This window comes from Tamandua tetradactyla, chromosome 5, assembly GCF_023851605.1.
Source record: "Tamandua tetradactyla isolate mTamTet1 chromosome 5, mTamTet1.pri, whole genome shotgun sequence".
Taxonomy (NCBI): domain Eukaryota; kingdom Metazoa; phylum Chordata; class Mammalia; order Pilosa; family Myrmecophagidae; genus Tamandua; species Tamandua tetradactyla.
Window position 1 is genome coordinate 85,011,449 of NC_135331.1, and position 144,179 is coordinate 85,155,627.

Consider the following 144,179-nt stretch of genomic DNA (forward strand, 5'->3'; position numbering starts at 1 on the left):
GCTGCTGTATCAAAGGGCATCCAAGCCTCCATAGAAACAGAGCCACAAAAACCTGTTTGTTTGTTTTCTTTTTCCATCAGCCCCGCCCCCTTAGCACTGGGGCAAAAATCAGCAACCTCCACTTTGACCAGGTTCACCTGAGCTGGGGGCCTATTTTTAGTAGTCAGAATTTGTGAGTTAATTCCACACTTGAACCTTAGTTGTGCTCAGCCCCTGCTGCTAGTAAAGTCCCTTTCCTTTCCCCTCTGGGAAGCAGCCTGTGGGGGAGGGGCACCAGCCACTGCAGCTTGGGGAACTCACAGTTCTGGGGGGACTCACAGCTGGTCCAGCTGCTCCAGACTGGGGTACGCTGTGTGTCTGGTCACTGATGTGGCCCCAAGAGCTGTTCTGTACTGTTCCTGGTCATTTAGTAGCTGTTCTGGAGGACGAACTAAATCCCATACCTTGCTAAGCTGCCATCTTGGCTCTATTCGAGTCTTTTGCACACTCTTGGAGTTGAAGGATTTCTTTATATATTCTGGATATCAAACCTTTATCAGATATGTGGTTTCCAAATATCTTCTCCCATTGTGCAGGTTGTCATTTTACATTCATGATAAAGTCCTTTGAGGCACAAAAGAATAGTCTATTCCACAAATGGTGCTGGGGAAATGGGGCCTCCATTTGCAAAAGAAAGGAGGACCCCTACCTCACAACATACACAGAAATCAACTCAAAATGGATCGAAGTAACTTCCAGGATGATGGCTGAGTGGAGTGGATTGAGTTCACTCCTGCTTCGTGGAACAAGATAGGGGATGGGGAGAAAATGGCCGGGTCCACAGTCCTGGGGTGTGACCTGTTTGTTTAACAGGGTCTCTAGAGTATTGCGGGGAGGAGGGAGTGGGGGAATCCTGACAGGGAGAGCAGGTTGGTTTGGTTGACCATTATCCTCACCAGGAGGTGGGCTGTGACATTAGGAGAGGTGTGATCAGAAGAAACTGATTGTTCCTAACCTACCCACACTGATCTGAAGTTGACAGCACTGGTGGGAACTTATAGGCGGACAGGATCATCCACAGTGGGGGGTCACACCTCCCACTGAGAGTGATCAACCAGTTTGGTGCCATAGCCGTCCCTGCAGTCATGGTGTCTGGCAGATGCACCAGGCACTGGGTGCTGCAGGTCAGCTGATCCTCCGGGGGCAGGACTGCTCTGCAGCCCTGAGGGCCAGGAATGGTCCCCCACTGTGCACAAGGGTCTTTGAACCCCTGAAATCCAGGAGGGACTGGAGGAGGGAGGACCCTCTGTAGTGCCACCTGCTGGTGAGAAGCAGTATGTGCTCCTGAAGCCTAAGGAGAGGAAGTGCCTCGGGATTGCCACCTGCTGGGGAGAAGGGGTAAGTGCAGGCAAGGGAACTCTGCTGAGGATTTTGTTGATTTTTTTCCTTATATCGTTTTCTGTTTCTCCCCTCTTTTTTTAAAGTATATTTTTCTATATATTTTTTAAACTTTTTTATTGTATAGTATAACATATATACAAAGGAAAGAAATAAAAAAGCAATAGTTTTGAAAGCACTCTTCAACAAGTAGTTACAGGACAGATCCCAGAGTTTGTCATGGGCTACTATATGATCCTCTCAGATTTTTCCTTTTAGCTGCTCCAGAATGTAGGAGGCTAGAGAGCTTAAATATTTTCTATCATCACAATCGATGTTTCTTCCTTCTTTTTTTCTGAAAAATAACATATATGCAAAAAAAGCTATAAATTTAAAAGCATAGCACCACAATTAGTTGCAGAACATTTTTCAGAATTTGACATGGGTTACAATTTCACAATTTTAGGTTTTTACTTCTAGCTGCTCTAAAATACTGAAGACTAAAAGAGATATCATTTTAATGATTCAGCATTCACATTCACTTGTATATGTGTATAAGTCCACCATCACCTTTGATCTTTCCATCCCTCTCTTTAGGGGTGTTTCAGCCATGGCAATTCTAAATTTTTCATATTGGAAGGGTCTGTCACTAATATTGGGCAGGGAGATGGAACTATCTGATAGTCTTGAGAGGCTGGGCTAGGTTTCAGGACTTATCTGGACCAGAGACCCATCTGAAGTTGTAGGTTTCTGGAAAGTTACTCTAGTGCATGGAAACCTAGTGGAATCTTACATATTGCCCTAGGTGTTCTGTAGGATTGGCTGGAATGGTCCTGGTTAGTGGTTGGCAGGTTATGGTAGGCAGCAAGGTCTAACTAAAGCTTGCATAGCATGACCTCCAGAGTGGCCTTTCAACTCTATTTGAATTCTCTCTGCCAATGATACTTCATTAAATACACCTCTTTCCCCCTTTTTGGTCAGGATGGAATTGGTGATCCCATGGTGCCAGGTCTGGATTCATCCCTGGGAGTCATCTCCCATGTTGCCAGGGAGACTTTCATCCCAGGATGTCATGTCCCACATAGGGGAGAGGGCAATGATTTCACTTGCAGAGTTGGGCTTAGAGAGACTGAGGCCACATATGAGCAACAACAGAGGTCCTCCAGAAGTAACACTTGGGCATGACTATAGGTAGTCTATCCTTCTGTGCTACCTACATAAATCTCACAAGAGTCAGCCTTATGAACAAGGGCATGGCCTATTGATTGGGTGTCTGTAAAGTTTGATGCAGTATCAGGGGATTCCCCAATGGTAAGGTTTAATAGTTCCATAGTCTTTCTCCCCTTCCTTAGGAGACTTTGCCAATACTTTCTGATTATCTGCTTAATATAGTCTAGGATGTTTCTAGGTATTACAATAATCTGTACAGGATTAAAGAACCTCTTTCTTATTCTGTGCTCCCTGTGTTTCAGTTGTTCAAATGAGCTATACAGATAGGTTGAATCAGATTATGCACTACAGAAAATTTCAGTTCCAGATCAAATAAACCTTTCTTCTATTGGTCTCAAAGAGTATGTGTGGTTCTAAAATATAGACATGTCTTCCTTACCCCTATGTTCTGAATTACTTTAACCCCAACCTGTTCAGCTTCATTCTTATCTCTAAATGTCAGGTAATATATATAAAACAGCCTCTCAAAATCCAGCAATAATAATCACCACTCTGGACTTAATGTGTCTGCCCTAAAAGCTCACAATCTAGGCCCCTGTTTTCTTATAATCCTTTTCTAAAGGTGACCATACTATTGTTGTTCTTTTGTTTCTGGCTTATTTTGTCTCACCAAATGTCCTACATGTTCATTCACATTGTTGCATGTTTCATGACTTTGTTCCTTTTTGTAGCAGCATAACCTTTATTCATAAGTATACACCATCATTTGCCAATCTACTTCTCTGTCAGTGCATCCTTCGGCCACCTACATTCATCGGGTATCATGTATAGGGTCCAAAGTCCACGGTCCATCAACATTCTCAGTTTTAGATAATTTCATTGTTCCCACACACTATCGCCAAATAGGAAATCTAAATCTCTTCTTAACTCTTGTCCCTCCACACATTATTTAACTCTGCCATTGTGGGAGTGCTGATGGTTTCCTTTTGAACATAGCTCATAGCATGCAATAGCAGTTTCCTCCCGTACTCTGGACTTAAACATTCTTTGTATAAGAATCATGTCTTTAGAGTAATTTGCACAAGAACTAATTCATGTTTCCAGTGTTAATCATGATATAAAGGTCTATACAACCCCTTTCAATCTTGTTCATCTTCAATATGGTAATATTACTTCTAGACCCAGACCCACTAGAGAACCACCTTCACACCCAACTATTCCCTTGCATTGGAATTCAACCTCATTAGCTAATGGTTCACCCATCTCTAGTTTCTATGTATCTCTAAGTCCCCTATATTCTGTATTATAAGCCTTTGATTATACCTTTATGTTGGCCATAAAAGATAAAAGTGGAATCATACAGCAGCTATCATTTTGTGTCTGGCTAATTTCACTCAGCATTATGTCCTCAAGGCTCATACATCTTGTCATGTGCTTCAGGATGTCATTTTGTCTTATTCCTGCATAATATTCCATTGTATGTATATACCACATTTTATTGACCCACTTGTCTGGTGATGGACATTTGGTTTGTTTCCATCTTTTGTCAATTGTGAATAATGCTGCTGTGAACATCAGTGTGCAAATGTCTGTTTGTGTCATTCCTTTCAGCTCTTCTGGGTATATACCAAGTAGTGCTATTGCTGGGTCATAGGGCAGGTCAATATTTAGTTTCCTAAGGAACTGCCAAACAGTCTTCCAATGTGGCTGCACCATTATAGATTTCCACCAGCAGTACATAAGTGTCCCAGATTCTCCACATCCTCTCCAACATTTATAGTTTCCTGATTGTTTAATAGCAGCCATTCCTATAGGTGTGAGGTATTTAATTGTAGTCTTGATCTGCATTTCCCTTATAGCTAATGAAAATGAGCATCTCTTCATGTGCTTTTGAGCCACCCATATTTGCTGTTCAGAAAAAATGCCTATTCATATCTTTATCCCATTTTACAATTGGGTTATTTGTTCTTTTGTTGTTGAGTTGTATGATTTCTTTGCATATACAGGAAATTAAACCTTTGTCTGATATCTGATTTCCAAATATTTTCTCCCTTTGAGTTGGCTGCCTCTTCACCTTTTTGACAAAGTCTTTTGAAGTGCAGAAGCATTTAATTTTGAGGAGTTCTCATTTATCTATTTTTTCTTTTGTTGCTTATGCTTTGGGTGTAAAGTTTAGGAAGCTACCTCCTATTATTAGGTCTTGAAGATGTTTCCCTACATTTTCTTCTAGAAGCTTTATGGTGCTTGTACTTATATTTAGGTGCCTGATTCACTTTGAGTTAATTTTTGTGTAGAGTGTAAGATAGGGGTCCTCTTTCATTCTCTTGGCTACTGATATCCAGTTCTTCCATGTGCAATTATTGAAAAGACTATTTTGTCCCAGTTCAGAGGATTTGGGGGCCTTGTCAAAATCAGTTGACCATAGATTTGGTGGTCTATTTCAGCACTCTCAATTCAATTCCATTGGTCAATGCTTCTATCTTTGTGCGAGTAACATGCTGTTTTGACCACTGTGGCTTTATAATAGGTTTTAAAGTCAGGGAGTGTTAATCCTCCCACTTCATTCTTCTTTTTTAGGATGCTTTTAGCTAATCATGGTCTCTTTTTCTTCCAAATGAATTTGGTAATTAGTTTTTCCAAATCTTCTGAGTTGGCTGTTGGAATTTTGATTGGTACTGTGTTGAATTTGTAAATGAAGTTGGGGGGAATTGACATCTTAACTATATTTAGCCTTCCTATCCATGAGCAGGGAATATCTTTCCACCTATTTAGATCTCCTTTGATTTCTTTTAGCAGCATTATGTAGTTTTCTGTGTACAAGTCCTTTATGTCCCTAGTTACATTCATTCCTAAGCACTTGATTCTTTTAGTTGCTATTTTGAATGGAGTTTTTCCCTTAACTGACTCCTCAGCTAGGTTATCACTTGTGTATAGAAATGTTACTGATTTTTGCACATTAATTTTATATCCCACCAACTTACTGAATTTGTTGATTAGCTTAAGTAACTTTGTTGTAGATTTCTCAGGATCTTCCAAGTATAATATCATATCATCTGCAAATAATGAGAGTTTTACTTCTTCCTTTCCAATTTGGATGCCTTTTATTTCTTTGTCTTGTCTCATTGCTCTAGTTAGAACTTCTAGCACAATGTTGAATAATAGTGGTGACAGTGGGCATCCTGGTCTTGTACCTGATCTTAGAGGGAAAGCTTTCAGTCTCTCTTCATTGAGTGCAATGCTGGCTATTGGTTTTTTATAAATTCCCTTTATCATATTGAGGTAGTTACCTGTGATTCTTATCTTTTGGAGTATTTTCATCAGAAAACAATGCTGAATTTTGTTAAATACTTTTTCAGCATCAATTGAAATGATCATGTAATTTTTCCTTTTTGATTTGTTAATATGCTGTATTACATTAATTGATTTTCTTGTATTGAACCATCCTTGCATTCCTGGTATAAAACCCACTCAGTCATGGTGTATAATACTTTTAATGTGCTGTTGGATTCTATTTGCTAATATTTTATTGAGTATTTTTGTATCTATGTTCATTAAGGAGACTGGCCTGTAGTTTTCCTTTCTTATAGCATCTTTACCCAGTTTTTGGTATTAATATGATGTTAGCTTCATAAAATGAGTTAGGTAGAGTTCCTTTTTCCTCAATATATTTGGAAACATTTGAGCTGGATTGGTGTTAGTTCTTTTTGGAATGTTTGATAAAATTCCCCAGTAAAGCCATCTGGCCCTGGGCTTTTCTTTGTAGGAAGACTTTTGATGATTGATTGAATCTCTTTACTTGTGATTGGTTTGTTGAGATCTTTCATTTCTTCCTGAGTCAGTGTAGCTTGTTTGTGTGTCTCCAAGAATTTGTCCATTTCATCAAAGTTGTCTAGTTTGTTGGTGTATAGTTGTTCACAGTATCATCATATGATTTCTTTTATTTCTTCAGGATTTGTGGTAACTAATAAAATATTTTTAATAAATATTAAATACTTATTTAAAATTTACTTTAAAATATTTTAATAAATATTTTTATTAGTAGTATAATTGTTTTTTCATTATTTTTATTTGTATATATTTTTATTGATATTTTTGTTTCTTATATATATTATTTTTATTTTTCTATTTTTTTTTTTCTTAAATTTTCTGTTCCTTTGGTGAGCACCAGTCTGAGTTCATTCCCAGTATATCTTGGAGTGTCTTCTGACTCTGAGGCCTACTACTGTTGAGGTATGATTTGTTGTTGTTCTTTCATATTTTAATTTTATTCTTATTTAATTTAATTTATTTTTTGTTTTTTTCTTCCTTTGGGTGCATGGGCTGGGAGTCAAGACCAGGTCTCCTGCATAGTGAGTGGCCATTCTACCACTGAAGAAACCATACACCCTGGCTTAGCCTCTAATAGACACTCAAATTGAATTGTATCCCCTACATGAGATCCAGGTCTTGATTTGGTGGAGAATAACTTACAAACCAAGTAAATACAAAACTTTAGATGAGTGAATGAAACCAACTTTCAAAATAACCATATTAAGATAATCAAATGCCCCAGACACAACAGAAAGTCACAAAGTACATGTAGATCCAAGCAGAAATGGCCCAGCCAAATGACCAAATCAAAACTCCAGAAGGTTTGCACAGGAGGCTAGGGGTATGGTTGTCATATGACCCTACAACCCCATTGCTAGGTATATACATGGAAGAAGTGAGAGTGGAGACATAAATGGACATTGGCACACTGGTTTTTATGGCAGTAGTGTTCATGATTCACAATGGCTGGAGATGCCCTATGAGTACAATGATGGAGAGATGGAAGAGGGAAATTTGGTGCATACATACAATGGCCTACTGAGTGACTACAAGAAGAAATGAAGTTCTGAGGTATGCAACTAGATGAATGAAACTTAAGGACTGTATGTTGAATGAAATGTCAGAAACAAACAAAAAAACAAATATTATCATGCCTCACTCATATGTACTAGCTATAATATACAAATTCAGAGAACTGAAGTTGAAAGCATGTATTATCAGGTTGGGGCCTATTGTAAAGGGTCCTAGAGTGTAAGTTCTTACAGCAGTCACATATATTCAGTCACATATATTCAGGACTAGTAACTGTTATTTCTAAATTCTGAGCTATTACACTATTTGTGTATAACCTGTTTTTTCCCTGAAACTGCAGGTATTTATGTGACACCTTAGGCTCAGAGTTAGAGCACTGAAGCTATGAAAGTCAACATTACCCCAACAGCAACTGTTAAATAAGTTGAAAAAGTGATCAGACTTGGACTAGAGAAATGAATGAAGCTGATCTGAAGAAGACTCAGGTAAATCAAAATACAGGGTGGAGGGTGATATGGTCCATATTTTAAAACTTCAACTTCTGTATATGACCAAAGGGAGAGAGGTTTATTTGGTGCAAAATTTATATTTTGGGTAGTGCATTATCTAATTTAACTTGTATGGTCAGTTTAGTTAAACACCATAACAACATGGAATCTTGAATAGGGCATAAGATCAGGTTAGTGTGATGCCCTGATATACCCCAGAGAAATTTGGGCTATGAATAAAGAAATATTTGCGAAGTCCCTTTTGGGGACTGGGGAGAAAGAAGAAAATATTCAACTTCCCTATCTAGGGAATTCTTGATGTTTTTGCAAGCAGTGGGGACTACCAGTTCAGTAGGCTGAGCCTTCAATCTTGGTGCTTGGCCCTATGAAGCCTATTCCTGCAAGGAAGATGTTGAGTCTACTGGTAAATATGTCTAAGAGTCGCCCCAGAGAACTCTTTTGTTGCTCAGATGTGGCCTCTCTCTCTCTAAGCCACCTTGGCAGGTAAAATCACTGCCCTCCAGGGTATGTGCGACATGACTCCCAGGGGTGTAAATCTCCCTGGCAATGTGGGACTCAAGTCCCAAGGATAAGCCAGGACCCAGCATCATTAGAATGAGAAAAGGGAGAAAAGAGAAATGAGACAAAATAAAGTCTCAGTGGCTGAGAGATTTCAAAGAGAGCCAAGAGGTTATCCTGGAAATTATTCTTATACATTATATAGATATCCATTTTTAGTGTATGGTGTATTGCAGTGGCTAGAAGAAAGTACTTGAAACTGTTGAACTGTGTTCCAGTAGCCTTGATTTTTCATGATGATTATATAACTATATAGTTTTTACAATATGACCATATGACTGTGAAAACCTTCTGTTTGTTGCTCCCTTTATCCAGGATATGGACAGATGAATTTTAAAAATAGGATTAAAAATAAATAAATAAAACAAGGTATAAAGGGTAAAAATGATTTTTGGGTAGATTGAAATACTAGTGGTCAATGAGAGGGAGGGATAAAGGGTATGGGATGCATGAGTTTTATTTTTTCTTTTTCTGGAGTGATGCAAATGTTTTAAAAATGGATATGGTGATGAATACACAACTATGTGATGATATTGTGAGCCACTGATTGTATACTATGGATGGATTGCACGTGTGTAGAGATTTCTCAATAAAAATATTTTTCAAATAGTAAACAAATACATGTGTGTGAGTTCTACTTAAAACTATTTACAAAAACAGATGTCTGTGAAGGATAGATTTGGCCCAGGGCTGTAGTTTGTTTACCCCTGATCTAAGACATTACTGCCTGAACAGGCAGTGCTGTCCCATATTGGCGAACCCCAAATATCTCAGAAAGCATGCCTCTTCTCTGTGAAGCTCACAAGACGTCAAGCAGACTAGTCTTTGGTGAAATCTCTGTGGGAGAAGAAATTATACTTTCATCTCTTAATCAAATTATCCCACCTTGATTCCATATTTGGTTTTGGAAGCCCAGATATGGTAGTAGAGGGATGAGGTCAAGTCAGTTGAAAATTATCACCATCATCATCATCATCATTATTATCATCACCATTACTATATCATCAACAGCAAACCTTTATTAAGCATTTATTATGTATCAACAAACCTCTAAGCATTCTCCATCATACATGGAAAACCTCTAACCAACTTAATGAGGTAGATTCTATTTGTAGCCTTATATTATCAAAGAAGAAATTGAGTTGCAGAATGGTTAAAAAGAAAAAGAAAAAGAAAAAAGACAGAGAATATGGAACAACTACTCAAGAATGTTTATAAAGAAATAAAGAATATCAGGAAGACACTAGAAAAAGCATAAAGAAGAATTCAAAAGATTAAATAGAAAAATGGCAGATCTCACAGAAATGAAAAACTTAGTAGACCAAACTAGAAATATACTAGAGACACACAATAGCAGATTCAAAGAAGCAGAACAAAGAATAAGTGAGCTAAAAGAGGGAACAATTGAACTAGAGCCCACAAAAGAACAAATGACAAGAAAGATGGGATAATGCAATTGGATCTTAGGGAAATGACAGACAACAAGAGGCACACAAATATAAGAAAAACTGGTGTTCCAGAAGGAGAAGAAAAGAGTAAAGGGCTGGGAAAGTTAGTTGAAGATAAAATGTAGGAAAGCTTTCCAACCCTTATAAAAGACATACATATGCAAATAGAAGAGGCATAATGAACTTCAAATATAATAAATCTGAACAGGCCTACTTCAAAGACACATACATACTAATCAAACTGTCAAATGTTGAAGAGAAACAGAAAGTCTTGAAAGCAAAGAAAAGCGATCTACTACGTACAAGAGAAAACACATAAGACTGACTCCAGACTACTTAAAAGGCACCATAAGCAACAAGGCAGTAGTATGACATGTTTAAGATCCTGACCAAGAAAGGCTTTCAGCCAGAATTCTTCATCCAGCTAAGTTATACTTCAAAATTGAGGGACAGATTAAAATATTCAAAGACAAGAAAGACTGAGAGAATTAGTCAACAAGAGACTTGCTCTACAAGGAATACTAAAAGGAGTCCTATCCGCTGAAAAAAGAAAAAAAGACAGGAGCAGGACCTGACAACTAGATTGTCACAATTAAACACAATTAGATTAAAAGTGAAAGGATAAAAAAAGATCTTCTATGCAAGCTATAATCCAAAGAAAGCAGGTGTAGCTGTACTAATATCAGATGTAAGACTTTAAATGTAAACATGTCATAAGAGACAAGGAAGGACACTACATATTAATAAAAGGGACACTTCATGAAGAAGAAATAACGATCTTAATTGTTTACGCTTCCAATTACGGAGCTCCAAAGTACATGAGGCACACATTGCCAAAACTGATGGGAGGTATAGACACTTCAACAGTAATAGTGGGAGATGTCTATACACCACTCTCCACTCTGTCAATCAGACAGAGGATCAAGAAGGAAATAGAGAATTTAAAGAATGGGATAAATGAATATGAACTAATAGACATATATGATCATTACACCCGAAAATTCCTTCCCAAGAAGGAAGAATGTATATCCTTCTCTAGCACACTTGGAATGTTCTCCAGGATAGATTATATGCTGGGGAAAAAAACCCTGAGTCTTTATAAATTTAATAGGATTGAAATTATTCAAAGCATTCTCTCTAGCCACAACAGAATGAAGCTGGAAATTCATTATCTCCAAAGAACCAGAGCTCTCACAAATAAATGGAGATTAAACAACACACTCTTAAATAATCAGTGGGTCAAGGAAGAAATTGCTAGAGAAATTGGTAAATATCTGGAGAAGAATGATAATGGGAATACAACATATCAGAACTTATGGGATGCAGCAAAGGAAGTGCTAAGAGGGAAATTTATTGCCCTAAGTGCCTATATTAAAAAATAAGAATGAGCAAAACCTGATAATTTTAACTACCCATCTGGAGAATTTAGAGAAAGAACAGCAAACTAATCCCAAAGCATATAACAGAAGATAATTAACAAAGATTAAGGCAGAAATAAACAAACTGGAGAACAATAAAACAATAGAAAGAATCAACAAAACCAAAAGTTGGTTCTCTGAGAAAATCAATTAAATTGATGGACTCCTAGGTAGACTAACAAAGAAAAGAAGATAGGGGACACAAACAAACAAAATCAGAAATGAGAGAGGGATCATTACCAGAGACAGTGAAGAAATTTAAAAAGTCATAAGAGAATATCATGAATAGCTATATGCCAAAAAACTATAAAACTTAGATGAAATGGGCAAATTCCTAGAACACATGAATTACCTATACTGACTCAAGAAGAAATAGAAGATCTCAGCAAACCAATTATAAGTAAAGAGATTCAATCGGTGAAATCCAAATCTTCCCACAAAGAAAAGCCCATGACCAGACATCTTCACAGGTGAATTTTATTAAACATTCCAAAAAGAACTAACACCAATCCTGCTCAATTCCAAACAATTGAGGAAAAAAGAACACTACTTAATTCATTTTATGAAGCTAACATCACTGATATTACAGTGTACAGTGATACAGATACATCTTTATCTGTATCATCAGATAAAGATGATACAAGTAGGAAAACTACAGACCAATCTCCCTAGTGAACATAGATGCAAAAATTCATAATAAAATACTAGCAAATCAAGTGCAATGAAACATCAAAGAATTATACATCACAACCAAATGGGATATATAACAGGGATGCAAGCATAGTTCAACATAAGAAAATCAATCAACAAGATACCGCACATTAACAAATTAAAAGGGAATCACATGATCATGTTGATTCATGCTGAAAAAGCATTCAACAAAATGCTTCCTTTCTGATATGCTTTATTTATTGATAAAAACATTTCAAAATGTAGGAATAGGAATTGAAGGAAACTTTCTCAATACCATAAAGGGCATTTATGAAAAACCCATAGCCAGCATCATCCTTAATGGTGAGAGACTGAAAGGATTCCTTCCGCCTAAGATAGAGAGCAAGACAAGGATGCCCCTTGTCACCACTATTATTCAATATTGTACTAGAAATCCTAGCTGGAGTGATTAGACAGGAAAAAGAAATTTAAAAGCACCCAAATAGGAAAGGAAGAAGTAAATTTTTCATTATTTGCAGCTGACATGATTCTATACTTAGGAAACTCTTAGAAATCTATTGCAAAGCTACTTGAGCTAAAGAACACATTCAGAAAAGTGGCAGGATACAAGATTAATGTGCAAAACTCAGTAATGTTTCTCTACAGAAGCAATGACCTGAGGAGACAATTAAGGAAAAAATCAATTCAAAATAGCAACGACAAAAAAAAATCAGATCTCTAGGCTGTTCCTAATCAGGGATGTCAAGTACTTGCACACAGAAAACTACAAAAAAAAAAAAAAAATGCTAAAAAAAAATTTTAAATGATCTAAATAGATGGAAAGAAATTCCATGCTCATAGATTGGAAGATTAAATGTCATTAAGATGTCAGTTCTACCCAAACTGATCTACACATTCAATGCAGTACCAATCAAAATCCCAACAGCCTACATTGAAGACTTGGAAAAGCTGGTTATCAAATTTATTTCGAAGGGAAAGAGACCCCAAATAGTTCAAGATATCTTAAAAAAAAAAAAAGAGCATCCTGACCAAAAGGGGTAAAAGAGTTGTAAAAATAAGGTACTAGTGGCTGAGAGAATTCAAATAGAGTCAAGAGGCTACTCTGGAGATCACTCTTAGGCAAGCTTCAGTTAGACATTGCTACCTATCATAATTTGCCAATCCCCAACCAAAACCATCCCTGCCAATTCGAAACAACACCTAAAGCATTATATAAGATTCTACAAGGATTCTATGCACTAGGGTAACTTTCCAGAAACCTACAACTTCCAGATGGGTTCCTGGACCAGGTAAGTCCTGAAATGTAGAGGAGCCAGCCTCTCCAGAACATCAACTAGTTCCATCCCCCTATCCCATATTATCAACAGCCCCTTACAATGTGAAAAAGTTAGAATGAGCATTGCCCAAAGATCCCTAAAGAATGGGAGAAAGATCAAAGGTGATGGTGGAGTTATAGAGAGAATGTAGGGTTTAACAAATGAGTATGACTGCTGAATCATTATACTGTTATTTTTTTTTAGTCCTCAGTATCTTACAGCAGCTAGAAGTAAAAACCTAAAATTGGGGATTGTAACCCATACCACTCTGAAATCTTTTCTACAATTAACTGTCATGATATGCTTTGAAATTTATTACTTTTTTCATATATATGTTATTCTTCACAATAAAACAAATTTTTAATGGAAAAGAAAGAAAGAAGAGCAAACTGGTAGGTCTATCACTTCCTGACTTTAAAGCTTACTGTAAAGGCACAGTAGGCAAAACAGTGGCACAAAGATATAAGTATTGACCAACAGAATAGAATCAAGGGTGCAGAGATAGACCACCAAATTTATGGATAACTGATCTTTGAGAAGTCCCCTCTGTTCTACTTTGCTAGGTGCCAGAATACAATATACCAGAAACAGAATGGCTTTTTAAAAGGGGAATTTAATAAGTTGCAAGTTAACAGTTTTAGGCTGTGGAAATGTCCCAATTAAAGTAAATCTATAGAAATGTCCAATCTAAGGCATCCAGGGAAAGACACCTTGATTCAAGAAGGTTGATGAGGTTCAGGGTTTCTTTCTTATCTGGAAAGGCACATGGTGAACTCAGTCAGGGTTTCTCTCTTAGCTGGAAAGGCACATGGCAAACATGGCATCATCTGCTAGCTTCCTCCAGCTTCCCAGGAGGCATTTTCCTTCTTCATCTCCAAAAGTAACTGGCTGGTGGACTCTCTACTTCATGGTGCTGTGGTGTTCTCTGCTCTCTCAGATTCTCAAGCTTTCTCCAAAATGTTTCCTCTTTTATAGGATTCCAGTAAAGTAATCACAACCCACCTAGAATGGGTGGAGACACATCTTCACCTAATCCAGTTTAACAACCACTCTTGATTGAGTCACATCTCCAGGGAGATAATTTAATTAAATTTTCAAACATACAGTACTGAATAGGGATTAGAAGAAACAACTGCCTTTACAAAATGGGATTAGGATTAAAACATAGCTTTTCTAAGATACATACATTCTTTCAAACCGGCACAGTCCCCAAATCCACTGAACCAGAACAGAATAGTCTTTTCAATAAATGGGTGTGGGAGAATTGGATATCAATAGCCAAAAGATGAAAGAAGACCCCTACTTTACACCCTACACAAATATTATTTCAAAATGGATTAAAGACATAAATGTAACAGCCAGTACCATAAAACTTCTAGAAGAAAATTCAGGGAAACATCTTCTGATCCAGTAGTAGGAGGTAGCTTCTTAAATGTTACACCTAAAGCACATGCAGTGAAAGAAAAAATAGACAATTGGAACCCTTAAGATTGACAGCTTCTGTGCCTAAAGAAGTTTGTTTAAAAAGGTGAAGAGGCTACCAAATCAATGGGAGAAAATATTTGGAAACCACATATCAGTGGTTTATCCTGTGTACATAAAGAAATCATACAGATCAATAATACAAGAATAAGCAACCCAATTATAAAATGGGCAGAAGATATGAATAGACACTTTTTCTGAAGCGCAAATACAGATGGCTAAAAAGCACATGAAAAGATGTTCAATTTCATTAGCTATAAGGGAAATGGAAATTAAGGTGACAATGAGATATTACCTCACACCTATAATGGCTGCTATTAAACAAATAAGAAATTACAAATGTTAGAGAGAATGTGGAGATATAAGTACACTTACTCACTGTTCGTGGGAATGTATAATGGTGCAGCCACTGTGGAAGACAGTTTGGCAATTCCTCAGAGGACTAAATACTGAGTTGTCCTATGACCTCGCAGTACCAATATACGGTATATACCCAGAAGAGCTGAGGACTGTGGCAAGTACAGACATTTGTGCACTGATGTTCAAAGCAGTACTATTCACGATTGCCAGGAAATGGAAACAATCCTAGTGCCCATCAACAAATGAGTGGAGAAACAAAATGTAGTGTGTGTACATATATATCTATATGATATATATTATGCAGCAGTAAGACAAAATGATGTCCTGAAACAGAGGACAATGTGGATGAAACTTGAGGACATAATGCTGAGTGAAATAAGTGAGACATAAAAGGACATATACTGTATGATTTCACTATTACAACTCTGGTAAAGTTAATCTCAGAGGTTACACAGTAGAATACAGCAAACTTAGAGGTACAGAGGCTAGAGACAAAGGAAGGGCTGTCCAAGGAGGTGGAATCTAGATGCAGGGGCACAGTTAGAAGTGATGCTAACTAATTGGCAGGTTTATGGGTAACACTGCTATATTGAAAGTGAACATGATCGAAAGGGGATGTATAGAGCATGTATCCCACTGATTAAATTTACAATCATAAATAAGTTCTGCATGAATTATTTCAATGGTTCAATGGTGGAGAAAGAGTCAATAGTAAAGGGATATAGGAAGAAAACTAAAAATGCATGCTATGGCATGCATTAGCAGGAAGATATCAACAGTACCACAGCACTACCAGGGGTAACTAACCAGGGAGGGGGGAACGGGGGACAAGTGATAAGGGGTAGTTTTGATTCAACAGTTGGTGGCATTATGTTTGCCAGCTCTTTGTCATTATAGGCCAGCGAAAATTGTCTAAAAGTGAGAGTGCTACTGACTGTACAATCAAACATACTGTTAAGACATGGTTTATTTATTGTGTTAGTTTGCAAGCTGCTGGAATGCAATGTGCCAAACAAAGCTGGAATAGCTTTTAAAAGGGGGAATTTAATAAGTTATAAGTGTACAGTTCTATGGAAGTGAAAGTGTCCAAATTAAGTCACCAACAAGAGGTTACCTTAACTCAAGAAAGGTTGATGGGTCAGAAACATGTCTGTCAGCTGGGTAGTCATGTGGCTGCATCTGCTAGTCCCTTGCTCCTGGGCTCCATCACTTTCATCCTCTGTTCCTGTGGGGGTCCCTTACTTTGCTTCTCTGGGGCTGGCTTTCATCTCTTGGCTTCCTTTGGCTCTCTCCAGTTTCTGATTTGCTTAACATCTCACGGAAGCATGTGCTGGGCTCCAAGCATCTCCAAACATCTGTGTCTCTGTTCGCCAGGTCTCCACATCTGTGTCAGCTCTGCTGTGAAGTTTCTGTCAGCTCTGAGGTTTCTTTCATTTCTGTCATTTCCCTAGGCTCTGTCATTTCTGTCTTCTCTCCAAAATATTTCCTCTTTTAGAAATGCAAATCAAAACCACAATGAGATATCATCTCACAGCCACCAGAATGGCCATTATCAACAAAACAGAAAATGACAAGTGCTGGAGAGGATGCGGAGAAAGAGGCACACTTATCCACTGTTGGTGGGAATGTCAAATGGTGCAACCACTGTGGAAGGCAGTTTGGCGGTTCCTCAAAAAGCTGAATATAAAATTGCCATACGACCCAGCAATACCATTGCTGGGAATCTACTCAAAGGACTTAAGGGCAAAGACACAAATGGACATTTGCACACCAATGTTTATAGCAGCGTTATTTACAATTGCAAAGAGATGGAAACAGCCAAAATGTTCATCAACAGACGAGTGGCTAAACAAACTGTGGTATATACATACGATGGAATATTATACAGCTTTAAGACAGGATAAACTTATGAAGCATGTAATAACATGGATGGACCTAGAGAACATTATGCTGAGTGAGTCTAGCCAAAAACTAAAAGACAAATACTGTATGGTCCCACTGATGTGAACCGACATTCGAGAATAAACTTGGAATATGTCATTGGTAACAGAGTCCAGCAGGAGTTAGAAACAGGGTAAGATAATGGGTAATTGGAGCTGAAGGGATACAAACTGTGCAGCAGGACTAGATACAAAAACTCTAAAATGGACAACACAACAATACCTAATTGTAAAGTAATCATGTTAAAACACTGAATGAAGCTGCATCTGAGCTATAGGTTTTTTTTTGTTGTTGTTTGTTGTTGTTTTGTTTTTTGTTTGTTTTTGTCTGTCTGGTTATTTTTTTTTGTTTTCACTATTATTATTACTTTTATTTTTTTTCTATATATTAACATTCTTTATCTTTTTCTGTTGTGTTGCTAGTTCTTCTAAACTGATGCAAATGTACTAAGAAACGATGATCATGCATCTATGTGATGATGTTAAGAATTACTGATTGCATATGTAGAATGGTATGATTTCTAAATGTTGGGTTAATTTCTTTTTTTTCTTTTTTCCGTTAATTAATAAAATAATAATAATAATAATAATAATAATAAAAAGAACAGAAAAAGGGAAAAAAAAATTTAGGCCTAAGAGTCACCCCCAAGAGAGCCTCTTTTGTTGCTCAGATGTGGCCTCTCTCTCCAGCCAATATGATGAGCAGTCTCACCACCCTCCCCCTCTCTGTGTGGGACATGACTCCCAGGGGTGTGGACCTTCCTGGCAATGTGGGACAGAGATCCTGGAATGAGCTGAGACTCAGCATCAAAGGACTGAGAAAAACCCTAGAATGAGCTGAGAATTAACATCAAGGGATTGAGAGAACCTTCCCGACCAAAAGGGGGAAGAGTAAAATGAGACAAAGTGTCAATGGCTGAGAGATTCCAGAGTCGAGAGGTTATCCTGGAGATTATTCTTATGCATTAAGTAGATATCACCTTGTTGTTCAAGATGTAGTGGAGAGGCTAGAGGGAATTGCCTGAAAATGTAGTGCTGTGTTCCAGTAGCCATGTTTCTTGATAATGATTGAACAATGATATAGCTTTCACAATGAGACTCTGTGAATGTGAAAACCTTATATCTGATGCTCCTTTTAGCTATTATATCAACAGAAGAGTAGAACATATGGAATAAAAATAAATAATAGGGGAAACAAATATTAAAATAAATTCAGTTTGAAATAGTGGTAAATGAAAGTGAGGGGTAAAGGGTATGGTACATACAGTTTTTTTTTCTCTATTATCATTTTATTTCTTTTTCTAAATCGATGCAAATGTACTAAGAAATGATGAATATGCGACTATGTGATGATATTAAGAACTACTAATTGTATATGTAGAATGGAATGATATCTAAATGTTTTGTTTATTAATTTTTTTAATTAATAAAAAAAAGTTAAAAAAAATATTTCCTCTTTTAAAGGATTCCCATAAGCTAATCAAGATCCACTGGAATGGGTAAAGTCACATCTCCATCCCATCAAAGTTAATACCTACAATTGAGTGTGTCACATCTCCATGGAGATAATCTAGTCAAAAAGATTCCAACCTATATTATTGAATCAGGATTAAAAGAAATGACAGCTCCTCGGGCGGGCCGCGGTGGCTCAGCGGGCAAGAGTGCTTGCCTGCCGTGCCGGAGGACCCCGGTTCGATTCCCGGCCCCAGCCCATGTAAAAAACAAACAAACAAACAAAATATAATAAAACAAGAAAATGTTTAAAAATGTTTCCCTTTCTTCCTCCCTTCCTTCCTTCCATCCTTCCTTCCTTCTCTGTCTTTCCTTCCTTTCCTCCCTCTCTCTTAAAAAAAAAAAAAAAAAAAAAAGAAATGACAGCTCCTACAAGATTCAGGATTAAAATATGGCTTTTCTAGGGTACATAATAATACTTTCAAACCAGCACATTTATTTGGACACTTTTCATGATGCTCAATAGATGAAGGGAGCTGAAGGATACAATGACAGAGAAGCACAATGGTAAATGGTGATACATTTATATGGTGGAATATGGTGCTGCTACAAAAGGGAGGGACATCGAAGGGCACACAACAAACTGTATAAACCTTGGAGACAATGTGTTGTGCAAAATAAGCTAGAAACAAAAGAACAAACATGCTAAGGTCTATTTCAGAAAATACTTATAAGAAAATGGGAGCCTAGACTGTGGGCCCTTATAGCAGCCACATTAGGTCTGAAGTTGTAGATATATTTCTGGATTCCGAGAAACTGAGGTATATGTGTATCAGCTGATATTTCCCTGGAACTTTGAATAGCTCTGTGACACCCAAGGACCCTGAAATGCAATACTGCAGACTGAAAGTTAGCATAGCTATATATAATAACAGTTGAGGTAACCAAAAAAGAGATCAGGCCTCGATAAGAGTTTAAAACAAAGCCAATCTGGTTTGGTCTATGGTCAATTAGAATACAGCGTAAAAGATGATAAGTGTATGTACTCTAGATCTTCAGCTATTCTATGAGATCAAAAGCAGAGAGGTTTATTAGATCTAGAACTGAAATTTTCTGTAATACATAATTTAAATCAACCTCTCTGGATAACTCTTTGGAGCAGCTAGAAGGAAAATTTGGGATGGAATGGAAGCCCATGACACACTCTGGGATCTGTAATGTAACTACTCGTTGAAGTGTGCTTTGAAAATTACAGGTTTTTTTTTTCCTTTGCTTTTTATATATGTTATATTATACAATAAAAAGTTTCTTTTAAAAATGGATCATTATGCACATCTTCTAAAAATTCTATTTGATGAATGGGAAAAGACAACAAAGAAAGCACTTCTGGTATATTCCAAAGTCCCACAAAATGACTAGCTTCCTTTTTTAAAAAAAGAAATAAGTAGTGCATCAATACCAGCATGCATTAATACAAGATCTATTCAATGTGCAAGAAGTAAGCATTTAAGTGTAACAAGATGATATTCAATAAGATTTCATATGCAACTAAGCTTTAAGAAACTACCACCTGCATAGACTAGTAAGAAATATGAATACTGATGATCACCTGAAAAGACGGTTAAGAATACTCCTCCCATTTTAACTACAAAGCTGAACTTCTTGTAGGAACCAAAAATAAGTGATTGAGTACAAAACATATACGAAAATTCAGAGGTCTTCTATTGAGAAAGCAAAACAAAGAAAGAGTTACAAAAATATGAAATGATCCACGATTCTCACTGCATTGTTTTCCTTTGGAAAGTAATTAAATCTACTGTCTCAGAGTCAGTGAGACGGAGTGCACGTCGGTGCAGGGACCCCGAGGTTGGTGTGTGGGGTGCAGAAGCCGAGCACTGTGGATTCCCTTTTCAGCCTCACACACATGATGCAGCCCCAGGGCTCACGCCCAATGAGTTTCGACTTCTAGAGAAGCCAATCAGAACTCCGACCCGTTTCTGCTCAAATGCAGAGGATCCCGGCCATGGCGCCGCGAGCCCTCCTCCTGCTGCTCTCGGGGGCTCTGGCCCTGACCCAGACCCGGGCAGGTGAGTGCGGGGTCGGGGGGGAAATGGCCCCGGGAAGGGGGAGCGTAGGACCCCGGGAAGTCGCGGGGGAAGTGTCGGGCCGGTCTCACGCCCCACACCCCCACCCCAGGCTCCCACTCCCTGAGGTATTTCGCCACCGCCATAAGTGGGCCGGACGACCACTACATTGAAGTTAGCTATGTGGACGACACACAGTTCCTGCGGTTCGACAGCGACGGCGCGAGCGGAAGGGTAGAACCGCTGGCGCCATGGGTGGAGCAGGAGGGGCCGGAGTATTGGGAGCGCGAGACGCGGAAGGCTCGGCGGAACGCTACGAGTATGCTAACTGACATTCTGGAACTGCGCAGCCTCTACAACCAGAGCGAGGCCGGTAAGACGCGGGGGGCCCGGGGCGCAGGGCACGAACCCCGGGATCTCGCACGGACGGGCCGGGGTCGCCCGGAGTCCCTGGACTCGAAATTCATCCGGAGGCGGAGGTACCAGTGAACACCTACCTAAGCGGGAAGAGTGGGAGGGACTTTTACTCCGTTTCGTTTTCAGATTAGAACAAAACCTGCTCCGACCAATCACCCCCTGGGGGCGGGGCGGGGCGGGGGAGTCGGCGGCGCTGACTCTGGGGGCGGGGGCAGGTTATCACACCTTCCAAAGGATGTATGGCTGTGACTTGGGGCCGGACGGGCGCCTTCTTCGCGGGTACTATCAGTTTGCCTATGACGGCAATGAATTCATCGCCCTGAACGAGGACCTGCGCTCCTGGAACGCGGCGGACGCGGTGGCTCAGATCGCCCAGACCTTCTGGGAGCATCATCGTCTTGCGGATTACCGTAGGGCCTACCTGGAGGGGGAGTGCTTGCAGAGACTACAAAGATACCTAGAATATGGGAAGGAAACGCTGCAGCGCCCAGGTACCAGGGGCCCGGATCTTCCTCGGGCTGGTTTGTGCGCTCCCAACTGGCGTCCCACAGGGAGGAGGAAATAGGATTGATGCCCGAACACTCTCCTGCCTTGGGTCCAGAGGGACCCTGAATCAGAGAGGGATTTGCCCAGCGGCTGAACCACTGACAGGGACAATGAGGGATCCAGCCTCTCCAGCGATGGAGGTGGACGATCCCTGAAGCAACTGGTCCCCAGTTCCCTTTGACCTTGGCAGCCTTGGGAACCACCGAGAATGTTCTTGGGCCATGTTATCCTGCCCCATACGCATTGTCTTGGGAGGTCTCCCTCCAGATTTTCTGAGTTACCGGGCCTCCACTTAGATCAGTTCTAGAAGACCTTGATCTCCCCTTCAGGCACCTAAAACTCCTATGCTGGGCTTTCACACACTGATTCGAGAATTACAAGGAATACAAGATTATCCCACATCCCAGTGCTCAGGCTGTTGTCTCAGACTTGCACTGCCTCCCCAACCAAAACTGCCCCTAATCCTTCTCAGCATGGTCACATGAGTGCTGCTCGAATGGCCATGAGAAGTAATTCAAAGATCCTGAACTTTATCCTGACCTTCCCACAGACCCGCCAAAGACACACATGACCCACCACCCAATCTCTGACCATGAGGTCACGCTGAAGTGCTGGGCCCTGGGCTTTTACCCTGCGGAGATCACACTGACCTGGCAGCGGGACGGGGAAGAACAAACCCAGGACACAGAGTTTGTGGACACCAGGCCTGCGGGAGATAGAACCTTCCAGAAGTGGGCAGCTGTGGTGGTGCCTTCTGGAGAGGAGCAGAGATACACGTGCCATGTGCAGCATGAGGGGCTGTCTGAGCCCCTCACCCTGAGATGGGGTAAGGAGGGGGATGAGGCCTCCTTATGATGGAGGGTGGGGCCTCTTTTCAAGGAGAGCAAAGACCCTTCTGAACTCCTCCAGCAGGGTCAGGGCTCTGGCCACAGTTCAGGGCCCCTGACATTTGCTTTCTTTCTCAGAGCCGCCATCACAGCCCACCCATCACCATAGTGAGAATCATAGATTCTCCTTGGAGCTCTAGTGCCTATGGTGGCTGGAGTTCTGATATGGAGGAAGAAGAGCTCAGGTAGGGAAGGGGGCAGGGGCCTGAGGGTGCTTGCCCCACTAGATTGCTTCCAGCCCCAGACAGCAGTTTGCCCTGTCCCCCTCCCTGGAATCATGAAACCTATCCTCACACAGGTGCTGATCCAGTCTGGGGCCTATAAGCTACATTTAATTTTATAAAACCTGGGAGAGAATGAATGATAATATTCCCACAGTGATTATATTGAGACACCTGTTCCCAGCAATCAGAGGGGAAGGTCCCTGCTGAGGACAGACTCCAGAAGGGTAAACAGTGCAGTCCCCACACACCTCCTTTCTTCATGGTTCCTGATCCTGTCTAGGTCTGCAGTCACAGTTCTGGCAACTTCCATGGGATCCAGGATTAGTTCTCTAGGACCTCATGTCCTACTTCTCACTAGTTGTTTTTTCCCACAGGTGGAAAAGGAGGAAGCTAAGCTCAGGTTGCTGGTAAATGGTGGTGCAGGGCAGGAGGTGGAATGGAGGGTGTAGGTCTGATCCCTGAGACTTTGGGAGAGTGTAGATGTGAGCCCACGGGGCACCTCACCCACCCCATAATTCCTCCTTTACTCACATCTCCCCTGGAGGCTCTGACCAGATCCTGTTTTTGTTCCTCCCCAGGTGGTGACAGTGCCCAGGGCTCTGATGTGTCTTTCACAGCTTCTAAAGGTGAGACCCTGGAGGGCCTGAAATGGGAGAGGGGTTGGGGCAGAGGACACGCCTGGGTTATGGGGATTCTTTGGATTTGGACATTTTGTGTGTGTACTGGGCTGTTCATAATATCAACATTTACATGACAGAAGTAAGTATATTGATATTTTCTTTTGTAGTTTGTGAAAGCTGCCTGGTGTGAGACTGGGTGAAACAAGAATTGTTCATGCCCCTATGTGTGACTTCAAGAACCCCTTCCTTGAGATATGAAGGGATATGAAGATGTTCTCTCTGTAGCTGGCATATACATGTGTCTGCATTCCCATTAGTATAACGTGAAGCTCTGGGTAGAGAGCTCACGCCCTGTCCCAACTTCTTCCCACCGAGTCCAGGTATTAGACATCAACATCCCTGCCTCACTTCATGTTGCCCTGAGCTGCCCCTTCTTATTCCCCTTGAAAATGAAAATCTGGGTATGATCTGATTTTACCAATTCGTACAATTGAGATTTCTAAGTGAATTGAAAGGAAATAAATTCACCTGAGAACATTCCAGAATCTGTGTGTTTGCTGTGCTGAATGTTGCATGTGGGGACAGGAGACAGCTGTGGGGAGTCGAGGATGGATGGCCTCAGGACATCTTGAGCTCTGTTTGCCTGAGTCACTTCTCAGCTGGGCCATCTTCTCTGCTCCTGTTACCTTTCACTTCTGTGAACTTCGTCCTATGAGAACCTGTGGTCACAGGGTCTTGGACATCACCCAGGTTTTATCCCATTTGCAGACCCATTGGGAACGAGGGCTTCTTGAGGCCAGGTTCGCCCCAGCTCAGGCCTGGTTCACCTCTTGGCCCTCCTGGTTTGTGTGTTTATTTGATGAATCTGTAATTTTGTAGAGGATGATGGTTTTCTTGTTGTTCTAGTTTGCTAGCTGCCAGAACGCAATATACCAGAAACGGAATGGCTTTTAAAAAGGGAAATTTAATAAGTTGCTAGTTTACAGTTTTCAGGCCGAGAAAATGTCCCAATTAAAACAAGTCTATAGAAATATCAATCAAAGGCATCCATCCAGGGAAAGATACCTTGGTTCAAGAGGGCCCATGAAGTTCAGGGTTTCTCTCTCAGCTGGAAGGGGCACATGGCATCTGCTAGCTTCCTCTCCTGGCTTCCAGTTTCATGAAGCTCCTGGGAGGCGTTTTCCTTCATCTCCAAAGGTCACTGGCTGATGGATTCTCTGCTTTGTGGTGCTGCAGCATTCTCTGCTCTCTCTGAATCTCTCTCATTCTCCAAAATGTTTCCTCTTTTATAGTACTCCAGAAACTTATCAAGATCTGCCCAAACAGATGGAAACATGTAACAACCACTCTTGATTAAATCACATCTGCAGGGAGATGATCTGATTACAGTTTCAAACATACAGTAATGAACAGGGATTATTCTGCCTTTATGAAATGGGATTTAGATTAAAACATGGCTTTTCTAGGGGACATACATCCTTTCAAACCAGCATACTTGTTCTGGTGTACGAATTCTGGTTTCTCCTCCTCTGGTTTCCTGTCTCTGCCCCAGCAGAAAGGAGGTATGTTGACCATCACTGACCCCGTGAGGCCCAGGATGGATCCTGCACATGTGAGTCTGGTACTGAAAGACTAGTTTTCAGACTCATCCAGTTCTCATCCTCCTTCTAGGCTGTTTCCTGGATTCTTTTCTCCATCTTTCCCCCAATCTTTTCTAAGGAATTAGCCAGGAATTTGCAAAGAGGGATCTGATAGTTTCTCCTTTATTTAATTCCTTTTGGTTTGGTCCTTCTCTGCCCACCTGCCCTCCCTCTCTGCCCCTACCCAAATCTAGGGGTCCTGATGCTGGCTGCAGTTCCAGCCCATGGGTTTGTAAAGCTGCCCCTAGTTTAGATTCACAGGTGGGCAACAGGTTCTTAAGACTGGATTGTTCTTGTCTGAAGAGAGAATTGAAATTGTGTGCTGCAAAAAAAAAAAAAAAAAAAAAAATTGTGTGCTGGGATCATAATTGGGGGATGGAGGGGAGGGGAGAGCAACTCTTGTGAGGAAAGTCCTGGTGGCATCAAAGTCAACCTTTGATCCCCGTTCCACTGGGAAAGGCATGTAGAAGAGGGAGGTGGATTCCTGCACTTGGTATTTGTTGAGTACACTCTGTAGGGGATATTTTTCCTTTCAGGAAACATTCATGAACTAAAAACAGGATAAAATCACTTGGGGAGAGGGAAGATGGTTTGTGTATTTAGTTAGGGTTCTCTAGAGAAACAGAATCAACAGGAAACATCTGTAAATATAAAATTTATAAGTGTCTTATGTAACCATGGGAACATAGAGTCCAAAATCCATAGGGCAGGCTGTGAAGCTGACGACTCCAATGGAGGGTCTGGACGAACTCCACAGGAAAGGCTTGCTGGCCAAAGTTGCAAGAGAGCCTGTCTCTTCTGAATCCTCCTTAAAAGGCTTCCAGTGATTAGATTAAGCATTACTCCCTACAGAAGACACTCCCCTCGGCTGATTACAAATGGAATCAGCTATGTATGTAGCCTATATGATCATGATTTAATTCTATGAAATGTCCTCATAGCAACAAGAGCATGCGAATTTGTAAACAGCAGGCAGCTCTCCTGTGGATGTGTTGTCCAAAGACGCCTAACCTGTGGGCCAACATAACTGTAAGCTATGTATTTAGTATATCTCAGCGCTGGATCGCTGATAAGATGAATATTGGAAAAAGGAAACAGAAGCCTCTTAAGAAATCCATGTTTAACCCATGTAGCCAAACATTATACACAATTTTACAAGGACAAACTGCACCTCACAGCAAGAAATGTATAAGCAGAAATAGAAAAAAAGGCAAATGATGAAAACCCAGTGTCATGGTCAGGTTCATGTGGCAACTTGGCCAAGTGAAAGTGCACCAGAGGGTGACTTCAGCAGAGGAAGGTTTTAATAATCAAGTGGATAAGATGACCTGTTCTGTGGATACAAGTCAGCCTCTTTCCCGAGTAACTCCTGTTGCCCAATGGGCTCATGAACAAAGTGGTCCTGATGGTAGGGATGGAGGTTATGCAAGGGCTCAGCAACATGGACTTCCACTCACCAAGGCTGACTTGGTCACAGCCACTGCTGAGTGCCCTATCTGCCAGCAGCAGAGACCCACAATCAGCCCCAGTATGGTACCATTCCCCGAGCTGACCAGTCAGTTACATGGTGGCAGGCTGATTACATTAGACCACTCCCTTCATGGAAGGAGCAGTGATTTCTTCTAACTGGAATAGATACATACTCTAGATATGGGGTTGTTTTTCCTGCATGCAATGCTTCTGCCAAAACTACCATCCGTGGGCTTACAGAATGCCTCATCCACCGTCATGGTATTCCACATAGCATAGCTTCTGATCAAGGAACACACATCACAGCAAATGAAGTATAGGAATGGGCACATGCTCATGGAATTCTCTGGTCTTACCATGTTCCCCATCATCCAGAAGTAGCTATATCGATAGAACAGCGGAATGGCCTTTTGAAAACTCAATTACAGTGCCAACTAGGTGGCAATACCTTGAAAGACTAGGGTAATGATCTCCAGGAAGCTGTAGATGCTCTGAATCAGCATCTGCTGTTTCTCCCATAGCCAGGATCCATGGGTCCAGGAACCAAGGGTTGGAAATGGGAGTGGTACCACTCACTATTACCTTTAGTGATTCACTAGGAAAATTTCTGCTTCCTGTCCCTGCGATTCTGTGCTCTGCTTATCTATAGGTTTTAGTTCCAAAAGGGAGAGTGCTTTCACCAGGAGAAACAACAATGATTCCACTGAACTGGAATCTAAAATTGCCACCTGGTCACTTTGGGCTATTCATGCCCCTGGATCAAAAAGCCATGAAGGGGATTGCATTACTGTATGGGGTGACTGACCCTGACCATCAGGGGGAAATAGGACTGCAACTACACAATGGAAGTAAAGAAGAGTTTTCTTGGAATACAGGAGCTCCCCTTGGGCATCTTTTAGTACTACCATGCCCTGTGATTAAAATCAGTGCAAAACTGCAACAGCCCAATCCAGGCAGGACTACCTGGATCTGAAACTTCAGGAATGAAGGTTTGGGGCACCACACCAGGCAAAGAATCACGGCCAGCTGAAGTGCTTGCTGAGGGTAAAGGGAACATGGAATGGGTAGTGGAAGAAGGTAGCGATAAATATGAACTACGGCCATGTTATAGAAATGAAGACTGTGATACTGTTTTGTTTCTGTTATACTATTTAAGTTATAAGACATCAAGTTTAAGAATGAATATTACCCAAGGACTTACACCCTATTCTGGAGAGAGTTTGTTTCCAGTTATATGCAGGACAGCTGAGTATTGTTAGGTGAAAGAAAAAAATGTGTGTTTTAATGTTTTTTATTTAGAAATTAGGTATGGTTTAAGGTGGTATGTATAGCTGCCAAGTTGAGAAGGGGCGGACTGTCATGGTCAGGTTCATGTGTCAACTTGGCCAAGTGGTGCTACCTGTTTGTCTGGTTGGGCAAGTGCTGACCTGTCTGTGGCAATGAGGACATTTCATAGAATTAAATCATGATCACGTCAGCTGTATCCACAACTGATTCCATTTGTAATCAGGCAAGGGGAGTGTCTTCTGCAATGAGTAATGCTCAATCTAATCACTGGAAGACTTTTAAGGAGGATTCAGAAGAGACAGGTTCTCTTCCTGCTTTGGCTGGTGAGCCTCTCCTGTGGAGTTCATCCAGACCCTCCATAGGAATCACTGGCTTCACAGCCCGCCCAGCCGATTTTGAACTCTGTGTTCTTGCGGTCACATGAGACACTTTAATAAATTTTATATTTGTGAGCATTCCGTATTGATTCTCTTTCTCTAGAGAACCCTAACTAATACACCCAGAAACAACAGATCGTAAAAAGAGGCTCATAAAACTTCAATACTGGAGTTATAGGATACAAAAAATAAGCATAATTATTTTGTATAAAGAAAAATGACAAGCTTAAAAGTTCCTGCAGAACACGGGACCCTAAAGTGACCTAGCTGTTTTGTGCATGAACCAAATATACTTCCTGGAAGTTAAAAATATAATAATTTCAGAACGGTTTCAAGATGGTGGCTTAGTGAGGTGTGGAATTTAGTTCATCCTCCAGAGCAGCTAGTAAAGAGCCAGGAACAGTACAGAACAACTGCTGGGGACACATCAGTGATCAGACACACAGCGTACACCAGTCGAGACAAGTTGGACCCTCCAGAGCAGCTAGTAAAGAGCCAGGAACAGTACAGAACAACTGCTGGGGACACATCAGTGATCAGACACACAGCGTACACCAGTCGGGACAAGCTGGACCAGCTGCAGTCCTGCACAGAACTTAAGTCCCCCAAGCCATGGAGGCTGGTGCCCCTCCCCCACAGGCTGCTTCCCAGAAGGGAAAGCATATATAGATTGTACTAGCAGCAGGGGCTTAGCTCAACCAAGCTCCAATTGTGCAATTAATTAACAAATTCTGACTACTGAAAATAGGGCCCCAGCTCAGATAAACTTCAAATAAGAACTAAAGGTTTTTGCCCTGGTGCAGAGGAGGCAGGGCTAACTAGAGAAAAATTAAAAAACAAAAAAATAATAGAGTTTATTTTGCATCAGACAGCAAAAAAATAATTGAAAAGGGCTGGACTCTAAAAAAGGGGCCCACACAGAACATGGAGATACATAGAGCAATGTACCCAACTTAAGCTCTTGATTAGAAAACCTGAGAAAAGGATTTTTTTTTTTTTTTTTTACTTTGTTTCTACTACTTAACTGTTTGTTAGATAGAACTGTAAGACTTCTCAGGCTCCAACTGCCCCAGGGGCGGAATTAAGCTTCTCTGAGAGACAAAGAGCTTCTTAGGTGAAAGGAATTAATTCCCTAGAGGCTGTGCCTTCCCCAGGAGAGGGTGGGGCCCAGCTCAGGTGGAATCCCTTCCGCAAGGAATTCAGAACCTAGGGACTGGAAAAGTAAAGCAATTAAAGCCAGCCTACATCTCCTCTTTCTCAACCATGCACCTAGCAGGGAGAGTGTGCTAAAGTTAAAAGCACCACATCACTTTATGCTGGTGGGAAACAGCAGGCAGACAATCACCACATACTGAGCAGGACAGGAAAAGCACAGAGTCTAGAGGCTTCATAGGAAAGTTTGTCAGCCTGCTGAGTCTCACTGTCAGGGAAAACTGATGCAGGTGACTCTTCATTCCTGAGAGAAGGCCAGTCTGGTCTGGGAAAATCTGACTGGGGTCTATAATATTTAAGTAGATTTTTTTTCCTAAGGGAAAAAAAAAAAAGCTCCATATAGGTGGGGCACAAAACAAGAAAACAAAAACTGAAAAAACCATGACCCATTAAACAAAACCTATGCTAGAGGTCTAGAATAAGCTGAAATGAATGTCAAAGAGCAGCCAGAGAACAAAGCCATCCAGCAGGAAAATCCTAGGTAAAAGAGTGAAAACAATCTCCAGAATAAACTAAATATGGAAATCAAATGCCTAGACCCCAGTCAAAGGAACAAACCAACAATTCAAATTAGATACAGGAGTTGAAAACACTAATTCAGGATATTGCAACAGACACAGAAAATCTCATTAGAAAATCAAATCAATGAGCTGAAGGAGGACATAAAGAAGGCAATGGGTGAGCAAAAAAGAAGAAATCAAAAGTCTGAAAAAACAATCCACAGAACTTTTGGGAATGAAAGGTACAGTAGAAGAGATGACAAAAAAAAAACAGTGGAATCCTAAAATGTTAGCTTTGAAGAAGCAGAAGAAAGGATTAGTGATCTGGAGGACAGAACATCTGCAATCTGAAAGCAAAAGAAAATATGGGGAAAAGAACTGAAAAATATGAGCAGGGACTCAGGGAACTGAATGAGAAGATGAAGCACACAAATATACATGTTGTGAGTGTCCCAGAAGGAGAGGAGAAGGGAAAAGGAGGAGAGAGACTAATGGAGGAAATTATCACTGAAAATTTACCATCTCTTATGAAAGATATGAAATTACAGATCCAAGAAGAGCAGCATACCCCAAACAGAATAGATCCAAATAGACATACTCCAAGACATTTGCTTATCAGAATGTGAGATGTCAAAGAGAATGAGAATTTTGAAAACAGCAAGAGAAAAGAAATCTATCATATACAAGGGAAGCCCAATAAGACTATGTGTAGATTTCTCAGCAGAAACCATGAAGGCAAGAAGACAGTGGTACAATATATTTATGATTCTAAAAGAGAAAAACTGCCAACCAAGCATTCTATATCCAGCAAAATTGTGCTTCATAAGTGAGGAGGAAATTAAAACATTTTCAGACAAAAAAATCATGGAGAATTTGTGACCAAGAGACTACCTCTGTAAGAAATTCTAAAGGGAGCACTAGAAGCAGATAGGAAAAGACGAGAAAGAGGTGTGGTGAAGAGTGTAGAAATGAAGACTATCAGTAAAGATAAAAAGAGAAAAAAATTAGATATGACATATAAAATTCAAACGGCAAAATGGTGGAAGAAGGTACTGCCTTTACAGTAATAACACTAAATGTTAATGGATTAAACTCCCCAATCAAAAGACACAGACTGGTAGAAATGGATTAAAAAACAGGATCTGTCTATACGCTGTCTACAGGTGAGGCATTTTAGACACAAGGACAAACACAGGTTGAAAGTGAAAGGGTGGTAAAAAGGTATTTCATGCAAACAACAATCAGAAAAGAGCAGGAGTAGCTATACTAACACCTGGCAAATTGGTCTTCGAATGTAAAACAATTAAAAGAGACAAAGAAGGACATTATGTATTAATAAAAGGATCAATTCAACAAGAAGACATAACAATTGTAAATATCTATGCACTGAGCCAGAGTGCTCCAAAAACATGAGGCAAACACTGAAAAGAGAAATAGACACATCTACCACAATAGTTGGAGACTTCAATTCCCTGCTCTCATCAATGGATAGAACACTTAGAGGATCAATAAAGAAACAGAGAATTTGAATATTACAATAAACGAACTAGACTTAACAGACATTTATAGAACATTAAGCTCACAACAGCAGGATACAAATTTTTCACAAGTGCTCATGGATTATTCTCAAGGATAGACCATATGCTGGGTCACAAAGCATGTCTCAATAAACTTAGACTGAAATCATAAAAAACACTTTCTTGGAACATAAAGGAATGAAGATGAAAATCAGTAACAGGCAGAATGCCAGAAGATTCACAAATACACAGAGGCTCAACAACACACTCTTAAACAACCAGTGGATCAAGGAAGATATTATAAGAGAAATCAAATCAGTAAATACCTCGAGATAAATGAAAATGAAAACACAACATATCAAAATTTATTGGATTAGCAAAGGCAATGCTAAAAGGAAAATTTCTTGCCTTAAATGCCTATATCAAAAAAGAATAGCAAAAATTGAGGAATTAACTACTCACTTGGAAAAACTAGAGAAAGAACAGCAAACTAACCCCAAACCAAGCAAAAGGAAAGAAACAATGAAGATTAGAGCAGAAATAAATGAAATCAAGAACAGGGAAGCAATCAAAATCAACAAAACCAGAAGTTGGTTCTTTGAGAAAATCAATAAAATTGATAGATCCTTAGCAAAGTTGACAAAAAGGAGAGAGGATGCAAATTAATAAAATTAGTAATGGAAGAGGAGACATAACTGCTGACCCCGGAGAAATAAAGGAGGTAATGAGAGAATACTATGAACAACTTTATGCTAATAAACTAGACAATGTAGATGAAATGGACAACTTCCTAGAAAGGCACGAACAACCAACAATGACTCGAAGAAATAGACAACCTCAACAATCACAAGTAAAGAAACTGAATCAGTCATTAAGAAGCTCCCCAAAAAGAAAAGTCCAAGACCAGATGGCTTCACAAGTGAATTCTACCAAGCATTTAAGAAAGAATTAGTACCAATCCTGCTCAAATTCTTCAAAAAAATTGAGGAGGGAAGGCTACCTAACTCATGTCTATGAAGCCAACATCACCCTCATACCAAAGCCAGACAAAGATACTATAAGAAAAGATAAGTACAGGCCAAACTCTCTTATGAATATAAATGCAAAAATCCTCAACAAAACTCTTGCAAATCGAATCCAGTTCCACATTAAAAGAATTACACACCATGACCAAGTGGGATTTATTCCAGGAATGCAAGGATGGTTCACCATAACAAAATCAATTAATGTAATACACCCTATCAACAAATCAAAGCAGAAAAACCGCATGATCATCTCAATTGATGCAGAAAAGGCATCTGACAAAATTTAACATCCGTTCTTGTTGAAAACACTTCAAAGGATAGGAATAGAAGGGGACTTCCTCAACATCATAAAGGGAATATATGAAAAACCCACAGCTAACATCATCCTCAACAGGGAAAGACTGAAAGCTTTCCCCCTAAGGAACAAGTCAAGGATGTCCACGTTCACCACTGTTATTCAACATTGTGTTGGAAGTTCTAGTCAGAGCAATTAGATAAGAAAAAGAAATGCAAGGCATCAAAATTGGAAAGGAAGAAGTAAAACTCTCACTGTTTGCCGATGACGTGATGCCATAACATGGAAAACCCAAAAACATCCACAGCAAAACTACTAGAGCTAATATATTAAGTATAGCAAAGTGGCAGGTTACAAGATCAATATTCAAAAATCTGCAGTGTTTCTATACATTAATAATGAACAATCTGAGGGGGAAATCAAGAAAACAATTTGATGTATAATTACAACCAAAAGAATAAAATATTTAGGAATAAATTTAACTAAAGAGACAAAAGACCTATACCAAGAAAACTACAAGAAATTGTTAAAAGAAATCACAGAAGACCTATATAGATGGAAGGGCATACCGTGTTCATGGATTGGAAGACTAAATATAGTTAAGATGTCCATTCTACCTAAATTGATTTACAGGTTCAATGCAATACCAATTAAAATCCCAACAACTCACTTTTCAGAAATAGAAAAACCAATAACCGAATTTGTCTGGAAGGGTAGGGTGCCCCGAAAAGCTAAAAATATCCTGAGAAAGAAAAATGAAGTCGGAGGTCTCACACTATCTGAATTTAAGGCATATTATGAAGCTATAGTGGTCAAAACAGCATGGTACTGACATAAAGATAGATATACTGACCAATGGAATCAAATAGAGTGTTCAAATATACACCCTCTCATCTACAGACAACTGATCTTTGACAAGGCAGTCAAGCCAACTCACGTGGGACAGAACAGTCTCTTCAATAAATCATGCTTGGAGAACTGGATATCCACATGCAAAAGAATGAAAGAGGATCCATATCTCACACCCTACACAAAAATTAACTCAAAATAGATCAAAGATTTAAACATTAGAGCTAAGACCATAAAACTTTTAGAGGAAGATGTAGGGGAATAATTTATAAAACCTGTAGTACGAGATGGTTTCCTAGATCTTACACCCAAAGCACGAGCATTGAAGAAAGAAATAGATAAATGGGAACTCCTCAAAATTAAACAGTTTTGTGCATCCAAGAACTTTGTCAAGAAAGTAAAAAGACAGCCTACACAATGGGAGACAATATTTGGAAATGATATATCAGATAAGGGTCTAGTATTCAGAACATATAAAGAGATTGTCAACTCAACAACACAAAGACAAACAGCCCAATTACAAGATGGAGAAAAGATATAAGCAGACACTTCTCAGAGGAGGAAATACAAATGGCTAAAAAGCACGTGAAAAGATGCTCAACTTCCCTGGCTATTAGGGAACTGGAAATCAAAACCACCATGAGATATCATCTCACAGCCATGAGTATGGCCATTATCAATACAACAGAAAACGACAAGTACTGGAGAGGATGTGGAGAAAGAGGCACACTTTTCCACTGTGGGTGGGAATGTCAAATGGTACAACTGCTGTGGGAGGCAGTTTGGTGGTTCCTCAGGAAGCTTAGTATAGAATTGCCATATGATTCAGCAATACCACTGCTAGGTATCTATTGAGAGGACATGAAGGCAAGGATACAAACAGACATTTGCACACCAATGTTTATAACAGCATTATTTACAATTGCCAAGAGAGGGGAAACAGCTCAAATGTCCATCAACAGATGAGTGGCTAAACAAGCTGTGGATGGAATATTATGCAGCTACAGACAGAATAAAGTCATGAAGCATGTAACATGGATGGACCTTAAGGACATTATGCTGAGTGAGATTAGCCAGAAACAGAGGGACAAATACTGTATGGTTTCATTGATATGAACTGTGCCAGTCTGAATCTGTGGTGACCCCAGAAAAGCCATGCCCTTAAATCCTCATTCAGTATTGCTGGGTGGGAGCATTTTGATTGTTTCCATGAAGATGTGACCCACTCAATTATGGGTGATTAGATTATTTCCATGGAGGTGTGTCTCCACCCACTGAAGGTGGAGTTGCTTACTAGAATCCTTTAAAAGAGGAAACATTTTGGAGAGAGTCCCTTTTTTGGTAGAGCCACAAGAAAGTCGGCAGATACCACCATCTGCATGTGCCCTTGCAGCTGAGAGAGAAACGCTGAACTTCATCGATCTTCCTGAATCAAGTTATCTTTCCCTGGATGCCTTAAATTGGACATTTCTATAGACTTGTTTTAATTGGGACATTTTCTCAGCTTAGAACTATAAACTAGCAACTTATTAAATTCCCCTTTTTAAAAACCATTCTGTTTCTGGTATATTGCATTCCAGCAGCTAGCAAACTAGAACATGAACTAACATGAACTTGGAGAATTTCAGTGAAGAACAGAGACCATCAGGAGACAGAAATAGGGTAGATATTGGGTTATTGGGTAACTGGAGCTGAAGGGATACAGATTGTGCAACAGGACTGATAGTAAAAATTCACAAATGGATAGCACAATACTACCTAATTGTAATACAATAATGTTAGAACACTGAATAAAGCTGAATGTGAAAATTACAGAGGGAAGATGACTGGGATAACAAATGAAACCAGAAGGAAAGATAGAGGATAAAGACTGAGATGGTATAATCTAGGAATGCCTAGAGTGTATAATAATAGTGACTAAATGTACAAATTTAAAAATATTTTTTTGCATGAGGAGAAACAAAGGAATGTCAATATTGCAGGGTGTTGAATATAGATGGTAATTCATATTTTAAAACTTTAACTTATGTGTGAGACTAAAGCAAAAAATGTTTATTTGATACAAAATTTATATTTTGACTAGTACATTTCCTAATATAACTTATATGGACAGTAACTTAACACCACAAGTACATGAAAACTTGAATAGAGCATGAAATTTTGTAGGTTTGTCCAGAGTGATGCCCCGATAAATCCCAGAGTGATTTGAACAGTGAATAAAAAAATTATTTGCAAAGTCCCCTTGGGGGAATGGTGAAAAAGGGGGAAAATTCAACTTCCCCATTTGGAGAAGGCCTGATGCTCTCACAAGCAGTGAGCACAACAAAATCAACAGGCCAAGTCCTCAGTCTTGGGGTTTGTTCATATGAAACTTATCCCTGCAAAGGATAGGCTAAGCGTACTTAAAATTAGGCCTAATGGGCGGGCCACGGTGGCTCAGCAGGCAAGAATGCTCACCTGCCTTGCCAGAGGACCCAGGTTCGATTCCCGGTGCCTGCCCATGTAAAAAAAAAAAATATTAGGCCTAAGCATCATCCCCAGAGAACTTCTTTTATTGCTCAGATCTGGCCTATCTCTCAGCCAACACAGCAAGCAAACTCACTGTCCTCTGCCTCTCTACATGGGACATTACTCCCAGGAGTGTAAACCTGCCTGGCAACGTGGGACAGAAAGCCTAGAATGAGCTTGACTCAGTATCAAGGGATGGAGAAAACCTTCTCTAATGAAAGGGGGAAGACATAATGAGACAAAATAAAGTATCAGTGGCTGAGAGATTTCAAACAGAGCTGAGAGTTTACCCTGGAGGTTAACTTACAGCATTATATAGATATCCCCTTTTTAGTTTAAGGTGTATTAGAGAGGCTAGAGGGAAGTGCCTGAAACTGGAGACTGTGTTCCTGTAGCCATGTTTCTTGAAAATGATTGTATAATAACATAGCTTTCACAGTGTGACTGTGTGATTGTCAAAACCTCATTCTGATGCTCCTTTTATCTATAGTATGGACAGATGAGTAAAAAATAAGGATTAAAAATAAAATAAATAATAGGGGGAACAAATGTTAAAATAAATTGGGTAGAGGGAAATACTAGTGGTCAATAAGAGGGAGGGGTAAGGGGTATGGCATGTATGATTTTTTTCTTTTTTCTTTCTTTTGCTGGAGAGATAAATGTTCAAAAAAAATGATCACAGTGATGAATACACAGCTATGTGAGATACTGTGAGCCACTGGTTGTAACCATGTCAAGAATGTTGTGTGGCTGTTTGTTTTTTATAATAAAAATTAAGGAAAAATGCATGTATATCTCAATATATATATAATTTCAATTAGAAACTTAGTATGGACTTTTGTTTTGGATCATGATGAAGTAACAGTGACCATATTTACTCTCCCGCCTTAAATAACTATAAATTAAAACAAATATAAGAAACAACATTTTTCAGTCACTGGAGAAGAGGAGCACACAGATTGTGATGGCTGAGATAAGGATAACAAAAGAGGTCAGTCCTGCAGTTCCCTAAAGCAAGCAAAAGGAAAGAAATAATAAAGACCAAAAATCAATGAAATTGAAAATAGAGAAAAATAATGAAAGTAAATGCCTCTTTTATGGGAGAAATCATTAAGTCTCATAAACCTGTGACAACATTGATCAAGACAAAATAATACAAATTAACAATATCAGGAATTAGAGACAGAATATCTATACAAATTCTATAGACATTAAAAGGATAAGTGAAAATGCCAATAAATTTCTGAACCTAGATGAAATAAACAGTTTTCTTGAAAAACACAAATTATAAAAAATGACTCAAGAAGAAATAGAAAATTATAGCCATCCCTTTATCAATTTTAGAAATAACAGAAAACCTTTCCATAGAGGAAACTCCAGGCCCAGAAAGTCTCATTGCTGAATTTTATCATACATATAAAAATACTTAATGAAGAATAATATCATATATGAGCCTTTATACAAAGTTAAGAAGACAGCAATTTGCACCTCATTTATGGGTCCAGTATTACCCTCCTTCAAAAACCAGGCAAAAGAAATGAAAAGACAAGTACTATAACACCTCACTAATATGGACTAATTATAATGTACAAACTCTAAGAATTGAATTTGCAAGCATAGGTTATCAGGTGAAGGTCTATTTTAAATTTTCCTAGATTGTAAATTCTTAGAGCAGGCATATCTATTCTGGAGTTGTAACTGTGATTACTATATTCTGAAATACTGAGCCCTTTGTATATAATCTGCTCACTGGAACTTCAGGTATTTTATGATACCTGAGACTGAGGTCTAGAGTTTTGCAGCTACAAAAGTCAGCAATACCCCATACAGCAACTGTGGCAAACACTGATAAAGTGATCAGACTTCAGTTAGAGATACGAATGAAGCTGATCTGAGTAGGACTAAGGTAAATCAGACCAAAGGGTAAAAGATGGTATGGATTATATTTTAAAACTTCATCTTCAGTGGGAGACCAAAAAAAGAGATGGTTATTTGGTGCAAAATTTATACTTTCGGTAGCACACTACATAATTTGACTTGTATGATCAGCTTACTTGAAGATGATAATTACATAGAACCATGAATAGAGAATGAGATCTTGTTGGTTGTACAGGATGGCGTGATGCCCCAGTACATTCCAGAGTAATCTGGGCAGAAGATTAAAAAGTATTTACAAAGTCCCCTTGAGGGGCTGGGTAAAACAGTGGAAATTTTAAACTTCCCCACCTGGGGATAACCTGATATTCTCACAAGCACTGGGGATTGCCAAATTAATGGGCCAGGCCCTCAATCTTGGGACTGGCCCTTATGAAACATATTCCTGAAAAGGAGAGCCTAAGCCTCCTTATGATTATGCTTAAGAGTCACCCCCAGACAATCTCTTGTTGCTCAGATATGGCTTCCCTCTCTAAGCTTACCCCACAGGTGAACTCACTGCTGTCCCCCTTAAGTGGGACATGACTCCTAGGGGAATAAACCTCCCTGGCAATGTCAGACATGCGTCCTGGGGATGAGCCTGGCCAATCCCCTGGCAATGTGGAAGTGAGCAAGCCTTCTTGACCAAAAAGAGGAAGATAAATGAAACAAAATAAAGTTTCAGTGGCTGAGAGATTTCAAAGAGTTGAGAAGTCCTTCTGGAGGTTATTCTGCAATATATAGATATCCTTCTGTTTTTGGTGTATGGAGAGGCTAGAGGGAAACACCTGAAACTGTTAAACTGTAATCCAACAACCTTGATTTTTGAAGATGACTGAATAACTATTGAGTTTTTAAGGTCTGTCTGTATGATTGTGAAAACCTTGTGACTTACACTCCCTTTATCCAGTGAAAGGACAGATGAGTAAGAAAAAAAGACAAAAAATAAACAATAGAGGTTGGGGGGGATGGGATATTTTGTATGTTCTTTTACTTTTATTTTCTTTCAAAAAATAATGTATAATCTGAGATGATGGTATGGTAGCCCAAGATAAACTCTGGGATCCATCCCATAAGTATTTGTTGAAGAATACTTTGAAAACTATTGCTTTTTTCTTTCTTTGCTTTGTATGTTATATTATACAGTAGAAAAAATTAAAAAAATAATAATAAAAATAATGTATACAGCTCCAATTTGCAATGACGGAAATGTTTTGGTAATGGGTAGTATTGATAGCACGAAATTGTGAACATAATTAACAACACTGAAATATATATCTGAAAGTGGTTAAAAGGGGAAATGTTACATTGTGTGTGTGTGTGTATACAGTAATACAATAAAAATATTTAAAAAAACATGAAACTGCACTATATTGGGAGCCCTGAGTTAAACCATGGACTAAAATTAATAGTACAATTATAAAAATGTGCTTTTGCCAACTGTAACAAATGTACCACACCAATGCAAAGTGTTAATAAAAAGGTGGTGTGCCAGTTTGAAAGGATTTGTGCACCCTAGAAAAGCCGTGCTTTAATCCTAATCAAACTTGTGGGAGCAACAGTTACTTCTAATACCTATTCAGTACTAAAGCCTGGACATTTGATTAGGTTATCTCCAAGGAGATGAGAGTCAATCAATTGTGAATATTAAACTTGATTAAATGGAGATATGTCTCCATCCATTCTATACATGAGTCTTGATTAGTTTACTGGGATCCTATAAAAGAGGAGACATTTTTTGAAAGAATGCCTTTTTGAGAATGACGAGAAAGCCACAGCAGAGCCATGAGGCCGAGAGAACCACAGAGTCCACCAGGCAGTGACCTTTGGAGATTCTGAGAGAGCAGAGAAGGATGACAGAATGACGAAAGCCAAATAGAAGAGTCTACCAGCCAGCGACCTTTGGAGATGAAAGAGAGCACCCCTGAGGGAATTTCATAAAGCAAGAGGCCTGGAGAGGAAACGAGCAGAGAACACCGCATTCGACCTGTGCCTTTCCATTGAGAGAGAAACGCTGAACTTCATCAGCCTTCTTGAATCAAGTTATTGTTCCCTGGATGCCTTAGATTGGACATTTCTATAGACTTGCTTTAATTGGGACATTTTCATGGCCTTAGAACTGTAAACTTGTAACTTATTAAATTCCCCTTTTTAAAAAGCCATTCTATTTCTGGTGTATTGCATTCCAATAGCTAGCAAACTAGAACAGGTGGTATATGAGAATCCTGTTTTTTATGCATGATTTTTCTATAAATCCACAATTTCTCTAATAAAAATTAAAAAAAGAAAAACAGGCAGACATCACAAGAAAAGAGAGAATTACAGACCATTATTCCTCATGGTTATGTATTAAAAATCTATGCAAGGGGTGCACGAATAATTCAGTGTTAGAATTCTTGCTGCCATGTGGGAGATCAGGGTTCAATTACCAACCCATGTCCAACCCCCGCCCCCAAAAAATGTTGTGAACAAAATTCTCTATGATATACATATCACATATCTGCCTCTCTATGTGTGTATGTATAGATATACATATACATATATGGAGGGAGACACATTAAAAAAATCTATGCAAAATGATAGCAAACCAAATTCAAAAATTCATAAAAAAGCAATAGCTTTCAAAGTACTTTTTGTGCTCATTTGAAAGTATGTATGTACCCTAGAAAAGCCCTGTTTTAATCCTAATCCATTTGCAAAGGCAACCATTTCTTCTAATCCCTATTCAGTACTGTTCTAGTTTGCTAGCTGCTGGAATGCAATTTACCAGAAATGGAATGGCTTTAAAAAGAGGAATTTAATAAGTTGCTAGTTTACAGTTCTAAGGTCAAGATAATGTCCCAATTAAAGCAAGTCTACAGAAATGTCCAAAGGAATTCAGGGAAAGATACCTTGGTTCAAGAAGGCTGATGAAGTTCAGGGTCTCTCTCTCATACGAGAAGGCACATGGTGAACACAGTCATGGTTTCTCCCTCAGCTGGAAGGGAACATGGCGAGCACAGCATCATCTGCTAGCCTCCTCTCCTGGCTTCCTGTTTCATAAAGCTCCCCAGGAGGCATCTCCCTTCATCTCCAAAGCACTGGTTGATGAACTCTCTGCTTCATGGTACTGCAGCATTCTCTGCTCTCTCTGAATCTACTTCATTCTCCAAAATGTTTCCACTTTTATAGGACTCCAGAAACTTATCAAGACCCACCCAAACAGGTGGAGACATGTCGTCACCTAATCAAGCTTAACAACCACTCTTGATTAAATCACATCTCCAGGGAGATGATCTGATTACAGTTTCAAACATACAGTGGTGAATAGGGATTATTATACCTTTATGAAATGGGGTTTTGATTAAAACATAGCTTTTCTAGGGTACATACATCCTCTCAAACCAGCACAAGTATTGCATGTTTGAAACTGTAATTAGATCATCTTCCTGGAGATGTGACTTAGGGAGTCACATCTTGATGTGATATTGGTGTGATCTTGAGTGATCAAGAGTGGTTGTTAAAGTGGATTAGGTAGAGACATGTCTCCACCCATTCGGGTGGGTCTTGATTAGTTTGCTGGAATCCTATAAAAGAGAACGACAAGAGAGAAAGCTGAGAGATTCTGAGAGAGCAGAGAATGACATACCCACATGAAGCAGAGAGTCTACCAGCCAGTGACCTTTGGAGATGAAGAAGGAAAACACCTTCCGGGGAGCTTCATGAAACAGGAAGCCAGGAGAGAAAGCTAGCAGATGATGCCATGTTTGCCATGGCCCTAACTGTGTTCGCCATGTCTCACTTGAGAGAGAGACCCTGAACTTCACTGGCCCTCTTGAACCAAGGTATCTTTCCGGGATGCCTCTGACTGGACATTTCTATAGACTTGTTTTAATTGGGACATTTTCTCAGCCTTAGTACTGTAAACTAGCAACTTATTAAATTCCCCTTTTTAAAAGTCATTCCATTCCTGGTATATTGCATTCAGGTAGCTAGCAAACTAGAACACTCTTCAACAAGTACAATTTGGTAAGGCCAAATTGGACATTACCATGGGAAAGCAAAGTTGGCTTAGCATCTGCAACTCAAAAAACACAGTTTTCCAATGACTAGATAAGGGAGAAACACCATGTCGACATTACTATAGATACAGTAAAAGCATTTGCCAAAATGTAACACCTTTTCAAGACAAAATCTCTGAGCAAACTAGGAATAGAAAGCAATTTCCTCTATGTGGCTCAAGGTCTCAACAAAAAGTCAATGCTAACATCATACTGAATGATGAATGATTAAATGTTTCCTTCCTAAGATCAAGAAGTTAAAGAAGGCCATTCACTCCATTTTTATTTAATCTTATTCTGTATTTCCTAACTAGTAAAACAGGACATAAAAATGAAATGAAAGACCTACAGATAGTAAAAGAAGCAAAACTGCCCTTATTTACAATGAGCATGATCAAATATGTCAGAAAACTATTTTTTTTAAATCCCCAAAGTGACTTGAATCAATAAATGAATTTAGCAGGGCCACAGGATATCAGGATATAAGGTTAGTATATAAAAATCAATTGTATTACTATACTGCAGCAATGACAAGAAAATGAAATTTTAAAAATCTTCCATTTACAAATACTTACAAATATTACAGAATACTTATCTAATGCGATATGGGATTTCAGATTGGATCCTGAAACAGAAAAAAAGGAATGAATGATAAAAGTGCTGAAATACAAAGTCTACAGTTGCAGCAATTATAATAAATCCACGATCATGTCATAATTGTAAGAAATTTACAATGTTTATGTAAGTACTAATTATAGGAGAAATTATATAATTTCTATATAAATTAAAAATATAAAAATTTATTTAAAAATATATATGAAATTTTATATATAATATACATATTTATATGTATATAAATACATAATTATATAATTATAGGTGAAGGATAACTACATTTGCTTGTACTATCTCTTCAACTTTTTTGTAAATTAAAAAGGATTCTAATACTTAAAATGTATTTAAAAGTAAAAAATAATATTTGGAAATAAATTTAATGAAAAGGGTAAAAATCCTTTACTCTCACAACTATAATAAGACCTAAAGAAATGGAGGACTATACCATGTTCATGGAAGGGAAAATTCAACACTCTTAAGATTATGAAGTAAAGGTTCTTTTAGAGAACCAAAAACTGAGAAAATTCATTCTTGGCAGTATTGAACTACAACTAATTTTAAGGAAAGTCATTTAGATGGAAGGGAATGTGCCTGTATAAGTATATGTGTGTATATCTATCCATCCATCTACCTATCCATCTATCTATCTGCATACAATTTCTGTTAATTACTATTTATGTAATTCTGGCTTACCACTTAATGTCATGTTTCACGCAAGGGAATACAAAGGATAAAATATATCGGGCAGATGGAAATACTAGCAATCAATGAGAGGGAGGGATAAGGGGTACGGTATATATGAATTTTTTTTTTCTTCTTCTGAATTGATGCAAATGTTCTAAGAAATGATCATGGTGATGAATATACAGCTATGTGATGATATTGTGAGTTACTGATTAAGAATGTTCATGTTTGCATGTTATGTTTAAAAAAAATTTTCAATTAGAAAAAAAGAAATCCTCACTCTTAACTGATTTTAAAACATCACAAAACTACAGTAATCAAATCAGTGTGGTACAGGCACAAAGGCAAACATAGACTAACGGAACAGAATTTAGAGTTCAGAAATAAATCTACACATATCTATGGCCAATTAATTAATTAATTTATTTTTTTAAATACAAAAAAAACACCAATTAAACGCAAACATTCCTATTTTGATCATTCCGTTCTACATATATTCACAATATCATCACATAGTTGCATATTCATCATCATGATCATTGCTTAGAACATTTTGCCTCAATTCAGAAAAGGAAATAAAAAGACAACAGAAAAAGAAATAAAACGAAAACAGAAAAAACATATTACCATATCCCTTACCCTCCCTTTCATTGATCACTAGCATTTCAAACTAAATTTATTTTAACACTTGTTCCCATTATTTATTTTTATTCCACATGTTCTACTCATCTGTTGACAAGGCAAATAAAAGGAGCATCAGACACAAGGTTTTCACAATCACACAGTCAAATTGTGAAAGTTATATCATTATACAACCATCAAGAAACATGGTTACTGGAACACAGCTCTACATTTTCAGGCAGTTCCCTCCAGCCTCTCCGTTACATCTTGAGTAACAAGGTGATATCTATTTAATGCCTAAGAATAACCTCCAGGATAACCTCTCCACTCAGTCTCGAACCTCTCAGCCACTTACCTTTTTTTTTTTTTTGCATGGGCAGGCACGGGGAATCGAACCCGGGTCTCAGGTGTGGCAGGCGAGAACTCTGCCTGCTGAGCCACCATGGCCCACCCTACGGCCAATTAATTTTTAACAAGGGTGCCAACTTCACTTAATTGTCTCTTCAACAAATGATGCCAAGAAAACAGTGTATCCACTGTGAAAGAATGAGGAAAGAATCATATAAAAATACTAACTCAAAATCTGGGTTAACTAAATGCTAAATTGTAGTATATATTCAATTAAATCAATGGTTCAACAACTTGCAAAACATCTATGTTAACTAGTGATAATTAATAGGTATTAATATTGTTAATAATATATTATTCTAAATTAATTAATATATTAAAATTCTTCTTAATTTCTAATATGGTCAATATTAACAGATATAACCCACATAAGCAAAAGTTCTTTAGGGTCCTCACTATCTTGAAAGTGTGTAAAGAGTCCCAGGACCAGGAGTCACAGAGACAGTGTGACACAGAGTGACTGGTGCAGGAGAAGAGGGTCAGGAAAAGTCCCAAGACCCCAATCTTTGCTCTCAGAGGCTTGACCCTGAGGTTCGTGTGTGGGGCTGAGAGGCAGAGCGCTAGGGATTCTCCATCTTCCCAGAATTTCACCTCCACAGCTGTAACATATGCTTGCCCCAGCTGCGCTTAGCAATTTACTCTTTGTACTTAGTTTCAGGACATAAACCCCACCTTCTCTGATCTACTTACAGAAATAACAGAATAGCATCAAGAAACACCCTGTTGACCCAATAAATCAGTAACTTCCTCCTCAAAAGATAAAAGTCTGACATTCCTGAGGATCAGCTAAGAAAAGCGTCATGAAAACCCTGTACAAACAGCTTACACGTTCAATATCTAAATCTAATCACTGAAGCTGAAACAAGGAGTGCTTAAGACAACACAGGAAGAGACAATTATTTGCCCGTGCCTTCCTCAGCAAGATTCAACCTGGTCACTAATCTGACAAAAATTAATCAAGTGGACATTACTCAGTTTTTGACCCGTGCCCCCTTCCATTTAGAGTTTTATAAAAACTCTGATTCACATTTCCAGTTTGAACAGATTTGGGGAAGATTCCTCCAGTTCCTGGCAAACTGCATTTGCAATAAACCACCTCCACACTGAGAGGGAGGCCTGTTTCTCCTTTGTAGCGCGGGATACTGCGAGCCCTTCTGAAAAGTGCCATGTAGTAACAACTTCTCCCTCTCTGACAACCTGTCAGGTTCTCCTGCCCGGACACTCGTGACGCGGCCTCAGGGCTCACTTCCATTGCGGCTCCGGTTCCTGGAGAAGCCAATTACCGTCCGCGCGGACAAGCCCGGACTCAGATCCTCCCCAGAGGCGGGGACCCCGGCCATGGCGCCGCGAGCCCGCCTCCTGCTGCTCTCGGGAGCCCTGGCCCTGACCCAGACCCGGGCAGGCGAGTGCGGGGTCGGGGGGGGGAATGCCCCCGGGGAAGGGGAGCGAGCGGCCCGCCCGGCGGGGGCGCAGGAGCCCGGGAAGCCGCGGGGGGAAGGTCGGGCCGGTCTCACCCCCCGCCCCCGCCCCCAGGCCCCCACTCCATGAGGTATTTCCTCACCGCCATGTCCCGGCCCGACGGCGGGGATTCCCGCTACATCCCCGTGGGCTACGTAGACGACACTCAATTCGTGCGGTTCGACAGCGACGAAGCGAGTCCGAGGATGGCGCCGCGGGCGCCGTGGGTGGAGCAGGAGGGGCCGGAGTATTGGGAGCCGGAGACTCGAAAGGCCAAGAACAACACACAGACTTCCCGAGGGAACCTGCGGACTCTGCGCGGCTACTACAACCACAGCGAGGCCGGTGAGCGACGCGGGACCCACAGCGCGGGTCACGAGTCCCACCTCCAACCCCTACTGACGGTCAGGGAGCCGAGCAGACCCCGCCGCGGGACCTCCTACCCAGGCCCTTTTTCCGGGAAGAGCCGGAAGTTAGTTTTGGTTTCAGTTTAAACCAAAACAGGCTTTGACCAATCATCGCTCGTGGTGCGCGGCCAAGTGGGTGGACCTGCCCGTGGGGGCGGGGCCAGTTTCTCACGCTGTCCAGGTCTTATCTGGCTGTGTTTTGGCCCCTAAAGTGCGCCTCCTCCACGAGTACTATCTGGTCGCCTACGACGGCCACGATTACATCGCCCTGAACCAGGACCTGCGCTCCCGGATGGTGGCGGACATGGCGGCTTAGATCACGCGGCGCAAGTGGGAGGCGATCAGGGGTGCGGATCACCGCAGGGCCTACCTGGAGGGCAGGTGCGTGGAGTGGCTACAGAGACACCTGCAGAACGGGAAGGAGACGCTGCAACGCACAGGTACCAGGGGCCGCGGGGCGCCTCCCAGGTCTCCCTCGGGCTGGGACTGCATCCCCAGCTTATGTCCCACAGAAGGAGGAAAATGGGGTTGATTCCAAAATTGACAACCTGTCATGAATCCACAGAGGAAAGAGTTGGTCCCAGTTTCCAGATCCTGTGCTAGAGAAAGCTCACCCTTCCCCGTGGGACGATTAAGTAATTCAGTCTCTGCCGGGATGATGGGAAGTGGGGGGAAATGAGCTCTAAAATAACTGATCAGCAGTTATCTTTTAACCTGGCAATACCTTTGGGAACCATTGGGCAGTTATGCTCTCAGGCCTTCTTCCCTGTCCCACACCTGTCTTTGGACGTCTTATTGCAGCTTTGATGAGTCACTGGACCTCCATTTAGGTCAGAACCAAGGTACCTGTTATCCCCACAGTAGACCTGGAGCCTCCTACCTTGGGCTGTTTCACCCTAATCCTAGAACTTGCCAAGGAATTCATTATGCTATACTCCTGGATCCACTCTGGATATGTCTGGGCTTTACACTCCCTATACCCGCCCCAAATGTCCTGTCCATTCTCAACATGGTCACGTGTGTGCTGCTTGAGTGACCCATGAGAGGTAATGGAAAGTTCTTCAAGTTTCTGACCTTCCCACAGACCCACCAAAGACACACGTGACCCACCACCCAATCTCTGACCATGAGGTCACGCTGAGGTGCTGGGCCCTGGACTTCTACCCAGCGGAGATTACACTGACCTGGCAGCAGGACAGAGAGGACCAGACCCAGGACATAGAGGGCCAGACCCAGGACATGGAGTTTGTGGAGATCAGGCCTGCAAGGGATGGAACTTTCCAGCAGTGGGCAACTTTGGTGGTGCTCTCTGGAGAGGAGCAGAAATACACATACCATGTGCAGCAGGAAGGGCTGTCAGAGCCCCTCACCCTGAGATGGTGTAAAGAGAGGGAAAAAGGGGGACCTCTTCTCAGGGAAAGCAGGGTCCCTTCTGAGCTCCTCCAGCAAGGTCAGTACTGAACCCTAGGGGTCGGATCCTCTCCCTTCTCAGAGCCACCTTACATCCAACCATTCCTATTGTGAAAATTGTGGTTGGCCTGGTTCTCCTTGGAGCTATAGTGGCTGTGGTTCTGATCTGGAGGAAGAAGAGCTCAGATAGGGAAAGGGGCAGTGATCTTGAGGGTTCTTGTCCCACTGTGGGGATTTCCAGTCCTGGGTAGCAATTTGCCCTGTACTATTCCCTGGATCCATGAAGCTGCTCCTCACACAAGTGCTGGTTCAGTATGGGGCCTATTAGCAATACTTAGTTTGGATAACATTCCTCCAATGATAGTATTGAGGCACCTGTTCCAGCAGTCAGTCCATGAGGACAGATAGTCCAATCCCCACATGTCTCCTTTTCTCATGGTTCCTAATCTTGCCTGGGTCTGTAGTCACAGTTCTGGAAACTTTCCTGTGATCCAGGACTAGTTCTCTAGGACCTCGGTGTCCTGCTTCTCACTAGTTTATTCCCCTACAGGTAGAAAAGGAGGGAGCTATACTCAGACTTGTGTTAAGTGGTGGTACAGAGGGGGAGGTGAAATGGTGGGTGTAAGTCTGATCCCTGAGTCTTTAGGGGAACCTTGGGGGAGCCCATAGGGCAGCTCATCCACCCCATAATTCCTCCTTTTCTCACATCTGCCCTGGGGGCTCTGACCAGATCCTGTTTTTATTCTTCCCCCAGGCAGCAACAGTGACCAGGGCTTTGATGGGTCTCTCATGGCTTATAAAGGTGAGACCCTGGAGGGCCTGAAATGGGAGAGAGATTGGGTCAGAGAGGACACGCCTGGTTAAGGCATGTGGATTCCCTATTTTGGGACATTTTGAAGGTGCAATGGGATATTCATAATGTAAAAACTTAAAATGATGGGCCTGAATTTGTTCTTAATTATTTTCTTTTATAGCACATGATAGATTCCTTATGTGGGACTGAGTGATACAAGATTCTTTCACACACAGCACCCCGCACATACACTGTATGACTTCAAGGAGCCTGACCTCTCTTTCTGCAATTGGCATCTGAATGTTTCTTCATTTCTATTAGATTAATGTGAGGATATGGGAGATTAGCTTGCCCCTGCCAGCAAGACCACCACCCCACACTGACCTGTGTTCCCTGCCCAGATTGACTTTTCTGATCTGATTTGCCCCTCCTCCCTTGCTGTGAAAATGGAAATCTGGGTGTGAGTTTGTTTTTTCAAATTCCTGCCATGAGGTGGGATTGATGGGTTAGTTAAAGGAGAAGAAGATTCCTAAAAATGTGAGAAAGGACTTAAATGGAAGCCCTGAGACCCTTCCAGAACCCCCGTTTGCAGTGGCTAGTGTTGCAGGTGGGGACAGGAGACGGCTGTGAGGAATCAAGGGTGGATGAGTCAGTGTTCAGGACATCCTGGGCTTTGACTGGGTCACTCCTCAGCTGGGCCATCTTCACTGCTCCATTGTCCTTCCCCCTTCAGTTGTAGGGAAACGAGTAGGAAAGTCATGCAGTATTCCAGCCTGGAAACAGTTACATTGCCTAGGGTATGGACAGTGAGAATAGTGGGAAGTTGGATTCTGGATGTAGTTTGAAGATAGGCTTTTCAGGATTTCCTAATGGATTAAATTTTAGTTATGAGAGAAGCAGGAGTCAAGGGGGATATCACGGTTCAGACTGTAAATAAAAAGATGGAGGTGGGAAGACTGGAAGAAGTATGTTTGAGGAAGAACCATCAGAGAAATTAAGTTTAGGAAAAGTTGAATCTGAGATGTCTGTCAGAAATGCAAGTGAGATTGTCAAGTTGGCAGTTACTTTATATGGGTCGGGAATTTAGGAGAAGGGTCTGGGATGGAAAAATAGATTTGAGAGATCATATTTAAATGATGTTTAAAGCCTTGAGAATGGATGAGATCATCAAGGGAGTGATTACCTACAGAAAAGAAAGGAACAAGGACTGAACCCTGTCCTAATTTAAACATAATGGAATGTATATATGTGAAAGTGAAGGATCATTTTATGTTGGGGACAGCCACAGAACCAGGTTTGAGGCTACACAGCCAGTAACAGTATCCCACTCTAGGTTTGGTCCCTTATGGGAACCATGACCACTGCTATTGGGCACAAATGCCTCTGACTCACATAATATAACATGGGGTAAATCTTCATACCGGGGATTTGTCAATGGGTTTTTTAGATATGGCACCAAAAGCACAAGAAACAATAGATAAATCTGACTTTGTCAAAATTAAGAGGTTTTTGGCATCAAAGGAATTTATCAAGGAAGTGAAAAGGCAGCCTATAGAATGGGGAAAAAATGAGTTACACTATGTAATGATACTGTAAGCCAGTGATTGCATAATTTTGATGGCTTGTATGCTGTGTGAATATTTCTTAATGAAACTATGTTAAAAAAGAGTTGTAAACCATGTTTTGGATAAGGGCTTAACAATGTAACAATAAAAAGACAACTCAATTTAAAAATAGGCAAAGAACTTACATAGACATTTTTCCAAATAAGACATATGAATGCCCAAAGAGCATGTGAAAAAAGGCTCAATATCCTTAGCCATTAGGGAGATGCAAATGAAAACCACAATGAGATACTACTTCACATCCCCCAAAGATGGCTATTATTAGAATACAGAAAATACTAAGTGTGGGGAAGTTGCAGAGAAATTGAAACTTCAGTGCATTATAGATGGGGTTGTAAAATAATGCAACCACTGTGAAAAACAATATTAAAATTCCTGAAAAAGATACCAAATGTCTGGCAATTCCACTTTTACTCAAGGAAAACTGAAAATTGGGTCTCACACAGATAGTTGCAAACCAGAGTTTATAGCAGCATTATTGGTAATTGCCAAAAGGTGAAAACAAATGAATATACGAACAAAATGTGGCACATAAACATAATGGGTTATTCGGCCATAAGAAAAAACAAAATTATGAGATGCTATAATGTGGAAGAATGGGAAATGATTATGCTCAGTGAAATAAGCAAGACACAAACACACATATTGAATGATGTAATTTACAAGAGAAGATTAGAAATAGCAAATTTGTAGAGACAGAAAGTAGATTAGAGGTTACCAGGGAATAAGGGGAAAGAGGTTGGGGGATGGGTTATTTGTTTAGGGGGAATAAAAGAACTGAAGAGCTTCCAAAAACTTAGTATGTCCCAGAAGTAAAAGCTTAGGAATATATATGGAATACAAAAATAACCAGTGTCCAGCAAGTTAAAATCATGTCTCAAATCAAATAATAAATAACCAAATAACCAGGCATGCAAAGAAACCAAGAAAATACAATCTATAAGGGAGAGAAAAGCAATAAATCTAAACTAACCCAGAACTGACACAGATGTTAGAATTACAGACAATAATAACAAACTGTTATTAAAAGTGTATTCCATATGTTCAAAAGTTATGCAAGGTAAGGGGGGTGGCAAGGGTAGTTCAATGGTAGAACTCTCACTTGCTATTTAGGAGATCCAAGTTTGATTCCCAGTCCGAGCACTTCCCAAAACAAACAAATAAGCAAAAATAAACAATACAAAAAATTCAACAAATGGTGCTGCAATAATGGGATACTCACATGGAAAAAAAGTGAACCGTGACCCTGCCATATTGCATACAAAAAAAAAGTTATGCAAGACAAAAGATACATGAAAGAAACTGTATTAGTTTCTTAAGCTACCAGAATGCAATGTATCATAAATGAAACAGCTTTTATAAAGGGAATTTAATAAGCTACAAGTTTTCAGTTCTAAGGCTGAGAAAATGTTCAAATTAAGGCACCAACAAGAGGTTACCTTCTCCTAAGAAAGGCTGATACTATCCAGAACACCTTTGTCAACTGAGAAGGCATGTAGCTGGCTTCTGCTGGTCCCTTGCCCCTGGGTCCAGGTCTCTGGGCTCCATTGCTTTCAGCTTCTGTTCCTGTGGGGGTTCCTTACTTTGTTTCTCTAGGGCTAGCTTTCATCTCTTGGCTTCCCTTGGCTCTCTCCAGGTTCTGACTTGCTTAGCATCTCATAGGAAGGCATATGGCATGTTTGTTTGACTCTCTGCCCATGTCTAGGCATCTGTTTTCTCTGTCAGCACACCAAGCATCTCCAAACATCTGTGCCTCTGTCAGCTCTGAAGCAACTGTTCTCCAAACTTCTGCATGTGAGGTTTCTCCAGAATGTTTCCCCTTTTAAAGGATTCTGGTAAACTAATCAAAACCCACCTTGAATGGATGGAGCCATATCTAGTGGAGATGATCTGATCAGGAGTTTCTACCCTACAATATTAAATGAGAATTAAAAGAAATGGCTGCCCCACAGATTGAATAAGATTAAAACATGACTTTTCTGGGGTACATAATAGTTTCAAACTGGCATAGAAACAAAACCAAAATCAGACTTCTAGAAATAAAAATGCAATGTCTAAGATGAAAAATATACTAGATGCTAGGGGAGTTTAATGATAGATCCCATAATGCAAAATAAAAGATCAGTGACCTTGAAGACATAGCAATAGAAACTTTCAAAATAGCATAAAGCAGGCAGGCATTGGTGGCCCAGTGGCAGAGTTCTTGCCTGCCATGCCAGAGACCTGGGTTTGATTCCCAATGACTGCCCGTACCAAAAAAAGAAAACAAAAAACAAAATAAATAAATAAATAAATAACATAAAGTAATAACTATTCAAATGTGTTGTTTCGTTTGTAACATATTTAGATATTATATGCATAATAAGCACAAAAAGGGCAGAGGGAATAAAGCTATATCAGAGTAACATTTCTATGTCTCACTGAAAGTAAGTTAATATAAATCTGGGGTAGATTATTTGAAGATGTATATGATAAACTCTAGAGCAACCACTAAGAAAATACTAAAAAGCATAATGAAAAAATCAATAAAGGATTAAAATGTTTCACTAGAAAAATATGTGCTTAATACAAAAGAAGAAGTAAAGGAGGAGCAGAGGAACAAAAGACATGAGACAAAACAAAAAGTAAAATGGTGGTCAAAAATCCAACTATATCAACATCTTGTGTAAATCAATTAAACAATACAGCCAAAATGCAGAGATTGTCTGACTAGATAAAAAACAAGATCCACCTATATTCTATTTAGAGTAGACACACATGAGATTCAAAGTTACAAAAGATAAAAATTTAATAGGTGGAAAAATATACATCATGCAAACAGCAACCACAAGAAAGCTAGATGGGCTAAACTAATATCAGACAAAACAGACTTTTAAAATGTTGGTAGGGATAAATAAGGGCATTTCATAATGGTAAAGGGGACAATCCATCAAGAAGATATAACAATTATAAACATCATGCGTCTAATAACAGAGCACCAAAATGCACAAGAAAAAGCTGATAGAATTGTGGGAGAAATAGCCAATTCAACAACAACAATTGGAGACTTCAATACCCCACTTTTAGTAATGGATAGAACAACTAGGGAGAAGATCAGCAAGAAGTAGAAGACTTAAATGATGCTATAAACCAACTGGACCTAACAGATATCAGTATAATACTACAACCCAAACAGTGAAATATACATTCTTTGGAATTGAACATGGAACATTCTCCAGGATAGTCCATTGCTAGGCTAAAAGAAATCTCAATAAATTTCACAGATTGAAATTGTAAAAGAGTGTTATCCAAACAAAATGGAATGAAATTAGAAATCAATACCAGAAAGAAATTTGGAAAATGCAAGAATATGTGGAAATTATATAACACATTTCTAAATAGCCAACAAGGCAAAGTATAAATAAAAACAGGAATTAGAAATTACTTTAGTTGAATAAAAATGAAGACACAACATACCAAAACTTTTGGTATTCTACTAAAATTTAGAGGAACATTTATAGCCATAAATACCTATATTAAGCAAGAAAGAAGATCACAAATCAATAATCTAACCTTCCACCATAAGGCATGGGAAAAGTTAAGAGGAATCTAAACCAAAAGCTAGCAAAAGGAAGAAAAATTAACATTAGAGTGGAAATTAACAAAAAACGGGTAGTGAAGAGGAGACATAACTACTGACCTCACAGAAATAAAGGAGGTAATAACAGGATACTATGAACAACTTTACGCTAATAAATACAAGAATTTAGAGGAAATGGACGGGTTCCTGGAAAGACATGAACAACCAATTTTGACTCAAGAAGACATAGATGACTTCAACAAACCAATCACAAGTAAAGAAATTGAATCAGTCATTCAAAAGCTTCCTAAGAAGAAAAGTCCAGGACCAGACGGCTTCACATGTGAATTCTATCAAACATTCCAGAAAGAATTAGTACCAACTCTTCTCAAATTCTTCAAAAAAATCAAAGCGGAGGGAAAACTACCCAATTCATTCTATGAAGCCAACATTACCCTCATACCAAAACCAGGCAAAGATATTACAAGAAAAGAAAACTACAGGCCGATCTCTCTAATGAATATAGATGCAAAAATCCTCAATAAAATTCTAGCAAATCGTATCCAACAACACATTAAAAGAATTATTCATCATGACCAAGTAGGATTCATCCCAGGTATGCAAGGATGGTTCAACATAAGACAATCAATTAATGTAATACACCATATCAACAAATCAAAGCAGAAAAATCACATGATCATCTCAATTGATGCAGAGAACGCATTTGACAAGATTCAACATCCTTTCCTGTTGAAAACACTTCAAAGGATAGGAATACAAGGGAACTTCCTTAAAATGATAGAGGGAATATATGAAAAATCCACAGCTAATATCATCCTTAATGGGGAAAAATTGAAAACTTTTCCCCTAAGATCAGGAACAAGACAAGGATGTCCACTATCACCACTATTATTCAACATTGTGTTGGAGGTTCTGGCCAGAGCAATTAGACAAGAAAAAGAAATACAAGGCATCAAAATTGGAAAGGAAGAAGTAAAACTATCACTGTTTGCAGACGATATGATACTATACGTCGAAAACCCGGAAAAATCCACAACAAAACTACTAGAGCTAATAAATGAGGACAGCAGAGTAGCAGGTTACAAGATCAACATTCAAAAATCTGTAGCATTTCTATACACTAGCAATGAACAAGCGGAGGGGAAAATCAAGAAACGAATCCCATTTACAATTGCAACTAAAAGAATAAAATACCTAGGAATAAATTTAACTAAAGAGACAAAAAACCTATATAAAGAAAACTACAAAAAACTGCTAAAAGAAATCACAGAAGACCTAAACAGATGGAAGGGCATACCGTGTTCATGGATTGGAAGACTAAATATAGTTAAGATGTCAATCCTACCTAAATTGATTTACAGATTCAATGCAATACCAATCAAAATCCCAACAACGTATTTTTCAGAAATAGAAAAACCAATAAGCAAATTTATCTGGAAGGGCAGGGTGCCCCGAATTGCTAAAAACATCTTGAGGAAAAAAAACGAAGCTGGAGGTCTTGCACTGCCTGACTTTAAGGCATATTATGAAGCCACAGTAGTCAAAACAGCATGGTATTGGCATAAAGATACATATATCGACCAATGGAATCGAATAGAGTGCTCAGATATAGATCCTCTCATCTATGGACATTTGATCTTTGATAAGGCAGTCAAGCCAACTCACCTGGGACAGAACAGTCTCTTCAATAAATGGTGCCTAGAGAACTGGATATCCATATGCAAAAGAATGAAAGAAGACCCATATCTCACACCCTACACAAAAGTTAACTCAAAATGGATCAAAGATCTAAACATTAGGTCTAAGACCATAGAACAGTTAGAGGAAAATGTCGGGAGATATCTTATGAATCTTACAATTGGAGGCAGTTTTATGGACCTTAAACCTAAAGCAAGAGCACTGAAGAAGGAAATAAATAAATGGGAACTCCTCAAAATTAAACACTTTTGTGCATCAAAGAACTTCATCAAGAAAGTAGAAAGACAGCCTACACAATGGGAGACAATATTTGGAAACGAAATATCAGATAAAGGTCTAGTATCCAGAATTTATAATGAGATTGTTCAACTCAACAACAAAAAGACAGCCAACCCAATTACAAAATGGGAAAAAGACTTGAATAGACACCTCTCAGAGGAGGAAATACAAATGGCCAAAAGGCACATGAAGAGATGCTCAATGTCCCTGGCCATTAGAGAAATGCAAATCAAAACCACAATGAGATATCATCTCACACCCACCAGAATGGCCATTATCAACAAAACAGAAAATGACAAGTGCTGGAGAGGATGCGGAGAAAGAGGCACACTTATCCACTGTTGGTGGGAATGTCAAATGGTGCAACCACTGTGGAAGGCAGTTTGGCGGTTCCTCAAAAAGCTGAATATAGAATTGCCATACGACCCAGCAATACCATTGCTGGGAATCTACTCAAAGGAATTAAGGGCAAAAACTCAAACGGACATTTGCACACCAATGTTTATAGCAGCGTTATTTACAATTGCAAAGAGATGGAAACAGCCAAAATGTCCATCAACAGACGAGTGGCTAAACAAACTGTGGTATATACATACGATGGAATATTATGCAGCTTTAAGGCAGGATAAACTTATGAAGCATATAATAACATGGATGGACCTAGAGAACATTATGCTGAGTGAGTCTAGCCAAAAACTAAAAGACAAATACTGTATGGTCCCAATGATGTGAATCGACACTCGAGAATAAACTTGGAATATGTCATTGGTAACAGAGTTCAGCAGGAGTGAGAAACAGGGTAAGATAATGGGTAATTGGAGCTGATGGAATACAGACTGTGCAATAGGACTAGATACAAAAACTCAAAAATGGACAGCACAATAATACCTAATTGTAAAGTAATCATGTTAAAACACTGAATGAAGCTGCATCCGAGCTATAGGTTTTTGTTTTGTTTTGTTTTGTTTTGTTTTGTTCTTACTATTATTACTTTTATTTTTTTTCTCTATATTAACATTCTATATCTTTTTCAGTTATATTGCTAGTTCTTCTAAACCGATGCAAATGTACTAAGAAACGATGATCATGCATCTATGTGATGATGTTAAGAATTACTGATTGCATATGTAGAATGGTATGATTTCTAAAAAAAAAAAAATGGTCAGCACAATACTACCTAATTGTAATGTAATTATGTTAAAACACTGAATGAAGCTGCATCTGAGCTATAGTTTTTTTCTTATATATTTTTGTACTTTTTATTTTTATTTTTATTTTCTCTATATATTATCATTTTATTTCTTTTTCTGTTGTCTTGCTATTTCTTTCTCTAAATCGATGCATATGTACTAAGAAATGATGACCATACACCTATGTGATGATATTAAGAATTACTGATTGCATATGTAGAATGGAATGATTTCTAAATGTTGTGTTAGTTAATTTTTTTTTATTAATAATAAAAAAAAGAATAGTGAAACAATACAGAAAATCAATGAACCCGTAGTATGGTTCTCTGAAAAGATAAAATTGACAGCTCTTCAGTTAAACTCAAAAAGAAAAAGAGAAGACTTAAGTTACTAAAATCAGAAAGGAAAGAAGAAACATTACTATAGATCTTCAGAAATAAGAAAGATTGTAAGGCAATACTGTGAACAATTTATGCCAATAAAGTAGATTACTTGGATGAAATGGACGTATTCCTACAAAGAAACAAACCATGAAGCTGACTCAACAATAAATTGAAAATTGGAACAGACTATAACAAGTAAAGCTATTGAATTAGTTATAATAAAATACTACATGCAAGGAAAAGCCTAGGCTCAAATGGCCCTACTAGTGAATTCTAGCAAACATTAAAAGAATAACTAATGCCAATTCTTCACAAACTCTTTCAAAAAATGGAAGAGATTGGAACACTTCCCAACTCAATTATTAAGCCAGTATTACTCTGATACCAAAACCAGACAGATATTGCAAGAAAAGAAAACTAGGGATCAATATATCTTATGAAACAGATACAGAAATCCTCAACAAAATACCAGTAAACAAAATTCAGAAACATGTAAAAAGAATGCTACACCATGACCAATTAGCATTTATCCCAGTATTGCAAGATTGGTTTAACATGTAGTGCATCATATTAATAGAATAAAATACAAAACCCACATGATCATATCAATAGACAGAAAAAGCATTTGACACAATCCAACACCTTTTCATAATAAAAGCACTCAACAAACTAGGAATAAAAGGAAATATCCTTACATCTATTTAAAAAAAAAAAACTACAGATAACATCAAACTTAATGATGAAAGACTTCATGCTGTCTCCCTAAAAACAACAGTTTAAGACAAGAATCTCCATTCTTGCCACTTCCATTTAACATTTTACTGGAGGTTCTAGCCGGAGCCAGGCAAGGAAATGAAGTAAAAAAGCATACCTATTAGAAAAGAAGAATAATGCTATCTCTATCTGCAGTTGACACGATTTTAGAGAGGATTCTAAGAAACCTACTAAATAACTATTAGAACTCATAAATGAGTTCAGCAAGGTTGCAGGAACATAAGATCGGTATACCAAAACTAACTGTATTTCAATATACTTTGGATGAACATTCCAAATATGATACTAAAAAAACAATTCCATTTACAATAGCATTAAAAAGAATAAAATACTTAGGATTTTATTAGGAATAAATTTAACAAAAGAAATGCAAAACATATACTACAAAAATTTAAACTACATCACAATGTTACAAAACAAAGATCTAAATAAATGGAAAGACATTTTATGTTCAAGGATCAGATGTTTAGATGGCAATATCCCAAACTTGATCAACATAGTCTCTAGCAAATACCAGTTGACTTCTTTGCAGAAATTGACAAACTCATCTTAAAATTCATATGTAGGGTGGGCCACGGTGGCTCAGCAGGCAAGAATGCTTGCTTGCCATGCCAGAGGACCCAGGTTCGTTTCCCAGTGCCTGCCCATATATAAAAAAAAAAATTCATATGTAAATTCAAAGTACCCAGAATACCTAAAACATTCCTGAATAAGAGAACACACTTGATTGTTAACACTAAACAAATTTCAAAGGAAACTATGAAACTAGAGTATCAAGACAGTGTGATATTGGCATAAGGAAAGACATATAGATCAATGGAATAGAATTAAGAGTACAGAAATCAATGTTCATGTTTATGGTCAATTGAATTTCAACAACAGTGCCAAGAAAATTCAATATATGAAGATAGTCTTTTCAATAAATAATGCTTGGAAAACTGGATATACACATGTAAAAGAATGATGTTGGACATTTACCTCATACCATATACCAGCATCATATCAAAATGGATCAAAAATTTTTAAATTGGATCAAAATTTAAATGTAAGAGCTAAAAATATTAAACTCTTAGGAGAAAATATGTACATAAATCTTTGTGACATTTGATTAGACATTGGTTTCTTAAATATGACACCAAAAACACAAGTAGCAATAGGACAAATATATAAATTGGACTAAATTAGATTTAAAAACATTTGTGCAAAGAACACCATCAAAAATATGAAAATACAACTCAGAATGGGAGAAAATATTTGCAAATCATATAGCACCTGGTAAGTGACTTGTTTCTAGAATATGCAAAAAAGAAAAGAAAAAGAAACTCTTAAAACTCAATAACAGTATGCCTAGGAGTTACTTCTGGAGGACCTCTTTTGTTGCTCAGATGTGGCCTCATGCTCTGTAAGCCCAACTCTACAAATGGAATCATTGCTACCCCTACCCCCACATGGGACATGACATCCAGGTTTGAAAGTCTCCTTGGTGGCATGGAAGATGACTCCCAGGGATGACTCTTGCCCTGGCACCATGGGATCAACAATTCAATCCTGACCAAAAGGGGGGAAAGAAGTGTAACTAATAAATTATCAGTGGTAGGGAGAGTTCAAATAGAGTCAAGAGGCTACTCTCGAGGTTGCTCTTAGGCAAGTTTCAGTTGGACATTCCTACCTATCATAACTTGCTGAAGTACAGGCAGGACCATTCCAGCCAATCCTAAAGAACACCTAGGGCAATATATAGGATTCCACAAGGGTTCCATGCACTAGAGTAAATTTCCAGAAACCTACAACCTCCAGATGGGTCCCTGGACCAGCTAAGTCCTAAAACCTAAAGGGCCCAACCTCTCCAGAAGATGAGCTAGTTCCATCTCCCTACAGCATATTATTGACAGTCCCTTCCAACATGAAAAAGTTAGAATGGCCATAGCCCAAATACCCCTAAAGAGAGGGATAGAAAGATAAAACGTGATGGTGGAATTATGCAGAGAAGATAAAATTTAACAAATGAATATGATTGCTGAATCATTAAATTGATATCTCTTTTAGTCTCCAGTGTCTTAGAACAGCTAGAAGTAAAAACCTAAAATTGTGGAATTGTAACCCATGCCAAACTCTGGAATATATTCTACAACTAATTGTGGTGCTGTGCTTTGAAATTTACTGCTTTTTTGTATATATATTATTTTTCACTAAAAAAAAAGAAGAAAGTTGATTGTTATAATAAAAAAGAATGCATTCCTTCTAGCTTCCTATATTCTGGAGCAGCTAGAAGGAAAAATCTGAGATGATGGTATGGTATGGTATGGTACAGTATGGTATGGTAGCCGATGACAAACTGGGTAGAACCCTCACACCAGTCCTGTAACTACTCGTTGAAGAGTACTTCAAACACTACTGCTTTTTTATTTCTTTGCTTCATGTGTTTATATTATACTATATAATTTAAAAGTAAAAAAAACTCAAGAGAAATGATTGGGTATGGAATGATGAAAATTTTCTAAAACTGTTTTTGAGATGATTAAGATATTCTAAAATTGGTTGTGGTGATCATTGAACAAGTCTGACTATACTAAAAAAATACATTGAATTGTGCACTTTAAAAATGGTTGAGCGGGCCACAGTGGCTCAGCAGGCAGAGTTCTCGCCTGCCATGCCAGAGGACCCAGGTTCAATTCCCGGTGCCTGCCCATGTGGAAAAAAAAAAACATAGCTTAAAAAGTACATTCAAAAAAAAAAAAAAAAAAGCTACCGAGAATTCTTTGGCGGGCCGCGGTGGCTCAGCGGGCAAAGTGCTTGCCTGCTATGCCGGAGGACCTCGGTTCGATTCCCGGCCCCAGCCCATGTAACAAAAACGGAGAAACAGAATACAATAAAAACAAGAAAATGTTTAAAGATGTTTCCCTTTCTTCCTTCCTTCCTTCCTTCTATCCTTCCTTCCTTCTCTCTGTCTTTCCTTTAAAAAAAAAAAAAAATGGTTGAGTTACATGGTAGGTGAATTATATTTCAATAAAGCTGCTCTAAAAAAAAAAAGTTGTGGCTCACATTAAATGAAGTAGAGATGCCAGAATTTCCACAGCAGATTGTAGAGAATGAGATCAGAAGGCTCAGAGGAGTGTGTGTGCTAGAATGGATCTTCTCTTTAAGACTGGAAAACCCACAAAGGCATCTATCTTCCTTGGGAGAACCCAAGGGCACTTTGTTTACCAGGCAATACAAAATGAGCAGGAAAAGGGAGTATCACATTATTGTATCTGTTCTTTGCAGGCTGCAGCTGACTCTGAGAGATGTTATTATAGAACTTAGCTCCCTAGCTGCAAGATGGATAAGATCTCAGAAAAGCAAGGCCAGATGGCAGCAAGAATAATCCAATGTAAGCAAAATTGCCAAATTAGCCAGAAATGTCTAAATGGAATCTAGGAGATACTAACCTGTAAGAGGTTTATGGAAATGCAAAATAGGTAGGTCATGGTGTTCCTAGAGGTAAGATAGATGGGCAGCCAACAAGAGTATTGCTTGATATTATAATCAATAGATCAAAAATGGGGAAAAATTGAAAACGTTCCCCCTAAGATCAGGAACAAGACAAGGATGTCCACTATCACCACTATTATTCAACATTGTGTTGGAGGTTCTAGCCAGAGCAATTAGACAAGAAAAAGAAATACAAGGCATCAAAATTGGAAAGGAAGAAGTAAAACTCTCACTGTTTGCAGATGATATGATACTATACGTCGAAAACCCGGAAAAATCCACAACAAAACTACTAGAGCTAATAAATGAGTACAGCAAAGTAGCAGGTTACAAGATCAACATTCAAAAATCTGTAGCATTTTTATACACTAGCAATGAACAAGCGGAGGGGGAAATCAAGAAACGAATCCTATTTACAATTACAACTAAAAGAATAAAATACCTAGGAATAAATTTAACTAAAGAGACAAAAAACCTATATAAAGAAAACTACAAAAAACTGCTAAAAGAAATCACAGAAGACCTAAACAGATGGAAGGGCATACCGTGTTCATGGATTGGAAGACTAAATATAGTTAAGATGTCAATCCTACCTAAATTGATTTACAGATTCAATGCAATACCAATCAAAATCCCAACAACGTATTTTTCAGAAATAGAAAAACCAATAAGCAAATTTATCTGGAAGGGCAGGGTGCCCCGAATTGCTAAAAACATCTTGAGGAAAAAAAACCAAGCTGGAGGTCTTGCACTGCCTGACTTTAAGGCATATTATGAAGCCACAGTGGTCAAAACAGCATGGTATTGGCATAAAGATAGATATATCGACCAATGGAGTCGAATAGAGTGCTCAGATATAGACCCTCTCATCTATGGACATTTGATCTTTGATAAGGCAGTCAAGCCAACTCACCTGGGACAGAACAGTCTCTTCAATAAATGGTGCCTAGAGAACTGGATATCCATATGCAAAAGAATGAAAGAAGACCCATATCTCACACCCTACACAAAAGTTAACTCAAAATGGATCAAAGATCTAAACATTAGGTCTAAGACCATAGAACAGTTAGAGGAAAATGTCGGGAGATATCTTATGAATCTTACAATTGGAGGCGGTTTTATGGACCTTACACCTAAAGCAAGAGCACTGAAGAAGGAAATAAATAAATGGGAACTCCTCAAAATTAAACACTTTTGTGCATCAAAGAACTTTATCAAGAAAGTTGAAAGACAGCCTACACAATGGGAATCAATATTTGGAAACGACATATCAGATAAAGGTCTAGTATCCAGAATTTATAATGAGATTGTTCAACTCAACAACAAAAAGATAGCCAACCCAATTACAAAATGGGAAAAAGACTTGAATAGACACCTCTCAGAGGAGGAAATACAAATGGCCAAAAGACACATGAAAAGATGCTCAATGTCCCTGGCCATTAGAGAAATGCAAATCAAAACCACAATGAGATATCATCTCACACCCACCAGAATGGCCATTATCAACAAAACAGAAAATGACAAGTGCTGGAGAGGATGCGGCGAAAGAGGCACACTTATCCACTGTTGGTGGGAATGCCAAATGGTGCAACCACTATGGAAAACAGTTTGGCGGTTCCTCAAAAAGCTGAATATAGAATTGCCATACAACCCAGCAATACCATTGCTGGGAATCTACTCAAAGGAATTAAGGGCAAAAACTCAAACAGACATTTGCACACCAATGTTTATAGCAGCGTTATTTATAATTGCAAAGAGATGGAAACAGCCAAAATGTCCATCAACAGAGGAGTGGCTAAACAAACTCTGGTATATACATACGATGGAATATTATGCAGCTTTAAGGCAGGATAAACTTATGAAGCGTGTAATAACATGGATGGACCTAGAGAACATTATGCTGAGTGAGTCTAGCCAAAAACTAAAAGACAAATACTGTATGGTCCCAATGATGTGAATCGACACTCGAGAATAAACTTGGAATATGTCATTGGTAACAGAGTTCAGCAGGAGTTAGAAACAGGGTAAGATAATGGGTAATTGGAGCTGATGGAATACAGACTGTGCAATAGGACTAGATACAAAAACTCAAAAATGGACAGCACAATAATACCTAATTGTAAAGTAATCATGTTAAAATACTGAACGAAGCTGCATCCGAGCGATAGGTTCTTGTTTTGTTTTGTTTTGTTTGTTTTGTTCTTATTATTATTACTTTTATTTTTTTCTCTATATTAACATTCTATATTTTTTTCTGTTATACTGCTAGTTCTTCTAAACCGATGCAAATGTACTAAGAAACGATGATCATGCATCTATGTGATGATGTTAAGAATTATTGATTGCATATGTAGAATGGTATGATGTCTAAAAAAAAAAAAAAAAAAATGGTCAGCACAATACTGCCTAACTGTAATGTAATTATGTTGGAACGCTGAATGAAGCTGCATCTGATCTATAGATTTTTTTTGTTTTTTTTTTCTTTCTCTTATATATTTTTGTACGTTTTATTTTTATTTGTGTTTTCTCTGTGTTATCACTTTATTTCTTTTTCTGTTGTCATGCTATTTCTTTCTCTAAATCGATGCATATGTACTGAGAAATGATGACCATACACCTATGTGATGATATTAAGAATTACTGATTGCAAATGTAGAATGGATTGATTTCTAATGTTGTGTTAGTTAATTTTTTTAATTAATAAAAAAAAATAGATCAAAAATGAATGAGCTAAGGGCGGTGTGATGGTGGCTCAGTGGCAGAATTCTTGCCTGCCATGCTAGAGACCAGGGTTCAATTCCCAGTGCCTGCCCATGCAAAAAAATTAAAAATAAAAAAATAAAAAGAGCTGAAGGTTGAAATTAGTACCCCAATAGAAAGTTACAATCCATTGCCCAGTATCCATACCTGAGCCTATTCTGCGATCCAGAACTCATTGATTGAAGGAGAGGCCAGGTCCTCTGAGGAAGCACCCTATAATACCATGGCAAGTGAGTACAGTAGTAACTTCCCCAGTTCTTCCCTAATGGGACCTTTGGCTGTTAACCTCTGTACCCATACATTGAAGAAAAGAAAGACTTAGGTTTTTTTTTTCAGGTCTAATGATATGGGATCCAATTTGACACTGATATCTGGGAAACTGAAGCACCATCATGGACTCTTATTAGAGGAGAGGCATATGGGGAACAGGAAATAATTGGAGATCTGTTACTGATCCACTCATTTCTTTGTAGGTTGCCTGTGCCCACACATCCACTTGTTGGTTATTTCCCTGTTTTCCAAATAAGTAATTGAAATAGACACATTTAGCAGTTGGCAGAACCCTCACATTGGTTCCTTGGCGTGTGGAGTAAAATCTTTGTAGTAAGAAAGGACCAGTGGAAGTACCTCAAACTTCCTCCCAACTTCAATCAAGAAAGAAAATTAAAAGTGTTAATGTATCTCAGTAGTAATGAAATAGTGCCACCCTCAAAAGCTTGAAAGATGCAAGGATAGCTGTCCCATCATATAACTATTTAATTCACCAGTTTGATTCTTGGAACAACTAGATGGATTATGGTAAATAATAAGTAATTACTGAAAACTTAACCAAGAAGTACCCACAATTACAGTAGCTGTGCTGAGTGTGGTATCCTTTCAAGAGCAAGCTTATGCAGCTTCCAGTACAAGGTATTTGACTATTCATTTGCCTAATGCTGTTATTTCGCTATCTATGAAAAATAGCATCAGAAACTATTTGTTTTCACATGATACTATACATTTTTATTTTGTCCCAGAGCTGTGTTAGTAATCCTACTCTGTATCATAATATAGAATGAAGAAAATGGACCGCATTTGGACATTCCACAGAACATCACATTGGTCTACTATATTGATGATGTCACTTTATTAGAACCTGATGAGCGAGAACTGGAATGTATATGGATGAACACAATTACACTACAACGGATGGTACTTAAACTATTCCAGGATTCACAGGCCTGCCACAATGATGAATGTTTGAAGGATTAAGTGGTCTGGAGCATGAGAGAACATCACCTCAAAAGTAAAAGGTACAATTAAGATTGCAGAGTGAGACTATCTGGGTTTCTATTCTCCCCCCCCCGCCCCCCCCCAGAGCCTTTGAACAACAAACAGAACTAGCAAAAACATCTTTTTCAAAACTCCAGAACAGTTAAAGGATTTCAGTAACAGGGTGAGTGCTAAATCAAGAAAAAGGCAACTGTTCTAGTTTGCTAGCTGCCAGAATGCAATATACCAGAAACAGAGTGGCTTTTAAAAAGGGGAATTTAATAAGTTGCTAATTTACAGTTCTAAGGCCAAGAAAATGTCCCAATTAAAACAAGTCTATAAAAATGTCCAATCTAAGGCATCCAGGGAAAGATATCTTGGTTCAGGAAGGCCGATGAAGTTCAGGGTTTCTTTCTCAAGTGGAAGGGCACACAGCAAACACAGTCGGGGTTTCTCTCTCATCTGGAAGGGCACATGGCGAACATGGCGTCATCTGCTAGCTTCTTCTCCTGGCTTCTGGTTTCATGAAGCTCCCCGGGAGGTGTTTTCCTTCTTCATCTCCAAAGGTCACTGGCACGTGGACTCTCTGCTTTGTGGTGCTGCTCTCTCTGAATCTCTTATTCTCTAAAATGTTTCCTCTTTTATAGGACTCCAGTAAACCAATCAAGAACCACCCAAATGGGTGGAGACATGTCATCACCTAATCCAATTTAACAACCACTCTGACTAAATCACATCATCCAGGGAGATGATCTCATTACAGTTTCAAACATACAGTATTGAATAGGGATTATTCTACCTTTATGACATGGGATTTTGATTAAAACATGGATTTTCTAGGGGGCATACTTCCTTTCAAACCAGCACAGCAACTTATAAAAAGTGGTATGCATGTTCCAAGGAACAGCTAGAGAAGTAATAGAAAATTGACCAGGACAACGATTCCAGGGTGCAAGTGACCTGAGAGGGTCTTCTACACCACATAGGGAGGCCCTGGTTGAAAGAGCTGAAGAATTGAGACACAGAGAGCCAGAGACCATCCAGCTAGGGCAGAGAGCCTAATGCATCTCTCTCCAGATGGAGGCCTTGAGCCCTCAGGAATGCTCAGACAGGGAATCAGGGGCTAGGAAGTCAGGCACAGGTACATGTACCCCCATGACCCATGAACTCCCCCAGCCTCCCACACACCTGAAGCCCACCCCCATTGCAACATTCTTCCCCTCCCCATGCCCCGTGCACCGAAGCCCCCCGACCCACCCCACCACAGGTGCTCTATTGCACATCTGTGCCATATCCCTACACCACGTGCACACCCATTCCATGCTCCCCCACTCCCCACAAGACCCATGCATCTGTGCCCTGTGCTCCCTGCAGTAACCTGTACCCATATGCCCCACCCCTCACACACATGCACTCCCACCCCAGCCCCCCACCACACCCCATGCATGTGCACACCCATCCCTGCCCCCTATACCCATACCTCACCATCCCCAACCCACACCCTTGATCCCTGCATACATGCACACCCATGTCCCATAGTCCCTGTACCCCGATATCAGTGCCCCAATACCCACAACCCCCATGCTCCAAATGTGCACCCACACCCTGCCTGCACACCCACCCCTGTGCATCCACATAGCCCCCCTGATCTGCCTCCCATCACACCCTGCTTCCATGTCCCCCACATCATGCCCTGCCCCTATGCTCCAAGCCATGTCCCCACAGCCCCCAGGCCACCCCCCACCACCACCACAACTCCATACCCTGTACTCCATGCTCCTGGGCACCACCATAGCACCCCCACCCCACACCTAGCCCTGTACTGCAACCAACTACCATGCCACTGTATCCTGTCCCATGTCCCATGTCTTGCCATATCATGGAAACAGAAAACTTCAGACTACCAAAGGAATTCAACTTGCAAAAGAACCTTTTGAGATAATTACATGCCTCAAAGACAACAGAAAATCATAAAGCATATGAAGATGCAAACAGTTATAGCCATCCTAATGACCAAATTAAAACACCAGAGGAGACACAGACTTTGGAACAACTAATCAAAGATGTTCAGACAACTCTACTGAAAAAAAATTCAAGCTAATGATATAAAGGAGATCAAGAAGACACTAGAAAAGCATAAAGAAGAATTTGAAAGAATAAATAGAAAAATAGCAGATATAACAGAGATTAAGGATGCTGTAGACCAAATCAAAAATATATTAGAGGCCTGTACAGGTGCTGGTTCATGGCCTCACCCTCTCTCTGACCTGCAGGCAGGCAGCTACTCAGCATGGATTGGGATGTCTGCAACAATGGAAAATTCAGTTACTACAATTGTCTCCAGAAGAGAGAACCTAAAAACCTTTAACAGTGGATGAAATTGGGAGAGATATCAAAAAGCTACTGCCAGGCCCAGATGGTATAAAAGGTTAAAAAATCCTTCATGAAGAAGAAATTTCTTAAGCAACATTATGGATTCAGAAGCCACCAGTCATAACATCTTCAAACAAGATATATCACCCCGTATTACAAATGTGTGTGAAATAAAGCACTACTTGTGTGGCTGCTGTACAGTTTTCAACAATATGGCCATCACTTTTCATATTTAGAAGGTCCTCTTTTGGCAACAGCTATATGGAATCAAAACTGGAATGCAATACTTCAGTTGAGGAGGGATAGATTTTGAAACTCGTATCACAGAATCTTTCCCGCATTAAGCAGAAGACAACAACACTGGCCCCTATGTTTGGTCTGAGGATTTTACTTTCCTTCTCCATAACCATGTCAGCACCCCCAGAGTTTTAACTTAGAGTGTGGCAGCAGTACTTGCAGGGACAACAGAAGCAATTTTCATTCCATTTGAAAGAGTTCAAATATTGCTTCAAGACCACAAGCATCATGGCATTTACAAACACTTACCAAGCTTTCAGGTCACTGAAATTCCATGGAATTGTAGAGTATTATCAAGATTTTGTGCCCATTCTTTTCCATAATGGATTCAGCAGTGTCCTTTTTTTTGCCTTTGAGATCCCATTAAGGAGTATTTGCCCACTGCAATAACTCACAATGCTCACTTAATCTGTGATTTTATTTGTGGAGGGCTATTTGGTGCTTTTTTGGGATCTTGTTTTTTCCACTTAATGTTGTATACAGTCTCACATTGGCAGGGAATTTCAGTCTTTTCCCAAGGTTTTCCAAAAAATTTGGCTAGAACAGGATAGGAAAACTGATCAACCTTTTCAGAGGTGCCCATCTGAATTACCACTTGTCCTTTATATCTTGGTATATAATCAATGTGACTTATGAGTTCATGATAAAGTTATATGAAAGAATCATTAATTAAGTGTCATTAGTCAACCAAATAGACCTAAGAAGAATGCAGTTCTGCCTAGTTTCTAATTAGTACATACTGGTTAGTATCTTAAGTCCAGGGTACAGTGAACTATGGTCAGAACTGATTCTTTAAATACCAAGAACAACAAAATAAAAGTGACAGGGTTTCCCTGGAGAACAGGGTAGAAGAAGGGGCACTGTGCAAGATTAAGAAACAATAGATAAAAGAAGATAGTTAAGTGGGGTCAGGGGACTCAAGCTCATCAGGAGCAAGAGCCCCAAATAAACTGATGTCCACATATTTATTGTGCTCTTACACAGGAACTGCTTTGGGGAGTATAATCAAATCAAGATTATTTTTAAATATCTGTCATGCCTGCAAAGCTACAAAGTTTGGTGCCCAGTTCCTGTCCCAGAAACTGTTTACTTCTTATCAGAATATCAGAATGCTCTCTATTCAGGTCTCTTCAGGCTCTTGAGTCAGTGTCCTTGAGAACATTTGCTTCAGCAGTTTTCCACATCAGCTGAGCATGGTGTTCCAATGCTCATGCCCTTGGCCAACAGCCAACCACTTGAGCCTTCAGAGAACCATCTCCAACATAAAAGGTTTTAATAGGAAAATTAGTTTTTTCATTTTTTAATCATTACCAAGAGCTTTAGACTAATGGTCCAATAATTGTCTGTCTGATGGACTTTGACAAGAAACCCACTAGTCAAGATGATTCTTTTTCCCAAAACATTCTATCCTCTGTACTGAAATATAAGTGGCATGAGAAGCCAGAGAAAAGGCTTTTAGAGTCCTATGACTTCTTAGGCTTACTTTTGTTGCTCCATTTCTTTTTTCACCTTTGGTTCTCAATCCTTTAATCTTTTAAAAATATTTTTATTGTGAAAATGTAATAAATATACAAATATTTTTGACATACAAACATTCCATACATGGTGTACAATCAGTGGCTCACAATATTATCACATAGTTGTGTATTCATCACCATGATCATTTTTTTGAATCTTTGTATCACTCCAGCAAAAGAAACAAAAAAGATAAAAGAAGAAACTCACACATACCAAACCCCTTACCCCTCCCTCTCATTGACCATTAGTATTTCAATGTACTCGATTTATTTTAACCTTTATTCCCCCTATTATTTGTTTACTTTTATTCATATTTTTTTACAAATCTGTCCATACCGTAGATAAAAGAAGCATCAGACATAAGGTTTTGACGATCACACAGTCACATTGTAAAAGCCATATCATTATAAAATCATCTTCAAGAAACATGGTGTTCTAGTTTGCTAGCTGCTAAAATGCAATATACCAGAAATGGAATGGCTTTTAAAAAGGGAAATTTAATAAGTTTCAAGTTAACAATTTTAGGCCATGGAAATGTCCCAATTAAAGCAAGTCTATAGAAATGCCCAATGTGAGGCATCCAGGGAAAGATACCTTGATACAAGAAGGCTGATGAAGTTCAGGGTTTCTCTCTCAAGTGGAAAGGCATATGGTGAACACAGCATCATCTGCTAGCTTTCTCTCCATCTTACCAGGAGGCATTTTCCTTCTTCATCTCCAAAAGCTGCTGGACTCTGCTTCATGGTTCTGTAGTATTCTGTTGTGACTTTTTTGTAGCTCTGTCATTCTCTGCTCTCTCTGCATCTCCTTCTTTCTCCAAAATGTTTCCTCTTTTATAGAATTCCAGTAAAGTAATCAAGACCCACCTAGAATGTGTGGATGCATGTCTCCACATAATCCAGCTTAACAACCATTCTTGATTGAGTCACATCTCCAGGGAGATGATCTAATTAAAGTGTCAAACAGTACTGAACAGGGATTAGAAGAAACTGTTGCTTCTACAAGGCTGATTAGGATTAAAATATGGCTTTTCTAGGGTACATAAACCTTTTCAAACCAGCACACATGGCTACCGGAACACAGCTCTACAGTTTCAGGTACTTTCCTCTAACAACTCAAATACACTATAAATTAAAAAGGAATACCTATATAACACATAAGGATAACCTCCAAGATAACATCCTAACTCAATTTCTTGCTTCTCTGCTCTTCAGAGGAGTTACAGAGGATAATCTTCATTAAACTTGAGCACATACATGTTACAACATGGAAAAACAGCTTTCTAGGTATAGGCTTTTTACGATAAACAACTTGTATTAGTTTTGAAAATAAGCACTTATTGAGATATTATCCTGACTGTTTCTATTTAGACATGATAGAATCAAGCAGCTAATGAAAGATCCCATTTTGCAATCTGAGTTTGAAAGTTTTCTGTTTCATTCTTTTTTTAATTCAAAATTTATTTATTTTTATTATACATTTATTAATCAGTGACTCACAATATTATCACATAGTTGTGTATTCATCATGATGATCATTTTTTAGAACATTTGTATCACTTCAGAAAAAGAATTTAAAAGATAAAAGAAAAAACTTATAAATTCTGTTCTAGTTTGCTAGCTGCCAGAATGTAATATGCCAGAAACAGAATGGCTTTTAAAAAGGAAAACTTATTAAGTTGCTAGTTTACAGTTTTAAGGCCAAGAAAATGTCCCAATTAAAACAAGTCTATAGAAATGTCCAATCAAAGGCATCCAGGAAAAGATACCTTGGTTCAAGAAGGTTGATGAAGTTCAGGGTTTCTCTCAGCTGAGAAGGCACATGGCGAACACAGTCAGAGTTTCTCTTTCATCTGAAAGGGCACATAGTGAACATGGTCAGGGTTCCTCTCTCATCTGGAAGGGCACATGGTTAACACAGCATCATCTGCTGGCTTCTTCTCCTTTCTTCCTGTTTCATGAAGCTCCCTGGGAGGCATTTTCCTTCTTCATCTCTAAAGGTCGCTGGCTGGTGGACTCTCTGCTTCATGGTGCTGCAGAATTCTCTGCTCTCTCTGAATCTCTTTCATTCTACAAAATGTTTCCTCTTTTATAGGTCTCCAGAAACTTATCAAGACCCACCCAAATGGATAGAGACATGTCCTCACCTAATCCAGTTTGACAACCACTCTTGGTTAAATCACATCTCCAGGGAGATTATCTGATTATAGTTTCAAACATACCATATCGCTGCCTTTATGAAATGGGATTTAGATTAAAACATGGCTTTTCTAGGGGACATACCTCCTTTCAAACCAGCACACATACCATATACTTTACCCCTCCTTCTTACTGACCACTAGTGTTTCCATCCCATTTCATTCAGAATGTGCTCTTAAGCCCTTCTATATTATCCTTATATTAATCTCATTTATTTTATTATCAAAAGGTGGGGGACTTAAATTTTGTTAGAGGTGCTTAATCCTGTTAAGAACATACACATATTGTGTATAGATCAAACTCAGGTTAGCTATGTTTCTCTGGGTGCCAAGAGGCTTTGGTGTTTTTTTTTTTCCTTGAGTAGTTTTGAGTAGTATCCTGTTACCTTGGATTGTTCCTCAGAACAAAAACATTTCCATAAATTTTATTTTAGAAGTTAATTAATTAACAGCTCAGTGTTGTTTTTGTTTTCTTTTTCTGGTTTCTAGATGTTACAAGGGGAAAAAAAACACAAAAAATAGCTTCCACACCGTAGTGTTAGCTGTCTTTTTATTTTACTCTTGGAAAAAGATGCTTTTAGGGTTTTGACATTTTGAGAACCCAAGTTTACAATTGTATAATTAAAATAATGAGAGTTTGGGGTTGTGCAATGGTAGCTCAGTGGCAGAATTCTCACCTGCATACCAGAGACCTGGGTTCAATTCCCAGAGCCAAAACACACACACACACACACACACACACACACACACACACACAAATAATGAGAGTTTGAAAGCATAAAGCTTATTTGAAGAGTTATTTTAAATTTTAGGAGTTACAAATAACCAGATGGCATACTTACTCCATAACACAGACCAAAACTTATTTGTCAAATGAATCGATTTTTTAGAGAATTTATCCAGATAAAAGGAGCAAAATGACAATGAGAGTTAGATAAATAATGAAGTATGTGAAACATACTGGAGAATGATCATTTTTTTTTAAATCCACCTCTATAAATATTATATAGTTGGGATTATTTTCTAGCATCTGACATGGATAGAAAATTTAGATTTCTTATTACCAGTTTTTCATCATTCTAGATAACTGTATGTGAATATGTACATATACCCACCAAAATAAAATCAGGCCTCAATCAATAGCTTACTCAAATTATGGACATATAGTCCAAAGAAGCTGTTTACCTCTAAATGCAGTATCTTCCAACTGTAAAGGATTAGGAGATGTTATCAAGCATTCGTCTGGCAGAAAAGAAACTAACTAGCTTTAAAGCTGCTCTGTTTAACAGTGTTGTGCTGGAAACAGCAGTTTATTTTTTAAAACAAGATGCAGATTTAGAGATTTCTGTATACAAAGGTTTGACACCAAATAATGTGAGTAGCATCTTTTGGCCTGTTAGAGTCAGAATTTGAAAGGAGTTGAGTTTCAGAAATGAATGAGGAAGGCACTATGATGCCCCCACTCCCTCCTTCACACCTGTGTGTGTCTGGGCATGTGTAGGCATTCTGGGTGGCCTAGAACAAAGCAGTGAGTTAGCCCAGGGTGATGCTTGGCCTTGGGAGTGAACTCCACTGGTCCTTGATGTTGGCCATTACCTTTTACTTAAAATTTCATTGTAATAACATATAAAACACAAAATTTCTCATTTTAGCCTTTTTTTGGTGTACAACTCAGTAGTAGTATATTCACAGTGCTGTACTGCCATCACCACCATCCATCCATCACCAAAACTTTCATCACTCTACAATACTTCCTTTTTTCTATACACTCCATGCAGATTATAGAAATCTAAGTTCTGAAGCACTTTTGTGAAATACAACAGAATTCTAAGAAGAATGCTTTGGTTTCTGCTGTCTCAAATATATGATATTTTTTTAATTAATATTGTATTGGGTTTTTTAGACTCATTATACTTTTTATTTCATTTTTACCTTTTGCATCTTTAAAAATCTTACTGCAAATACATTACCAGAAATGGTTTTGTGTATCCTGTAGACTGCTTAAATTTGACAAAAGACTGAACAGAACTTACAGTAGCTAAATGCTTTGTCTGAACTTTAAAATACAATGTGTTATAAATAACTAAGATATTCTAGCAATTGCTTTTACCTTCAGTATAAACTAATGTAATAATTTTGAAAAGGCAAACTTAATTGAATAACTTCATCGAAAAGCTTTAAACATGGCCTTTCTGGTACGTATGTGGCACAGATGCCTCATGAGCACAGGACATTTTGGGTTTTACTTCCTATACTTTGTGTCTCATGCTACCAAAAATATGTATGGATTCTGTATTTAACACAATTTGAGATGGTATAAGCCCTCAGGACTGCACCACAAATTAAGCACAACCTTTATATGGTGAAAAATTTGTCTTATTTGTCTCATTTGTAGGTGGGACAAAGTTGGTGTTTTGCCTCAATAGTCAATATTCAACTTATAGGACTGTATATAATCACATGCTATATGTTCTAGTTTGCTAGCTGCCAGAATGCAACACACCAGAGACAGATTGGCTTTTAATAAAAGGGGATTTATTTCATTAGTTCTTCAGAGGAAAGAAAAGATTTATTTCGTTAGTTCTTCAGCTAACTTTCAACTGAGGTTCTTTCTTATGTGGGAAGGCACAGGATAATCTCTACTGGCCTTCTCTCCAGGCCTCTGGGTTCCAAAAACTTTCCCTGAGGTGATTTCTTTCTGCATCTCCAAAGGCCTGGGCTGAGCTGCGAGTGCTAAGATGAGGTATATTGAGCTGCTTGGACTGTCCTATGTTGAGCCTCTCATTTAAGCACCAGCCAGTTAAGTCAAACATCATTCATTACAGCATGTATGTCTCCTAGCCGACTGCAGATGTAATCAGCAACAGATGAGGTTCACATGCCATTGGCTCAAGTCCTCAGCAATATAACTAGGCACCTTCACCTGGCCAAGTTGACAACTGAATCTTATTACCACACTATATATTGTGAACCATGCAATAAAACAGAATTGTATAGGAAGTGCAAGGATAGTTCAGTGATAGAATTCTTACCTGACATGTGGGAGACCCAGGGTCAATTCTCAGTCCATGCGTTTCTCCAAAAACAAACAAACAGATGAACAAAAAATTCAACAAATAGTGCTGCAATAACAGGATATTCACATAGAACAATAATGAAATGTGACCCCACCATACAGCATATATATATATAAAAAAACAGTTGTGTATATACCTTTGAAGACCTGAAATTCTCAATCTCAGTTACTTGTAACACAGTGCAAACATGTAAAGGAATATCAGGTGATAGAGAGGATATGTGAAATGGGATCTAGAGGGCTTCACATTAAGCCAGTATATTAAACTAACACTGATTTGGTGTAAATGAAGTACTGTAGTATGAAATTTATGCAGTCATTAAGTGAAAGCTAGACAGGAGATTCCATTTGAGGAAAGGATAACAGACCTGTTTTATTTTTAAGTTAAAATATTTCTGTATTTTTTTCATATACAAATACATATCAGGACTTGAAAAGACATTTCCCTTAAATTTGGATATTTCTAGTTTTTAATGCTGTCCTTTTGTATATTGTTAAATATTTGCTTGCCTAAATGACTTCCAAGTTGCATGGGATGCTCTACATATTTCCTTTTTTAAAGTTCTTTATTAAAAGTGGTTAAGTACATGAGCTATTTTTGTTTGATATTTTGAATTTTGTGACTATATGAGTCTAATGAAATCTCGAAGTGTTTCTGAGTTAGTGCATTTTTTAGTAATTCTCTTTGAAAGAATAAGTGAATTAGAGGGCAGAACAATTGATTTTGAATGCACAAAAAAACAAATGGCAAAAAAGACAGAAAATTTTGAATTGTGTCTCAAGGAAATGATGGACAAAATGAAGCACACAAAAATAAGAGTCATCAATGTCCCAGAAGGAGAAGAGAAGAGTAAAGGGATAGGAAGATTAGTTGAGGAGATAATGGAGGGGGAAACATTCCAACCAATTTAAAAAGATATATAAATATGCAAATTGTTGCCGACAGGGCAACGTGAGAATTAAGACAGACAGATTTCTGAAAATGGGAGCAGGGACTCTTGAACTTCTAGAACCAAGAGCCCTTTGCTAATTTTGCTCCAGCTATTCATTAGTGGTTATTTCAAAAGGCAGGAGGAAGTAACACCAAGTTAATCTTTAAAGTTAATTACAATTATGCCAATATGTAAAATACAAGAAAATGCAAAACCTTTTAACCTAAGTTGTTTAGCTGTGAAATCTATTCATAGAATAGCACATTCTAGCCCCTGGCCCTTTTACCCTTCCAAGCTTCCTTGTAGGAGATGAGCTGTCTGCGGTGTTCTGTAAGAGCTACATGACCCAGTATTCCCGGTCACCACCTCAAGGTTTAGCCTGAAGGTAAAAAGGTCTGTTTCCCACAGCAAATCAAAGAAGCCCAATGGACCTCAAATATAATAAACCCCAAAAAGACCCACTCCAAGACACATAATAATCAGACTGTCAAATGTAGAAGAGAAGCACAAAATCCCAAAAGTGCTAAGAAAAGAAAAGCAATCTACTACATACAAGGGAAACTGCACAAGACTGACTTTGGACTACTTAACAGGCACCATGGAGGCAAGAAGGTAATGCTATGATATATTTAAGATCCTGAAAGAGAAAGATTTCCAGCCAAGAATACTGTACCCAGCCATATTGTCCTTCAAAATAAGGGAGAGGGCGGGCCACAGTGGCTCAGCAGGCAAGAATGCTTGCCTGCCATGCCAGAGGACCCGGGTTTGATTCCCGGTGCCTGTCCATGTAAAAAAAATTAAAAAAATAAGGGAGAAATTACAATTTTCACAGACAAACAAATACTGAGAGAATTAGTCAGCAAGAGACCAGCCCTACAAGATACACTAAAGGGAGTTCTGTCAGCTGAAAAAAAAAATAGGCATGCTGGTTTGAATTTGTTGTTTACCCAAGAAAAGCCAAGTTCTTTAATCCCCATTCACTATTGTTGGGTGGGATCTTTTTTATTTTTTTCCAGGGACATGTGAACCACCCTATTGTAGGTGGGAATGTTTGATTAGATAGTTTCCATGGAGATGTGTCTCCACCCATTCAGGTGGGGTTGCTTACTGAAGCAGTTTAAGAGGGAAGCATTTTGGAAAAAGCACAGAACCAACAGAGCCCACACAGCCAGAGATCTTTGGAGATACAGAAGGGAAACACCCCTAGTGGAGCTTCATGAAACAAGAAGCTGGGAGAGAAAGCTATCAGATTTCCCCATATTCCTCCCCAGCTGAGAGAGAAAGACCAAAACAAACGTCCTTGGCCCTTTATTTGGAGTTAAGGTAACCTCTTGTTAGTGCCTTAATTTGGACATTTTCATAACCTTATGACTATAAACTCGCAACTTAATAAATTCTCTTTTTAAAAGCTGTTCCATTTCTGTATATTGCATTCTGGCAGCTTTTAAAACATCAGGAGAGGGAGGCCTTAAGGAGGGCAGAGACTTGAAGAGTACCAGTAAGGGTAGATTAAAAGATAAAAAGAAAAGAAGGAAAAGAATATATAGATCTGGCAAATAAAATCCAAAGGATAAGATGGTAGATTCAAGAAATGCCTTTATAGTGATAACTTTGAATATTAACAGACTAAACCTACCAATTAAAAGATACAGATTGGCAGAATGGATTACAAAACATGATCCAGCTAATGCTGATTGCAAGAGACTCATCTTAGACCCAAGAATACAAATAAATTGAAAGTGAAAGGATTGAAAAAGATGTTCCATGCAAGTTATAACCAAAAGAAAGCAGGAGTAGCTATACTAATATCAGACAAAATATAATTTAAATGTAAAGACATCATAAGAGACAAAAGACACTACATATTAATAAAATGGATAATTCACCAATGAGAAATAATAATCATAAATGTTTATGCTTCCAATCAAGAAGCCCCAAAGTACATGAGGCAAACATTGTCAGAATTGAAGGGAATGATAGATGTTTCAACATTAATAGTGTAAGACTTCAATACACCACTCTCCTCTATACATGGAACAGCCAGGCAGAGAATCAACAAATAAATGAGAACTTAATTTGAAAAATGAATTAAACCTAACAGACATATATAGGTCATTACACCCCCAAAACCAGGACATACATTCTTCTCTAGTGCTCATGGAATGTTCTCCAGGATAGGTCATATGCTGGGGCACAAAACAGGTTTTTATAAATTTAAAAATACTGAAATTATTCAAAGCACTTTCTCTGATCACAATGGAATGAAACTTGAAGTGAATAACCACCAAAGAACCAGAATTTTCACAAATGTATGTAAATTAAATAATGCACTCTTAAGCAATTAGTGGGTCAAATCAATCAATATCTATCTGGAGACAGATGAAAATGAGAATATGACATATCAGAATTTATGGGATGCAGCAAAGGGAGTGCTGACAGGGAAACTTATTGCCCTAAATGCCTATACTAAAAAAGAAGAACGAACAAAAATCAAAGACTTAACTGCTCTCTTGGAGGAAACAAAGAAAGAACACCAAACTAACCCCAAAGCAAATAAAAGAAGAGAAACAGCAAAGATTAAAGCTGAATTAAATGAATTGAAGAACAATGGAAAGAACTAATAAATCCAAAAGTTGGTTCTTTGAGAAAATCAATAAAATCAATGGATCCTTAGTTAGGCTTATGAAGAAAAAGAGCAAGAGGATGCAAACATTCCAAAAAGAACTAACACCAATTCTGCTCAAACTCTTCTCAAATATTGAGGAGAAGGAGCATTAACTCATTTTATGAAGCTCACATCACTCTAATACCAAAACCAGGTAAAGACATAAAGGTATAAGAAAGATAAACTACAGATCAATCTCCCTAGTGAACATAGATGCAAAAATTCCAACAAAATACTAGCAGACTGAATCCAATGGCACATTAGAAAGTTATACACCACGACCAAGTGGGATTAATATCAGGAATGCAAGGATGGTTCAATATAAGAAAATCAATATAATCCATTATATTAATACATCAAAAAGGAAAAATCACATGATCATATCGATTGATGCTAAAAAAGCATTTGACAAAATTCAATATCCTTTTTTGATTAAAAAAAACACTTCAAAAGATAGGAATCAAAGGTAACATCCTCAATATGATAAAGGCCAGAACATCCTCAATATGAAAAACCCATAGCCAGCATCATACTTAATGGTGAGAGACTGAAAGTATTCCCCCTAAGATCAAGAGCAAGAGAAGGATGCCCTCTGTCACCACTATTATTCAACATTGTACTAGAAGCTCTAGCTAGAGTAATCGGGCAATAAAAATAAATAAAAGAAGTTAAACATTCCTTATTTGCAGATGACATGATACTAGGAAAATCCTGAGAAATTTATGATCAAGCTTCTTGAGCTACTAAACAAATTCAGCAAAATGATGGGATAAGATTAATGGGCAAAAATCAGTAATGTTTCTCTACACAAGCAATGATATGAGGAGTCAATTAAGGAAAAAAAATCTATTCAAAATAATGACCAAAAGAATCAGGTATCTAGGAACAAATTTAACTAGGAATGTAAAGGACCTGTACACATAAAACTATATAACATAGCTAAAAGAAATCTAAGAAGATCTAAATAGGAGGAAAGACATTCCCTGCTCATGAGTAGGAAGGTTAAATGTAGATCAGATGTCAATTCTATCCAAATTGATCTACAGATTCAATGCAATACCAATCAAAATTCCAACAACCTACTTTGAAGACATGGAAAAGCTAGTTACCAAATTCATCTGGAAGGGAAAGAGGCCTCAAACAGCTAAAAATATCCTTTAAAAGAATAATGAAGTGAGAGGATTGATACTTCCTGATTTCAAAACTTATTATAAAGCCACAATGGTCAAACAGCATGGTACTGGCACAAAGAGAGCAGCATTGACCAATGTAATTGACTCAAGGACGTGGAAATAGACCACTAAATCTATGGTCAACTGATATTGAACAAGATTCCCAAATACACTGAACTGGGACAAAATTGTCTTTTCAATAAATGGGCATGGGAGAACTGGATTTCAATAGGCAAAAGAATGAAAGAGGACCCTTACCTTACACCCTATACAAAAATTAACTCAATGTGGATCAAAGGCCTAAATATAAGAACCAGTACCATAAAACTTCTAGGAAAAAATTTAGGGAAATATCTTCAAGACCTAGTAATAGGAGGTAGTTTCCTAAACTCTATATCCAAAGCGCAAGCAATGAAAGAAAAAATCAATGGGAACTCCTCAAAATCAAATGCTTTCATGCCCCAAAAAACTTTGACAAAAAGATGAAGAGGCAGCCAACTCAATGGGAGAAAATATTTGGAAATCACATGTCAGATAAAGGTTTGATATCCTATATAGATAAAGAAATCATGCAACTCATGAGCAAAAGAACAAACAACTCAATTATAAAATGGGCTAAAGATATGAATAGGCATTTTTCTGATGACCAAGTACAGTTGGCTAAAAAGTACATGAAGAGATGCTCATTTTCGTTAGCTATAATGCAGATCAATACTACAATGAGATACCATACGACATTATACCTATAAGGATGGCTGCTCTTAAACAAACAGGAAGCTACAAACATTGGAGAGAATTGGAGAAATTTGTACACATACACTGCTGGTGGAAATGTATAATGGTATGAAGACAGTCTGGTGGTTCCTTAGAAAACTAAATATCAAGTTGCCCTATGATCTGGCAATGCCACTACTCACTATATACCCAGAAGACCTGAAAGCAGTGACATAAATGGATATTTGCAACCTATGTTCATACAGCATTAATCATATTTGCCAATAGATGGAAACAATCCAAGTGCCCATCAAGAGATGAGTGGATTAAAAAAATGTGGCATATGATAGAATACTATGCACACAAAATTCTAAAAGACTAAATAACATCCTGAAGCACATGGCAAGATGGATCAACTTTGAGGACATATGTTCAGTGAAATAACCCAGACACAAAAAGATAGATACTATATGATTTCACTTTTATGACCATGGTAAAGGTAAAGTCAGAGACTTATAATACAGAATATAGAACACCTAAAGATTACATGAAAGCTAGAGATGGGTGAACAGTTAACTAATGAAGTTTAACTTAAACGTAAGGGAATTGATAGAAATAAAGGCATTTCATTAGTGGGTCTATAAGTAATATTGCCATAATTGAAATAGGTTGTATAGAGCCATGTATCCCACCAGTTAACACACTAATATAAATAAGTTGTTGCATGAACTACTTCAAAGGTATGAACCTTGTACAAAGAGTTTATAATATTAGGGAATGGGGGAAAACTGCTACTGCATGCTATGGGCTATCTTTAACAGAAAAACATCAATAGTACCACAGCAATACCAGGGGGAAATAATTTGGGGTGGGGGGACAAAAGTTAAAGCAAAGTTTGGATTTTTTGTTTGGCAAGGGTGTGTTTATTGGTTATTTTTCTCTTAGGAGCAATGAAAATTGTCTAAAATTGAAAGTGTTGATGGATTGTTGACTTTGGACATTATACATGATGTCCAATGGGTAGAAGTGGCCAAAGGGTATGCTGAAACTGAGAACTACGAACTGTGTAGGATGGTGAACTGTGGTGTATACATAGGATCAAATATTGTGCTGCTACAGAAAAGAATGAAGTTGTGAGGCCTGCAACACTGTGAATGAACCTGTGGGACATTATATGATGCAAAATAAGCCAGAAACAAAAAGAGCAAATATTGTATACTCTTATTTAGAAAATGTTTATAAGAAAATTGATACCTAGATTGCAAGCTCTTATAGCAGTCCCATTTAGTCTGGAGTGGTAACTGTTATTTATATATTTGAGAGGCTGTGCCGTATATGGATAACCTGGCATTTCCCTGAAACTTTGGGTTCCTGTGTGCTACCTAAGCCTCAGAGTAGGAGTTCTGCAGGTCTGAGAGTCAGCATTGCCACATACCACAACTGTTAAAGAAATTGAAAAATATATCAGGCTTCAATTAGAGATAAGAATGAAGCTACTCACATTCAGACTAAGGTAAATCAGAATACAGGAATAGGGAAGACACTGTCTATAGTTTAGAACTTCACCTACTCTATGAGACCAGAGGAAGAGAGGTTTATTTTGCCAAGAACCTAAATTTTCTGTAACACATCATCTAACTCAACCCATCTGGAAAGATGATTCAAACAACCCAAATACAGAAAGCCCAGAATGGGAATGAGGACTTGTAATTCTGCATTGCTTAATGTAATGCCAGAATACATCCCAGAGTATGTGAAGCAGATAATTAAAAAGTATTGGAAAAGTCCCTTGAGGGGTAGGAGAAAAAATATGGAACTATTAAACTTTACCACCAGGGAAACCCCTGATATAGTCTCAAACTTTAGGGCTCGCCAAGTCAATAAGCCAAGCCCTTGATCTTGAGGCTTGCTCTTGTGAACTTATTTATGTAATGGAGAAACTTAGCCTACCTATAGTTATGCCTAAGAATTACTTCCAGAGGACCTCTTTTGTTGCTCAGATGAAGCCTCTCTCTCAGCTCAACACAAATGAAATCATTAGTCCCCTCATTACATGGGACATGACATCCAGGAGTGAAAGTCTCCTTGGCAAAAGGGGATATCACTCCCAGGGATGAGCCTGGCCCTGGTACTGTGAGATTGACAATGCCTTCCTGACCAAAAGGGGGGAAAGAATTGTAACAAATAAGGCATCAGTGCCTGAGAGGGTTCAAATAGAGTCAAGCAAACTCTAGAGGTTGGTTTATGCAAACTTCAGTTAGACATTGCTACCTATCATAACTTGCTAAACCCCAACCAAAATCATTCCAACCAATCCTAAAGAACACCTAGGGCAATATATAAGATTCTACAAAAGTTCCATGCACTAGGTTCCAGAAACCTACACTCTCCGTATGGGTCCCTGGACCAGATAAGTCTTGAAATGCAGAGGGGCCAGCCTTTCTAGAATATCAACTAGTTCCATCCCCTATCCCATATTATTGACAGCCCCTTCCAAAATGAAAAAGTTAGAATAACCATAGCCCAAATACCCCTAAAGAGTGAGAGAAAGATCAAAGGTGATGGTGGAGTTATACAGAGAAGTTTGGCTTTAACAAATGAATATGAGTGCTGAATCAGTATATTGATATTTCTTTCAGTCTCCAGTACCTGAGCGCAGCTCAATGTTAAGACCTGAAATTGTGAAACTATAACCCATACCAAACTCTGAAGTCTGTTCTACAACTAATAGTTACAATGTACTTTGAAATTTATTGCTTTTTTGTTTATATGTTACTTATCACAAAAAAGAAAAAAAGAGAGAAGGAGGAGTTTAACAGAGAGGACAGGATTTAACAAATGAGTATGGCTGCTGAATAATTATATTGATATTTCTTTTGGTCTCCAGTGTCTTGAAGCAGCTAGAAGAAAAAATGAAAAATCTTGGAACTGTAACCCGTACCAAACTTTAAAATGTTATGTAATTACTTATTAAAATGTACTTGGCAATTTATTGCTTTTTTTGTGTGTATATGTTACTTTTCACAGTAAAAAAAAAAGTGTTATGGGGGTGTGCATAGGTAGTTCAGTGGTAGAATTCTCATGTGCCATGCAGTAGACCTGGGTTTGATTCCCTGCCAGGCACTCCAAAAAAAAGAAAGAAAGAAAACAACAAAAGATGCTGCAATAATGGTATATTCACCTGTAATCAAATGAAATGTGACCCCCACGAATACAAAAAACTAAAACAAAACCGTGATATCTCCCGGTACCCTTGGTGGCCCCTCCCCATTCCCTCACTGGCTTCGTAAAGAGCAATCTGACTAGGAACAGTCTAGATTAAATCAGAGCCAAGGCACAGAACTTGCTCTGTACCTGGAGGCAGCTTACTGTAGGAGACCAGTCAAATCACAGCTACCTGGAGTGACAGCTGTGCAACACACAACGCCCTTTCCTAGGAGAATGAGACATTTGTATCTGTGTAAATGGGGAAATTTCTAGGATCACATGCATGCCCAGGAAAAGAAGATCATTTTGTACACATATACTTCCATGTAAATTTGCTAAAAGCAAAGGTATTCACTTATGTAACCACCTTAAGTGCAGTTAACAAGCTGAAGAGATTTAACATTGTTATAAAGCTTACAGTTTATATTACAATAATAATGTCCTTTTGAGCCTTTTTTCCTCCATTATTAGATCCCATCCAGGATCACTTGATGCATTTAATTGTCATTGTTTCTCTCTCTCTTTTTAAATTTTGGAAACATATATACAATGTAAACTTTCCCATTTCAACCACTACCAAGCATACCATTCAGTGGGATTAATCACATTCACAATACTACACTGCCCTCAACATCATCCCCCACCAGAACATTTTCATCACCCCCAATATGAGCCCTATACCCATAGTGCAATAATTCCCTATTCTTCCTGCCCCTGATAAACTGTATTTTTTCTGGCTCTATGAGTGTGCATATGCTAGCTATTTCATGTAAGTGGAAACATGCAATACATGTCCTTTTGTGTCTGACTTACTTCACTCAACATGATGTCTTCATGTCTTCTAGTATCATCCCTGTAGTGACATGTATTCAACCTTACTTCCTATTTATGGCTGAGTAATATTCCATTTATGTATATAATGCATTTTATTTATCCGTTCATCTAGTGATGGACATTTTGGTTGCTTCTACCTTTTCACAACTGTGAATAATATTATTATGAACATTGGTGTACAAGTATCTGTTCAAGTCCCTGCTTTCAGTTCTTTAGGGTGTGTATGCCAAGAAGTGGGATTGCTAGGACATATGGAATTTCTCAATCTAACTTTCTGATGAACTTCAAAATTGTTGTCAACAATGGCTGCACGATATTACATTCCATAAACAATGTACAAAGTTTCCTATTTTTTAACAATAGTCATTCTAATGGATGTGAAATGGCATGTCATTTTGGCTTTGATTTGCATTTCTCTAACAGCCAATGATGAAGTGTATCCATGTGGAGTCTGGTGTCTGACAATTTTCAAGAGGAAAATTGTAATATAGAGACATAGGCATCTGGAGAAACAAGGTCAAGACATGTACAACAGAGAACTATACAGCATTCAAACAACAGCTTCTGGCACACTCTTGGATCCTGGTAGAAACAGAATATCTAACCATGGAATATCAAGGGACTTTGTAGCTATAAATGCCCTTCATGAGCTGGTTACTCTCAAACTCTAGCAGCAGTCCACTGTAAGATGGAAGTGATACATCCAGGATTGGGCTAGAGTAGAGGTCAACAAACTACAGACCACAGCCAAAATTCAACCCACTGACTGCTTTTGTAAATTTGTACTGGAACACAGATAGGGCCCACAAAGTTGAAATTACTTACCATTTGGACCACTATAGAAAAATTTTGCTCACCCCTAGACTAAAGTACATATGTCCCAAGTGCATGAGTTAGTTACATAACAAATGACTCAGACCCCTATTTCACTTATTACTGTTGCACCTTTGCCTTTTTCAGCTCTTTCCTATGATGCTATGAGGAGTTCCCATGGCCATCTGACATAAGTGGAAAAAACCTGAGCTGGGTTTACAAATGTGTGATGGTTAGGTTCTGGTGTCAACTTGGTCAAGTGATTATGCCCAGTTGTCTGGTCAGGCAAGCACTGGCCTGACCATTGCTGCAAGGATATTTCATGGCTGGTTAAAAAACTGAAAGACTGGTGTATTAAATCATCAGTTAGTTGATTGTATCTGTGGCTGCTTACATCTGCAATCAACTAAGGCATGTCTCCCACATCAAGCTAATCCAATCAGCCAAAGGCTTTTAATAAAGAAGAGAGACTCTTTCACTGCTTCTTCAGACAGTGAGCCTCACCTGTAGAGTTCATCCAGATCTTTCATTGGAGCTGCCAGCTTCACAGCCTGCCTTGCTGATTTTGGGCTCTTCCAGCCCCACGGTTGCATGAGACACTTTATCATTCTCATAGTTGGGATATCTCCTATAGGTTCTGTTCCTCCAGAGAACCCTGACTAACAGAGCTTGATATCGGGAGTGATTCTTGAATCTTAGATGGGTTTTTAAAATTGATTTTCTACTCTGACTAGACTATTAAAAATGGGTTTCTAAAATTGATTTTCTACTCTGACTAGACTCAGAGGCGCTAATTGCTCTGTTTTCAATAAACAAGATGGCACTGACAGTCCCTGGTGTCAGGTGGCAAAGGAGAAACTCAAAATGTCACCATTAGTTTCTGCTAATTGTATGGTTATATGAGGCAAGGCTGTGGGTGTGAGTGTTTTTGACACCTTTATGGAGTTTTGTGGAATTCAGAGGTATGATGATATTGGCTGGTTATTGTTAGATATACTGGATATAGTGATGAGGGAAAGGATGAGCTGAAGGTTTCAAATTTGCACTTCACTACCATATGAATGATGTAAAAGTTTCCATGTGTGCCCTGGAAAAAAACTTATTTCCTGTGGTTGCAGGCTTGAGATCTCTGAAAAACAGATGCAGAGCCTTTTTGCATGAGTAGCAGATTTACAATGTGAACTAAAATCTCAATCTTGAAGGGTGTCTGCTGTTAAAGTGGGGGTTCCTGAAACTGGGGATAGGAATATATAGCTTGATAATGATGGTGACTGGAAGGTGGACTCCCTGGAATCTGATGAGATTTTGCTAGATAGAACTGTAATAGACTGCCTTGAGGAAAGTTTCCCAACCTTCAGTCTGCCCAGAAGAATTTGCAGTCTAACCTCCATCTAGTGAGATTAACTCTGCTAATCCTGTAACCATGTCCCCTGGGGGAGATAGCCCTCACTACTCTGTCTGGAGCAACTAATCCTGTTACACTAGATGAAACAATGGAATGCCCTGAGGAATTGGCTTGAAAGACACTTTTATTTATTTTCATGACCCACCTCCACCACCCTCTTTTCTTAAAAACCTATAACTACACTAAAGTCCCAACAGGCCCTGAAGGGTGAGGTACAAAGTGAGACCCATGAGGAGGTATGCTATACTCCAAAAGAACTGCATGAACTTTCCAATCTATATAGAAATTAGGAGAATATACATAGAAATGGATACTAAGGGTGTGGGATAATGGTGGAAGGAATATAAAGTTGGAACAAGCTAAATTAATTGATATGGGTCCACTAAGCATAGATTCTGCATTCAATGTTGTAGCTCAAGGGATTAGAATGGATGTTCTAGTTTGCTAGCTATTGGAATGCAATATACCAGAAATGGAATGGCTTTTAAAAGGGGGAATTTAGTAAGTTGCTATTTTACAGTTCTAAGACTGAGAAAATGTCCCAATTAAAGCAAGTCTATAAAAATATCCAAATTAAGGCACAAGAGGTTATTTTCACTCAAGAAAGGCTGATGAAGTTCAAGGTTTCTCAATTGGAAAGGTACATGGCAAACATGGTGACATCTAGCTTCCTCTTCAAGCCTTTTGCTTCAGAAAGCATCCCAAGGGGCATTCTCCTTCATCTCCAAAAGTAGTTGGACTCTGTAGTTCTTGTGTCTCTGCTGCTCTCGTCATCCTTGTCACTCTGTTGTGGCTCTACTCTCTCAAAATCTCATCATTCTGAAGATTTCTCCAAAATACTCCCTTTTTTTTAAGGATTCCAGTAAACTAATCAAGACCAATATGGAATGGGTGGAGTTACATCTTCGTGGCGATAATCTAATCAAGTTTCAAACAGTACTGAATAGCATTTAAAAGAAATGGCTGCCTCTACAAGATGGATTAGAATTAAAACATGGCTTTCTAGGGTACATAATCCTTTCAGGCCAGCACAAAGGGTATTGACACTTTGTATGGTAGGCTGAAACATGGATCCAAAGGTAATGGAGATTACCTGAGGTCAAAATGCCAGAACTGCCTTGGTATAATGTAGACAAGGGGATCCAGAGGCTTACAGAGATTGGAATATTAGAGTGGGTTTATCATGGAAGACATGCTCACACACCCCAGGAATGTCCAGAGGAAACATCTTTCACCAGAACCTTGAGAAATAAATTCATGAGACTACTCCATCATCCCTGAAGAGCTCCACAGTTACCCTTCTCTGTAAATCAGATATTACTGTGGGAGCTGCTGTCACTGAGCTGGAATCCTTAAACAGAATGGGATGATCAGATCCTGAGTTGGCATAAGCCATGTGGTTATAGTTAATCACCATAGACAAGGTGGGTATGGGCATCATAATGGATATCTCTTCTAAAGTGAAAGATAAGCTGCTACATCTGACCCCTCCTATGATCAAAAAAGAGGCACAATGCATAGTTGGCCTCTTTGGATTTGGGAGACAATATTGTCCTCATTTGGGTGTGCTACTCTGGCCCATTTACCAAGTGACCATAAAAGCTGCTAGTTTTTGAGTGGGGACTGGAATAAGAGGAGGCTTTGTGACAGGTCCAGGCTGTTGTGCAAGCTGCTCTGCCACTTGGGCCATATGGCCCCACAGAACCAATGGTGCTGGATGTGTCAGTGGCAAATAAGGATGCTGTCTGGAGTCTCTGGCAGGTGCCTATAGGAAAATCATGGCACAGACCCTTAGGATTTTGGAGCAAAGCTTTACCCTCCACTGCAGATAATGACTCTCCTTTTGAGAAACAGATTTTAGCCTGCAACTGAGTCTTAGAAGAGACTAAATGCTTAACCATGGGCCACCAATTACCATGAGACCTGAGTTGGCTATCATGAGCTGGGTATTTTCTGTTCCACATATAATAAAGTTGTCATAAAGTTGGGCATACACAGTAGTCCTCCATTATAAAATGGAAATGATATATTACAGAAGAGAGAGGTGTGGAGAAGAGTGTAGAAAGGAAGACTATGAGTAAAGATAAAAAGAAGGAAAATTAGATATGACATATAAAACCCAGAAGGCAAAATAGTAGAAGAAAGTACTACCCGTGCAGTAATGTTAATGGATTACATTACATGTTAATGGATTAAACACTAAATGTTAATGGATTAAACTCCCCAATCAAAAGACATAGACTGGCAGAATGAATTAAAAAACAGGACCCATCTATATGCTGTCTTTACTCAAAGGACGTGAGAGCAAGGACACAAATGGATATTTGCACACCAATGTTTATAGCAGCATTATTTACAATTACCAAGAGATAGAAACAGCCAAAATGTCCATCAACAGATGGGTGGCTAAACAAACTGTGGCATATACATACGATGGAATATTATGCAGTTGTAAGACACAATAAAGTTATGAAGTATGTAACAACATGGGTGGACCTTAAGGACATTATGCCGAGTGTGATTAGCCAAAAACAAAAGGACAAATACTGTATGGTCTCACTGATGTGAACTGACATTAGTGAATAAACTTGGAATATTTCATTGGGTATGGTATGTAAAATTTTTTTCTCTGTTTTTGTTTTATTTTTCTGTTGTCTTTTTATTTCTTTTTCTGAATTGATGCAAATGTTCTAAGAAATGATCATGATGATGAATATGCAACTATGTGATGATATTGTGAATTACTGATTATATATGTAGAGCGGAATGAGCATATATTACGAATGTTTGTGTTTCTTTCTTGTAATTTTTTTTAATTAATAAAAAATTTTTTTTAAAAAGCAAGCATGTAAGTGCCTGTGAGAAAAAAGTGGGAAGTAGTACTCAGCACCCAACAAATGAAATTAACCATCACACTCAGTAAGAATCTGTGGGACTATGAGATTGATTACTTTGGAGTTGCTGCAACAGTGTGTTTCATTAATTATAGCACTTACATGAAAGTGAAAAATGAAGGAGTCTGGAAACCTGAAGGCCTTTTTAGTAGGCTTTCTAATTTGGATATGTGGAATAATTTTTTTCCCCACATCATCTTGAATTCTCCAGTTTGTCATCCTCTTCAATGTTTGCATTTTTTAATAAAATATTTCATACAAACCAGATCAGGTCCCTGCATAATAGGCTAATTGCACTGCTCTTAGAATATAAGCATTCAGGAAAATAACAATGGATATGAACTAGAAATAAATTTATGAATGCTAAGCCACTTATCTTGAAACGAAGTTTTCCACATTTATTGTTTATGTAAATATTTGTTAAAAATAAAGTCTACAAAATATATCTGTAAAAAAACAATAGATATGTTCAGGTCATAACTCCTGGTACTGTGGATATGATCTTATTTGGAAATAGGATCTCAGAAGATGTTATTAGTTAAGATGAGGCCATAGAGTCGAGAGGCTTCTCTGGAGGTTGCTATTATGCAAGCTTCAGTTAGACCTTGCTACCTATCATAACCTGCCAAACCCCAATCAGAACCATTCCAGCCAATCCTAAATATATACCTAAGGCAATATATAAGAATCCACAAGGGTTCCATGCACTAGTGTAACTGTCCAGAAACCTACAGCCTCCAGATGGGTCCATGGACCAGATAAGTCTTAAAACCTAGAGGGCCCAACCTCTCCAGAATATCAGATTGTTCCATCTCCTTACCCCATATTATTGACAGATCCTTCCAACGTGAAAAAGTTAGAATGGCCATAGTGCAAACACCTCTAAAGAAAGGGATAGAAAGATCAAAGGTGATGGAGTTATACAGAGAAGATAGGATTTAACAAATGAATGTGATTGCTAAATCATTAAATTGATATCTCTTTTAGTTTCCAGTATCTTAGAGCAGCTAGAAGTAAAAATCTAAAATTGTGGAATAGTAGCCCATGTCAAACTCTGAAACATGTTCTACAACTAATTGTGGTGCTGTGCTTTAAAATTTATTGCTTTTTGTATATATGTTATTTTTCATATCCACAAACAAATTCGATTGTGATGATAAAAAAATATTTAAGCCTTCTAGCCTCCTATATTCTGGAGCAGCTAGAAAGGGAAAATCTGAGAGGATTGTATGGTAGCCCATGACAAACTCTGGGATCTGTCCAGTCACTACTTGTTAAAGAGTGTTTTGAAAGCTATTACTTTTTTATTTCTTTGCTTAATATATGTGTGATATTATACAATAAAAGAGTTAAAAAAAAAAAAAAAGATGAAGCCAAACTGGATTAGGATGGATCCTAATCCAATCTGACTACTGTCTTTATAAGAAGAGGAATTTTAGACAGAGTGATGATGGTCACATAATAGAGGCTATGCTGGTTTGAAGCTATTCTGTACCCCAGAGAGGGCCTTTTTCTTTTAATCTCTTCCTGTGGGTATAGATCTAGTCTGGGTGCAACCTTTCGGTTAAGTTCTTTTAATTGAGATGTGACCTTTCCACCCCCCCATTCAAGATGGATGTTAATCCTTTTAAAAGCCGAGAGAGCTAGAGAGAAAAAGCCCCCAAGAAGCTAAGAGATGACACACAGAAACTCAGAGAGGAAGCCACTGGAACAAGAAGCTGAAAGCAATGAAACCTGGGAGAGAAGGCCATATACCTTCTGTTCTAGTTTGCTAGCTGCCAGAATGCAACACACCAGGGACGGATTGGCTTTTAACAGAAGGGGATTTATTTCATTAGTTCTTCAGAGGAAAGGCAGCTAACTTTCATCTGAGGTTCTTTCTTACATGGGAAAGCTCAGGGTAATCTCTGCTGGCCTTCTCTCCAGGCCTCTGGGTTCCAACAGCTTTCCCTGGAGTGATCCCTTTCTGCATCTCCAAAGGCCTGGGCTGAGCTGCGAGTGCTCAGATGAGTTATGCTGAGCTGCTTGGGCTGTGCTACATTGTGCTCTCTCATTTAAGCACCAGCCAATGAAGTCAAACGTCATTCATTGCAGCAGGCACGCCTCTTAGCCGACTGCAGATGCAATTAGCAACAGATGAGGTTCACGGACCATTGGCTCATGTCTGTAGCAACAAAACTAGGTGCCTTCACCTGGCCAAGTTGACAACTGAATCTAACTACCACACCTTCCCATGTAACAGAGGTGTCCCAGATGCTGGCAGCCTTTTTTCAGTCCAGGTTGATGTCTTAATTTGGACATTTTCATGGTCCAAGAACTATAAATTCTAAGTTAATAAATCCCCATTGTAAAAGCAACCCATTTCGGATATTTGCATTTCGGCAACATTAGCAAACCAAAATGGAGACTGAGACTGAGTTATGTCACAAGCCAATGAATGTCACAGATTCAGTGCTAGCAAGCCACGAGAACTCTGTAGCCTATAAAGGAAACATGGTTTTACTGACACCTTGATTTCAAATATCTGGACACCATAATTGTGAGGCAATAAGTTCCTGGGCTTTGTTTTTGTTTTTATTTTTTTTTTATTAGGGAAGTTGTATGTTTACAGAAAAATCATGCAGAAAGTACAGATTTTCTATATAACTCCCCAGCCATATAATCAACACTCTGCAGTAGTATATTCACTTTGTTACAATTGATGGAAGAATATTATCATAATTAAACTATAGTCCATAGTTTACAGTAGAATTCACAATTTGTGTTATACATCCTATGTTTGTTTTAATTTTTACTCTAGTAACATACATGCAATCTAAAATTTCTCAATTCTGGTGTTTTAAGATACCCAGTGTTTGTGGCACTTTGTATGGCAACCCTAGGAAACCAGGGCAATTTTTCAAAAAAATTTTTTCTTATTGACAAATCTTCACGCACATACAGTTCATATACGGTATACCATCAGGGGCTCACAATATCATCACATAGTTGTGTATTCATCATCATGGTCATTTTTAGAACATTTGCATCACTCCAGAAAAAAAGATAAAAGAAAAAACTCATACATGCCATACCCCTTATCCCTTCCTCACACTGACGACTAGCATTTCCATCTACCCAATTATTTTACCCCTGAACCCCCCATTATTTTTTTATCCATATTTTTTACTCATCTGTTCATACCTTGGATAAAAGGAGCATCAGACACGAGGTTTGCCCAATCACAGAGTCACACTGCAAATGCTATATCTTTATACAGTTGTCTTTAAGAATTAAGGCTCCTGGAACACAGCTCTATAATTTCAGGTACTTCCCTTTAGCTACTCCAATACACTATAAATAAAAAGGGATATCTGTATAATGCATAAGAATAACCTCCAGGATAACCTCTTGACTCTGTTTGAAATCTCTCAGCTACTGAAACTTTATTTTGTCTTATTTCTCTCTTCTCCCTTTTGGTCAAGAAGGCTTTCTCAACCCCCTTTTGTTGGGTCCCAGCTCATCCCTGGAGTCCTGTCTCACATTGCCAGGGAGATTTACACCCCTTGGAGTCATGTCTCACATAGAGGGGAGGGCAGGGAGTTCACCTGTGGAGTTGGCTTAGAGAGAGAGGCCATATGTGAGCAACAAAAGAGGTTCTCTGGGGGTGACTCTTAGTCCTCATTATAAGTAGGCTTAGCTTATCCTTTGCAGGTATAAGTTTCATAGGGGCAAACCTCAAGATTAAGGGCTCACAAGGAACACCAAGGAGTGCCAAGAACCAGCAGAAGCCAAGGAAAGGCAAGAAGGGGTTCTACCCCAGAGCTTCTGGAGGGAGCAGCTCCTGTGAGGGACACCTTGATTTTGTACTGCTAAACTTCAGAACTGTGAGAGAATTAATGTGTCATTTTAAATCACCCAATTTGTGGTCATTTGTTACAGCAGCCCTAAGAAACTAATTCATATCCTTTGATTCAGTAATCTCACACCTCAAATTTTATCCCCAAAAAAGAAAAGAAAAAAACATTGTACCTAAAAAAAAAAAAAAAAGAGAGATTAAGGGTTCAGCCTATTGATTTGGCTGTCTCCACTGCTTGCAAGAATATCAGGAATTCTCGAAATGGGAAAGTTGAATATTTCCTCCTTTCTCCCCAGTCCCCCAAGGGAACTTTGCAAATACTTTTTTATTCTCTGTCTAAATTACTCTGGGATCTATCAGATCATTACACTAAGCTGGACAAACCAACAAGATCTCAACTCTATTCAAGACTCCATGTAATTATGGTGTTCGAATAAACTGGCCATACAAGTTAAACTAAGTGATGTGCTACCCAAAATATAAATTTTGCACCAAATAAACATCTCTCCCTTTGGCCTCACACAGAAGTTGAAGTTTTAAAAATATAGACGATATCATCCTTTACCCTGTTTTCTGATCTAGCACAGTCCTATCCAAACCAGTTTCATTCATATCTCTAGTTGAAGTCTGATCCCTTTTTCATCTTTTTAAACAGTTCCTGTATGGGCTAGTGCTGACTTTCATAGCTTCAGAGCTCTAAGTCTGTGTCTCTGGTGTCACATAAATACCCAAAGTTTCTGGAAGCAACCAGGTGATATACAAACAGATGTCTCAGAATTCAGAAATAACATTCCTGATGACTGTAAGCTTAAAATCTAGGACGTTTTACAAAGGCCTTAACCTAATAACCCATGCTTTCAATGTCAATTCATTGAGCTTTTTATGTTAGAATTAGCCCATATGATTGAGGTATGATGATATTTGTCTTTTTTTTTTACCAAGACAGTTTTTGATACAGGGAAGTATAGATAATACCTAAAAATGTGGAAGTGTCTTTGGAATTGGATAATGGATAGAGACTGGAAGAATTTTTATTTATTAAAAAAAAATTTATTAGAGAAGCTGTGTTTAGAGACCAATTATGCATGAAATACAGGATTCCCATACACCAACCCACCACCAACACCTTGCATCAGTGTAGAACATTTCTTACAATTGCTGATAGCATTTTTTTCTAAATGTACTCATTTTTTTATTAATTAAAAAAATTAACTAACACAACATTTAGAAATCATTCCATTCTACATATGCCATCACTAATTCTTAATATCACATAGATGTATGATCATCATTTCTTAGTACATTTGCATCAGTTTAGAAAAAGAAATAGCAAGACAATAGAAAAAGAAATAAAATGATAACATAGAGAAAAAATAAAATAAAAAATACAAAAAATATATAAAAAAAACAAAAAAAGACTATAGTTCAGATGAAGCTTCAATCAGTGTTTTAACATAATTACATTACAATTAGGAGTATTGTGCTGTCCATTTTTGAGTTTTTGTATCCAGTCCTGTTGCACAGTCTGTATCCCTTCAGCTCCAATTACCCATTATCTTACCCTATTTCTAACTCCTGATGGTCTCTGTTACCAATGACATATTCCAAGTTTATTTTCTAATGTCGGTTCACATCAGTGGGACCATACAGTATTTGTCCTTTAGTTTTTGGCTAGTCTCACTCAGCATAATGTTCTCTAGGTCCATCCATGTTATTACATGCTTCATAAGTTTATTCTGTCTTAAAGCTGCATAATATTCCATCGTATGTATATACCACAGTTTGCTTAGCCACTCTTCTGTTGATGGACATTTTGGCTGTTTCCATCTCTTTGCAATTGTAAATAATGCTGCTATAAACATTGGTGTGCAAATGTCCGTTTGTGTCTTTGCCCTTAAGTCCTTTGAGTAGATACCTAGCAATGGTATTGCTGTGTTGTACGGCAATTCTATATTCAGTTTTTTGAGGAACCGCCAAACTGCCTTCCACAGTGGTTGCACCATTTGACATTCCCACCAACAGTGGATAAGTGTGCCTCTTTCTCCACATCCTCTCCAGCACTTGTCATTTTTTGTTTTGTTGATAATGGCCATTCTGGTGGGTGTGAGATGATATCTCATTGTGAGTTTATTTATTTATTTATTAAAAAAATTAACTAACACAGCATTTAGAAATCATTCCATTCTACATATGCAATCAGTGATTCTTAATATCATCACATAGATGTATGATCATCATTTCTTAGTGCATTTTCATCGATTCAGAAAAAGAAATAGCAACACAACAGAAAAAGAAGTAAAATGATAATATAGAGTGACCCGACCCGTGGGACAGACGAACCTGGACCTGAGGGAGGGAGTGAGAACGGGGGACAAAAGACACAGAGAATGGAGACAAGACAGGATTCTGATCAAGTCTCTTTTATTGAGGGCAAATCCAGGGTATTTATGCAGTAAGGAAGGGGGGGTGACTTGTATCGGATGTCAGCAGAGGTGGGGCATTATCCTGCAGTTAAGCAGCCAATTAGCAGAGACTAAGCTGGGAAAGGCAGATCAGCCAAGGCTGGTCAGCTGATTTCGGGGAAGGGCAGAGCAGAAGTTAGGAAATAGAAACTTAACTTGAGATAGAAACTTAACTTGAGTTAGTACCTAAGATAGCATCAGATCACAAGATGGCCGGCGCACTGCCGGTGCTATAAGCAGCTTCCCACAGGTCCCCCTTTTTTTATTATTTTCAAAAAGGCAGAGACTGCGACAACAGCCTATCCAAGGGGACTGTGCCTGTCTTAGGTCAGGACACCACAAAGTAGGCAACCTGAAACTTTACCCATCATGGAGGCTTAGGGCAGCATAGGGCCAGGCCTCTGGCTTAGGTGGTAGATTGCTCAGACTAAGGTGTCCAGTTGCCCATCATTGGCTATCCAATCCAGCACTCTGGAATGTGCAGATGGAGTATTTTTTATAGGTATTCATCAAGATTACCATCGTGGTCTGCTGTGTCTAGTCTCTGATAGTGGACCTGAAGGGATTGCATTTTTATGGCTTCAATTTGTTGTTTTAAGAAGGCCATCACTTTATTGAAGAGGACAGATCCTAGCGAAATTAGTGTTAATAAGACAAGCAAGGGTCCTAGAAATGGGAGAAAATAAGGCAATAGTCCATTGAACCTACTCCACAGAGGGGTCTCAGCCAGTTCTTTTCTTCTTTTTATCAGATCTTCTTGCAATTTTTTAATTTTGTCTCTGACAATGCCAGATTTGTTGGCGTAGAAGCAGCAGCGTTCCTGTAAAGCCAAGCATATTCCCCCATGCTCTGCGGTTAATAAATCTAATCCCCTTCGGTTTTGAAGGACTACCTCGGCAAGGGAGTCTAATTGATCTTGAATATCCTGAATAGTGCCTGATAAAGCTTGCACATCCTCAGTTAACTGTTCAGATAATTCAGTATACTGAGTGATAGAGACCCCTAAACCAGCAGACCCAGTACCTAAAGCTCTAAGAATACCTATCGTAGCTAGGAGGGGAATCATCTGCATGGCCCTTTTGTGGCGGCCAGCAATAAGGTCTAGCGTGGGGATAGGTACTGGCTCCTCCCCGTCAATGACATCAATGTTAGGAAGGAGTATACCTAAGACACATAATCCAGTCCATTTTTGTGGGAGTGTAGAATAAGCAAGGCTACTGCCGCATATGAATACAGTGCCATTAGTGGGACAGAGGGGATCAGAGATATGGATTGTCTCCTGACAACCGATAGAGAGTATGCCAAGATCCATTTCATTACTATTATTAGAAGATGGTGAGGAGAAACAAAGAGTGCTGTTTTCAAACATAGGCAGCACTCAAAAAGGTATGGAAATACTGCAAGAGCTACAGAGGTTGCCATAGGTATTATTGCGTGGCGGCAAGGCAAGGGGCAGGGGGCCTCCCATCCATAGGCAAAGTCAGCAATCAGAAGTTAAATCTGGCTTGGAGATATTAAGTAACTTCCAAATAGCAGTTAAAATATTCAAAGTTTGAGGGTCTAAATTTATATCCTGAGTTTTAACTTTAGCTAACGGGTGATAAAGAATCTGAGGATATAAGTGATCAATCATTGTTTGTAATTTCTTTTTGACTACGAGCTCTCTGACCTGATCTTGTGGGCCTCCTCCATCTGACATGTGTATTGGAGGTGTAGGTGGCCAGCACACCTCCTTTCCTATTCTGGCACTGCCACCACCACAGTTACTTAGTTGAAGCTTAGAGGTACCTAAGCCTTCAGGCAGCTTAAACATTAAATCCCTGTGAGCCAATTTTGTAAAATAGCAAGTTTTGTTATTACTTTTGTCTATGCACTGTGAATATGCCATATAGCATTGAGGATTAATAGAGGGATATATTGTGGTACAATTACATTTTGGTAATACCCCATTAATGGAGAATTCTAGGTCAGGGGGCTTTAAACAAACCCATCTTTGATAATTCCCTGCCTCAGAGGGGTAACCAGCTAATAGGTAGGCTACCTTCTCACCACAATTTTGCTGCAACGTATACGTTCCCGCCAAAGGTGTGGCTTCAACTTCCTCATAGCAGTTGCAAGCGCCGGCATAGATTTTGTTTACCAGCTTTTTGATAGCCTGTGGGTCATCCCAGCCACCATAAGAGCCTTTTAGAAGTAAACCCAAGAGGATAAGTATGCAGGGTATCATTCCTGATGGAGCCATCTTTGATTACAATGCTATTGGCCCGCTCTTAGAAAGGAAGACAAGCTAACGTAGCAATGCACCCTACTGCGCACAAATATGCTACAACGATCAAAATTCTTTCTAATGGATTCCAATCCTTAGGGGCAACTGTCATTAGTCTGGCTGCAAACAGCAGGGCTAGGAAACCAATCGGCAATAAGAGCCAGCAATTCATGTGATAATATTAGAACAGGATCTGGTCCATGCCACATATTATCTAATGGGTCTTTTCAGAGGACCGTGGCAAACTGTGTTTTGGACTTTGTGTGCCAGAATCGTTCTGCAGCAGAACGTCCATCTTGATTCAAGGTTAAAAAATTTAAAATTAATGTGATATTAGGTTTTTGGGTGATCTTTTAGTGGGGTACCACTCCCCCTTTTTTATTTTTTCAATAGTGTTTTGTAAGGATAAATTTACTCGTTCTATTATTCCTTGTCCTTGTGGGTTATATGGTATGCCTGTGGTATGTTTCATTTGTAGTTGTTGATAAATTTTTTAAACATTTGATTTGTGTATCTGGGACCGTTATCAGCTTTTATATGTTGTGGGGTCCCTAAGGCAGCCATGGCTGCTAACATGTGTGCAACAATTTGTTTTCCTGCTTCACCAGTCTGGGGCATAGCAAATATAAATTCACTAAAGGTATCTATATTAACATGCACATATTTAAGATTGCCAAATTTTGGGATGTGCATTACATCCATTTGCCATAATGCATTGGGCATTAAACCTTGAGGGTTAACCCCTAAATGTGGTGTAGGCAGATGTGTGATGCAGCCTGGGCACTGTTTAACTATTTGGCGAGATTGCTCTTTGGTGATATGAAACATTAGCCTTAAGGTGCGAGCATTGAGATGATACAATTTATGAGCTTTTATAGCCTTTGCGATTAAGTCAGGTAGTTGGTTACTGAGGACAATGTTTGCACAGCACGCGATACGTGTGGCTTGGTCAGCTAATTGGTTTCCCAAGGACAGTGGCCCAGGGAGATTAGTATGAGCTCTAAGGTGACCACTAAAGAATTGTTGGGTTTTATTCTGAATAAGAGATTGCAGCTGAATAAACAGACAAGCTGCTTGAGAATCATTTTTATTTTGAGATGCAGTTTCCAATAGTGGCACAGATTGAACAATATAGGCACTATCTGTATAAAGATTGAAAGATCTGGCTGGATAGGCTGAAAACACTGCTACAACTGCTTGCAGTTCCGTTATTTGAGCAGAATCGCAATGCATTTGGAATTGAATAATTTCATTATTGACAACATAAGCAGTGATCCCTGATGAGAACCCATCAGTAAATATTAAAAGGGCATCCTCAATTGGCTGCAAGGAAGTTTTAAGGGGAAATACAAAGTCATGAGTGCTAATGAAATGCAAAAGTTTATTGTTAGGGTAATGATTGTCTATTTGGCCAGAGTAAGAGGCACAGGCGATAGGCCAACAGTCTGTAGTTTGAAAAAAACAATTAACCTGTGCTATAGTGTATGGTTGAATAATTGTGTTTGGATCTTTATTAAAATATTTGATACTTTGTTTTTGGTCTAAAAGAATGATATCAGCAACCGCCTGGTAGTAGGGGTAAATAGTTTTTGCAGGAGAAGCATGTAGATGAACCCACATAGTAGGTGCCTTTTGCCAGAACACAGCCGTAGGTGTATAAGCTGTCCGATAAATTACTAGAACTAATGGTTGAGTGTAATCTATGAAAGTAACAAATTGTAATTGGATAGCTTGTTCTACTTTATTAATTGCTTCACGTCCTTCGGGGGTAATGGTTCTAGGGGAATTAGGGTTAGAATCTCCCTGAAGGAAGTCAAATAATGGCTTAAGATTCCCAGTAGTCAACTTTAGGTAAGGCTGGAGCCAGTTAATGTTTTTAAAGTTTTTGGAAGTCATTTAATGTTGATAATGTTTCCAATCTTAATTCCATTTTTTGGTTGGTGATTTTATTCCCATTTAAGTGAAACCCTAGATATATGTATGGGTCAGTTTTAAAATGGAAGAGTTAAATTTGACACCATTTTTCTTCTTTTTTAAGTAGGTTTGGAAGTCTTGAATTTATTGGACTTGGGAATCCTAAACTAGTATTTAGATACTTTGGTGAAGTTGGATTGGCCCATGTTAGGGCTAGTAGCAAAGGTGGGTTAGGAATATAAACCCAATAAGTATAATTATGTCTCTGTCCTTCAGCAATTAAAGTTATATGTTTTATAATATACATTACCCATTTAGTTATTATTTTCATCCGGGTCAACATGTCTGGGTTTATTTTCTTTGAGGGAATCCAAATTGAGGTTCTATCACCTGTAATGATAAGAGCAAATTCCCTACCCACACCTTTATCATGCTTGGTTTCCATAGATCATTTTTAATATTTTTCTAATAGCTTTTGCTAATTGATATTTTGGTGTATTTATTTTTATGATTTTATTTTGCTGATCTTCCTCTTTTAGTTTTATGAGCATAGACTTTAGTGAGGGTTGGGGGGCAGGACCAGACTGCTCTTCACAGGAAAAATACATTTGTTAAAGGACTTTACCCTTTCTTTGCCCAGAAATGGGGGGTGTTTTTAGAGGGCTGAGGTATTTTTCCGTCCAGGTATCCAGCTCCAGGCTGGCTCAGTTTTGCATCATATAAGTAGGAATTTTTAAAGTGATAAGTAGCAAAATTGAAAACAGAGTGTTAATAGTGATATGCATTCATAGTAAGTGATTAGATTTTGTAAAATGAATTTATTGGATTGATTGAAAAGGAATGTAGGGATGAGGATTTTTTATAATTGGTTGTGTGTTTTGCTAATTTTAAATTTATTGCATACAGTTATGCAATAAATAGTTATGATATTTTTTTACAATAGTGGCTCAATTCCAATTTGCTCACATGACTGGGCCCAGTTTGGTCCTCTGGGAACTGGCTAGGGACCAAGAGGAGCTTTCTGGGACCTAGATATCTTTATGAAAGTACATTTCTGTCCGGGAGGATAGCCAGTCCTCCCAACTAGAGTGCACATTGTAATTGTTTCTTTTCAAGGTCATGTGATATCAACATGAGCTGCATGTAATGGCAACATTAGGTGAATAGAACAGATGCCATAAGTATATTTTTTCTTGCATTTAGTTTTCAAATTGGATTTGTTTCTGATTAAGTTAAAGCTATTTTAGGATAAATATAGTTTATACTTATGTAGTTTATATAAACACTGGATAAAGCATTAAAATAACAAAGACTTTTTGCCTTTTACACTTGATTATTTAGAAAAAAAATTCTTCATATCTTTTCATTAGAGCAGGCTAAGAGTCCAAGAAAACATCATTATTTTAGACTTATTAGCTCTTTCTTGATTTTGATCATAATTTTCATTTTTATAAACCCTCAGCAATTATTATATTAGTTCAGGCTTTGTTCTACATTTTTGTTTTCATTTTGTAACAGTTATTCATTTTATCTTAAGATAAAACTGTTCTTTTTCTATTAATAAAAATGTCTTTTATATTTTTCATGCTTAAGTCATTATTTTAAACAAATATTTTACCACATATAATTACCATCAAAGTTAAATTTGTTAGAATAATGTTCAATACTTAAAATACTTTAGTGAATGCATATTTGAAACATTAATATACAGTTCTTAACAAGAATGTTTAATTTTAAAGTTCTGATAATATATTTCCTTTTCAAATATGAATAGGAGCTAAACTCATGGCTAGTTTCCAAATTGCTGTTTGTCAAGGATCTAAGTTAACAAAAGGAGATGGGGCTGCCATTCCCATTCTGAGTCACAGGATTTTATCTGTAACATTGGTATAAATTTTAGTAGAATAATTATTTAGATTAAACTAAGGTAACAACAGAACACTTTGAGTCAGAACCACAATCCTGAATTGCATACCCCTTAGAGGACTAATTTGTTACAATTCCATAGGAACCATTAATGAGTACTGATTCTTGTTCTGCATAGATCTGATTGAACATTTTGTGACTCAGATGTATATGAATTTTTATATAAAGGCAGCTTATTAAGAACAAGCTCAGAAATTAGCCATTATGCTGAAGCCAATAATATTTTTGTGTGACATGTTTAAAAAGTTTCTTAAGTAGAGCATCAGAAGCCTCCATATCCGTGGAGTATAACAATTTCTTAAGTAAATATAAATATTCCCATTGTATCGATGGTGAGTTGCCCATTATAAAACATAAATCTAAAAGCCCTCCCAAATTCCAGGAGGCGCCTTATCTCTTGTGGGAACCAGGGACAAACTTCTTTTAAAAATTCAAAAAATTGTAACAAATCTTTAACTTTAACCTTTACTACCTGTGTCTTTAAAGCATCTTTTAAACCTTCTACAAAAGTTTCATGCTGACTAATTGCTTGTCCCATAATTGCTGACCATTTACCAAGGAACCTGGCTGCAGGGCAGGTTCCCCCACAGCGTCCTCCATTTACCGAGGATCCTGACGGCAGGGCAGATTCCCTCGCCGTGTCCTCTGTTTTCACCTGGCCGGGGTTTCACTGTCAGCGTTCTTCACTGGACCCCTCATACTTGTGCCCCACGTTGGGCGCCACTTGACCCAACCCGCGGGACAGACGAACCTGGACCTGAAGGAGGGAGTGAGAACAGGGGACAAAAGACACAGAGAATGGAGACAAGACAGGATTCTGATCAAGTCTCGCTTCTTGAGGGCAAATTCAGGGTATTTATGCAGTAAGGAAGGGGAGGTGACTTGTATCGGATGTCAGCAGAGGTTGGGCATTATCCTGCAGTTAAGCAGCCAATTAGCAGAGACTAAGCTGGGAAAGGCATTTCAGCCAAGGCTGGTCAGCTGATTTCAGGGAAGGGCAGAGCAGAAGTTAGGAAATAGAAACTTAACTTGAGATAGAAACTTAACTTGAGTTGGTACCTAAGATGGCATCAGATCACAAGATGGCCGGCACACTGCCAGTGCCATAAACAGTTTCCCACAATAGAGAAAAAAATAAAAATAAAAAATACAAAAAATATATTTAAAAAAACAAAAAAAAACAAACAAGCAAACAAAAAAACTATAGCTCAGATGCAGCTTCAATCAGTGTTTTAACATAATTACATAACAATTAGGTAGTATTGTGCTGTCCATTTTTTAGTTTTTGTATCCAGTCCTGTTGCACAGTCTGTATCCCTTCAGCTCCAATTACCCATTATCTTACCCTATATCTAACTCCTGATGGTCTCTGTTACCAATGACATATTCCAAGTTTATTTTCTAATGTCGGTTCACATCAGTGGGACCTTACAGTATTTGTCCTTTAGTTTTTGGCTAGTCTCACTCAGCATAATGTTCTCTAGGTCCATCCATGTTATTACATGCTTCATAAGTTTATTCTGTCTTAAAGCTGCATAATATTCCATCGTATGTATATACCACAGTTTGTTTAGCCACTCGTCTGTTGATGGACATTTTGGCTGTTTCCATCTCTTTGCAATTGCAAATAATGCTGCTATACACATTGGTGTGCAAATGTCCGTTTGTGTCTTTGCCCTTAAGTCCTTTCAGTAGATTCCTAGCAATGGTATTGCTGGGTCGTATGGCAATTCTATATTCAGTTTTTTGAGGAACCGCCAAACTGCTTTCCACAGTGCTTGCACCATTTGACATTCCCACCAACAGTGGATAAGTGTGCCTCTTTCGCCGCATCCTCTCCAGCACTTGTCATTTTCTGTTTTGTTGATAATGGCCATTCTGGTGGGTGTGAGATGATATCTCATTGTGGTTTTGATTTGCATTTCTCTAATGGCCAGGGACATTGAGCATCTCTTCATGTGCCTTTTGGCCATTTGTATTTCCTCTTCTGAGAGGTGTCTGTTCAAGTCTTTTTCCCATTTTGTAATTGGGTTGGCTGTCTTTTTGTTGTTGAGTTGAACAATCTCTTTATAAATTCTGGATACTAGACCTTTATCGGATATGTCGTTTCCAAATATTGTTTCCCATTGTGTAGGCTGTCTTTCTACTTTCTTGATGAAGTTCTTTGATGCACAGAAGTGTTTAATTTTGAGGAGTTCCCATTTATTTCTTTCTTTCTTGAGTGCTCTTGCTTTAGGTTTAAGGTCCATAAAACCGCCTCGAATTGTAAGTTTCATAAGATATCTCCCTACATTTTCCTCTAACTGTTTTATGGTCTTAGACTTAATGTTTAGATCTTTGATCCATTTTGAGTTAACTTTTGTATAGGGTGTGAGATATGGGTCCTCTTTCATTCTTTTGCATATGGATATCCAGTTCTCTAGGCACCATTTATCGAAGAGACTGTTCTGTCCCAGGTGAGTTGGCTTGACTGCCTTATCAAAGATCAAATGTCCATAGATGAGAGGGTCTATATCTGAGCACTCTATTCGATTCCATTGGTCAATATATCTATCTTTATGCCAATACCATGCTGTTTTGACCACTGTGACTTCATAATATGCCTTAAAGTCAGGCAGCGTGAGACCTCCAGCTTCGTTTTTTTCCCTCAAGATACTTTTAGCAATTCGGGGCACCCTGCCCTTCCAGATAAATTTGCTTATTGGTTTTTCTATTTCTGAAAAATAAGTTGTTGGGATTTTGATTGGTATTGCATTGAATCTGTAAATCAATTTAGGTAGGATTGACATCTTAACTATATTTAGTCTTCCAATCCATGAACACGGTATGCCCTTCCATCTATTTAGGTCTTCTGTGATTTCTTTTAACAGTTTTTTGTAGTTTTCTTTGTATAAGTCTTTTGTCTCTTTAGTTAAATTTATTCCTAAGTATTTTATTCTTTTAGTTGCAATTATAAATGGAATTCGTTTCTTGATTTCCCCCTCAGCTTGTTTGTTGTTAGTGTATAGAAACACTACAGATTTTTGAGTGTTGATCTTGTAACCTGCTACTTTGCTGTACTCATTTATTAGCTCTAGTAGTTTTGTTGTGGATTTTTCTGGGTTTTCGACATATAGTATCATATCGTCTGCAAACAGTGATAGTTTTACTTCTTCCTTTCCTTCCCAATTTTGATGCCTTGTATTTCTTTTTCTTGTCTAATTGCTCTGGCTAGAACCTCCAACACGATGTTGAATAATAGTGGTGATAATGGACATCCTTGTCTTGTTCCTGATCTTAGGGGGAAAGTTTTCAATTTTTCCCCATTGAGGATGATATTAGCTGTGGGTTTTTCATACATTCCCTCTATCATTTTAAGGAAGTTACCTTGTATTCCTATCCTTTGAAGTGTTTTCAACAGGAAAGGATGTTGAATCTTGTCAAATGCCTTCTCTGCATCAAGATGATCATGTGATTATTCTGCTTTGATTTGTTGATATGGTGTATTACATTAATTGATTTTCTTATGTTGAACCATCCTTGCATACCTGGGATGAATCCTACTTGGTCATGATGTATAATTCTTTTAATGTGTTGCTGGATTCGATTTGCTAGAATTTTGTTGAGGATTTTTGCATCTATATTCATTAGAGAGATTGGTCTGTAGTTTTCTTTTTTTGTAATATCTTTGCCTGGTTTTGGTATGAGGGTGATGTTGGCTTCATAGAATGAATTAGGTAGCTTTCCTTCCACTTCAATTTTTTTGAAGAGTTTGAGCAGAGTTTGTACTAATTCTTTCTGGAATGTTTGGTAGAATTCACATGTGAAGCCGTCTGGTTCTGGACTTTTCTTTTTGGGAAGCTTTTGAATGACTGATTCAATTTCTTTACTTGTGATTGGTTTGTTGAGGTCATCTATTTCTTCTTGAGTCAAAGTTGGTTGTTCATGCCTTTCTAGGAACTTGTTCATTTCATCTACATTGTTGTATTTATTAGCGTAAAGTTGTTCATAGTATTTGTTATTAACTCCTTTATTTCTGTGAGGTCAGTGGTTATGTCTCCTCTTCCATTTCTGATCTTATTTTTGCATCCTCTCTCTTCTTCTTTTTGTCAATCTTGCTAAGGGCCCATTAATCTTGTTGATTTTCTCATAGAACCAACTTCTGGTCTTATTGATTTTCTCTATTGTTTTCATGTTCTCAATTTCATTATTTCTGCTCTAATCTTTGTTATTTCTTTCCTTTTGCTTGCTTTGGGGTTAGTTTGCTGTTCTTTCTCCAGTTCTTCCAAGTGGACAGTTAATTCCCGAATTTTTGCCCTTTCTTCTTTTCTGATATAGGCATTTAGGGCATTAAATTTCTCTCTTAGCACTGCCTTTGCTGCGTCCTATAGGTTTTGATATGTTGTGTTTTCATTTTCATTCACGTCGAGATATTTACTAATTTCTCTTGCAATTTCTTCCTTGACCCACTGGTTGTTTAAGAGTGTGTTGTTGAGCCTCCACGTATTTGTGAATTTTCTGGCACTCTGCCTATTATTGATTTCCAACTTCATTCCTTTATGATCCGAGAATGTGTTGTGTATGATTTCAATCTTTTTAAGTTTGTTGAGACTTGCTTTGTGACCCAGCATATGGTCTATGTTTGAGAATGATCCATAAGCACTTGAGAAAAAGGTGTATCCTGCTGTTGTGGGGTGTAATGTCCTATAAATGTCTGTTAAGTCTAGCTCATTTATTGTAATATTCAAATTCTCAGTTTCTTTATTGATCCTCTGTCTAGATGTTCTGTTCATTGATGAGAGTGGCGAATTGAAGTCTCCAACTATTATGGTAGATGTGTCTATTTCCCCTTTCAGTAATTGCAGTGTATTCTTCACGCATTTTCGACATTCTGATTTGGTGCGTAAATATTTATGATTGTTGTGTCTTCTTCTTTAATTGTTCCTTTTATTAGTAGATAGTATCCTTCTTTGTCTCTTTTAACTGTTTTACATTTGAAGTCTAGTTTGTTGGATATTGATATAGCTACTCCTGCTCTTTTCTGGTTGTTATTTGCATGAAATATCTTTTCCCAACCTTTCACTTTCAACCTATGTTTATCTTTGGGTCTAAGATGTGTTTCCTGTAGACAGCATATAGAAGGATCCTGTTTTTTAATCCATTCTGCCAGTCTATGTCTTTTGATTGGGGAATTCAGTCCATTAACATTTAGTGTTATTACTGTTTGGATAATATTTTCCTCTACCATTTTGCCTTTTGTATTATATATATCATATCTGATTTTCCTTCTTTCTACACTCTTCTCCATACCTCTCTCTTCTGTCTTTTCATATCTGACTCTAGTGCTCCCTTTAGTATTTCTTGCAGAGCTGGTCTCTTGGTCACAAATTCTCTCAGTGACTTTTTGTCTGAAAATGTTTTAATTTCTCCCTCATTTGTGAAGGACAATTTTGCTGCATATAGAAGTCTTGGTTGGCAGTTTTTCTCTTTTAGTAATTTAAATATGTCATCCCACTGTCTTCTTGCCTCCATGGTTTCTCCTGAGAAATCTACACATAGTCTTATTGGGTTTCCTTTGTATGTGATGGATTGTTTTTCTCTTGCTGCTTTCAAGATCCTCTCTTTCTCTTTGACCTCTGACATTCTAACTAGTAAGTGTCTTGGAGAATGCCTATTTGGATCTATTTTCTTTGGGGTGCGCTACACTTCTTGGATCTGTAATTTTAGGTCTGTCATAAGAGTTGGGAAATTTTCAGTGATAATTTCTTCTATTAGTTTTTCTCCTCCTTTTCCCTTCTCTTCTCCTTCTGGGACACCCACAACATGTACATTTGTGCACTTCATGTTATCATTCAATTCCCTGAGCCCCTGCTCAAAATTTTCCATTCTTTTCCCTATAGTTTCTGTTTCTTTTTGGATTTCAGATGTTCCATCCTCCAGTTCATTAATTCTAACCTCTGTCTCTTGAAATCTACCATTGTAGGTTTCCATTGTTTTTTTCATCTCTTCTACTATATCTTTCATTCCCATAAGTTCTGTGATTTGTTTTTTCAAACTTTCCATTTCTTCTTTTTGTTCATCCCATGCCTTCTTCATGTCCTCCCTCAATTTATTGATTTGGTTTTTGAAGAGGTTTTCAATTTCTGTTCGTATATTCAGAATTAGTTGTCTCAGCTCCTGTATCTCATTTGAGCTATTGGCTTGTTCCTTTGACTGGACCATATCTTCAATTTTCCTGGTGTGATTTGTTATTTTTTGCTGGTGTCTGGGCATTTAATCAGATTTCCCTGAGTGTGGGACCCAGCAGGTTGAAAGACTTTCCTGTGAAGTCTCTGGGCTCTGTTTTTCTTATCCTGCCCAGTATGTGGTGTTTGTCTGTCTGCAGGTCCCACCAGCAAAAGATATTGTGGCTCCTTTAACTTTGGAAGACTCTTGCTGCTGGGTGTGTGGTGGAGACAGAGGAAAGGTTGTAGGTTGGTTTTAATGGCTTCAAATAGTATAGTCCTGGGATCTGAATTCCTTGAAAGAGGAATTCCACCTGAGTTGCGTTTCACCCCTCCCATGGGGAAGGTTCAGATGGTAGAGAGCCCTGAAAGCAGCCTGTTTCTGCGTTTGGGGCAGTTGCAACCTGTGTAATCCCAGCGCTGAGCCCAGAGGCAACCAAGCCTCCATAGAAACAGCCGCAGAAGGCTCTGTTTCACCCCCTTTCCTCTTTTTCAGTTAGCCCAATAGGCGACTTCCGCCTTGATCAGTTTCGCCTGAGCTGAGGGCCTATTTTCAGTAGTCAGAAGTTGTTCATTAATGCCACTGTTGGTGTTAGGTTGGGCTCAGTGTCTACTACTGTTGGAGACTCTTTCCTTTCCCTCCGGGAAGTCGCCTGTGGGGGAGGGGCGCCAGCCACCGCGGCTTGGGGAACTGCTGATCCGAGGCCCCCAGCTGGCCCGGGAAGCCACGTGTGTGGGAGGGGCTCCGGTCACCGGCCGCCGCGGCTTGGGGAACCGCTGATCTGAGGCTCCCAGCCGGCCTGGGAAGCCGTGAGTGTGGGAGGGGCACCAGTCGCCAGCCACCGCTGCTTGGGGAACTGCCGACCCAAGGCTCCCAGCCGGCCCGGGAAGCTGCGTGTGTAGGAGGGGCTCCGGTCGCCAGCCACCGTGGCTTGGGGAAGCACTGATCCGAGGCTCCCAGCCGGCCCGGGAAGCCGCACATGGGGGAGGGGCGCCAGCTGCCACGGCTTGGGGAACCACTGATCCGAAGCTCCCAGCTGGCCCGGGAAGGAGGGAGGGAGGGGCTCTGGCCACCAGCTGCCGTGGCCTGGGGAAGTACGTGCCACTTGGGGACCTCACCGCAATGGAGTCTCTTAGCTGTTCCAGCCGTTCCAGACTGGGGTACACTGTGTGTCTGGTCTCTGTCGTGGCTCCAGGAGCTGTTCTGTATTGTTTCTAGTTATTTAGTAGTTGTTCTGGAGGAGCAACTAAGACACACGCACTTACTAAGCCGCCATCTTCTCCGGAAGTCTGTACTCATTTTTTAAAATAATAGTTACCTTTGTTACAATTGAGGAAAGTTATTAAAATGGTACTATTGTCCATGGTCCATAGTCTATACAAGAATGTTCTCCTTTCTTCTGAAAAAAAAAATCCCTTACCCCTTATATCCCCCTATTATTGACATTTAGCTTTGGTATAGTGCTTTTATGACAATTAATGAAAGAATATTACAATGTTACTCTTAACTATAGTTTGCATTTTTCCCATATACCATCCCAGTCTGTGTGTGTATGTGTATGTATATGTTGCATGGTGGGGATCGCATATCATTCTTTTTTCATGTGACTATCCTGTTACTGCAGCACCATTTCTTAAAAAAAAAATTGGGGGAGGGGAGCGTAAGGGCATGGGCCAAGAATCAAACCAGGGTATATATCCCATTTTAATGCTTTGTAATAGTGGCATATATTTGTTCTAGTTCATGTAAAAACTTTCCATATTTGTACAATTAACCACAATCATTGTCCACTCTAAGTTTCACTAAGTTAATTATACAGTCCCAGTTTTTATGCTCTAGCTTTCCTTCTGGTGACATTTAGCCTTCCTTTCTTCAACCATACAATCAGCTTTGTTTGTTATACTTAAAATATTTGGCTACTGTTCTAGTTTGCTAGCTGCTGGAATGCAACACACCAGAGATAGATTGGCTTTTAATAAAAGGGAATTTATTTCATTAGTTCTTCAGAGGAAAGGCAGCTAACTTTCAACTGAGGTTCTTTCTTATGTGGGAGGGCACAGGATGGTCTCTGCTGGCCTTCTTGCCAGGCCTCTGGGTTTCAACAACTTTCCCCAGGGTGATTTCTTTCTGCATCTCCAAAGGCCTGGGCTGAGCTGCCTGTGCTGAGATGAGGTATGCTGAGCTACTTGGGCTGTGCTACATTGCTGTCTCTCATTTAAGCACCAGCCAATTAAGTCAAAAATCACTCATTGCAGCAGGCATGCCTCTTAGCTGACAGCAGATGTAATCAGGAACAGATGAGGTTCACATACCATTGGCTCATGTCCACAGCAATAAAACTAGGCACCTTCACCTGGCCAAGTTGACACCTGAACATAACTACCACATGTCCATCCCTTGTCAACTTGGCAATTACATGCATCACCTCAAAAAATAATAAAGTGCAAAAAAATTCTCTTCTGACTGTGGACCTATGAATCTCAAAACAAGTTATCTGGTGCCAATATGCAAAGGAGGGACAGTCACCGGATCTGTGACTTTGGAAGAGAAATTGGAAGGAAAACCTGCAGGGCAAACACCATTGGATTTCAAAGTCTGAAAGTCATTTATCCTTCAGCTTTAGAAAGTGGCAGTTCCACTCTTTCCAAGGGCCTATGCTATGGCCTGCCTCTTTCCAAATCAACCTCAGGGGACGTTAAGGAGGCCACCTTTTTCTCGGCTCCACCCTCTCTAGGCATCGAGGCCACAGTTGGGCTCTCTGCCATTTCCAGGGCACACACTCAACCCCTCCATGTGGTGGTAGCCAGGCTCTCCCTAGTCCCCAAGGAGCATGTTGAACCTTTTCCAACGCCTGAGACAGCACAACTCTTCTACTGCAACAAGTTGGGAGACTCATCCTCTGCCCTCAGGGCAAACTCACCCTCTCCATGTAAATGGGTGGGTCCACTCTCCTGGCTGGGGTTTCTTGGCTTCAGACCTGAGCTTCCATGGTTCTCACTCTGTAAACTCCAATTTGTCCCTTTCGTGTCCCCCTTTGTCCAGATTGGCAGTGGTTCCATTTACATCAGCAGTCTCTTCAAGCACTCCAGTACTTCTCCATCATTCTCTTTACAGTTCCTCCAACATCTTCCCCTTAGCCATCCAAAAAACTGGTCCAACCGGTATTTGCAAACTGCAGCAGTACCCAACTCTTCGGTACCAAATCTGTTCTAGTTTGCTAGTTGCCAGAATGCAACACACCAGAGACGGATTGACTTTTAATAAAAGGGATTTATTTCATTAGTTCTTCAGAGAAAAGGCAGCTAACTTTCAACTGAGGTTCTTTCTTATGTGAGAGGGCACAGGGTGATCTCTGCTGGCCTTCTCTCCAGGCTTCTGGGTTCCAACAACTTTCCCTGGGGTGATTTCTTTCTGCATCTCCAAAGGCCTAAGGTGAGCTGCGAGTGCTGAGATGAGGTATGCTGAGCTGCTTGGGCTGTGCTGTGTTGAGCTCTCTCATTTAAGCACCAGCCAGTTAAATCAGACATTATTCATTGCAGCTGGCATGCCTCCTAGCCGACTGCAGATGTAATCAGCAACAGATGAGGTTCACATTGCACTGGCTCATGTCCACAGCAGTAGGTCTAGGCACCTTCACCTGACCAAGTTGACACCTGAATCTAACTACCACAATTTCCTCTTCAGAAAGCTGTCTATTCATGTCTTTTGCCCATTTTTAAATTGGGTTGTTTGTCTTTTTGTTGTTGAGTTTTACTGTACCTTTATATATCTTTGATAGTAAACCCTTATTGGATATGTGGTTTTTGAATATTTTCTCCCATTGATTAGATGCCTTTTTACTTTCTTGACAGTCTTTTGATGAGCAAAAGTATTCAATTTTGAGAAGATCTCATTTATCTATTTCTTCTTTCATAGCTTGCACTTTGTGTGTAATGTCCAGGAAACCACCTCCTACCACAAGATCTTTAAGGTATTTCCCTACATTTTCTTCTGAGGGTTTTATGGTCTTAGCTCTAATGTTTAGGTCTTTGGTCCATTTTGAGTTAATTTTTTATAAGGTGTGAGATAGGGATCCTCTTTCATTCTTTTGGATATAGATATCCAAGTCTCCCAATACCATTTGTTGAAGAGGCTGTTCTTTCATAATTGAATGGACTTAGCTGCCTTGTCAAAAATCAGTTGTCTGTAGGTGAGAGGGTCTATTTCTGAATTCTCAATTTGATTCCATCAGTCAGTATATCTATCGTTATGTCAGTACCATGTTGTTTTGACCACTGTAGCTTTGTAATATCCTTTAAAGTCAGGAAGTGTGAGGCCTCCGCCTTCATTTTTCTTTTCCTCTCAAAATGGTTTTTGCTCTTCAGGACACCCTACCCTGCCAAATAAATTTGGTCATTGGTTTTTCTGTTATGCAAAGTAAGTTATTGGGATTTTGACTGGTATTACACTGAATCTGTAAATCATTTCAGGCAGAATTGACATTGTTTTTTGCTTTTTGCTATTTGTATTAGAGCAGTTGAGGATTTAAAGAGCAATCATGCAGAAGTACAGAGTTCCCATATAACCCCCTCACACATGCAGTTTTCCCTATTATTAATATTTTGCATTAGTATGGTAATTTTGTTACAACTGATGAACCAATATAATTATAATTATATTATTAACTCTAGTCCATAGTTAACATTAGGGTTCACTTTCTGTGTAGTACAGTCTATGGGTTTTGCTTTTAATTTTTATTCTGGATATATATATATATATATCCTGGATATATATAAAACCTAAAAATTCCCAGTTTAATCTCTTTCAGACATACAATTCAGTGGTGTCAATTGCATTCACAGTGTTGTACTATCACCATTATCCATTATCAAAACTATTCTATCATCCCAAACAGAAACTCTAATGAATTAAGCATTAACTCCCCATTCTCCACCCTGATCCCTGCCCCTGGTAAACTGTATCCTAATTTCTGACTCTGTAGAATTGACATCTTAACAATATTTAGTCTTACATTCCATGAATATGGTATGTCCTTCCATCTATTTATGTCTTCCTTGATTTCTTTTAGCAATACTTTGAGTTTCCATGTACATGTCCTTTAGATCCTAAATTAAATTTATTCCTAGATATTTGATTCTTTTAGTTGTTACTGTTAATGGATTTTTTCTTCATTTCCTCTTCAGATTGTTCACTACTAGTGTACAGAAACACTACTGATTTTTGCATGTTGGTCTTGTATCCTGCCACATTGCTGAATTTGTTCATTAATTCTAGTAGCTTTCTTGTGGGTTTTTCATGATTTTCTGTATATAATGTCATGTCATTTGTAAATAGAGAAAGTTTTACTTCTTCCTTTCCAATTTTCCTTTTATTTCTTTCTCTTGCGTAAGTGCTCTGGCTAGAACTTCTGGTGTAATGTTGAATAACAGTGGTGACAGTGGCATTCTTGTCTTGTTCTTGATCTTAGAGGGAAAGTTTTCAGACTTTCACCAGTAAGTGTGATGTTAGCTGTGGGTTTTTCATATATCCCCTTTATCATGTTGAGGGAGTTTCCTTTTATTTCTATTTTGCAAATTGTTTTTATCAAGAAAATTAAATAAGGCTTGACATCTCAGATTGAAAGGACACCTAAAGTTTCTAAAATTCAAAATCTAATGCCTAAATACAAAACATGAAATTATGCATAGAAAAGATAGGAAAAAACCTAAAATCTTCCAGAGAAAACAAAATGCTTACAAGGAAGGAAAATAAAATTCATCTCAGACTTCTCATTAACAGTACTGTATTTTTAAAAAAATCAGTACTATGATTTCTTCTTAGTTTTGAGGGATAACTTTTTAAACTTTTTAAATTATGAAATACAACACGTGTACAAAAAGTAATAAATTTCAAAGTATATTTTAACAAGTAGTTATAGAACATATTTCAAAGTTTGGTATGGGTTTCAAATTTTTCATTTTAGCTACTCCAAGATACTGGAGACTAAAAGAAACAACAATATAACTATTCAGAAGTCATACTCATTTGTTAAATCCTGTCTTTTCTAACTCCTCCTTCTCCTTGATCCTTCCCTCAGTCTTTAGGGATATTTAGTATATGCTCATTCTAACTTTTTCATGTTGAAAAGGGGTGTTGTCAAGGGGGATGGAATTAATTAATGTTCTTGGAGAGGTTGGCTACTCTGGATTTCAGGACTTACCTGACCAAGGAACCATCTGGAGGTTACAGGTTTCTGGAAAGTAAACTTAGTGTGTGCAACTTTTGTAGAATCTCAAAGCCCTGGATGTTCTTAAGGGTTAACAGGAATTATGTTGGTTGGGGGTTGGCAAACAGTGGCAATTAGCAATATCTGGCTGAAGCTTGCAAAAGAGTAGCCTCTAGAATAGACTCTAGACTTAATTTGAACTCTCTTACCCATTGATTCCTTATTTTATTACATTTCTGTTCCCCCTTTTGGTCAGGAAGATATACTCAAGCCCATGGTGCCAGGACCAGGCTCATCCCTGGGAGTCATGTCTCACAGTGCCAGGGAGGCTTTCACTCCTGGATATCATGTCCCACATAGTGGGGAGGGTAATGATTTTCCTTGCAGAATTGGGCTGAGAGAGAGAGAGAGGCCATATCTGAGCAACAAAAGATGCCTAACAATTTCTGGAAGTAACTGTTAAGCATCTTTATAGGTATGCTTAGCTTCTCCACTACAGAACTAAGTTTCTTAAGAACAAGCCTCAAGATCAAGGGCTTGGCCTCTTAACTTGGGAGCCCCTAATGCTTCAGAGAATATCAGGCATTTCTTGAGGGATAAGTTTTACTTTTTTTTTTTTTTGGCTGCATGGCCTGGAAATCAAACCCTGGAAAGCAAGCATTCTACCACTAAACCACCCTGCACCCTTCAGGGATAATTTTTAATTTAGGAGTGTATTAGTTCCAATCAAATAGGAAGAAATAGTGCTAGGATACTTTTCTAACCTGATATCAAGCTTTACTATGAAGCTATTATTAAAACAGTGTGATATTACTGTAAAGATAAACAGTTATACATTTGAAACAGAGTAAAGAGCTCAGAAACAGACCATATGGAAACTTGACTTTTATAAAATTGACATTTCAGATCAGTAGGGAAAGGATCAGCTATTCTGTCAGTGGTGCTGGTTGTACATAATTGGATATTACCTCAAATCATACATCAAAAATTAATTCCAGGTAGTTCAGTGGTTAGAACCTTCCATGCAGGAGACCAAGGTTCAATTCCTGGACCATGCACCGCCGCACCCCTGCTAGAAAAAAAAAAAAAAAGAATTCCAGGCAAGAATATGAAGTGAAAATCAAATTTTAGAAGAACAAAACTAGAGGAACAACAGGAACTATTGGCTCAGTGTTTCAAAAAGAAAACTTGCTTCTTCTTGAGGTTAGTATCTTCTGGTTAGCTGGTAATTTTGGGGGGGAGTTCTTTGTTTTTTCCATCATATGTCAATGCATGTGGCAGCATCTTTCTCTTCCAGGTTCAGTGGATTTCTAGGTTTGATTACTCCTGTGGCTTCCCTTCCTTATCCAATTTCATTTGCTTATAAGGACTTCAGCTATGTTGGATCAAGGTTTGCCATCATACAGTTTGGGTTTACCTTTAATAATGTATTCAAAGAGACTGGAAGAATTTTGAGGCACTTGATAGAAAAAGCCTAGATTGCCTTGAAATATAGATATTAAATGTCCTTCTGGCCAGGTTGTAGAAGTAAATGATGAATGTATGACTAAAATCTGGAGGAAAGGTGATCTTTGTTATAAAATAGCAAAGAGTTTGGCAGAATTGTATTCTGATAGTGAGTGTAAGGAAGAACTTGTAAGCAATGAACTTGGATATTGGGCTGAAGAGGTTTCCAAGCAGAGTGTAGAAGGTATTGCCTAGTTTCTCCTTTTTGCTTATAGTGAAATGTGAAAGGAAAGCGATCAATTGAGAAAGGAAACATTAAACTGAAAAGAAACAGCAATTGAGGATTTGGAAAATTCCCAGTCTACCCAGATAGTGTGCTCTACAAACAGGGCCAGTGGTGTGACTGGACAACTCTTTGCTAAGGCATATGGTTCATGTATTCAACCACTCATACAAGAATAAGCCAGTAATAGAGATGTGGTTGTCCAAGAAAGATCTGTAGAATCCCTCCTGTCTGATGAATTGCATGGAAGAATGACATGTTTTTGAGAGTCTTACATCAGCAGAAGCACTACCAGTTCAGCTATAACTGAAAGGTGACCCTATAATAAATACTTTATCTTGAGGAAACTCAAGTTTCCTTTCATCTAAAAGAGCCAAATTAAAGCACATGTAGTAAACACACCCAGTGTTAGTTTGCAAGCTGCTGGAATGTGATATTTCAGAACTGGAATGGCCTTTAAAAAGGGGAATTTAATAAGTTACAAGTCTAAAGTTCTAAGCCAATGGAAATGTCCAAATTAAGGCACCAACGAAAAGATACCATCACTCAAGAAAGGCGAATGGGTCAGAAACACCTCTGTCGGCTGGGAAGTCACATGGCTGGCATCTGTTGGTCCCTTGCTCCTCGGCTCTGTTGCTTTCAGTCTCTGTTCCTGTGGAGGTCCCTAGGTTCTCCATGGCTGGCTTTCATCTCTTGGCTTCCCTTGGCTCTCTTTGGGTTCTTGCTGGCTTGACATCTCGCGGAAGTGTCTGCTAGGGATTCAAGCATCTCCAAACATCTGTATTTCTTTTCTGTATGTGTCAACATCTGTGTCAGCTCTGCTGTGAAGTTTCTGTTGGCTCTGTTGCTTTTGGCATGCCTCCAAAATGTTTCCACTTTTAAAGGCTCTAGTAATCTAATCAAGATCCACCTAGAATGGGTGAAGTCACATTCCTATCTAATCAAAATGAGCAAATGAGTATGATTGCTAAGCAAATGAATGTGACTGCTGAATCATTATATTGATATTTCTATTGGTATCCAGTGTCTTGGAGCAGCTAGAAGAAAAAAACAAAAAATCATGGAACTGTAACCCAAACCAAACTTTAGAATCTATTCGATAACTACCTGTTAAAATGTACCTGGAAATCCATTGCTTTTTTGTACATGCATTATATTTCACAATAAAAAAAGAGATTACACCCACAATTGGGTGTGTCACATCTACATGGAGACAATCTGATAGAAACTTTCCACCCTGAAATATTGAATCAGGGTTAGAAGAAACAGCTGCTGCCACAAGATTGGATCAGGGTACATAATCTTTTCTAACGTACATAATACTTTCAAACCAGCACACGCATGATTATGATATGAGTTTGAATAAACAAGCAGACCCTTGGAGAAATTCCTTATCAAACCAACAAAATTTGCTGAACACTTTCTATGGGAAAAGCACATGCTTGTCTGGGAACACAAGAAGGTATGTGGCTTTGACTCAACCCTGAAAGGGTTTACGATACAGTTGATGGAGTAATACAATATATTTTAAAAGATTGTATTTTGTTGTAACACCAAAAATAAATATGGCTTGGATAGGAGATAAGCTTATTTTTCTCTTATATGTACAGTCTCCGGAGAAAGTGGTCCCAGGCCCTATGGAGGGTCAGTTCCTTGATGTCAGTGGCCCAGGATCCTTCCAGGTCCCTGTTACCCATCCCTTATGTGGCCTCATCCAGACCATTAATGATGCCCCCACCCTTCACATCTATACTCCAGCTAGTAGGAGGAAGAAAAGGTGAGGACAGGCACACTCCCCCCACTTTTAGGGACATTGTTGGAAATTGTACCAACATAGTCATATGACCATATCTAATTGTGAAGGAGGCTGGGAAAATATCTTTATCCTGGGCTCTCAAGACTGCAGAGCAGTGGGAGCTTCCAGCCACTGCTGGGGAAGGTATGTGGATTAGGGCCATCACCTGGGAGAACACTTTCACATTAACTAATAAACTGAACATGTGCAAACCCTATGGCCCCAAAACTCCACTACTAGGTGTATATCCTAGTTGTTTACAATGCCCTAGGAATCATAGGCAAAAATGGTCATAGAAGTATTGCTTAGGCTGTTTCTGGGCAACCCAAATTTCCCTCAATTATAGTAAAAAATTTACTGAATACTATGCATCATTGAAAGTGAAATATAAGAGTTAATTTGAAAATATAAATTTGCATAAAAGCATCAAGGGCAGAGAATAGGTAAAGTATTATTCTTTTTACATAGGTAAAGTATTATTCTTTTTACATTAATTAAAAATAAATAGTCAACACTAAACAATATATTGTTAAGGGATGTGTTCATGGTTGGTGTTGCAGTTTGAATCTATGGTGTACCCCAGAAAGGCCGTGTTCTTTAATCCTCATTCAATATTGCTGGGTGGGAGCTTTTTGATTATCCATGGAGATGTGACCCACCCAATTGTGAATGGTAGCTTTTGATTAGATGGTTTCCATGGAGATGTGTCTCCACCCATTCAAAGTAGGGTTGCTTACTGGAGCAGTTTAAGAGGGAACCAATTTGGAAAACACTTTAGAGCCACCAGAACCAACAGAGCCCACACAGCCAGAGACCTTTGGAGATGAAGTAGGAAAATGCCCCCAGGAGAGCTTCATGAAACAAGAAGCCTGGAGAGGAAGCTAGCAGATGTCACCATGTTCACCATGTACCTTTTCAGTTGAGAGAGAAACCCTGAACATCATTGGCCTTCTTGAACCAAGGTATCTTCTCCCAAATGCCTTGATTGGAAATTTCTGTAAACTTGCTTTAATTTGGACATTTTCTTGCCCTTAGAACTGTAAATTTGCAAGTTATTGAATTTCCCTTTCTAAAAGCCGTTCCATTTCTGGTGTATTGCATTCTGGCAACTTGCAAACCAGAACTGTTGGTAAAACCATAAATAAAAGAAAATATTAAAACAAAATTCTGAAAATTAGCTTTGGGGGAAACAACAGAGAAGGATTAAAGGTGAGTGTACAAGGTGTCGATTATATTCCATTCTTAGCCTGAATGGAGGATACATGGTCATTCAAAAAAAGTATTTATTAAACCCACTATATGCTTTATACACTCTCTTGAATGTATGCTATGTCATCCCCCCACCACCAAATACCTAGGTGCATGGGAAAAAAATAGAATAAATGGAGGGAAAATGTGGTGTGAACTTATTTGTATGTTGATGTATGAAAAAGAGTTAGGATTCAATAATTTAATTAATATTTTAAGCACATATTATTTTGCTATATATGGTTGCCACAAATGCAGTACTTCCTTTTCACCGTAGAAGATAGATTCCTTCCAAAGCAGCCCAGCTGAGGCAACCTAGTGTTGTGCATGAGGAAGGGCCTCAGAAAGTACTTAACAGGAGGGCAAGAGAGCTGTGGGTGAAAGGAACCAAAAAGAAAGCTGGGTTTGTTGTAGTCCTGGCTACCACAGGGCTGGGAGAATTAAGCCCTGATGGAGATGAACCAGTTTCGAGGGACAAAAGTCAGGATCATAATCCACACCCAGGGTTTATTTCATTTCTCTTATCTTTTCCCAACCTCCTCTATGAGCTCTGAAGAGCAAAAAGTTCAATTGTTTTTAATATTGCTATTATCTTAGATCTCATGCATGGGGATGCTGGATCCTCTTCCTGCCGCTTCAAGAGCCCTGACACTTCCCAAGAACATAACAAATGAAAGGGAATAATTTGAAAAGACTCAGGGAAAAATGAGAAGCATGGAACGGGAAGGGACAGGGAGGGATAGTAATGGGTTCTGGAGGGGGCACACCCTCCCATCTCCTCCCACATAAAGAGGCAGGGGCCCACTGACAGCTGGGGGAAAAGGATGTGGTATCATGTGTGCTTTGGGGAAAGGAGTATTCCTGAGGCTCTTGGAGGAGGGTGGAGTAGAAGTGCTAGGGAGCTTGGATGTCAGAATCCCATTTGCAGGGAAGAGGAGAATGGGTGAGAGAGAAGTGGAGAGGCAAGGGTTAGGGCTTGCCTAACCAGACAACTGGGCATAATCACTTGGCCAAGTTGATGCTAAAACCTAGCCATCATAGTCCACCCCTTGTCAGATTTGCAGCTACACACATCACCTTGAAACATGCTTAATTCCCAAATAGAACACAATAACATACATATGTTTTGCCTAACTATATTCAACTGCCCTGTGTACAACCAGAAACACATTACAGCTCTCCAGGATAGGGTGTAATTTCTTAGGTAACATTCACTCTTAAACTTCATATCCTATGACATAAATGCTGTAACATGAACAATATAATGTATGTCATATGATGAGAGGAAAACAAGATATGTGCTTATGTACAAATGCAAACATACTCACAACAAAACAGGGAGGAAACATTCATACAATCACAGCCCTCATTTCTGTAACTGGTCACGTGGTTGTAGCTCATATTTATCACTACCTTCTTCTACTACCCATTCCAGGTTCCTTTTACCCTCAGCAAGTACTTCAACTGGCCATGGTTCTTTGTCAGATGGGGTGACCCAAGCCTTCATTCCTGAAATTTCTGGGCCATTGGTACTCCTGCTTGGATTGGATTGTTGAAGTTTTCCATTGACTTTAATCACAGGGATACCCTAGGGGATCTCCTGTATTCCAGGTAAACTCTTCTTTACCTAAGTTGTGTAATTGCAGTCTGTGATGCTTAGGTTCTGGTGTCAACTTGGCCAAATGATTATGCCCAGTTGTCTGGTCAGGCACACAGACTGGGATGGTATATGGGAAAAATATAATTAATGCAAACTATAGTTAAGAGTAACATTGTAACATTCTTTCATTATCTGTCATAAAAGCACTATACCAAAGCTAAATGTCAATATAGGGGGATATAAGGGGTAAGGGATTTTTTTTTTTTCGAAGAAAGGAGAACATTCTCATATAGACTATGGACCATGGACAATAGTACCATTTTAATAACTTTCCTCAATTGTAACAAAGGTAAATATTATTTTAAAAAATGAGTACATTTAGGAAAAAAATGCTATCAGCAATTGTAAGAAATGTTCTACACTGATGCAAGGTGTTGGTGGTGGGTTGGTGTATGGGAATCCTGTATTTCATGCATAATTGGTCTCTAAACACAGCTTCTCTAATAAATTTTTTTTTAATAAATAAAAATTCTTCCAGTCTCTATCCATTATCCAATTCCAAAGACACTTCCACATTTTTAGGTATTATCTATACTTCCCTGTATCAAAAACTGTCTTGGTAAAAAAAAAAGACAAATATCATCATACCTCAATCATATGGGCTAATTCTAACATAAAAAGCTCAATGAATTGACATTGAAAGCATGGGTTATTAGGTTAAGGCCTTTGTAAAACGTCCTAGATTTTAAGCTTACAGTCATCAGGAATGTTATTTCTGAATTCTGAGACATCTGTTTGTATATCACCTGGTTGCTTCCAGAAACTTTGGGTATTTATGTGACACCAGAGACACAGACTTAGAGCTCTGAAGCTATGAAAGTCAGCACTAGCCCATACAGGAACTGTTTAAAAAGATGAAAAAGGGATCAGACTTCAACTAGAGATATGAATGAAACTGGTTTGGATAGGACTGTGCTAGATCAGAAAACAGGGTAAAGGATGATATCGTCTATATTTTTAAAACTTCAACTTCTGTGTGAGGCCAAAGGGAGAGATGTTTATTTGGTGCAAAATTTATATTTTGGGTAGCACATCACTTAGTTTAACTTGTATGGCCAGTTTATTCGAACACCATAATTACATGGAGTCTTGAATAGAGTTGAGATCTTGTTGGTTTGTCCAGCTTAGTGTAATGATCTGATAGATCCCAGAGTAATTTAGACAGAGAATAAAAAAGTATTTGCAAAGTTCCCTTGGGGGACTGGGGAGAAAGGAGGAAATATTCAACTTTCCCATTTCGAGAATTCCTGATATTCTTGCAAGCAGTGGAGACAGCCAAATCAATAGGCTGAACCCTTAATCTCTCTTTTTTTTTTTTTTTTAGGTACAATGTTTTTTTCTTTTCTTTTTTGGGGATAAAATTTGAGGTGTGAGATTACTGAATCAAAGGATATGAATTAGTTTCTTAGGGCTGCTGTAACAAATGACCACAAATTGGGTGATTTAAAATGACACATTAATTCTCTCACAGTTCTGAAGTTTAGCAGTACAAAATCAAGGTGTCCCTCACAGGAGCTGCTCCCTCCAGAAGCTCTGGGGTAGAACCCCTTCTTGCCTTTCCTTGGCTTCTGCTGGTTCTTGGCACTCCTTGGTGTTCCTTGTGAGCCCTTAATCTTGAGGTTTGCCCCTATGAAACTTATACCTGCAAAGGATAAGCTAAGCCTACTTATAATGAGGACTAAGAGTCACCCCCAGAGAACCTCTTTTGTTGCTCACATATGGCCTCTCTCTCTAAGCCAACTCCACAGGTGAACTCCCTGCCCTCCCCTCTATGTGAGACATGACTCCAAGGGGTGTAAATCTCCCTGGCAATGTGAGACAGGACTCCAGGGATGAGCTGGGACCCAACAAAAGGGGGTTGAGAAAGCCTTCTTGACCAAAAGGGAGAAGAGAGAAATAAGACAAAATAAAGTTTCAGTAGCTGAGAGATTTCAAACAGAGTCAAGAGGTTATCCTGGAGGTTATTCTTATGCATTATACAGATATCCCTTTTTATTTATAGTGTATTGGAGTAGCTAAAGGGAAGTACCTGAAATTATAGAGCTGTGTTCCAGGAGCCTTAATTCTTAAAGACAACTGTATAAAGATATAGCATTTGCAGTGTGACTCTGTGATTGGGCAAACCTCGTGTCTGATGCTCCTTTTATCCAAGGTATGAACAGATGAGTAAAAAATATGGATAAAAAAATAATGGGGGGTTCAGGGGTAAAATAATTGGGTAGATGGAAATGCTAGTCGTCAGTGTGAGGGAGGGATAAGGGGTATGGCATGTATGAGTTTTTTCTTTTATCTTTTTTTCTGGAGTGATGCAAATGTTCTAAAAATGACCATGATGATGAATACACAACTATGTGATGATATTGTGAGCCCCTGATGGTATACCGTATATGAACTGTATGTGTGTGAAGATTTGTCAATAAGAAAAAATTTTTTTGAAAAATTGCCCTGGTTTCCTAGGGTTGCCATACAAAGTGCCACAAACACTGGGTATCTTAAAACACCAGAATTGAGAAATTTTAGATTGCATGTATGTTACTAGAGTAAAAATTAAAACAAACATAGGATGTATAACACAAATTGTGAATTCTACTGTAAACTATGGACTATAGTTTAATTATGATAATATTCTTCCATCAATTGTAACAAAGTGAATATACTACTGCAGAGTGTTGATTATATGGCTGGGGAGTTATATAGAAAATCTGTACTTTCTGCATGATTTTTCTGTAAACATACAACTTCCCTAATAAAAAAAAAATAAAAACAAAAACAAAGCCCAGGAACTTATTGCCTCACAATTATGGTGTCCAGATATTTGAAATCAAGGTGTCAGTAAAACCATGTTTCCTTTATAGGCTACAGAGTTCTCGTGGCTTGCTAGCACTGAATCTGTGACATTCATTGGCTTGTGACATAACTCAGTCTCAGTCTCCATTTTGGTTTGCTAATGTTGCCGAAATGCAAATATCCGAAATGGGTTGCTTTTACAATGGGGATTTATTAACTTAGAATTTATAGTTCTTGGACCATGAAAATGTCCAAATTAAGACATCAACCTGGACTGAAAAAAGGCTGCCAGCATCTGGGACACCTCTGTTACATGGGAAGGTGTGGTAGTTAGATTCAGTTGTCAACTTGGCCAGGTGAAGGCACCTAGTTTTGTTGCTACAGACATGAGCCAATGGTCCGTGAACCTCATCTGTTGCTAATTGCATCTGCAGTCGGCTAAGAGGCGTGCCTGCTGCAATGAATGACGTTTGACTTCATTGGCTGGTGCTTAAATGAGAGAGCACAATGTAGCACAGCCCAAGCAGCTCAGCATAACTCATCTGAGCACTCGCAGCTCAGCCCAGGCCTTTGGAGATGCAGAAAGGGATCACTCCAGGGAAAGCTGTTGGAACCCAGAGGCCTGGAGAGAAGGCCAGCAGAGATTACCCTGAGCTTTCCCATGTAAGAAAGAACCTCAGATGAAAGTTAGCTGCCTTTCCTCTGAAGAACTAATGAAATAAATCCCCTTCTGTTAAAAGCCAATCCGTCCCTGGTGTGTTGCATTCTGGCAGCTAGCAAACTAGAACAGAAGGTATATGGCCTTCTCTCCCAGGTTTCATTGCTTTCAGCTTCTTGTTCCAGTGGCTTCCTCTCTGAGTTTCTGTGTGTCATCTCTTAGCTTCTTGGGGGCTTTTTCTCTCTAGCTCTCTCGGCTTTTAAAAGGATTAACATCCATCTTGAATGGGGGGGTGGAAAGGTCACATCTCAATTAAAAGAACTTAACCGAAAGGTTGCACCCAGACTAGATCTATACCCACAGGAAGAGATTAAAAGAAAAAGGCCCTCTCTGGGGTACAGAATAGCTTCAAACCAGCATAGCCTCTATTATGTGACCATCATCACTCTGTCTAAAATTCCTCTTCTTATAAAGACAGTAGTCAGATTGGATTAGGATCCATCCTAATCCAGTTTGGCTTCATCTTTTTTTTTTTTTTTAACTTTTTTATTGTATAATATCACACATATATTAAGCAAAGAAATAAAAAAGTAATAGCTTTCAAAACACTCTTTAACAAGTAGTGACTGGACAGATCCCAGAGTTTGTCATGGGCTACCATACAATCCTCTCAGATTTTCCCTTTCTAGCTGCTCCAGAATATAGGAGGCTAGAAGGCTTAAATATTTTTTTATCATCACAATCGAATTTGTTTGTGGATATGAAAAATAACATATATACAAAAAGCAATAAATTTTAAAGCACAGCACCACAATTAGTTGTAGAACATGTTTCAGAGTTTGACATGGGCTACTATTCCACAATTTTAGATTTTTACTTCTAGCTGCTCTAAGATACTGGAAACTAAAAGAGATATCAATTTAATGATTTAGCAATCACATTCATTTGTTAAATCCTATCTTCTCTGTATAACTCCATCACCTTTGATCTTTCTATCCCTTTCTTTAGAGGTGTTTGCACTATGGCCATTCTAACTTTTTCACGTTGGAAGGATCTGTCAATAATATGGGGTAAGGAGATGGAACAATCTGATATTCTGGAGAGGTTGGGCCCTCTAGGTTTTAAGACTTATCTGGTCCATGGACCCATCTGGAGGCTGTAGGTTTCTGGACAGTTACACTAGTGCATGGAACCCTTGTGGATTCTTATATATTGCCTTAGGTATATATTTAGGATTGGCTGGAATGGTTCTGATTGGGGTTTGGCAGGTTATGATAGGTAGCAAGGTCTAACTGAAGCTTGCATAATAGCAACCTCCAGAGAAGCCTCTCGACTCTATGGCCTCATCTTAACTAATAACATCTTCTGAGATCCTATTTCCAAATAAGATCATATCCACAGTACCAGGAGTTATGACCTGAACATATCTATTGTTTTTTTACAGATATATTTTGTAGACTTTATTTTTAACAAATATTTACATAAACAATAAATGTGGAAAACTTCGTTTCAAGATAAGTGGCTTAGCATTCATAAATTTATTTCTAGTTCATATCCATTGTTATTTTCCTGAATGCTTATATTCTAAGAGCAGTGCAATTAGCCTATTATGCAGGGACCTGATCTGGTTTGTATGAAATATTTTATTAAAAAATGCAAACATTGAAGAGGATGACAAACTGGAGAATTCAAGATGATGTGGGGAAAAAAATTATTCCACATATCCAAATTAGAAAGCCTACTAAAAAGGCCTTCAGGTTTCCAGACTCCTTCATTTTTCACTTTCATGTAAGTGCTATAATTAATGAAACACACTGTTGCAGCAACTCCAAAGTAATCAATCTCATAGTCCCACAGATTCTTACTGAGTGTGATGGTTAATTTCATTTGTTGGGTGCTGAGTACTACTTCCCACTTTTTTCTCACAAGCACTTACATGCTTGCTTTTTAAAAAAAATTTTTTATTAATTAAAAAAAATTACAAGAAAGAAACACAAACATTCGTAATATATGCTCATTCCGCTCTACATATATAATCAGTAATTCACAATATCATCACATAGTTGCATATTCATCATCATGATCATTTCTTAGAACATTTGCATCAATTCAGAAAAAGAAATAAAAAGACAACAGAAAAATAAAACAAAAACAGAGAAAAAAATTTTACATACCATACCCAATGAAATATTCCAAGTTTATTCACTAATGTCAGTTCACATCAGTGAGACCATACAGTATTTGTCCTTTTGTTTTTGGCTAATCACACTCGGCATAATGTCCTTAAGGTCCACCCATGTTGTTACATACTTCATAACTTTATTGTGTCTTACAACTGCATAATATTCCATCGTATGTATATGCCACAGTTTGTTTAGCCACCCATCTGTTGATGGACATTTTGGCTGTTTCTATCTCTTGGTAATTGTAAATAATGCTGCTATAAACATTGGTGTGCAAATATCCATTTGTGTCCTTGCTCTCACGTCCTTTGAGTAAAGACAGCATATAGATGGGTCCTGTTTTTTAATTCATTCTGCCAGTCTATGTCTTTTGATTGGGGAGTTTAATCCATTAACATTTAGTGTTTAATCCATTAACATGTAATGTAATCCATTAACATTACTGCACGGGTAGTACTTTCTTCTACTATTTTGCCTTCTGGGTTTTATATGTCATATCTAATTTTCCTTCTTTTTATCTTTACTCATAGTCTCCCTTTCTACACTCTTCTCCACACCTCTCTCTTCTGTCTTTTTGTATCTGTCTCTAGTGCTCCCTTTAGTATTTCCTACAGAGCTGGTCTCTTGGTCCCAAATTCTCTCAGTGATTTTTTGTCTGAATATGTTTTAATTTCTCCCTCATTTGTGAAGGACAATTTTGCTGGATATAGCATTCTTGGTTGGCAGTTTTTCTCTTTTAATAATTTAAATATATCACCACACTGTCTTCTCACCTCCATGGTTTCTGCTGAGAGATCTATGCATAGTCTTACTGGGCTTCCCTTGTATGTGATGGATTGCTTTTCTCTTGCTGCTTTCAAGATTCTCTCTTTCTCTTTGACCTCTGACATTCTGATTAGTAAATGTCTTGAAATACATCTATTTGGATCTTTTCTCTTTGGGGTATATTGCACTTCTTGCATCTGTAATTTTAAGTTTTTCATAAGAGTTGGGAAATTTTCAGTGATAATTTCCTCCATTAGTTTTTCTCCTCCTTTTCCCATCTCTTCTCCTTCTGGGACACCCATAACATGTATATTCATGCACTTCATATTGTCTTTCAGTTCCCTGAGTCCCTGCTCATATTTTTCCATTTTTTCCCTATATTTTCTTTTTCTTGCCAGATTTCAGATGTTCCATCCTCCAGTTCACTAATCCTAAGTTCTGTCTCTCGAAATCTACCATTGTACCATAGTTTCCATTGTTTTTTTCATCTCTTCTCCTGTGTCTTTCATTCCCATAAGTTCTGTGATTTGTTTTTTCAGACTTTCAATTTCTTCTTTTTGTTCATTCCTTGCCTTCTTTATATCTTCCTTCAATTCATTGATTTGGGTTTTGATGAAGTTTTCCATGTCTGTTCGTATATTTTGAATTAATTGTTTCAGCTCCTGTATCTCATTTGAATTATTCCTTTGACTGGGCCATATCTTCAATTTTCCTAGTGTGATTTGTTATTTTTTGCTGGTGTCTAGGCATTTAATTACCTTAATTAGTTTATTCTGGAGATTGCTTTCACTTTTACCTAGGGTTTTCTTGCTGGATGAATTTGTTGTCTTATCTGTTCTTTGACATTCACTTTAGCTTTATCTGGACTTCTAGCTTAAGTTTTGTTTAACAGAGGAGAATTTTTCAGTTCTTGTTTTCTTGTTACTTGCCCTGCCTGTATGGTGCCTTTCTCCCCCCACACTTAGGAGGGTCTACTTAGGTATTATAGACCCAGCCGGATTTTCCCAGACCAAACTGGCCTCCTATCAGGAGGAAAGAGTCACCTGCATCAGTTTTCCCTGAGGGTGAGACCCAGCAGGTTGAAAGACTTTCCTGTGAAGTCTCTGGGCTCTGTTTTTCTTATCCTGCCCAGTATGTCATGCTTGTCTGCCTGCAGGTCCCACCAGCGTAAGATGATGCGGTACCTTTAACTTTGGCAGACTCTCGCTGCTGGGGGCATGGTGGAGACAGAGGGGAGGTTGTAGGCTGGTTTTAATGGCTTCAAATTACCAAGCCCTGGTGTCTGAATTCCTTGATGGAGGGATTCCACCTGAGTTGGGCTTCACCCCTCCCCTGGAGAAGGCACAGGCTCCAGACACGTCCTCAAACGAGCTTGTTTCTGCCTATGCCTGGGGCAGTTCAGCCTGAGAAGCCCTGCTGCTGTATCCAAAGGCAGTCAAGGCTTTGCAGAAACACAGCCACAAAAACCTCTGTTTCCTTCTTTTTTTTCCTTTTTCCGTCAGCCCTGCCCCCTTGGTGCGGGGGCAAAAATGAGTGACCTCCGCTTTGACTAGGTTCACCTGAGCTGGGGGCCTATTTTTAGTAGTCAGAATTTGTTAATTAATCCCACAATTGGCATTTGGTTGGGCTCAGCCCCTGCTGCTGGTAAAGTCTCTTTCCTTTCCCCTCTGGGAAGCAGCCTGTGGGGGAGGAGTGCCGGCCGCCACAGCTTGGGGAACTCACGGTTCTGGGGGGCTCGCAGCTGCTTCAGCTGGCCCAGACTGGGGTACACTGTTTGTCCAGTCACTGATGTGGCCCCAGGAGCTGTTCTGTACTGTTTCTGGTTATTTAGTAGTTGTACTGGAGGACAAACTAAAATGTGTACATTGTTAAGCTGCCATCCTGGCCCAGAAGTTCAACAAAAGACCCCTGCTTGCTTTTGTGGGTTCTTTTTGTTCAGACTGTGTTCAGTAGTTTGGTTGTAGTATCACTGCACATTCCTTAGATTTAAGTGGAAAATCTTCATTTAACTTTTGAAGATCTTCATCTCATCATCAAAGTAACAGGTTTCTCCATCAACCAGTGAAAGCAAGACTTTGCCTTCCTCTCCTCACTGTCATAGCAGATAAAGGGCTGGCCATCCACAGAGCCCACAGTGGTAAGTGGAGGAATTCCTGGGCTTGGTTCAGACACAGCCATGTAGGAATACTGCACAGAATGTGATCCTGAGTAGGTGACAGAGATGGTGGGTCAGGGAAAGATAACAGCATTTACTGAGTGAGGACCCAGTTTTCAATGTGAGAGGAATGAGTATGCATATGTGTGTGTGTGTGTCAATAGGAAAGACAGTGTACACATCCTTAAACAATGGGAACACAATTGCAAAACAACCCTCCAGCCTAAGTAAATTCAAGTCCCACACAGAGTGTACACTGAGAGAATTCACAGAAACCAAAAAGAAATTTTAGTACAAAAAAAGTCTCTTGATAAGAAAATGTTCCCAGAAGAAGCTGTTCTTCGACAGGACTTGAAGAAGTGAATCTGGAATCATGGAAGAGTTTTAGGGATACTCATGGCTTGCAGTGAGATTGTAGTGAGCCTGGAAATATGTCTCTCCCTTGCAGGTGTCTGCTACAGTGTCACAGCATCTCAGCTCCTGACTATTCCTTCTTTCTCTCTTTTAATGTCCCCTCCCCCAGATCACCTTTGGGGTCACTGTGGAAAATGCACTGACTTCAGAGTCAGGAAGCTCCAACCCTGCCACAACCCTCAGTTTCCTGGGGATATAATGTCCTTCTGTGGGCTTCAGCTTCCTTACCTCTAGAACAAACCCTTCAGCAGGAAGGCTCAGGCCTCTACCAGTTCTAACAGGCTGTAATTCCAGGGCTTCTGAAATCCCTCAGTGATTCCTGTGATAAGCAGGGAGGGGAAGGGTCAGGAGAAGGCGCAGGAGCACCCACACAGAAGGAGCAGCCTGCAGATGTTGTTCCAGCCACAGTCTGCAGATGTTCCAGCCACGCTGATCTTTTTTTTGTTGTTTCTCAAACATGTACTTCCTGTCCCACAACTTTTGTTTCCTACTGACCACTCAATCTGGAATGCTCTACCTCACCTCCTTACCATAACCTTTGGTCCAGCCCCTTTCAAGTCTCTGCTGTTATGTTGCTTCCTCAGGGGTGCTTTGCATTTCTCCTGCTTTGTGACTAATGAACATCCCCATGTTATTTATTCACTACCTGCCAGTAAACTCCACAAAACAGCAAGTTTCTTTCTCATTGGTTACTATATTTTTTCGTGTCTAAGGCAGTACCTCATACACATACACACACTACAAGAGAAAGAGGAATAAATGAAAGATCCATGTATCTTACAAACGCACTAGGAACACCCATCCACCTACAGAAGATATATAATACAGAAAGTAAAAATGTCCCATAATTGCATCTGAGAGCAACCATTGTTAACTGTTTATTCTGTATTTCCCCCGTTTTTTCTAATTTATACACCAACCATAACAATTGTTTAGAGGGGGACGTTTGAAAAAGATGCCTCATCCAATTCATATTGTTCTACAATTTGTTTTTCCAGACTTCCAATTTCTTCTTTTTGTTCATTCCTTGCCTTCTTTATATCTTCCCTCAATTCATTGATTTGGATTTTGATGAGGTTTTCCATGTCTGTTCGTATATTTTGAATTAATTGTTTCAGCTCCTGTATCTCATTTGAATTGTTGGTTTGTTCCTTTGACTGGGCCATATCTTTAATTTTCCTAGTGTGATTTGTTACTTTTTGCTGGCGTCTAGGCATTTAATTACCTTAATTAGTTTATTCTGGAGATTGCTTTCACTTTTACCTAGGATTTTCTTGCTGGATGAATTTGTTGTCTATCCGTTCTTTGACATTCACTTTAGCTTTATCTGGACTTCTAGCTTAAGTTTTTGATTTATCATCTGGACATCTTTCCATGTCAATATATAGATCTCTTTTTAAATTGGTGTGGTATTTCACTGGATTTATGTAGCTTATCTTATTTAACTGAAGCATTAAATTGATATCTCTTTTAGTCTCCAGTATCTTAGAGAAGTTAGAAGCCAAAACCTAAAATTGTAGAATTGAAAAAAGTCAATTGTGGTGATAAAAAAATATTTAAGCCTTCTATCCTCCTATATTCTGGAGCAGTAGAAGGAAAAATCTGAGAGGATCGTATGGTAGCCCATGAGAAACTCTGGGATCTGTCCTGTAACTAGCTATTGAAGAGTGGTTTGAAAACTTGCTTTTTATTTCTTTGCTTTGTATATATGTTATAACATACAATAAAAAAACTTTAAAAAATTGGTGTAGTACTTCAGTGCATTTATGTAGCTTATCTTATTTAACTATTGCAGTACTTTTTCCCACAATTGTTCTACTTGTATGTATGATGTCTCAATAAATATTATTATTCTTATTTATTTGGACATGAGAAGAAATACATCTATAATTCCTAATTTAAGTGGAAGTATTATATCAAAGGCTATAAACATTTTTAATTTTAATAGATATGACCAAATTGTTCCTCAAAAAGGTCATCATTTTTATACCCACACCAATGACAGAGGTAAAAATTATTAAAATTTTGTAATTGGCAAGGCTGAAAAATATTTTCATAAGTTTAATGGCCAATCAAATTTATTATTCTGTAAATTATTTATTCATTTATGTTATATACATTTAACAACCTTATTTTTCTTTTTAAATTGATTTTTTAGTTCTGAATATATGATAGGTATTATAGGTAATACAATATATTATATTAAATATGATAAATATATGTTGATGCTGTTTCCATTTTTTTTTCACTTGTTACCAAGTTATTTTGATACCTTTCTTCCATTTCATCTTTGCATCCTCCAGCTGAGGCCACTGATAGCAGCAGAATGCAGTTTCTCCAAGGGCCCCACACCACCCATCTCACCATTTCAGCCCTTCGACCTGGACTTCTCGTTGGATAAACAAACTCCTCTCACTCTGATCTGACACTGCCCATTCCCAGAGCCAGACTTCATAGATAAGTCCTGCTGAGTCAGGTCAAGAATTTATTCCTCAAATGTTAAAACATATTAAGTAGGGGTATAGAAAAAAATAGGGGGAACAAAGGTTAAAATATATTGAGTTGATGGAAATACTAGTGGTCAATGAGAGGGAAGGGTAAGGGGTATGGTATGGATGAGTTTTTTTCTTTTTTTTTCTTTTTATTTCTTTTTCTGGAGTGATGCAAATGTTCAAAAAAAATGATCATGGTGATAAATATACTACTATGTGATGATATTGTGAGCCACTGATTGTACACCATGTATGGAATGTTTGTATGTTAAGAATGTTTGTGTTGTATGTTGTTTATCAATAAAAATATTTTAAAAAAATTCGTTCCTGACAGCTCGGACACTGGGCATGCAAATAGAGGTTCCTCTATCTGTTCTCTGCCCACTCCCCACCATAGCCCTGGTCCTCAACAGGGATTCCATGGAGGGAGGCTGTTAGATGTCCAGACAAACTGGATTTCAGGGTATAAGTGCAGAGAAAAAGACAAGGGCACAAGAAGATGCTAAAGACAAGCTCCCCTTTCTTCTCCATTCTTCCTAAGGCTGACACCAGCCACCAGGTCCTGGGCAACTTGGTCCATTCAGACAGATAAAAAAGGTACAGGGCGGGCCGCGGTGGCTCAGCGGGCAAAGTGCTTGCCTGCCATGCCGGAGGACCTCGGTTCGATTCCCGGCCCCAGCCCATGTAAAAAACAAAACAAAACAAACAAAATACAATAAAACAAGAAAATGTTTAAAAGATGTTTCCCTTTCTTCCTTCCTTCCTTCCTTCTCTCTGTCTTTCCTTCCCTTCCTCCCTCTTAAAAAAAAAAAAAAAAAAAAAAGGTACAAGTTGGAAATGTTCACACAATAGTCCCTTTAAGTCCCTCACTGGACCAGTTAGGTTTAAACAAACAAACAAACAAAAAATGTTTCCTAAAAAGCATTATCATTGTGAGGGAGAACTTGCTCTGTGGCCTATGCTTCTGCTTTCTTGCTTTATTTTAATTCTAAGGATAGTGTGAGGTGGGCATTTTAATTCCATGCTAGAGGTGAGAAACCTGAGGCTTTGTGGCAAAGCTTTAGCTGGAATTTAACTCTTATGCTCACAAATAGGTGAGATTCTAAAACGCCTCTACTTCAGGGTGGTAGGAAACCCCCAAAACCCTCCCGCTGTCATATGTGAATTTCACAAGCTTCTTTCACTTTTCATCAGGTTTTTTTCTGGTTGGCAGGGTAACATGTTCCTCAGCAAATGAGTCATGATCCTGGCCTGCACCTTCCTGGCCCACCTCTAGGCTCGCTGTCCGACAACAGGAGCTGCACATGCTGAATTGCGAGGCCTGTGAGGACGATGTCTCAGTTTACATAAGAGAAAATAGTAGCCTGGGGGAAAAAAAGCCTTTACAGAATTTGGAGATGGGTATGTCCTGAATGAATCATGCTTCAATGAGTACATCAATGATGCATGTCTTCCATTTGAATGTTTGATTTGTGTGTGTATGCTATCTCTTTCAGTTCTGGCTTTCGTTAGAATCAAAGATCAGAATGAACTCAACTTGAAACCAGACTGTCATATGGTTGTCTAACAAATTGTCAGAGCATAATTTTCAAAAATTGGTAAGCATATTTAGTCACATTGCCCTCACTTGAAAATATTACAATTGGCTCAACAACACACTCTTAAACAACGAGTGGGTCAAAGAAGAAATTGCAAGAGAAATTAGTAAATACCTCAAGGCGAATGAAAATGAAAACACAACATATCAAAACCTATGGGACGCAGCAAAGGCAGTGCTAAGAGAGAAATTTATTGCCCTAAATGCCTATATCAGAAAAGAAGAAAGGGCAAAAATTCAGGAATTAACTGTCCACTTGGAAGAACTGGAGAAAGAACAGCAAACTAACCCCAAAGCAAGCAAAAGGAAAGAAATAACAAAGATTAGAGCAGAAATAAATGAAATTGAAAACATGAAAACAATAGAGAAAATCAATAAGACCAGAAGTTGGTTCTATGAGAAAATCAATAAGACTGATGGGCCCTTAGCAAGATTGACAAAAAGAAGAAGAGAGAGGATGCAAATAAATAAGATCAGAAATGGAAGAGGAGACATAACCACTGATCTCACAGAAATAAAGGAGGTAATAACAGGATACTATGAACAACTTTACGCTAATAAATACAACAATTTAGAAGAAATGGACGGGTTCCTGGAAAGACATGAACAACCAACTTTGACTCAAGAAGAAATAGATGACCTCAACAAACCAATCACAAGTAAAGAAATTGAATCAGTCATTCAAAAGCTTCCTAAAAAGAAAAGTCCAGGACCAGACGGCTTCACATGTGAATTCTACCAAACATTCCAGAAAGAATTAGTACCAACTCTCCTTAAACTCTTCAAAAAAATCGAAGTGGAAGGAAAGCTACCTAATTCATTCTATGAAGTCAACATCACCCTCATACCAAAACCAGGCAAAGATATTACAAAAAAAGAAAACTATAGACCAATCTCTCTAATGAATATAGATGCAAAAATCCTCAACAAAATTCGATTCTAGCAAATCGAATCCAACAACACATTAAAAGAATTATACATCATGACCAAGTAGGATTCATCCCAGGTATGCAAGGATGGTTCAACATAAGAAAATCAATTAATGTAATACACCATATCAACAAATCAAAGCAGAAAAATCACTTGATCATCTCAATTGATGCAGAGAAGGCATTTGACAAGATTCAACATCCTTTCCTGTTGAAAACACTTCAAAAGATAGGAATACAAGGGAACTTCCTTAAAATGATAAAGGGAATATTTGAAAAACCCACAGCTAATATCATCCTCAATGGGGAAAAATTGAAAACTTTCCCCCTAAGATCAGGAACAAGACAAAGATGTCCATTATCACCACTATTATTCAACATCGTGTTGGAGGTTCTAGCCAGAGCAATTAGACAAGAAAAAGAAATACAAGGCATCAAAATTGGAAAGGAAGAAGTAAAACTATCACTGTTTGCAGACGATATGATACTATACGTCGAAAACCCGGAAAAATCCTCAACAAAACTACTAGAGCTAATAAATGAGTACAGCAAAGTAGCAGGTTACAAGATCAACATTCAAAAATCTGTAGCATTTCTATACACTAGTAATGAACAAGCTGAGGGGGAAATCAAGAAACGAATCCCATTTACAATTGCAACTAAAAGAATAAAATACCTAGGAATAAATTTAACTAAAAAGACAAAAAACCTATACAAAGAAAACTACAAAAAACTGTTAAAAGAAATCACAGAAGACCTAAATAGATGGAAGGGCATACCGTGTTCATGGATTGGAAGACTAAATATAGTTAAGATGTCAATCCTACCTAAATTGATTTACAGATTCAATACAATACCAATCGAAATCCCAACAACTTATTTTTCAGAAATAGAAAAACCAATAAGCAAATTTATCTGGAAGGGCAGGGTGCCCCGAATTGCTAAAAGTATCTTGAGGGAAAAAAACGAAGCTGGAGGTCTCACGCTGCCGGACTTTAAGGCATATTATGAAGCCACAGTAGTCAAAACAGCATGGTATTGGCATAAAGATAGATATATCGACCAATGGAATCGAATAGAGTGCTCAGATATAGACCCTCTCATCTATGGACATTTGATCTTTGATAAGGCAGTCAAGCCAACTCACCTGGGACAGAACAGTCTCTTCGATAAATGGTGCCTAGAGAACTGGATATCCATATGCAAAAGAATGAAAGAGGACCCATATCTCACACCCTATACAAAAGTTAACTCAAAATGGATCAAAGATCTAAACATTAGGTCTAAGACCATAAAACAGTTAGAGGAAAATGTAGGGAGATATCTTATGAAACTTACAATTGGAGGCGGTTTTATGGACCTTAAACCTAAAGCAAGAGCACTGAAGAAAGAAAGAAATAAATGGGAGCTCCTCAAAATTAAACACTTTTGTGCATCAAAGAACTTCATCAAGAAAGTAGAAAGACAGCCTACACAATGGGAGACAATATTTGGAAACGACATATCAGATAAAGGTCTAGTATCCAGAATTTATAAAGAGATTTTTCAACTCAACAACAACAAAAAGACAGTCACCCCAATTACAAAATGGGAAAAAGACTTGAACAGACACCTCTCAGAAGAGGAAATACAAATGGCCAAAAGGCACATGAAGAGATGCTCAATGTCCCTGGCCATTAGAGAAATGCAAATCAAAACCACAATGAGATATCATCTCACACCCACCAGAATGGCCATTATCAACAAAACAGAAAATGACAAGTGCTGGAGAGGATGCGGAGAAAGAGGCACACTTATCCACTGTTGGTGGGAATGTCAAATGGTGCAACCACTGTGGAAGGCAGTTTGGTGGTTCCTCAAAAAACTGAATATAGAATTGCCATACGACCCAGCAATACCATTGCTAGGTATCTACTGAAAGGACTTAAGGGCAAAGACACAAACGGACATTTGCACACCAATGTTTATAGCAGCGTTATTTACAATTGCAAAGAGATGGAAACAGCCAAAATGTCCATCAACAGACGAGTGGCTAAACAAACTGTGGTATATACATACGATGGAATATTATGCAGCTTTAAGACAGAATAAACTTATGAAGCATGTAATAACATGGATGGACCTAGAGAACATTATGCTGAGTGAGACTAGCCAAAAACTAAAGGACAAATACTGTATGGTCCCACTGATGTGAACCGGCATTCGAGAATAAACTTGAAATATGTCATTGGTAACAGAGTCCAGCAGGAGTTAGAAACAGGGTAAGATAATGGGTAATTGGAGCTGAAGGGATACAGACTGTGCAACAGGACTAGATACAAAAACTCAAAAATGGACAGCATAATAATACCTAATTGTAAAGTAGGTATTAAACTGAATGAAGCTGCATCTGAGCTATAGGGGGTTTTTTTGCCTGTCTGTTTGTTTGTCTTTTTTTTTGTACTATTATTATTTTTTTCTCTATATTAACATTCTATATTTTTTTCTGTTGTTTTGGTAATTCTTCTTCTAAATCGATGCAAATGTACTAAGAAATGATGATCATGCATCTATGTGATGATAAGAATTACTGATTGCATATGTAGAATGGAATGATTTCTAAATGTTGGATTAATTTCTTTTTTTTCTTTAATTAATAAAAAAATATTACAATTGATAATTTTGTGAGGGCAGAAAACTTATCTTTTCCAATCAATAAAACAGTCACTTAAAGTATTTTGTTTTATCATTATCACATCTTTTTAAATTTCTATTTGTGTAAGAATTTTCTAATGGGCATAAGTATTAGTACAGTAGAACGTTTCTATTCTTTATAAATAAACATAGAGTTTAAATTGTAAGGATGCATGCTTTCAAAACCTTGAAGACCACTGATCCCAGTTGCCTAGCTTTTTTGCTGTGGCTCTGCCATTCCAAATATTTATTTAACAAACCTCTCTTTCCTCCATGGCTTTTAAAGACCAGAAACATGTATTATGAACAGGATATAAATTTCAGGACTTTGGGCCAGATTAGGAGATCAACCAGCTTTCTTTTTAGTTGCCTCATGCCCTTCTTTCCAGCAGTCAGAGACTACACCTAACCAAGAATTTAGAAAGTTAGCCTGAGCTGCAAGATGTCATGAGGTTTCAGTTTGGACACATTTTCTCCCCACTTGGGTTTCTCCTACAACTCTTTTCCCCAGCCACAACGCCTTTCCCTCCCCTTCCCCTCCTCTCCAGCCATCACCAGCTCGGGTTTCCTGGGGGAGACTCAGGAACACATGGAAGAAGAGATGGGTCCACACCATCTCCTGGCTAGTACGACTGGTCTCTAACACTCCCTAAGCACACAGGAATCGAGCAGATGTGGCCCACATAGCCTGACTCTGCTCTTTACAGGACTGGTAGGAGGATTCTTTGAGGAATCTTAACTGAAGCTGAGCTGGAAATGGTGAAAGGGGAAATCAGGGCATGTGTCCTGTCAGAGCTAGGTATTCCATAAACCCTGTCCAGAAAAGTTCAGCTGGAGTTGGTTTCTGGAGAAGGTGAAAAGTTCTGGGAGGGCAAAAAAAAGAGTCTCCCCTGTCCTGTGTCCCTAACAGCACCACTGCCAGCCAGCAGCCCAGTTGCAGCCCCCACACACCTGCATCCTTAAGTGGCTTTTGACCCTGGGCAAAAGGAGCCTCAGTCTGCTCCACACCCAAATGCAGATAATATTACATCTACATGTGAAAAATCATGAAACTATTTAAAGGATGATTAGCCACTTGGAAAAACATAACGGTATATATGAAGTGGAGAAAAAAGTGTTAAACATTAAAACTGAGATGGCAGTTATGTTTAAAAACATTACTTGGTGGGTGTGTGGGGGGACGGGTGACAGGCAACAAATGCACAAAAATAAGGTTGTGTTTTGCTGTTCTGAGTTTGGGCGATTTTCCCCTTCAATTTCCAGATTTTATGGAATGCTTTGTCTTTTATTTGAAATGTTCCAATTAAAAAGAGAAGCTCAGTAGCTGTTTGAGTAAGCTGTTTGAGTAACAACGAAACTCAGAATGCGGAATCGGTGAAGGACTTATACCTCGCATCACAGGGAAGTGGGAGAGGCCAGCGAGGGCGGCAAGACTGACCCAAGAGAGTACGCAGCTGGAAGCAGAGGGACGCGGATACAGACCAGAAATAAGGCCCACTCGACATTGTCTCATTATATTTTCCTCAACTGAGTTGTTATAATTTTTTTCTAACATTTGCATACATTTAATTCCTATGTGTTTTAACATTTATGTATGTAAGCGTCCGTATTACCTGGTTACCCAGGAAGGTCCGAGGGGACAGCCCCGGCCCCTCTGCTCCCGGCTGCCGTTTTCACACGTCCTTCCTTGGCTGCCTTATATTTTCCACGTATCGACAGTCAGATCTAGCCGCCAAGAGGAGTTGGTTTGCTTTGTTTACTGGGTGATCCGAGGGAGGGAACTGGGCCCACCCCTCCCGCTATCCGGCGTGATCTGGGGCGGAGCCCTGGACCCACAGCCGGTCCCACAACAACCCCCGCGTGAGAAGGGGCTGCATCCGGTCCTCCCAAAGCAGGTTTTCACCACGAAGTAGGATCTTAAAAGGGAGGTTCCTCCTTCACACTACAGCGTCCTTAAAATAGGGGGTCCAAGATGGAAAGGGAAGGTCCCCTCTGCGCGCTGCGCGCTCCTGAAAATTTTCTCGGGAGTGTGTCTGAGCAGCCAGGGTCTCTCTGTTGAAAGCTCATCAACCTGGCCTTGACTTCGCAGGCACCGGGCTCAGTCCGCCACAGGGTGTGGCTGGGATTATGGGGAGGATGGTACAGCTGGGGTGAGGAAATAGAGCCAAAAGAAAAAAAAAAAAAAAAACCAGACAAGAACAGCTGCCCTTTCGAACCCTGTCTGTCTTTTGCCAAATGGGGCCCCGAATCGCAAGTAGAATGTTGAGGGCACACCTAGACTGCAGTCAGCCATGCTAGCTCGTTTTATCCTGCTCTGTGGGAAATGAGTAAAGAAGAAAGTAAGAGGAAAGGCAAGAAATCTCCCTCAGGGAAATCTGGGTCATAGCTACGAGCTCCTAGCCCTCCTTTGAGGGGTAAAACATATTTTCATTTATCGAGGACGTGCTTCATGCAAAATTCAGGTCCGAGAAATGGTTCCTGGCTCCCTCAAGGATTCCAAGACTTGGTGGTGGTAGTAGTGGGGTTTGCCAAGAGGCAGACGAAGCAAGAGGCCAGTGCCATGAAAAAAATTTTAGGGGCCCAGAATAGTGGTCCTATTCAAAGTTAGGCTTAGGTGGTGTGGGGTAGCAGGGGAGTTCCTGAAGACACAAATCTGAGCCTAGATGTTTAGGCAGAGCAGACAAATTAGCCTTTAAATCTAGCTGAGGTGAAGGAGCTTTCCAGGTAAAGGAACAGAATGTGATAAGTTACAACATGTTTTTAACCTGTTTGTTTCTTGGGTTATTTAGAAGGCACACAGCATTAAGCTCTCACTAGATGTCAGGCACTTTTCTAAGGACTTTACATTCAGGATAAGTTCTGGAGGGTAAGCCCAGTGAACTCACTTATAAGTAGATTATGCAGTTTTGGGTGAAAGGAGTTTTTATGGAAAGAATTTTGGCTTAATACTCAGAAATCTAATTTCTACTCTTGGCTCTGCCACTACATTTAGTATGTGTGTTTGGGGCATGTCATTGTAATACAAATGTCCTCCAATTAAAAAAAAAAAACTCATTATCCAAACTTTAAGAAAAGATATTAATGTACACAAAACCCTACCAGGTGCTTTGTGGCCTCACGTGTATTTTTTCCATTTAGTCTATAGATACCCTACAACATTGTCCCAACATTGCCGAAAAAATTAATGCCCAGAAAGTGCAAATAATGTTTTCCAGATGACAAAGATCAAGTTAGGAGGGCTACTGGGACTGGAAGTCAGGACTTCTCCTATCTTTCCTTCCTCTGATTTCTCTAATCTCCTGACCTTGCTTCCCTGGATCAACCCCATCCTATTCCAATGGCCATACTCTCTGGCAAGGATGTCCTTAGGAATTCTCTGTAGCAGGAGCAGCAGAAGGAGAGCCCTCATCTCCAATTCTAATCATCAGGTGCTATTCAGGGAACCCAGTACAAACACAAACAGCAACTTGCAGCCTCAACCAAAAGAGCAGAAAGAACAAAGGTCTGCGTTGGTCGACAGCAGAAAGCCAACAGCTGAGCCAGAAAGAGAGCGCAGAAGTCCTTCCTACCATAACCCTGTAGCTGATACCTTGAAAGCCAGATAGAGGAACTTTGTTTTTCTTGTTCTAGATTGTTTTTAGCTATTCTGAGTCCTTTTTAGCTTTACTTCAAGGTAAATTTACAATCAACTTACCAATTTCTGCAAAATTTCAGCAAGGATTTTAAATATATATATTTTTATTGTAAACAACAAACAAATACAAACATTCTTCACATGGTTAGAATCAATGGCTTGCAATATCGTCACATAGTTGTGTATTCATCACCATGATCATTTTTTGGAACATTTGCATCTCTCCAACCAAAGAAATAAAATAGAAAAAACTCATCCATGCCATACCCCTTACCCCTCCCTCTCACTGACCACTAGTATTTTAATCTTCTCAAATTATTTTAGTCTTTGTTCCCTCTATTATTTATTTTGTATCCATATTTTTTACTTATCTGTCCATATCATAAATAAAAGGACCAACAAGAATTTTGATAGGGATTGCATAGACTCTATAGATGACTTTGTGGAGTTGCCATATTACTAATGCTGAGGAGTCTTTCAATCCATGAACATGAAATACCCCTCCATTTCTTTAGATCTCCTTTAATATCTTTCAGCAATATTTTATAGTTTTGGAATATGTTAGACAATTCATTTGTTAAATTTATCCCAAAATATTTTATTCATTTTTATTCTATTGTTTATAGAATTATTTTCTTAATTTTAGTTTTTTTATTCTATATGGCTAGTATATAGAAATAAAATTGAATTTTCTATGTTGATCTTTGTATTAGTTTGCAATTGCTGTGTATCAGTAAAACCACACTTTGGCACTTTAAGACAGCTTAACATTTATTATCTCACAGTTTCTGTGGATCAGGAGTCTGTCCATGATTTAGCAGTCTTTGTTTGAGTCCCATAGCCTGTAGTCACTGTGTCAGCCAGTCTGGAGTCTTATCTCAAAGTCTGACTAGAAAGGGTCTGCCTCAAAGCAATCTGGTTATTAGCAGGCTTTAGTTCCTTCTGGTCATAGTGCTCAGAACTTCAGTTCCTTGATGGCCACTGGCTAGAGGCTGCCTTCAGCTACTGCAGCTACTAGAAGCTGCTCTCAATTCTTAGCCACATGGGCCTCTCAATTTATGTGACTTCTTCAAAGTGAACAAGGGAGAGTTATTTGCAAGATATGTAACAATCATGGAAATGCAAGGCAATCACACTTGTTATTCTACTAGTTAAAAAACAGGTCACAACTTTTGTTCAACGAAGACAGTGGTATAAGATGCTCCAGAGTGCTGTCCCCCCACAGAATCTCTTCACAACTAGCGAAAATTGGCAGAGTCATCTTCCACAAAACTCTGGAAAATAGTTAAAACATTGCTGTTACTGGGAGAGTGCCTATAGCTTGGAAAACAGCAGGTGAAGTGTGTGGCATCCTTACTAGCCCCTCTCTGCCCTGCCCATCCCCATCCCCACCCCTGCACAGCCAATCTGCACTCTCACATAGGTTCCTATTCCTGTTCCAAACTGTTGCAACACAACTCTTGGATGGTTTGGGTCAGGGTAGTCCGAAGACCAAAGGACATGTCAGGCATGGAGTTAGACGTGAATTTTATTGTGACTTATGAACAGGAGGAGAATCTTACCAATGGTGGCCATTCAGGAAATGGAAGTTAATGCTCCACAAAGGAAGTTGGGAAGTGCAAGGGCTTGTAAGGGTTTAGGACAAGGATGTGAGAACAGAGTTTCAGTAGGGCCTTTTGACACAGAGGGTTGGAGGTTTGTTATCAAAAGTGATCAAGGGAGGGGAGTTTTAATGCTTTTTTTTATGATACCATCTACACATTCTTCCGCACACCTACTCACCCCATCTGCCAGGGAGATCTGATGACCTTTAATTTCTGTCCTGGTCATTGTAGGCGACTACATGCAATAATTTATTCTCAATATGGGAGGGGATTGCCTGGGCCCTGAGTCTCTACACAGGAGCAGAGTAACCCCTGAACTCAGACTGCGGTGCCTGCAGGTCAGTGTCAGTCAGGAAAAGTGTTTTGGGCTCACCCTTCAGAACTTATCCTGAAGGTAGAGAAGCATTTTGCAGACAGGTAAAGCAGTGAAATAAATAAGTCACAGCAGTCTGGGGAAGACGGTTAATTATGTGCATTAGTACAATAGAGCACCCCAGAAGGGGACAGAAGTTTATTTTATGGAAAGTAGAGAGGGCATTCAAATTCCTGTAAATTGAGGAATTCCTAAGGCCGCAAGCAAGCATAAGCCCAGAACAAGAAGCAGTCTTCACTCAGGGTCAGACAAGGCAGAGGGGACTCTGTGCTTTGCATTCCCCTCAGATTCATTTTCTTGATAGGGGACTAAGCTGTTGTAACTGAGAATAAAAGAAATTACAGGCATCCAAATTGGAAAGGAAGAAGTAAAGCTCTGTTTGCAGATAACATAATATTATATGTCAAAAATCCCAAAAATCTACAGCAAAGCTACAAGAGCTAATAAATGAGTACAGCAAAGTGGCATAGTACAAGATCAATGCCCCAAAATCAGTATATTTCTATACACTAGGGATGAGCAATCTGAGGAGGAAATCAAGGAAAAAATCCATTTATAATAGTAACCAAAAGATTCAAATATTTAGGAATAAATTTAAGAATACAAAAGACCTGTAGTCAAAAAACTACAAGAAATTCCTAAAAGAAATCATGGAAGGATGGACATTCCCCTCCTCTAGTCTTTGCTCTTTGTACTGGTTTCCATTGGCCACCAGTTTGGGACCAATCTGATGTTTGCAGAGCTGGATCCCAGGCAATGGGAATTCATAGAGTCAGACTTCTGGAAAGGTGGCCAACCAGAATAGCTCAAAATTAGCCCTGCTCCACAGAAAAGTTAGAGAAGGAACAGGAGGGTGACTGAGGCGGCAATTTGGGAGTGTGGCTGAACTGGGAGAACCTTTTGCACCACATGTGGCAGCCCTGGTTGCAGAGGCTGAGGAACTAAAAGGCAGAAAGCTGAAGCCTGGCATGGAGGCGTGGAGCCCCAGAGCCTGTGGGAGTGCACCGACAAGAACATGAGACTAGGAAGTAAGCCAAGCAGCATTCACTGGGCATGCTACCCTCACCAGCAGAGCCCCGTGACCAGCGACTCACCCCACACGCCAGGCACCTGAACTCCATCACCTGCTCCTATCCCCCATGCTCCAGGCACCCCTACCCCACCAACCCACAGTGCACATACCTGCCCCCACACCCACACCCTAAGTGCAGCCCAACCCACCTCTCCTG

The 144,179-nt window shown here is 38.9% G+C and overlaps 1 protein-coding gene, 1 long non-coding RNA gene and 2 pseudogenes across 5 annotated transcripts; 3 read left to right on the forward strand and 1 right to left on the reverse strand.

Moving 5' to 3' along the window:
* Positions 1 to 20,481: 20,481 nt before the first annotated feature.
* On the forward strand, positions 20,482 to 23,846 carry LOC143684326 (class I histocompatibility antigen, Gogo-C*0203 alpha chain-like). 2 transcript variants are annotated; one of them, XM_077161190.1, is made up of 7 exons: positions 20,482 to 20,610; positions 20,720 to 21,086; positions 21,439 to 21,515; positions 22,121 to 22,396; positions 22,536 to 22,642; positions 23,260 to 23,307; positions 23,469 to 23,846. In XM_077161190.1, the coding sequence occupies exons 1-5, from the start codon at positions 20,529 to 20,531 to the stop codon at positions 22,595 to 22,597; spliced, it is 864 nt and encodes a 287-aa protein (XP_077017305.1). In that variant the 5' UTR covers positions 20,482 to 20,528; the 3' UTR covers positions 22,598 to 22,642; positions 23,260 to 23,307; positions 23,469 to 23,846. The 2 variants fall into 2 exon arrangements, with proteins under 2 accessions (XP_077017305.1, XP_077017304.1); XM_077161189.1 differs by lacking the exon at positions 23,469 to 23,846 and adding an exon at positions 23,056 to 23,088 and having other exon boundaries at positions 20,720 to 20,980; positions 21,240 to 21,515.
* Positions 23,847 to 24,245: 399 nt separating this feature from the next.
* On the reverse strand, positions 24,246 to 46,183 carry LOC143684329 (uncharacterized). Its single transcript, XR_013175990.1, has 4 exons — positions 45,825 to 46,183; positions 44,211 to 44,391; positions 42,511 to 42,560; positions 24,246 to 24,615 (listed from the first exon to the last, which is right to left on the reverse strand). It is a non-coding gene; the product is annotated as an uncharacterized LOC143684329 (long non-coding RNA).
* Positions 45,797 to 47,589, forward strand: LOC143684324 (saoe class I histocompatibility antigen, A alpha chain-like; annotated as a pseudogene). Its single transcript, XR_013175988.1, has 2 exons — positions 45,797 to 46,568; positions 47,213 to 47,589. The product of XR_013175988.1 is annotated as a saoe class I histocompatibility antigen, A alpha chain-like (transcript).
* Positions 47,590 to 48,289: 700 nt separating this feature from the next.
* Positions 48,290 to 81,198, forward strand: LOC143684328 (mitochondrial nicotinamide adenine dinucleotide transporter SLC25A51-like; annotated as a pseudogene). Its single transcript, XR_013175989.1, has 3 exons — positions 48,290 to 48,340; positions 65,145 to 65,383; positions 67,616 to 81,198. The product of XR_013175989.1 is annotated as a mitochondrial nicotinamide adenine dinucleotide transporter SLC25A51-like (transcript).
* The last annotated feature ends 62,981 nt before the right edge of the window (positions 81,199 to 144,179 follow it).

What these genes read in the sequence shown, in the direction of transcription:
- LOC143684326 (XM_077161189.1), top strand. Translation starts at nt 20,529, where the DNA reads ATGCAGAGGATCCCGGCCATGGCGCCGCGAGCCCTCCTCCTGCTGCTC. An exon ending in CTACAACCAGAGCGAGGCCG is followed by an intron (nt 20,981 to 21,239) that starts GTAAGACGCGGG and finishes GGGCGGGGGCAG; the next exon opens with GTTATCACACCTTCCAAAGG. An exon ending in GCCCCTCACCCTGAGATGGG is followed by an intron (nt 22,397 to 22,535) that starts GTAAGGAGGGGG and finishes TTTCTTTCTCAG; the next exon opens with AGCCGCCATCACAGCCCACC.